At 39.6% G+C, this 144,179-nt stretch overlaps 2 protein-coding genes across 5 annotated transcripts in view; both read right to left on the reverse strand.

Moving 5' to 3' along the window:
• Positions 1 to 7,960: 7,960 nt before the first annotated feature.
• LOC124795221 lies at positions 7,961 to 67,190 on the reverse strand. Of its 4 annotated transcripts, none has more exons than XR_007016664.1 (6): positions 66,068 to 66,648; positions 58,271 to 58,322; positions 42,146 to 42,261; positions 32,120 to 32,151; positions 28,425 to 28,522; positions 28,302 to 28,340 (listed from the first exon to the last, which is right to left on the reverse strand). XR_007016664.1 is itself a non-coding variant. In XM_047259152.1 (6 exons), the coding sequence occupies exons 1-5, from the start codon at positions 66,789 to 66,791 to the stop codon at positions 28,500 to 28,502; spliced, it is 249 nt and encodes an 82-aa protein (XP_047115108.1). In that variant the 5' UTR covers positions 66,792 to 67,014; the 3' UTR covers positions 28,302 to 28,340; positions 28,425 to 28,499. The 4 variants fall into 4 exon arrangements, 2 of the variants coding, with proteins under 2 accessions (XP_047115100.1, XP_047115108.1); XM_047259152.1 differs by lacking the exons at positions 42,146 to 42,261; positions 66,068 to 66,648 and adding exons at positions 52,955 to 52,981; positions 66,677 to 67,014; XR_007016662.1 differs by lacking the exons at positions 42,146 to 42,261; positions 66,068 to 66,648 and adding an exon at positions 67,036 to 67,190.
• Positions 67,191 to 126,268: 59,078 nt separating this feature from the next.
• LOC124786249 (sodium- and chloride-dependent GABA transporter ine-like) overlaps positions 126,269 to 144,179 on the reverse strand; it is a 332,165-nt gene continuing 314,254 nt past the window's right edge. Inside the window, 2 exon segments of the mRNA XM_047254247.1 lie at positions 126,269 to 127,388; positions 135,739 to 135,915. Coding sequence (XP_047110203.1) covers positions 127,221 to 127,388; positions 135,739 to 135,915 — 345 coding nt within the window. The 3' untranslated portion in view covers positions 126,269 to 127,220.

Raw genomic sequence — 144,179 nt, forward strand, 5'->3', positions numbered from 1 at the left:
CAATGTTGTTTCTTTCCAAATGAGGCCCATTAATACAATTAATAATTAATGTTGCTTTTTGTTTATATATTCTCAGCTGGTCTCATCACATTATACTCCTTAATATTGCATTATTGAAGCATTTAGCTTGTTCATTTTTATGGTAAATTTTTTGTTAGAGCAAATATTTTATGCTGATCATCTGGAAGCAGTACAACAAACAAATTGTTCATAGTACTGCTACAACAAAAATCTTATACTGTGAAAGAGCAAAGTGGAGAATTTGTTACCAACACTTTATATCATAGTATAAAAGACCAGTGAAGTGACAAAGGTGACTTTATAATTATGTATATGTAGATTCATGGTTTGCTGCCCTAGATAGCATAAATTACATGAAAATATGCTTTTATAATGGTGTTTTTCAGTGACTGAAAGCCTCATTGCCAGGATAAAAATACAAATACGTGCAGAGTTTACGCCAGCTCAATCTTAGGATTTTTTTCTGTCTCTTACAGCTGAATTCTGCTTGGCCGGTCAAAAGCCTGGAGCCTCATCTCAAACGTTTTGAGGGAGGAGAAGTGTACCAACCTTATTAAAAAGATGATCCTGCTAACAGTACCTTGTTAGGGCCACCACCTAGACTACAGCTGAAAACTGGCCAACAGCTTCCAAGATGGACAAGGATATGTAGAAACAGCTCAACACCCGGGAAGCTGTGGGACAGTTTGTTTAGCACAGGAAGGTGATCAGTCTAAGTGACCAAATCCTGACAAAAAGCAAAACCTTCTTCCTTGGAGGGTATGAGGAGAAGGTTGGTAGGCCACCAACCTGAAAACTGCTGCTTTTTCAGAGCAAAAAATTGCCTCTTAATGTTGCATTCACTTATGGCAACAGTTTTGGTCTGTGAAAAATATCTACTAGTAAAAATATATCTAAAAACAAAGATGATGTGACTTACCAAATGAAAGTGCTGGCAGGTCGACAGACACACAAACAAACACAAACATACACACAAAATTCTAGCTTTCGCAACCAATGGTTGCTTTGTCAGGAAAGAGGGAAGGAGAGGGAAAGACAAAAGGAAAGGGGAAAAAAAGGACAGGTATACGCTCGCGCGCGCACACACACACACACACACACACACACACACACACACACACACACACATATCCATCCGCACCTACACAGACACAAGCAGACATTTGTAAAGGCAAAAAGTTTGGGCAGAGATGTCAGTCAAGGCGGAAGTAAAGAGGCAAAGATGTTGTTGAAAGACAGGTGAGGTATGAGCGGCGGCAACTTTAAATTAGCGGAGGTTGAGGCCTGGCGGATAACGAGAAGAGAGGATATACTGAAGGGCAAGTTCCCATCTCCGCAGTTCTGACAGGTTGGTGTTATTGGGAAGTATCCAGATAACCCGGACGGTGTAACACTGTGCCAAGATGTGCTGGCCGTGCACCAAAGCATGTTTAGCCACAGGGTGATCCTCATTACCAACAAACACTGTCTGCCTGTGTCCATTCATGCGAATGGACAGTTTGTTGCTGGTCATTCCCACATAGAAAGCTTCACAGTGTAGGCAGGTCAGTTGGTAAATCACGTGGGTGCTTTCACACGTGGCTCTGCCTTTGATCGTGTACACCTTCCGGGTTACAGGACTGGAGTAGGTGGTGGTGGGAGGGTGCATGGGACAGGTTTTACACCGGGGGCGGTTACAAGGATAGGAGCCAGAGGGTAGGGAAGGTGGTTTGGGGATTTCATAGGGATGAACTAACAGGTTACGAAGGTTAGGTGGACGGCGGAGAGACACCCTTGGTGGAGTGAGGAGGATTTCATGAAGGATGGATCTCATTTCAGGGCAGGATTTGAGGAAGTCGTATCCCTGCTGGAGAGCCACATTCAGAGTCTGGTCCAGTCCAAGAAAGTATCCTGTCACAAGTGGGGCACTTTTGTGGTTCTTCTGTGGGAGGTTCTGGGTTTGAGGGGATGAGGAAGTGGCTCTGGTTATTTGCTTCTGTACCAGGTCGGGAGGGTAGTTACGGGATGCGAAAGCTGTTGTCAGGTTGTTGGTGTAATGGTTCAGGGATTCCGGGCTGGAGCAGATTCGTTTGCCACGAAGACCTAGGCTGTAGGGAAGGGACTGTTTGATGTGGAATGGGTGGCAGCTGTCATAATGCAGGTACTGTTGCTTGTTGGTGGGTTTGATGTGGACGGATGTGTGAAGCTGGCCATTGGACAGACGTCCATGCCTTGGTGCACTGCCAGCACATCTTGGCACAGTGTTACACCGTCTGGGTTATCTGGATACTTCCCACTAACACCAACCTGTCAGAACTCCGGAGATGGGAACTTGCCCTTCAGTATATCCTCTCTTCTCGTTATCTGCCAGGCCTCAACCTCTGCTAATTTAAAGTTGCCGCCGCTCATACCTCACCTGTCTTTCAACAACATCTTTGCCTCTTTACTTCCGCCTTGACTGACATCTCTGCCCAAACTCTTTGCCTTTACAAATGTCTGCTTGTGTCTGTGTAGGTGCGGATGGATATGTGTGTGTGTGTGTGTGTGTGTGTGTGCGAGTGTATACCTGTCCTTTTTTTCCCCTAAGGTAAGTCTTTCCGCTCCCGGGATTGGAATGACTCCTTACCCTCTCCCTTAAAACCCACATCCTTTTGTCTTTCCCTCACCTTCCCTCTTTCCTGACGAAGCAACCACTGGTTGCGAAAGCTAGAATTTTGTGTGTGTGTTTGTGTTTGTTTGTGTGTCTGTCGACCTGCCAGCACTTTCATTTGGTAAGTCACATCATCTTTGTTTTTAGATATATTTTTCCTACGTGGAATGTTTCCCTCTATTATAATCATATCTACTAGTAATATGGATAGGGTCTCACAACAAAGTAAAGATCCAGTGGCTGAGTAAGTCTCATCAAAGGAGCAAGCCAAGTGTGTGTGTGTGTGTGTGTGTGTGTGTGTGTGTGTGTGTGTGTGTGTGTGTGGTTTGAGGTTCTCGGGCACTAAACAGCGTGGTCATCAGCACCCAAGCAAGCCAAGAGCATACCACACTAAGTAAGACTGTACGTAGAAAGGCACTGCATTCTCAAACCAACATTACTGTTACTAGCCACTTTACCTTTAGATTATAACCTCCATAAAGAGCCTCCAAATGCAGCAATCACACTAGGAACAATGTGAACCCATGAATAATAATGTTAAATATAAAATAAATATTAATGAAGGTGTCTACCTGATTACTCAATTTATAAAAAAAACTGCTTACAAGAATCATATGAAGTGTAAAAAAATTCATAATATTGTACTATAGCATGGCCAAACAAAATATTTGTATGGGAGTAAGGGATTGCTGGATTTTGTCATGCTCTAATGTGTGAGGATGATGGAACTATTAGGTTACTAAGTAACAATATAAAGTATAGCAATAGAAATCACATTTCAGTTAGTATTTTTCATCTTTTTTGCAAAGAAAGGAAAAAAAAGCCAGGTATTGACACAGAAAGACATAAATATAAATTAAAATGAGCTGTTTCATTGTGGTTGCTTCACATGACTCTTCTGTTGTGTGCACACAGTTTCAATTGCTTAGTGCAACTGATTAGACTAGCCAAGAAGCAACAATCAGTTCAAAACTTGGCTTTTACACTGGAGGTGCACACTTCATTTGGTCTCGCTGTATTGCCAGGATAAGCCGTCAATATTACTGGAAGTGGTACATTGAAATTCCTGTTAATGTTAAGATAGCACAGATGTTCAAACACTGTTACGTACCAGTGTAGTATTTTGCTTTTGAAATGTGAGTTACAAGAAAAAGACTATCTATTATGTGATTTTTTTCAGCCTCGTGATGCCAATTGAGGAGCTACTCAACCAAATAGTAGCGGCTCCGGTCACAGAAAACCATCATAATGACCGGGAGAGTGGTGTGCTGACCACACGCTCCTCCTATCTGCATCCTCGTCTGAGAATGTCACAGCGGTCGGATGGTCCCGATGGGCCACTTGTGGCCTGAAGATGGAGTGCTTTATTATGTGATTTTTGAGTAGAGATGGAAATAATGTTGCTGAAATTCATGCAGTAATAAAGATTCAATATGGTGATGCATATCTGTCATAAAAGAAAGTCTAGAAATGGAATAATAACTCTAAAACTTTGGCTTCACTCCCTAACCAGGTCAAAAGAAAGAGACATCCAACAAATACCACGCACATTACAGACAGTGCACAAGCTCAAATTTAACAAGGGTAAGGAAAGAAAATTAAATGTGGCCTTGTCTGAGAAGCCATACTGGTACTCATATCAAGAAACCTGTGGAAACCATGAAAAATCTAAATCTCGAATTTTAATGGCCTGGCAGCTATCTGAACACTGCTCCTCTCTAATATGCTTTTATGGAGCAAATAAACAAACTTCATGTTGCAACATATGGAATCTAGTTTTTACTCCGAAAAAGTGGACAGGGGAGATCCTTTACTAATCCTTTGTATTGGTCTTGCTTTGCATTAACAGCACAGTTACTGGCTCATGTTTACCACTTTGGGATTAAAAACGATTATTAAAATACATCTATTTAAAAAAGGCAGCTAAGTAATTTATAAGTAATGCATATTACATAATTAAAGATTACTTAGAGGAACAGTAATTTTTACTCTGTCATACAACAATATATGATCATAATGCAATGCTGTAAAGGAAAATCATGTGCCAAGACATACAGTGCAAGACCATAATGTGTTATCAGTCTTCTGAGCTCAATATATCTCATCATGGGGGGGGGGGGGTGTCCTGACTCATTTTTTCACGCAAACTGAGGGAACGATACGAAGATGTGAATGGGACTTAGTTGCATTTTTATGGGACTGGAGTTAGGGTAAGAGGCATAGTAGCACATTCATGGTCAAGGAGTCACCTGCGGATGTCAGTAGTTTGTGCCACAATAAACTGCTAAACTATGTTATATATGATACGTTAAATGGGGGCAAACTGTGTGTAAATCGACTGCATGTAAGTCAAAGAACATTGTACAATAGGGATCAGCTGAATGAGGCAGTCATTAAGACAGTGATCTCACATCTGGCTAGATGTAATTTGCAATGCCTGACCACCTGATTTTGGTTCCTATAGTTTTCCTTAATCATTTCAGGCAAATGCCAGGATGGCTCCTTCATCAAGATCACAGCTGGACTACTTGTCCTACCCTCGTAAAAGCATACTTATATAATCTGTGTGTGTTTATATTTTGAGCTATTTATTTTCATTGTATTATGATGACAAATGCTATATCACTGCGAGATGCCCTGGAGGAATAAATAAATAAATTACAGCAAACTGATGTGTGTGTATGCAAGAATGAACAAAATCACTGTGTGTTCTGGCAGTACTACTTACAATGATGCAATTAAATCAATGCACAATGCAAAATAAACCTATATGGAGAAAGGCCAAAATAATCTGCCATCAACTACAATTTTCCAGAATGATCAAAACATGTTTGGTGCAACATTAATTGAATTTACTCATTGCAAAACAATATGGATACTGTAAAGTTAACATTAAGGCAATAGTGTATCACTGAAAAATTACTTAAAAACTCCTGATACAAAGTCACAGAAAATGGACTATTGTTTAAGGATGTCATTTTGCAACATGACAATTGAAGACCATATACTACAAGAGAGGACCTGTGGCCTAGAAGACTCACATAGAAAAAAAAATATTCAGTTTTAGTTAAGCCATATGCTAGACATTGTTGAGAAAACAGATGTCTCTCTCTCTCTCTCTCTCTCTCTCTCTCTCTCTCTCTCCCCTTTAAATAATGTAGAAACTCATGCAGGACGGTTTGCATAGTTGTGAAGACCATGCTGAAAACGACAGAACCCAGTATCACACAGACACATTAGATGATTTTAAAACAGTTAAGGATTGATTTAGAATACCCTGCTACACAATATTACAATTTTCTCCATCATTAATTTGTAATGACTGCAGATTGATACATTCCTGTTTAGTACATTGCCAAGCAATGAATCAAATGTAATATACACTGTTTTCCAGCCATAGACAAGATAAAGAGAAATATAAAATAAAACAGCTATTGTTTTGGTATCTACAACAACACAAGAGCACCCTTATTCTAGATACGAAATTTGCAACAGCTGTAGCACAGCTGACACAGACACAACAAACTAGTCTGAAGACAGGTTGCTTCCTTAGTCTGAGGACCAGGTGTAATATGTATTTTTATTCTTGAATGTGAAATTCTTATGGTAGCAAAGATTTTCAAAAAATCAGCAAATCATAAATACTTAGTGTAAAAACAGGAATTCCATGCTTTCAGATATATGTACACTCAACTTGAATATATAATATAAATAAATAAATAAAGAATCTAAGAAAACAACAAGATTTCAAATAACTTATTAGTAACTCAGTGTGGTCAAGCGAGACAAAAGACTAACATGTAATAGACAAATCTCATCCATTTTTATAAAAGAATTGGTGGTTTGGACTAGTAATGTGGGAACAGACAACAGATTGACATATATTACTGACAACAGAGTAAACAATTGTGGAAAAGAAGTAGTTGTGGAATAAGTAATGAAGATACCTTCTTTTGATTGCAAGTGCATGTTCTATTTAATAGGAGATAAACTGGCAATTCATTAAAGTATTTAGGAAATACATTAACTTTTGGAATTTGTTTGGAAACAACAAATGATAATGATACAACAATGAAGGCATAAACTGCATGTCTGTATCTTGTGCTACTCAGTAGTTATACTACTCACCATTCTCATCTGATAAACTAATGTAGATACAGTCTATGAACTTGAGAATCACCATTAAGATGATAAGGCACAAACAATAACTACAACAGGACATAACATTCTTTCTACAGTTCTTTCAGCCCAAAGATACTTCAGCATTGAAGGAAAGGCCAAACTATTTATTTTACAGTACAATATTTTCAGTTTAAGATCACAATGGCAAAAAAATACACAAATGAGATGTTGTAACAATATACACATCTTACTGAAATTGCTGTAAAAACAGATGTTCAATACTTTTGTATGTTCCCCCATGCTACTCTGGATAGGTACAATAAGGGCAATTTCATCCACACAACCTCCAGCAAACCATAAGTAATACAATTTAAATATCTGTTATGATCTGGATCTATATCATTTGCAAAAGACAGTCCTAAAACTGTGAATAAATAAAGACAAAATCACCATCACAACAGTAAACATAACTAAGCATTTAATATTAAACTTGCAAAAAATAAAACTGCCAATGTGATGTTCTGAAAAACTACGACAGAAAAAAATAGTAACATGTATATCAAATAGAAAATAACTCACATATTCTTAAAACACACACACACACACACACACACACACACACAACATTACTATACTGAAAATACTAAAAGAAATAATGCATGTATATGTGTGTGTGTGTGTGTGTGTGTGTGTGTGTGTGTGTGTAAATACCACCATCTCTTGGCAGAGTGTGGACAACAAGCATAAAAAGCAGAAAAAGAAAACAGCATGTTTCAGTTCATAGGTCCATTATGTATAATCACATATAAAAATGTAACCTCTCACAGAGATCATTTCAAAACTGGATAATTTCTGCCAAACACTGTGAAAGCACACAAGATCTGACATCTTAAAATGCACTAAAACACTGTTATATTACAAGAATTTAGTTTGATAAGGAACATGTTATTTCATAAAGACACCTAAACCACAAAATGATAACATTCAGGAGGGGAAAAAGAAACACTGGCACAAAGCAGAAAACAGATCAAATTTTCAAAGATTTTTCAGCTTTCGACCAAAATTTCACAAGGTACAATTAAAAAAAGGAGGCAGTTTTGCAACAATATTTAAGGTGATATAGTAAAGAAACAATTTACAATATAAGAATCTTTTTTTAAAAAAGCAAAAATTATTACTGCAACGACATGCATGTGTTCTAAGAAGTTAAATAATTCTGCAAAAAAATAAGGTGTGATCTTTTTCTATCAACTGATCACAATAGAATTGTGACAAAATTAAAGCTATCCTATGATGTCAGGAAAATGACAAAATAGTTTGCATATTCTTCAAACAGCACCCAAGTAATTAGTTGAACATGTGGTACATGTTAACCACAAAATCTGTCTACAAAAATGCACACATAATCAGTCATAACAGTTCTATAAATCTTACAAGACTCTGACATGTTAAAGGGTTAATCAGCTACTCCAGTCTCCAGTTTCCCTGAGGGCTCTTGAAGTTAGACGCTCAATTTCAGTGAGCAGTTGTTCTGTTTCAGCATCTAGTTCTGCCTGAGCTTCAGACATGGCAGCCAAGGGAGCCTCAACAGGGTCCCATTCAAGTGAATCTGGAGTAGATATACGGGACCACCCTGTACTGCTAGCACCATTCTTCCCATTAGTTGCACTTGAGTCACAAACATCTTCCTCTGGAACTCCAGCATAATGCATAGCATGTATGGGCAGAACACCTTAAAAATGGAAAGATAAAATATATGTCCATGAATAAGCAAATTTGCAGTTACTGTAATATCTCAAACAAAAATAAACATTCTAGCAATGATTATAAAGAGAGCATCATTGACAGCAAAGGGCTAAAAAGGCTGATGAAATATGAATGGCTACACAAATGGGATAGTACCAGTACAGGAAGAGAATTTTATAGTATTCTTCATTCCATCAGAGAACATGTAAAAATCAGTCACCTAATTCCTTGAAAGGCGATGATGAGTAAAAAACTGTATGTGGATAACCCTTGCACATTTGATTAAATGATCAATGACAGATGCACTTGTGAAGAAAGTGGAACATACTAAACATATAATGGTACAGTACCTCGAACAAATGGTCAAAGTCAATGAAAGGATAGTCTAGTTAAGACGTTGAGTCACGATAGGCACAACAAAAAGATACACACAATTAAAGCTTTCAGCCATTAAGGCCTTTGTCAGCAGTAGACACACATACACACACGTTCATGAACGGCCACCGACAAACTGACCAAAAAACCTGTGGACCACCCTGTTGCTGAACAAGCTGCCAAACATGGTATCCCTCATCTCAATGACTGCTTCACAGCCTGTGCCATATGGATCCTACCCACCAACACCAGCTTTCCTGAATTGCGCAGATGGGAAATTTCCCTGCAATACATCCTACGTTCCCGTAACCCTCCTACCTCAACCTTCGTTAGTCACTGTCCTCACCCATCCAGCCTTCTCCCTGTTCCCATTCCAGCACTACACAGCTGTCATTTCATCGCCACACCCAGTCTTTCAATGTCTTTTTATTTCTTTTATTTCTTTCCTTTCCGCTACTTACCCCCTCCCCCCTCTGCACCTTCTCTCCTGCCCTTCGTCTAAACTGCAACACTTCACTGTCCGCCACTACCACCATACCATCCCTCTCCCTCCCCGCCACAGCCTCCTCCTTACCCCCACCCAGTCGCCACTTCCCATCAAGCACTGGTGCTGCTGTTGGCAGTGTGGTTTCCGCTCTCTGAGACTGCAGATGTGTGTGCAAGTTGCGTTTACCAAGTTGCGTTTACGTGAGTGTGTGTGTGTGCGTGTGCGTGTGTGTGTGTGTGTGTGTGTGTGTGTGTGTGTGTGTGTGTGTGAGAGAGAGAGAGCACGCGCGCGGGCGTGTGTGTATGTGTGTCTACTGCTGACAGAGGCCTTAATGGCCGAAAGCTTTAATTTTGTGTATCTTTTGGTTGTGCCTATTGCAACTCAGCATCTTCGCTATATGGTGAGTGGCAACTTTCCTTCTCTGGTATTGTTACATTCCGTCCTGGATTTTCCATTGTTTGATAGTCTAGTTAAGATATCATTGGTTAGCAGAAATGTATGACAGTGTAATGCTACAGCCTCTACCCAGATCATTATGAAGTGTCTGATACCACCTTTTTTTATATGCATCATGTATTTATCGTTCCAATTCAGTGCTTCTTAGGGCCTTTTATGTGTATTTTTATATGTATCGTTCAGTTCAGTTTGCCCAAAAAACCTATTCTTCTTTGTAAACACGTACAGAATATTCTGGAATGAGGTAAATTCTTGTGATTGTTAATAGATTGTTGTCATTAACAAAAATATATACATACTCCAAATTGAATATCAAATCGTGAAACTGACATAATAAATGTTTAGCAACAAATATTAAAGAGGCTATGGAAATGTTGGCATAAATAACTAATGCCTCTAATTACCATAATTGCAATTGGTACATTACCTAACACAAAATGATTCAAAAGAAAATAACAATTATTATCCAGTGATGTAATTTGATTTGTTATTCATTTTTATGTAATTCATTGTAATTAATGGTGCTTGTAAATTATGCAGATAATTACCTCTTGTTAGTTACACCACCCTAGTTTAACAAAATTCCGGTATCTTAGAAAACACGTGTGTATTTAATTTATGTAATCTGCCGAAGCAGGATGTGTATACCTCAAACAAATATTAGCAATAAAATCCATACAGTCACTAACTACAAAATTAAAGTAAAATCAAAATAATTGTTGAAATCAGGTTGTGAATTAATTTTCACACACAAAAACCAAAGATGATGATAAATATAATATGTTATTTTACATTATATGTTTAACCTGTACAAATGTAACAACAGTTAGTTCAGATGAAATTGTTTTTAGTTGTAAGTTACATTTTGTAATAAATTAACAATGGTAACAATTGTTAAATTTGTATGTATAGTGACACGGCGAGGCTGCAAGAGAGGGTCAGTCAGTCAGTGTTTTGTTTACCTCAGGAGTCTGTGCAGTTCGGTTGTCAACTAATGTCAGTATACAATTCTGTAAAGATTGAAACTTTCGTGATGTACTTATCAATCTTCAATGAACCAAGCAAACACAAATTTAAGTTAAGCGTTAACGATCCGAAGAGATCGTTACATCTGGTGGAGTTGACCTGGGATTGATGTTTGAAATTGGAACTGTGTTTAATGAGTGACTGTTTCAGGCTACGTAAAAAACATGAATGCAAGACAACTTTTGCCCAGAGAATTATTTGTGGTGACAGTTTATGGAAAGATAAAAAAAATCATTACCTGCTATGGGAGGATCACAAATCATCTGTTTTGGATATCATTACCTGATGATAATGGACCAAATTCTTGGCCTGTGCCGCTGGAATTCAGATGAATAACTGTTCTTTTAATTTTCTGATTTTAAATAGTGTTGCATGACGAGAACATGAAAATGAATGAAGAGAAGCGTGTAGGCCAGGGCCGGCCAAACGCTGCACAGTGTGCAGACGTGCGGAAGTGCTGCACATGTGCGCACGTGTGCGACAGCGACATCTATTATTAGACATGTGTCCTAAATGAACGGCGGCGGCTCCACTTCCCTGTTTACGTGGTACAAGCAAGAGCGCAACATACCCAGTCTCGTTTACCCCTGGTAACCGTAACCTTAACAGAGAAGTACTGAGAAATGGCAGGTACTGTGAAAAAGCAATGGACGAGAGCTCTATGTTCTCAGTGGTTTAAAAATGACCGGGAACTGCAATTCTTTTTTGTAGCCGTTGGTGAAAACTCACAGTGTTTGCTATGCTGCCGAATAACAGGCGGCCAGCGTAAGTTTTCAATTGAAAGACACTACAATACATATCACAAAGACGAGTGTAGTGTACTCAAGAGTGACGAACGGCAAGCAAAATTAAATGTCCTTAAGAAAATGGATGGGACACATCAACTCGATTATCATTTCTCATGACCAGTGATAAACGTGTTTGGATTTACTTCAAAAAAGAGACAGCATTGGTCGTATATTTTTTACTATTGCAAAATCGATTTTCTGTCACTGAGTGACCATCTTCAGTGCTATATTGTATAACTTAAATTGGGATGCACTGTTGTCACTAAGCTTACGGCAATCACATATGTGCCATAAGCTTAGTGACAACAGTGCATCCCAATTTAAGTTATACAATATAGCACTGAAGATGGTCACTCAGTGACAGAAAATCGATTTTGCAATAGTAAAAAATATACGACCAATGCTGTCTCTTTTTTGAAGTATACCTGTTACCTGGTCGTAGTGCACAAGACAACATGGAGTCGCCAATCAATAGTGTTTGGATTTATTCCTTTCATTAGTAAAAATTATTGTTTACTAACTGTGCCTTAGTGCCTCATTCTGCTCCATGTTACATTATTATCAGGTAAGTTGATCATTAAACCGATTGTTCCAATGTATACTTACATTTGCGGTTTTTTTTAATGTGTGAAGCGCTACGCTCAGCTGAAGTCGATAAAATGTAACATTCATCTAATTGTCGGTTATTGTGTAGATTTCAGACGAAGCTGATGAAAGATGTAGCAATAATGGTATTGAAATAACAGGTGATCATTCTGTTCAAAGGTCAGTGAGAGAGAAATTATGTGGGTGTAACTGAGGGCACCGAGAATTAGTTATAGGAAACCTTGCATTAGTTTAATGTTATTTGAAATCATGAATAAGGTTCGTTGGAAGTCGCTAAGTGCTCTCTTTCTTAAATACTAGATCAAAAACATTACTCGTATTTACGTGCCGTCAGTCAAGCTGCCTTAATAAAAGCCCACGGTTGTTAACTGTATTACTTGTATTACTGGGTTAAAGTGTTAACATAAAAGTAGAAGTCTCAATGAGTAGACTGTGATAGTATTTTAAATGTTTAATACGCGAAATACCTTCCCATGGTTGGCTTGCAAGCTGTGGAAAGGGCACTAGAATGCGCCGGTACACAGTATCCCAGCAAGTGGACAAAGCGACATCTGTGGGTAGCTGATGGCTGCGGTGTGCACGCTGTGACCCGGAAGTTGCACATGTGCAGGAGCACCGCACGCGTGCAGAATTTCTGGCCGGCCCTGGTGTAGGCTGTGAATCTGTAGAAAACACTTCGGACCTAGGATCGAGTATCGTGAACTATCATCCAACAGTAATCCAAGTGTAGATCAAGTTTTGGTGGAGAGGGTTCCAGTGAAAACGTCGCCACGAGTACTCAAATTACACAGAGAAGAGTAGGTGGAGATAATTTGTTAATGTTATTAATGCAGCATATGAAAGAAGCGAAGGAGTAGATGGGAAAGATTAGGCAAGAAGCGAAAGAACAGATGGGACAAATTAGTCAGGATATTGGTCAGCAAAGTCAACAGTTAAGTCGTCAGCAAAATCCCCAGTTAAGACAGTAATTCAGTGAACAAATGTCCGGATTACAGAATACTGTTACCGAACTCAGTACTCGCGTGGGAGTGGTAGACGAACAGGTAGATGTATTAGAAACTAATTTCACACAAGAGTGGTCCAAAAACCAGGAGAGATTAAAAAAACTAGATAAACATGTAGAAGCAGAAAATTTTAAACTTAAGGTAGAGGTTGTTCAGACTAGGAGAAGTTTAGAAGAAAAAGTAGAAGCTTACAAAAGGAACTCTCAGCTAAAACTTACAGACATTACCAATCAAATAAGTAATGTAGAACTGAAGTGTGATGAAAAAGTAGATTTGTGTAAAAATAATGTTATAGATTTAACTAAGAAAGTTGTAGAATTACAAGAGGGTGCAGCTCAAGGAAATTCTGTTAGCATATCAATTGTGTATGGGGGTAGCATACCTTTAAAACACTTTCCAGGAGATGGGAAATTGCATCCTGTTGATTTTTTACAGCACTGTCAGGATAACTTTTGTAATGACATGACAGACAATGTTAAAATTAAATTTGTTAAGCAATTTTTGGCTGGAGAAGCAATCTCATGGGCCAATCAGAATGTTAATTCTACCATGTCATATGATGAATTTGAAAGAAAGTTCTTGAATAAGTTGTGGTCAGGATCTGAGCAAGCTAGGATTAAAAGTGTGTTCTTGAATGGTCGAATGTATAGGGAAAGTGATGGTAGCTTGAAGTGTTTTTGTGAAAACCAATTGAGGAAATTAGTATACTTAGATAAACCTTTTGATGAATTAATACAAATAGATGCCTTAACAAGGAGATTACCAAAAAGAGCACAGTGGAGGGTGGTTTATGGATCAGATGACTCTGTGGATCAGTTCTTGAGATACGTGGATAACTTGGATACAGCCTTTGAGATAAATGAGAGGTTAAATAATGGCAGATTTGGCAATCAACCATCTGGGGGGTGGAATCAGAGCAGGAATCAAGGCAGGAGTGATAATTAAAATCAGAATAATAATAGTGGTTACAATAGAAGTGATAATAGATGGATCAACCATAGTAATGGGAATGGAGACAGAGGACACGACAACAGGGAGAGACCTTGGGAGAATAGTAAGACACAATTAGATAATCACCAATCAAGATGAGGCAATTTAAACTGACAGATGCCTCATTGACAGCCTGTCAGTTTGGGGCAAGAAATAAGTACCAAAATCAGGCTAAACACCACCAGCCTAGAGACATCGAAAATAATTACGTAAGACAGAGTAATCGAAGATATTGGAGTAGAAATGACACATCGAAAATAATTACGTAAGACAGAGTAATCGAAGATATTGGAGTAGAAATGACAGAACTAATGTAAGAAGAGCACATCAGATTACCAAATTACAGTTTGACAGTAACTTCCAGAAAAGTATGAATGAAAGTGTTGAAGATAGAAGTACTAGCATCTGTAAGAATGTTCAAGAGGTTCTGTTAGAGGATGATACTATTTCAAGTCTATATAATCAATGTGGTGAAGAAGTTTGCAAAGAAAATATTGGTTCTGATAGTAATCTTGATGAGTTTGGATTAAGTAAATTAATGGAGGAAGAATCTATCCCTGTTAAGCACTTAAGCGATGATACTTGTATTGGTGTACTTGTCAACAATTCTGATGATCATTGTAAAGATGCTGTAGAAGTGTCTAGTATTGGAGATGATAGCATTTGTGGTAACGTTGATAGTGAAAGTGTCAGTAGTAATAATGACTGGGAGGAAAAATTAGACAGCATGGTATATATGGAAGTTAAAGAAGATTTAATTAATGATGAAGAAGATGATGCCAGTAGTATTTGTGAAGTATACGAGAACCAGATTGTACCAATGGAAACTGGGAAGGTATCATCAGATAAGGAACATGTGGACAGCCATCATAATTTAGATGTGATGCTAGAAACTTTGTGAGATACTTACAAGGGTTACAGTGACAGAGTAAAAAGGGTCATCAATATTATTTATGAAGAATTGAATTCCAACAGGAAGGTAGAACCAATCAGCAGGCTTACAGTGAGATCAGTTCCAGGAAAAGTAGACAGTGTGTAAAAGAGGAATATGACATCAAGCAATCATCTGATGTAGCTTTAAGTAAAATACAGAGAAATTGTGCAAACAAAAATGTTATAAATGACTTGGACTTTAGAGACATTGAGGATGATTTGTTGCATGAAGATGAGGAAAGCAGGAAGGAAAAAGTTTTAGGTTGCTTGTATATACGTATAAAAGTTGCAAATTATGAGGGAGTTTGCCTCTTAGACACGGGTAGTCTTGTTTGTGCCATTTCTGAAAAATTTAGAGACCAGATAAGACGTAGTGCTGACTTCGAAGAATATCCTGTTATTGGAATCAAAATTAAGGGAGTAACTGGTAGGCACAGCAAAGTTGTAAACAGGCAAGCCATAATATCTTTCACCATTAATGATGTACAGTATAAACAAGGATGTTTTGTAGTACCTGACGTCAATGAAAATATTTTGTTCAGAATGAATTGGATACAAGGGGTAAATGCAGATTTTGACTCGAATAATAAAAAGATAAAACTTACCAACCCAAAGACATGTGACTGAACTAATCATCCAAAATTGCGTAGAGAACAATTTTCAAATTAGAAGAGTGATTTGTGTAAATGAAAAGATTGACTTTAACGAGGAAGACAATGAAGAAGAATGCAGTGAAGACAAGTATGCTGAATTAGTGGCCACCAAACTAAAGGAAGCTGGGAGTCTAGGTAAAGAAGAGACAAATCAATTAGGTAGTTTGTTGTGGGAGTACAAAGATGCGTTTTTAGTGAGAAAGCTGGTAAAGTGAAAAACTATTAATGTAGACTTAATCTAAAACCTCATGTACCATTTTTTATCAAACCATACGGAGTACCCATCTCAAAAAGAAAAGCTGTGGAGAAAGAACTACTAAAGATGGAAGAGTGGTAGGTAATTGAAAGGTTCAATAGAGAATACAATAAATAACCTGCTGGTGGTAGTTTCCAAACGTGGCGGTGGAGTAAGACTTGTGCTCGATTCGAGACATTTAAACAAATACCTTGAGAGGCAAACTGATCACCCTGAGAACATAGACGAGTTATTACATAAATTTGAACATATGAAGTACATGTGTAGTTTAGACGTAACAGCAGGTTTCCATCAGGTACCATTGGACACACAGTCTAGAAAATGTACTGCAGTTTTCTATGGAGGAAGATGCTATTGCTATTGTGATGTACCATTTGGTCTTAATGAATCAGTTGCAGAATATATCCGAGCATTAGATTTGGTTCTAGGAAAAGAATTGTTAAGCAAACTGCTCCTTTATGTTGATGACATACTTGTAACAGGAAAGAGTTGGGAAGAACATATACGTTTGTTGGGTGAAGTGTGTTATAGATTGAGACAGGGAGGTATGTCATTAAAACTAGAGGAGTGCAAAATTGGGTTTAAACAACTCAAATTTTTAGGCCATACCATCTCAGAAGATGAAGAAAAACTTGAAGCCATTGCACAACTTCCTGCACCCAAGACTAAGAAACAACTTAAATTGTTCTATGGAATTTGTGGCTACTACTGTAAGTTTGTCAGCACTCAAGCTTTAAATGCACCATGTTTGAACAACTTGTTGAAGAAGAACACCATTTGGGTATGAGACAAGGATTGTCAAGAGGCATTTGGCAACATCAAGAAACAGATGAGCAATAGTAAAATGTTATGCAGACCTGATCTCACAGAGCCATTTTGCATCATGACCGACAGCAGTGACTACGGACTGGGAGCTTATTTGTCCCAAGAAAAGATTGTAGATGGTGTGATAGAGCATAGATCAATAGTTTTTGCCAGTCTAACTTCACAAGAACATGAGAAGTCATATACTGTCACTGAAAAAGAATTGTTAGCAGTCTATTGGGCTTTCACCAAATTCAAGAATTACTTATTAGGACATCAAGCAGTCATATACACAGACCATAAGGCTTTAATCTATATACAGGAGTGTACTTTGCATCACAGCAGGATAATCAGGTGGTCACTATTCCTCCAGCAGTTCAACTATACAGTAAAGTATATAAAAAGTTTAACTCTTCTATTAACTTTTCTTAAAAAATTTCACTAAATAAATGAGATAAATAAAATCTTTAAACCAACAAAGAAAGAAAAAAATTCAAAGATACAGGTAAAAAACTTTTTCAAGCCAAGTATATTAATTTATCATAACGGAACCGTTATGACGAGAAGAAGGGACCGGTTGGTAGGACATGTTCTGAGGCATCACGGGATCACAAATTTAGCATTGGAGGGCAGCGTGGAGGGTAAAAATCGTAGAGGGAGACCAAGAGATGAATACACTAAGCAGATTCAGAAGGATGTAGGTTGCAGTAGGTACTGGGAGATGAAGAAACTTGCACAGGATAGGGTAGCATGGAGAGCTGCATCAAACCAGTCTCAGGACTGAAGACCACAACAACAACAACATATAAAAAGTGAAGAAAATCTAATTGCTGATGCTCTATCAAGATTACCAGTGGGAGGAGAAGGTGAAAATAACAGTGATGAGTGTGAAAAGGAATTTCGGATTATGTATCTAAAAGGGGTGAAAGATGAGAACGAAATCAGGAAAATTTGAATGACATATGTAGATATCAGAACCATGATTCCAACTGAAAGTTAGTTAAAAGTGATCTGGGTAAGAGAGGATACAAGAAAGTAGAGCAGCATTATAACGTGCACAAGGGTATACTTTTCAGAAGATACAGTGCAGACAGTGATGCTTGGAGATCGTGTTGGCCAGAGCAGTATATGGAAGTATTGATAAAGTATGTACATGAGAGTTTCGGACATTGTGGGACACAGAAATGTATCCAAAAGGTCCAAGAAAATGTAAACTTTTATAACATTGCCAGGAGAGTGAGGAGAGGGTAAAAGTTAGTAATCAAACCTGCAAAGGAAATATGCAAAACATGTTGCAAAAGAACAACTACAACTTGTAGCAGTCGATTTTTATGGATCATTGCCCAAGGCTAAAGGAGTATTTTGTTACATACTTGTCATGGTGGATCTTTTTTCAAAATTCATTGAACATTATCCAGAAAAGAAAGCAACAAGTAAGAACATCATTTTGAAAATTAGAAGAGACTATTTCACAAAGGTAGGAAAACTGAAGAGAAAACTTTCTGACAATGGAGCACAATTTACTTCCAAACTTTGGAAAGCATTTGTTGAGGATAAGAACATAAAGAATATTCTGGTATCTGCTTACCACCTGTCAAGCAATCCGGCTGAATGTTACATGAGAGAAATAGGGAGATTATTTAGAACTTATTGCAACAAAAATCACGTAAGTTGGATAGAGTACGTAGATAGCTTTGAAGACTTACTGAACAGCTTACAGCATTTGTCTACTGGGTTTTGCCCATATGAAATAATGTATCACAAGAAACCAACGAATCTGATCAATGATTTAATTGAATTCCTAGCATGTAAGGCTATGAGTCCACAGGAAAGAGAAGAAGTGGTCAAAAAGTAATGGAACAACAAGGAAAATGGAGGAAAAACAAACATAATAAAAAGTTGAAACCTACAAATTTTGAAATCGATGATCTGGCCCTGGTGAAGACACATGAATTATCCAAGTCCATAAACAATGAATTAAAGAAATTTTGTGTGTATGTGAATTTTGTGTGTGTGTGTGTGTGTTTGTTTGTGTGCCTATCAACCTGCCAGCACTTTCGTTTGTTAAGTCACGTCTTCTTTGTTTTTAGAATTAAAGAAATTCTTTGACATCTATATTGGTCCGTTCAAAATTCAGTCTATGCCACACCCAAATGCATACAGGTTAGTGTATCCAAAATCTGGAAGGTTATTTGGTTTACATAATATAACTGAACCAAAACCCTATAAGCAAGTATTAAGCACAAAGAAAAAATAAGATGATGTAAAAGACCTCAGGAAGACACCACATTTTTGTGTCAGGTGCGTGGCAAGCATTACGCCTCTGAGCTATGTAGCATTCTATTTTCTTCTTTCCGTTTTCGGGTACTACGTCTTTTATTCATCTATAAACCTGTAATGAAGTTATCTCTTACTATAAATACTAGCCATTCCCTGCAGCATAAGTTTTCTGTATGTAATATAAATATAGAGTGACATTATCAGAGGATTAATTTGAAAATGTAAACTGTGTACTAAAATTGACTTTCTTACAGTAATGATTGACCAATAATTTATAATTATTTTGTAACTCTTAAGACGTGTAAATACTGATTCTTTAAGCATTTCAGACAGTAGTTACCACTATAGCAGAAACATAAGTGAAAAGGACATTTTAAAACTAGTTATGAGAAATGAGTTGTGTAAATGAGTTACGACAGCTTTGTAGAGATGAGGATGATAATAGGTTAAAATGTGTACTATGTATATAATAAGTATTGTAAGTGTTGTTAAGAAACCACTTTCTTGCCATCACACCCTGTGGGCAATCTGTATTAGTAAATAATGTTTACTTTTTCTGTGCATGTTGTTGGCTTTGTGAACCTGTGATGATGTTCAGGAAGTAATTGGTGGGACAATGTACAGTTCTGGGAGTAATAGACAATTTTCTAGAGCCATATGAGTGTGTACTGTACAGTATATAAAAGTTATAGATAAATTAGTGTTATCATTTTCATGACAGAATAGAATCTGGGAGTATACATGATAATGGAGATTATTGTAGTTATACTCTGTAGAGCATGTATTTGATTTGTGGGAAATGATAGCATGAAGTAGTTCAAAGGTGGTTCTATGAGAATTACAGGCTAGGTCATGATTTTATGAATTTGCTAATGAGATGTACAAATGAACAATTTTAAAGATGTACATGTGTTATTAAATGGACAAGTTGCACTGTGACAAAAGACGTTTTGTGAAAAGTATGTCATTACAATATTGTGTGATGATGAACAGTCTGTGAGTTTATGTCTGATATGATAAAGAGTTAAATGAGATATGAGGGGTCAAATATACTGTATAGTGGAATATACTGAAATACTAATAAAAAAGGAAAGATACTTATATAATTTAATTTTGTTCACTGACTTTAATCTGTATATAGTTAAATCTTTACAGTTTATATATGCTTATCTTTGTGTGATTTTTTTTTTATAAATACACTAATAGTATAGAATAATATGTGAATGATTTTGATATATTTATACCTAGTGTGACCTTAACTGTGACCCACACGAGTAACTTCAGTAACGAATTCATCCCTGTTCCTAGCTAGAGAACCGTATGCAAGATCCTTATCTGACCTGGAAGTAAACAACCAGAAAACTGTGAAACTGGACTGCGTTATTGCAATGTAGAGACTGCCAGAAATAGAGGGGTTTTCTATTAAAACAAATACTATGAAAATTTAAGTGTATTGAAAATATGTGATTTGAAAGTACCAGATTGTGTATATGTATTTAGCAGCCATTCTTACAAGTAATACTTGGAAGAGGGGCTGGGTGGGGGGGGGGGGGGGGGGGGGGGGTGTATAATGCTACAGCCTCCCCCAAGATCATTATGAAGTGTCTGATACTGCCTATTTTATATGCATCCATGTATTTATCATTCCAATTCAGTGCTTCCTAGGGCCTTTTATGTGTATTTTTATACGTATCGTTTATTTCAGTTTGCCCAAAAAACCTCTTCTTCTTTGTAAACACATATAAATATACTGGAAAGACATAAATTCTCAGGATTGTTAATAGATTGTTGTCATTAACAAAAATATATACACACATTCCAAATTGAATATCAAATAGTTAAATCGAAATAATGAATGTTTAGCAACAAATATTAAGAGGCTGTGGAAATGTTGGCATAAATAACTAATGCCTCTAATTACCATAACTGCATTTGGTAAATTACCTAACACAAAAAACCTCATTACGATTCAAAAGAAAATAACAATTATTATTCATTGATGTAATTTGATTCATTATTCATTTATATGTAATTCATTGTAATTAATGGTGCTTGTAAATTACACAGATAATTACCTCTTGTTAGTTACACTACCCTAGTTTACAAAATTCCGATATCTGAGAAAACGTGTGTGTGTTTAATTTATGTAATCTTGCAAAGTAGGATGTGTATACTTCAAACAAATGTTAGAAATAAAATCCATACAGTAACTAATTACAAAATTAAAGTAAAATCAAAATAATTGTTGAAATCAGATTGTGAATTAATTTTCACACATAAAACCAAAGATGACAATAATTGTAATATGTTATTTTACATTTTATGTTTAACCTGTAATAATGTAAAATAGTTAGTTTAGATGAAATAGTTTTTAATTGTAAGTTACATTTTGTAATAAATTAACAACGGTAACAATTGTTAAATTTGGGCGAGGCTGCGAGAGGGGGTCAGTCGGTCAGTCAGTCAGTCAGTCAGTCAGTGTTTTGTTTACCTCAGGAGTCTGTGCAGTTTGGTTGACAACTAATGTTAATAAATAATTTTGTATTTTATTTATTTATTTATTTATTTCTTCTTCCGTATATCCAGTTAGTGAGTCAATCACAAGGATATGGAACGTGTCAAATTGTACACGTTTCAATTTAAACTTACAATAAAGACAAGGGCAATTCAATGCCAAATTGTACATAGTTTAAGTAAGACACACTATAAATACAGTAATAGATACAATGTCAGCTAGATAGCATAACAACCATTTAACAGAAAAAGGAGTTTCAAATAAAGGTTAAAGATAAGAGCACAAAGTTAAATCAGATATTAGGCCTACAAGAGTAAATACAGGTACAGCCAATTTGTTGTTACAGAAAGTGTGCTAATGCTCAAGTGCACAATAAAATCAATTGAACTACTTCTAGACACAATAAGTTTAGTGATGGTATACATTTTCTTTCAGATATTCACCCACAGTATAAAAAGATTTCTCTGTCAGGTAATCTTTGAGAACTTGTTTAAATTTTGGCAGTTCTGAATGAACACATTTGATATGTAGTGGTAGAGCATTGAACAGCTTAATGCTGGAGTAGTAAACTCATTTCTGTACCAGATTGAGACATTTCATTTCGAAATGTAGATTGTTTTTGTTTCTGGTGTTATAGCCATGGAATTTACTGTTGCCTTGGTAGATAGAATAATTTTTGCACGCAAAGGTCAGCAAGGAAAAAATATACCGTGAGGCAGTTGTTAGGATACCTATCTTCCGAAACAAGTGCCTGCAAGAGTGTCTTTGATGGACCCCACACATTATTCTGATTGCTTTTTTTTTTATGGTGAAAACTTTTTTTGCAAGTGGCAAGTGGTTGGTTCCCCCAGAATATGATGGCATATGACATCAATGAGTGGAAGTAGTCAAAGTAGGCAACCTTAATGGTGTCAACTTCAGTCACTGAAGAAATAACCCGTAATGCAAATGTTGCCGAGCTAAGTTTTTTACATAGATGAAGAATGTGAACTGACCAATTACATTTACTGTCTATGTAAGCACCCAGGAATTTTGTATCTTCAACTTCCTGTATTGGTTGATCTCTACATTTTATGTTAATTTCATCGAGATTACTTTGTGATGTATGGAACCTCATATAATGAGTTTTACCTGCATTGAGGAGAGACCATTTGAGGAGAACAAATTTAAGATGTCATTAAAAACAGTATTCGTAGTTTGTTCATGATCAATCAAATCGTCGATTAGAATAGTGGTATCATCGGCAAACAGGGTAAATTTGCTGTTTGTCTCAGAACAAAGAGGAAGATCATTAATAAAGATGAGGAAAAGCAGTGGGCGCAAAACAGAGCCTTGAGGCACACCACACGTTATCGTGCCCCATTCAGATGAGGCAGGTTCTCCAGAAGAGCCATTTAGCATTACAGTCTGCTTCCGATCCTGCAGATATGATTGTAGCCACAAGCCAACAGTACCACCTAAACCATAGTATTCTGCCTTTTTCAAAAGAATTTGGCGGTTTACACAGTCAAAAGCTTTCGTAAGATCACAAAAAATACCCACTGGAGACATTTTTTTGTTAATGGCTTCAAAACTTGGTTGCTGAAAGAGAATATTGCCTGTTCAGTACAAAGACCGGCATGAAAATCAAACTGATTTTTGCTTAAGATACTGTGGAAGTTGAGATGGTCTACAATCCTCCTGTGCATGAGTTTTTCTAGAATTTTCGAGAAGGTAGTTAATAGGGATATTGGGCGATAGTTTGTAACAATGCTTTTATCACCTTTTTTTAAAGAGAGGAATCACTACAGCCAACTTTAGTCTGTCAGGGACAATCCCTTCTTGTAGGGATGTATTGTATATGTTGCATAAGACGAGACTAACAAATTTATAACAGTATTTCAGTATTTTACTAGAAAAATTGTCCACACCAGCAGAATTTTTATTTTTTAATGATCTAATTTCTCTTATGACTTCGCTTACGGTAACTGGAGGTAAAGATAACTGTGGGATTCTGTTGCTAATAGCTTTCTGTAGGAGGGACAATGATTTTTGAAACTTCCCTGATGCTCTTATCAATCATCAATGAACCAGGCAAATGCAAATTTAAGTTAAGTGTTAAAGATCTGAAGAGATCGTTACACCAGGAAAAAAAAAAAAAAAAAAAAAAAAAAAAAAAAAAAAAAAAAAAGAGTCCACAATATCTTCAGACAGGAGGAGAATATGAAACTCAGTTATGACTAACAGCTCTGCATCAGGTTCAGTAAAGGAATCATTTCTGTGCCGTTTGTATATTAACAATCTAAGCTTAAATGTGGATGCCCATAACACAATCATATTTGCAGCTGACACCACAATTCTTCCAAAAGAGGAAAGTAAGGACCCATTACAGCAATCAGCAAACGCTGTTGAAAAACAATTTAGCAACTGCACACAGAGCAACCAGCTTTTCATAAACAATAAAAGAAAATATCACACTAAAATTTTACAAAGTTCTGAACAAGGGTGATTATGGCAGCAAAGTAATGTAAAATGGAATACGTATATTAAATGTGTTAATGTAAGACTGAGCAAGACACAAGACCAACTAACTTCTTTGATCACTAAAACCCTTCTGTAGTGAGAAAACAGTAAAGAATGCATGTCAAGCCTACTTTTGTTCTCACCTTAAACATGGAGTCACATTTTGGGGAAAGTCTAAAACAGCTAACAGCACTTCCAAGGGGGGAAAATCATTACAATCATGTTTAGGTGCAAACCTAGAGACTCATGTAGAGCAATGTTTAAGATCTCTGGTATTCCTTCTTTACCATGTATCCACATTATGAAACTCATCCTTCAAAATAAATGTATTAGGTAGGGACAATGAACCATGGACCTTGCTGTTGGTGGGGAGGCTTGTGTGCCTCAATGATACAGATAGCCGTACCATAGGTGCAACCACAACGGAGGGGTATCTGTTGAGAGGCCAGACAAACGTGTGGTTCCTGAAGAGGGGCAGCAGCCTTTTCAGTAGTTGCAGGGGCAACAGTCTAGATGGTTGACTGATCTGGCCTTGTAACACTAACCAAAATGGCCTTGCTGTTCTGGTACTGTGAACGGCTGAAAGCAAGGGGAAACTACAGCCGTAATTTTTCCCGAGGGCATGCAGCTTTACTGTATGATTAAATGATGATGGCGTCCTCTTGGGTAAAATATTCCCCCAATCGGATCTCCGGGCGGGGACTACTCAAGAGGACGTTGTTATCAGGAGAAAGAAAACTGGCGTTCCACGGATCGGAGCGTAGAATGTCAGATCCCTTAATCGGACAGGTAGATTAGAAAATTTAAAAAGGGAAATGGACAGATTAAAGTTAGATATAGTGGGAATTAGTGAAGTTTGGTGGCAGGATGAACAAGATTTTTGGTCAGGTGAATACAGGGTTATAAATACAAAATCAAATAGGGGTAATGCAGGAGTAGGTTTAATAATGAATAAAAAAATAGGAGTGTGGGTAAGCTACAACAAACAGCATAGTGAACGTATTATTGTGGCCAAGACAGACATGAAGCCCATGCCTACCACAGTAGTACAAGTTAATATGCCAACTAGCTCTGCAGATGATGAAGAAATTGATGAAATGTATGATGAGATAAAAGAAATTATTCAGGTAGTGAAGGGAGACAAATATTTAATAGTCATGGGTGACTGGAATTCAAGAGTAGGAAAAGGGAGAGAAGGAAACATAGTAGGTGATATGGCTTGGGGCTAAGAAATGAGACAGGAAGCCGCCTGGTAGAATTTTACGCAGAGCATAACTTGATCATAGCTAACACTTGGTTTAAGAATCATCAAAGACGGTTGTATACATGGAAGAACCCTGGAGATACTAGTAGGTATCAGATAGATTATATAATGGTAAGACAGAGACTTAGGAACCAGGTTTTAAATTGTAAGACATTTCCAGGGGCAGATGTGGACTCTGACCACAATCTATTGGTTATGAACTGTAGATTAAAACGAAGAAACTGCAAAAAGGTGGGAATTTAAGGAGATGGGACCTGGATAAACTGAAAGAACCAGAGGTTGTACAGAGTTTCAGAGAGAGCATAAGGGAACAACTGAAAGGAATGGGGGAAAGAAATACAGTAGAAGAAGAATGGGTAGCTTTGAGGGATGAAATAGTGAAGGCAGCAGAGGATCAAATAGGTAAAAAGAAATATTGAATTTAATTGATGAAAGGAGAAAATATAAAAATGCAGTAACATCTGAAAAATGAGATCGACAGGAAGTGCAAAATGGCTAAGCAGAGATGGCTAGAGGGCAAATGTAAGGGTGTAGAGGCTTATCTCACTAGGGGTAAGATAGATACTGCCTACAGGAAAATTAAAGAGACCTTTGGAGAAAGGTGAACCACTTGCATGAATATCAAGAGCTTTGATGGAAACCCAGTTCTAAGCAAAGAAGGGAAAGCAGAAAGGTGGAAGGAGTATATAGAGGGTCTATACAAGGGTGATGTACTTGAGGACAATATTATGGAAATGGAAGAGGATGTAGATGAAGATGAAATGGGAGATATGATATTGTATGAAGAGTTTGACAGAGCACTGAAACATCCTGAGTCAAAACGATAAATAGCTTAGACAAGAAGAGAATAGAAGCTTTCAAAATGTGGTGCTACAGAAGAATGCTGAAGATTAGATGGGTAGATCACATAACTAATGAGGAGGTATTGAATAGAATTGGGGAGAAGAGGAGCTTGTGGCACAACTTGACAAGAAGAAGGGATCGGTTGGTAGGACATGTTCTGAGACATGGAGGGATCACCAATTTAATATTGGAGGGCAGCGTGGAGGGTAAAAATCGTAGAGGGAGACTAAGAGATGAATACACTAAGCAGATTCAGAAGGATGTAGGCTGCAGTAGGTACTGGGAGATGATGAAGCTTGCACAGGATAGAGTAGCATAGAGAGCTGCATCAAACCAGTCTCACGGCTGAAGACCACAACAACAACAACAAAAACAGGGTAAATAGACTGTAAAAAAACCTGTGACATTAATGATTATTTTACCACACAAAAGAAAAATTTACATATGGCGCAAATCAAAACATCCCCGTGTCAAAATAGTACTTTTCACATAGGAGTTAAAAAAACAAACTTTCCAAAAACACGACAGCAAATACTGACTTCAAAACCTTAGGAAATTCTTTAAAGTCATATTTACAGCATTACTGCTTTTACTTCATTCAAGAACATTTAAATATATGAAGTGTACATTTTGTAATTTTAAATGTATATGAATAGAAATTACTTTCACCTGTACACATTTTGTAAACAAAAGGGCCAATAAAAATGCAATACAACACAATCACTGGAGACCCATCAACACAGGAGGAGGTGTAAGGAAATTCAGCAGATTCTCCAATTCTGACTTGGGAGCATGGTGTTATCAGTTTGTACTAGGGTGCTCGTCTTCTTAGTTTCTAAAGAGTGCGAGCGGTTATGTATTGGTGCACATTCCAAAACCTGAGTCTGTGCACTGTTTTCCACCAACAGAGGAAAGGCAGACAGCGTATCATCAGGTTCTGAAGTTCCAGAAAACAGAGAGGATCATAGACACATTTAGTGGATGACAATTTAAGTGGCATACAATCTGAAGATTGATGGGAAATTTGCCAGAAGAAAGAAAACCATATTTTCTGAGCCTGACACTTAAGTGCTCGGGGTGATGTGGCACACTGGATATAAACCTACGGAATGTGGTTGGTGGATTGTTCTTCAACATATACAGACAGCATTATATCAAAAGTACAAACAACAACTAGGCCTCTTGCTTTCTATTCATTTTGATTGACAACTTCTTTTAATTATTTAACACGTTTTTTTTTTTTGAGTGGGTGGTCATTACCATCATCCAGGCTCATTCTTAATTTTCCTTCTTCTATACTCCTTTTCTTGCCTTTCTAGATCCATTTTCTTCATAAGCACCTTAGTAATAGTGTAACAGTGTAAAATTATTTTGGATTTCTAGAGAATGTTAACTACTGATAAAATAAAAAAAATCTTAATGTATTGTGGATCATATTAATGATTGTGAAACTCAGCAGAGTAACTTCTATGGTTCAAGTCATAAGTGAAAACTGCAATGAATAAATAATTAAATAACAATAATGCACTATTTTGATATATGATGTTATGCAAAGAAGAAATGGTACCCAAGTGCTGGACACGGTTCTTAATATCTACTTCTTCATTTTCAATTCTTCAGAAGACTATTTGAGAATTTCTACCAAACTCTAAATCAATTATTTGGATTTTGTTAACTAGACCCAGTGACATAAAATTTCATGTCAAAGATTGTATTTTCCACTTCTGTTCCATCGATCATCAGAAAAAAAACTAGGGTATGAATAAATTGATCTTTTCTGCTGACTGCCATTACAACTTCATTCACCAACAATACAGATACTAATTCAATGTTTACAATTAGCTGCACTTTACGCTGATCATAATACACAAGAAACTGAACGTGATAAACAATTTACCTTCATGTTCCCACTCCAAATCTAGTGAGCTAGGAGGTGTAGACGAGGTAATACTACGATCTCGTGTTGCCATTTGGTGTACGCTTTTGTGCATTAAAAGAGATCTGGCATCCAACGGTTGCGCTTGCGCATTTGGCCCTGCTCTGTACATGAAAACAAGAAATAAAAGACAGAAACAACAAAAAAACGGAGTAATTTTAACAATATAGTTCCCTCTGTACACTAACCTTACACCACTTGTTCGTCCAGATTCTTCACTTCTCTGATATTCATCTGCTCTTGTCCATGTATCATCAGTTAACTCAAGAATAACCTGCTTGCTGACCTAAAAACAAAGAAAAATCTTTCTAATACTATTTGGCAAATAAACATAGAACAAAAATTTATCACCCTCTGGGGACACCACACTAACATTTTGTAACATTGCACCTAGCCTTGAGAATGACTTCAATTCATCAAAGAAGTGTGTCAAGATTTCTCAGGTATACCATATCCAGCTGGAGTTACCCAATGATCAGGTCACAATAAGCTACCAAATAGCAGGGCATAGATAATGTTTTACCTGCTGTTTCAAATACTTTTCTGTAGAATAAAGATCAGGCATTATTTCAGCAGTTGAGGTGCAATAATGTAACAGGGCATGTAAGTGTTCATCGGACCAGAAGTGTGTACATGAAACCCTGTGAACATGGTTCTTTTGCCCTTGGAACATGGAAGTTTTCACAGGATACTCATAATGAAGGTGTAAAAGGAAGGATAACACTTGCCCACTGAGAATATTGAAATTAAGATCCTGGTTCATGTTCACGGTAACTTGAATGAGTGAGCTCAAATCATGGAACAAAACAATCCCCAAAATATAACAGAACAACTTCCAGCCTAAACACCCACCACACCCACAACAGGTTAAATGTCCAATTGGGCCATGAGTGAATCTGACACCTTGCATCATTAGAAAACATGCACGTTACACATTTCCAGTCTGTGCCGTTCAATTTGTGTGCTTTTTGGTCCATTGAAGGTATGCAACATTATGTGTTGCTGTGAGCAATCCTCTTTTGTGATGTACTCAACCCCAAATGTCCATTGCATGCAGTTCCCTTTGTAATGCTTGCTTGGAAAACGATTGAGATGGATTTGCAGTCACTAACAGGTCCCTGTCAGAATATTTTTAATACCAGAGTAATTACACCATATTAGATGGCTGCAAGCGGTACACCATTCGTTGTAGACACAGTGGACAGTTCCCACTGATATGTCAACAAATCAAGCAATCTAATTCATAGTGGGCTCACAGGAATGTTCAAACACAATAGCATATTTATGCCTTTCTGTCACATTGATAAATTATTAGCTTGGTGCATAAGTTTGAAGTGTTTTTCCATAAGTTTAATAAACACAACAGATACATATAACAGAGACTTCGGTCAACAATAATATTTTCTCCTTCATTATTCACAACAGAGTGAAAATGAAAATGTTGGAGTAACTTTTTGTCTCTGTGATTGTATCAATCACGTGGTTTTGAAGGTTGTGCCATAGAGTGTGGAAAAGGTGTAAATGTGAGGGTGCAGGATAAGTGAATAAGGTGGTTGCGGAATGACTTCCTAACCTAACTCCTGTGTAGTCAGTCTAGCAGAATGCAAGTGGGTGTTATCATTGAGCAGCATCACTTCACGCAGTCTTTCTGGTCATCATTATTGAATTGTGTCTGCAAGACATCTCAGTTGTTGACAATAAATGTCAGCAGTGATAGTTACACCTTGGGGAAGCAATTTTATAGTACACCACACTGTCTTTGTTCCACCAGGTGCATAAGATTATCTTTTGCGGATGTGGGCAATTCTGTTTATGGGGAGTTGCTGCTTTGTTTGGGCTCAGCCTTTCCTTTATTTTCCTTATGTTAGTGTAAAGACACCATTTCGTTCACCAGTTACGATACAGGATGGGACACCTGCTGATTTCTGTGATTTTGATTTAGAGCATGCGGTACCCATACACCTGATTTTTGAATCTTCCCCCTAAATGGAAATGTCACATGATGGTTGAATGCTCACAGTTCATCAAATCTGCCAGTTGTTGAGTACAATGACATGGATCATTGTGGATTAATGTGTTTAAATGATCTTCATCAAACCCCAAAGGGCTACCTGGATGTGGAGAGTCACTAACATCGAAACGATCTCCCTTAAAACAATCTCTGTCCAATGGCATTGTCCTCATACACAGTACATGTTTCTGGCTGCCTCAACTGCTGTCACCCCTCTATTGAACGCAAACAGATGAACATGTCAGAAATGTACCAATTTCTCCGTTTTTTAGTGTCCACAGCTCAGCTAACAACTTCAAATGACAAAATGACAATATGTAAACTCAAATAGCAACAGTAAACTACAAATAATAAATGACAATTGATAAAAAAATAGCAATTGGAATACTGATATGCAAAATAAAAATGCTATGAACTTTTGCAGCAACCTAATATTTACATGTTTCAGTCTAAAAGGAATAATCATTTCCATATGTTAACAACATTATGAAAAGGATAGTTGCTACTCACCATATAGTGGAGATGCTAAGTCGCAGATAGGTACAACAAAAAGACTGTCACAAAAAGAGCTTTTGGTCAACAAGGCCTTTGTCAAAGACAACACACAATCACACGACCGCGCGCACACCCACCCACCCACCCACCCACACACTTGTAAATGCAACTTGCACACACATGACCACAGTATCTGGCAGCTGAAGCCAGATTTATTTCCCTATGTTAAGATTTATAAAGAAAAAATGAGCTTATATTTTACTACAAGTATGCAGTGTGTGGAGAAAAAGTAATAATTACTGAACTGCTAATTAATATTCAACATAAACTAACAAGTCATAGTAGTACTGAAACAGAACCAGTTTTGCGTATTCAAATAAGGTCTCTGGTTCAAGTACATCTTCACATACTCAAAAGTTTAATATATACAAACCTTCTTTCTTCTTAGAGGAAGTAAGCAGGAAATACTGCATCCATGTTAGCATGAAAGAAAGGAAACTTAAAATGTTGTGAGATAATAGCAGAGAAATAAAATCTGAAAATCAATCAACTGTTCAAGCACCCGACAAAATTCTGATATTAAGATTTTGATGCCAAATCTAATTTTGGGACCAGTGTCCAGTAAAGGGCATTATACAAACTTTTTTTTATTGAGTAGTAGCTACCATTCACTGTTTTTTAGTACACAGTATCAGTTATTTAAACAGCTGCCATTCCATCCCCTTTAAAAAAAAAATGTGCAGCAGAATATTACAGACTGTATTTTGCACTTATCTTCTGATTATGTGCCACATAACACATTCGTCCACTTCATCATACGATCACTTGTTAGAATGATCCCTGAAGTTCAGTCAATTATATACACCTATGGACAACTGTAATCCTGACTTTGGTTCCATTAGATTAAGACAGTACATTCAATGATCATACATGGATCCCACAATACCAGTGAGCTGTATGAATTTACAAAATATGCTACAGTCATCATCCTTTCCAGATTCTGCCTCCTATTACACACGAGTATGGTACTATTCACCAAAAAACAGTAAAAGGACTAATTCTCTTTGTTATTTTATTCTCTCTTTGTGCAGTGTTATTTTATTCTCTCTTTGCACAGTCTTTCTTATATAATTTTATTAGTTTCTATTTCTCAACACCTGTTCTGCCACATCTTCATTTAATGCTTCACCTTCCTACTACATTCTCTTTTCATTCCCAAATTCACTATCTCAGACATTCACGTTTCTTTACACAGTGCATGAAACAATGTTTAGGATTCACTTGGCACAGGTTACAGGAACTGTTAGTAGTTTAACAGCGTTAACACAAACATTCAATTGGCAACAAGTTAATAACAATGAAAATGGCTACACTTACCAGTGTGGCCACTTAGCTTCCTCTCGGTGATCCTGGAACATAAAAAGCAATGACATTCTTCATATGAAGCAGAAAATTTCTAAAAAAGAAAGAGGGAAAACCCAAACATCAAAATAGAGGGAAATGGATTCCCTACTACCAAAAAGAAACTTGTGATCAAGTTTTGGCAAGCAAGTGTCAATCAGTAATCAACTACAAAAAGATAAACAAATTAAATAAATCCATAACCACAAAGATATAACCATCACTAACCAGATGTTCAAAAAGGCATGCACAGACCAAAAGAAGGGCAATGTCAATGCTGAAGATGGTATGAGGAAGGGGAAGACTTGTGATGAGAAGATACTGATCAGAAACGAAGCCCACAGATTGCAGCAATATCACATGAAGATGATCTTTTTTTATCTCATAGGTTTGTATATCTTTCGCAAGCACTGCTCCAAAATTAGATTAAAGGGCTCAGTAGTTAGTTTAATTACAGTCATATAAATTGTGGCTCAGGCCTTTTACATCAATTTAGTCTCTCCACAATGGATCTCACCACCTCTAAAGGTCTTCCCAAGGTTTCTTAAACTAATGTTCTATATATTTTTATTTACTTTTTCTTTGCATGAAGCAATCATAATGATGACCTTCGCAAATGTCAGAAATGATAGTATGACAATAATTAAACTCACAAAATATGAGTATGTTAAATAACAAAATATGAGTATGTTAAATACAGAAATTGTTGCATCTTATACCTATTTTATATATTTATTACATTACAGTTGATGTTCCACTGGTTCATGTAACCATCAGTACTTCAAAATTTGTTGAGGGAATATAAACACTTTTTTTATTAGAAAAGATTTTAATTTTGTTTTAAAATTATTCCCCATATATGTTCCTAGAGTGTTTGTTAAGCCAAATCAAATCACTGATGTAGCCTATGGGCTTCTAGCTGTCATTTTCTGATGTTGTTTTCTGGAAATAGTTAGATTTTGTCCTATAGTTCAATTCTTTTATCTTGGCGGCTCGCGCATGCCCGCCCAGACGCTGGAGATTGCTGCGTTGCCAGTTGCACACGACGCACGCGCCAATAGGAGCAGCGCCATACTATTGCATAGTTCGCAAGCTTACGTGTAGGGGGGAGCGCGCAGTTCGTGAAGTAAGGCCACCACGGCCGCATTAACCCTTTCGCTGCTACAAAGACGTGCTCCCTGCATTCCGCGCTGTGGGCGATTTTGTCACTGCACTGCTCGCCTGTGCAGACACATTGTGTTCCGACTGCTTTGACACTCTTTATCATTCGATTCCACAAAAACTATTTGGCTCAAAAATTAGATTTTTACCTATCTTCTTGACTGATACCTTCCCCCCATAAATGACTTAATTTTGTTTCAATGTTCAACGCAGTTATTATGCAGCATTAAATATAGTAAACCTTTGCACGAAATTTTGAAGAGTTTGCAGAGGTAAAAGTCCATAGAGTATACTTTCCGTATGGTCGATTTTAGTTGCCACAATGTTGAGAATGAAATGTGGACAAGATACCTATATATTTCATTTAATTTAAGTACCACATAAATGTCGTATGTAATATTGAGAAATATTCCACCTTTCGCGACTGTAACAAAAGTTTTACTTACACTGGGCACGTCTGGCTTTATTTTAAAGCACTTCAATCAATCAAAAGGAAGTAGACAAAATACATTAAACAAAACTGTGGACTTACAAAAACATTAGGACATGAATATACTGTTTGTCAGTGAAGTGCTCAGAGCTATGTCAAATATAATTTTGTGTGTGGCACACACAAACAGCATTTATTTGCTAAAACACTGATGAGCCAACACAAACGTAGAATATTGTGCTACCGCAGCACAAAACTACGAAAGGTTACTTGGCAATGGAGGACACAAAATACAGTCCTCTTATGATGCTTCAAAAGAGAGAAACGCGTCTGGTCTAAATAAGTCGCTTATTACAGTTGCAGAAGAGGGATATATTTCAATACCATTGGTAAAACTGCGACTGTGGAACAAAAACAGGAAATAGAACATGAATACCATTGTGTATGTGGCATACCTTTCACCGATGGAAGTGCTTGAAAATAAAGCCAAACGCGCCGTGTGTATATAAAACTTTTATTACAGTCGCGAAAGACGGAATATTTCTCAATATTACATACGACACCTATGTGGTTCTTAAATTAAATGAGATATTGTTATACAGTAAATATTATATGAAATTTAGGTATCTTGTCCACATTTCATTCTCAACATTGTGGCAACTAAAATCGACCATACGGAAAGTATACGCTATGGACTTTTACCTCTGCAAACTCTTCAAAATTTCGTGCAATGGTTTACTACATTTAATGCTGCACATCAAAACAAGATTAAGTCATTTATGGGGGAAAGGTATCAGGCAAGAAGACGTGTAAAAATCAAATTTTTTGGCCAAATAGTTTTTGTGAAATCGAATGATAAGTGTGTCAAAGCAGTGGGAGCACCATGTGTCTGCACAGGCGAGAAGTGCAGTGATGACAAAATCGCGCACAGCGCGGAATGCGGGGAGTACGTGTCTGCAGCAGCGAAAAAGTTAATGAAGAGGCAAAGCACTAGAAATTTCATTCAAACGAATAAAATTCGTGAAGTAAGGCACTCCAATATTGTTTTTAAATAAAGAAAATATTAAACACCGCACAAGGTTTGAACTCATAACCTTTCACTTGACAGCCCAACACCTTAACCGTTCCACTATCTCAGCTCACTGAACAGAGTAACTCTATAAGGACTCTAACACCTCACGCAACTACTTATAAACACTGTTGGTATGACTATGAATTACTCACGCTTCGTAGAAGTACAATAGGAAATAAACAATTACCGCTGTTCTTTATTGCGAAAAAGCAGTTCGTGAGATTGAAACAAACATCTTTCCTTGCTATCGCCTGAATTAGGAGTCTTATTGCTCGTTTGGTTTAATTAATTAATAGAATATGAAGCAATTGGTATAAAGAATGTTTTTTCCAAACTTTCTGTAAAAGAAAGTCTGCTATCAAGACATTGCTTTTGTTCTATTACTTTATTTATGACTGAACGTTTTTAAAACTGAAGACACTTGTCAGTGCTCTGCACTGCTGTCGAGATCTGGCAACGTCGTTCTCTGTTCATTGGCTGACTGTGTTTTGTGACGTCAGATGCGCAGAACGAACCTAAACTCGGCCGCCAAGATATATGACGCGCACTTTAGTGTTGAGAACATGTACGTCACTGCACTTGATAACTTCCATTGATCGATTCATAAAAATGTAACTAATTTAAATATGTATAGAGAATATATTGTAAGGTATTTGTGCAGCACAAACAGTTCATACATGAATCTCTATCCCCCATCCCACGTGCAAGTCTTCTTGCTCTTCTCTGTAACAGCTGTATTCTTTTTAACCATATGTCACCTCTCCATCAGACACCGTCTTGTCAAAATATGTGCTGCGTAGAAGAAGAGGCTTGTGTGTTTCCATGAATCTGAGGGCTATGCAAGCTGTAGTGCAGTTACTGGCAGCGTCTTCCAAACTGGACAGGCCTCAGCGAGTGAACCACATGAAGAGTGTCTCACAACAGCCCATCTCTCCCATAACCAATCCCATATTCCTTTCCCAATTCCCGAGATACACAACCCAAGATGTGGTGCAATACATGCCAAGGGGCATGCGGCAAGTGGGAATGTATGTCTTTAATTTAGCTTCAGGGATACATGGTGCTCACCCTGAATAATTAGCCTTGCACCATGTGGGGTTCCATGGTATCAACTGAATAGGTTCCCAACTCTCATGGGACCAAAATGGAGAACACAGAAAAGAAAACAAAAACTGAGAGACGGAAGTGAGCTCAAACATCTAAGAATCGGGGTTGGAACCAAGAGGAGCTGTTTCTGTAATTGGATCTGGCAATAGAACAATCCAAGAAATGGAAACTGTTAATGAGAAGTTGGATCAGGTCACGATCAAATTCTTGTCTGTGTTTCAGTGAAGGAAACATCTCAAAGAACAAAAATAAAAGGAAGGTAAAGAATGGCTTCCTAAACACAAATGGAGGTAACTAAAAGGTCTTGAACCTTTTTTCTTTTTAAAGAAAGAAAGAAAAAAAGAAAGAGAGAGAGAGAGAGAGAGAGAGAGAGAGAGAAAGGACTGACTCAGGGTGAATGGGGTAAGAAGGATAATCAGGCCCCTTCTACCTCTAGGACAAGAAAAGAGGGAGCAAGAGAAGAGTCTAATACTCCCACTTCTCAGGACAAACGGTCCCACAAAAAGCCAAGGCAGTAAATAGGGAAACAAGTGTAGTAAGGCACTCTCGGTTACGCAACAGGGATATCCACTGCGGTCAAAATAACTTTACAGCAGGTGGAGCTCATTCAGAGGCCTCTCTTTGAGAAGAAGGGCAGTGGGGGAGGAGGGGGAGGGGGGGGGGGGAGGGGAGAGACACAAGTGCAGGATCTGATCCAAATTCAAGAAAGTCTATATGGACAAAGGTGCTGTTATCTTTGGCTGTGAGGGGATGGGAAAAGGGGAGTGGCTCAGGAGATGGTGTCCAAGGCATCTCTGTGGAATGAGATAAAGCTGCTGCTCATGGCAGCAGATGGGCTCTTCAAGACTTCAAAGATATCAATTTGGGTACCAATACTTCTTACGGATGACCTCCAAAGACTCTGTTCAAGAAAATAAGGGGGCAGAAGATCTCAACAGTGGATTGGAGAGTAATCAACCAAAATGTTTTACCAGACAGTCAAACATTTTGGTGGAAACTGGTGAAAAATCCCTGATGGCAATGTGAGAGAATACAACCTCAAATTGACTTAGGGTTTTCAAAGTGTGCCATCAGGATAATCAAAGACATCAGAAAAGACCATGGCGCAAGCCAGAGGCTGCAAGTGTTTCAGGTAAACCCACAACACAGCAATGGGGCAACTGCTATCTTGAGTTAATCTTCTAGGAAGACAGTAGGTGTATGTGGCCACCATCCAGGAACCATATTCACATAAAGTGGGCATTTCAGGCCTTGGAGGAACAGGAGGTAAGTTGGTTCATGCCAGAAATCTAAAGAACTCCATAACATGCCATTATGTTACAAAAGGAATTTTCCAACCTCATATTTAGAAAACTGTCCAATCGCAAAGAAGTGCATAAACAGAAATACATCTGGGTGGAACAACAATTTGGAAGTGCAAAGGAAGCAAGTAAAAAGATTGTTCAACCTTGCAAAGAAGAAAGAACAATGGTTAAAATATCAGGAGGCCCTTGTAAAACGCAACCTTGCAATCAAACAAGTGAAGCTATCTTCCTGGAAAGTATTCCGTGAGGAAGTGGAAGGTACAGCTGGTTGTGTTAGACTTCATAAAATCCTTACTAGAACACAGACTAATCCAGGAGGTACTCCACGGAAGGAGAACGATGGGTATACAGAGACTTTTCAAAAAATTCCAGAGCATTCATAATTTCTCACCGATGGTGTGTTGGAGCAAATGCAGTTGGCATCCCTGCACACATCTTTGTTTAATGTGTAACTGCCAGAAGTTTCATTGTTGTACGTCTGTTAGTTATTATTCAGTGCTGTATTGAGGAGAACATTATGTCACACAGTTTGCGAACTTCGAGACGGCAGAGTTAGAGGAGCAATGCGCCTGAATTAAATTTTACACGAAAATCAAGAAAATCTTTACAGAGACACAACAAATGATGCAGGAAGCCTACGGTGATGAATGCTTAAGCTGTACTCGGTGTTATGAATGGTTCATGGTTCATGTGGTTTAAAAATTGCCAGACAGAAGTTAAAGATGATCCTCATTCACGATGCCTTTTGACATCTACTGATGTCACTCACATCAGAAACGGAAATTAAACTGTGCATTCCAATTGAAGACTGACTCTCTGAGATTGCAGAAGAAGGTAACATTCCAATTGGATCATGTCATGAAAATGTGGGAAGGAAATGGCCTGAAATGTGGCAAGACAATTCATGGCTCTAGCATCATGATAATGCAACTGCACATTCATCCCTTTGGTGCGTGACTATTGTACAAAAAATGAAATCACTGTGCTGCCTCACCCTCTGTACTCTCCAGACCTGTCTCCTGCGGACTTTTTTATTTATTTTTTTATTTCCAGTGTTGAAAACCCCAATGAGATAAAAGAACATTTGCAGATGGCACTTCATGCGATCCTGCAAGAGGTGTACCAAGACAGCTTCTGGAAGTGCAAATGGCATTGGGTGCTGTGTCTCAATTGTGGAGGAGAGTATTTCTGCTAGGTCATTAATATACAACATGAATAGCAAGGGTCCCAACACACTTCCCTGGGGTACAGCTGAAGTTACTTCAACATCTGACAATGACCCTTCATCCAAGATAACATGCTGTGTCGTCCCTACCAAAAAGCCCTAAATCAAATCACAAATTTCACTTACTTTTGACACTAAGCTTAGGTGTCGTACTGAGTCAAATGCTTTTAGAAAATCAAGAAATACTGCATCTACCTGACTGCCTTGATCCAAAGCTTTCAATATGTGTCGTGAGAAAAATGAAGGTTGGGTTTCGTATGATCGATGCCATGAGGAGATCATTCTGTTTAAGGAAACTCATTATGTTTGAGCTCAGAGTACGTTCTAAGATTCGACAACAAATTGATGTCAAGGAAATCGGTCAGTAGTTTGTGGATCACTTGTAATAACCTTCTTGTAGACAAGTGTTAACTGTGCTTTTTTCCAAGAAATGGTAACAGTTTTTTTTTTTTTTTTTTTTTTTTTTTTTTTTTTTTTTTTTTTTTTTGAACCTACGATATATTATAGTTAAAAGAGGAACTAACTCAGCTGTAAATTCAGTATAGAATGTGACAGGGATTCCATCAAGCCCTCGAGTTTTGTTCAATTTTAATGACTGCATCTGTTTCTCAACACCACTGACACTAACACTTACTTCATTCATCTTTTCAGTGGTACGAAGATTAAACTGGGCCAATTCTCCTGGGTTTTCCTTTGTAAAGGAACATTTGAAAATGGGGTTAAGGATTTCAGCTTTTGCTTTGCTACCCTCAATTTAAGTTCCTGCCTCGTTCACTAGGGACTGGACACTACCCTTGGTGCCACTAACAGCCTTTACAAACAACCAGAGTTTCTTTGGATTTTGTGAAATGTAACTTGACTATATTCTGCTATGGTAGTCATTGAAGGCATCACGCATCACTCTCTCAGCAGCCAAATGCGTTTCATTCAGCATCTATCTACCTATAGTTCTATGCTTTCTATTATACCTATTTTGTAATAGTCTCCATTTCTTTAGAAGTTTATTTACAGTGACTGTATACCATGGAGGTTCCCTCTCATTAGGAAGTGTTCTACTGGGTACATATCTATCCAGTGCCTGGTCAACTATTCTTTTAAACGTGAGCCATAGTACCTCTACATGCTACTTTCCTGTGTTGAAAGTTTCAAGTTCCTCACTGAGATATGACACTATTTTTTTTATCTAATTTACAGATCATATATATCTTTCTGCTTATACTGAACACATATATCTTTCTACTTTTTTTTTACTTGCCTTTTGTACTCTGGTATTTGGTGTTGCCACAAAGACATCGTGGTTGCTGATACCATTTTCAACGTGGACATCCTCAAGACATCAGGTCTATTTGTTGCCATTAAATCCAATATATTTCGATCATGAGTGGGATTCCTAACTATCTGTTCTAGGCAGTTTTTAGATAAGGCATTTAGTAATGTTTCACAGGATGTCTTATCACATCAACCACTAACAAAATTGTATTTTTCCCAACTGATTGTTGGATGATTAAAGTCTCCATCAATGATTACAGTATGATTGGGGAACTTATGTACAAGTGATTTGAGGTTTTCTCTGAAGTTTTCGGTTACATCAGGAGATGAGTCTGGTAGAAATGCTGCCACTGTCACAAAAACGTTAGTTTCTTCTGTCTCAACTTGTACATGCTAGAGTCTCACAAATAAATCACTGACTCACCATAATGTTGCCACATTACTGTTTCTTATTGTTGGTGTGCTTTCCACACGTCATCTGAAGATGTTGGTGCTTTTCATCAATTATGATTGAAATTTTACAAATGCTGCACCTTACAGTAGATCCGTCACCCTGAACACTGCCACTTCTAAACAATGTCCCACATTCTGCTAGCATTCATTCTGGATTTTGGGATCTTGGATACAGAAAAATTAAACTATCAAAGTTGGACCACAAATCACACAAAGCATCTCATCATTGTGAGTTACAACTGGACCTCAACTGCTTGTGCCAGAGGACTGGTTTGAACTGACATACTTAAACAGTGCTCCTTACAATGAGTTTTCATAATTTTTTCATGAAATAACAGAGATGAACATATATTGGTGTTTCATTTGATTATTTTTTGTGACTGATTTACTCATAGTTCTTTTTTAATTTTTTAATATAATAATTTGAAAATAGTGTCTTACAGTATCAAACAAAATTTTGTTCTTCACTATGTCTATGTGTAAACTGTTAAAATATTTCTGTACAAACTATTATGGTATACTTCTACTTCTGTCAGACCACCACCACATAAGTAAGCAGTTAAGAAACTTCTTGGCAGATTAAAACTGTGTGCCGGACCGAGACTTGAACTCGGGACCTTTGCCTTTCCCGCGGGCAAGTGCTCTACCAACTGAGCTACGCAAGCATGACTCACACCCCGTCCTCACAGCTTTAATTCCGCCAGTACCTCGTCTCCTACCTTCCAAACTTCAAAGAAGCTCTCCTGCGAACCTTGCAGAACTAGCACTCCTGGAAGAAAGGATATTGCAGACACACGGCTTAGCCACGGCCTAGGGGATGTTTCTAGAATGAAATTTTCACTCTACAGCAGAGTGTGCGCTGATATGAAACTTCCTGGCAGATTAAAACTGTGTGCCAGACCGAGACTCAAACTCAGTCCGGCACACAGTTTTAATCTGCCAGGAAGTTTCATATAAGCGCACACTCCGCTGTAGAATGAAAATTTCATTCTATAAGCAGTTAAGATTTCCAATACAAATGAATCACCAGAGAGATAATAATATTCCTGAGTAATTTTCCTCTCTTTCTGGAAATGAACACAAGTTAAGGACGAAAGCAATAAACAAACATCAGACGAGCTTTTAGGCTTACAATGAGGCTGAAGACTGCTAGTAAAGAAGTATTAGCATTTCAAAGGCAGAAGCTACAAAGTAAAAACTTGCCTCAATGGCAAAAGAAGTTGGCTGAAATGCATGAAGGCAAGGTTTCACTTACTTTGAGGATATAATGATGGGGGATGGTACTCAACTGGAAAGCAATTGAGGCAATAAATGGGCACTTTACAATATTGTCAAAACAGTAAACAAATTTTGTCAATGAAGTATTGTTTATATTTACAGATTACCAGCAATGATTAAAAATTATTTACTGTCAGAAGTTTGATGATAATTGGGTTCATAAACTTTGTGAAATTTTGAAACGAAATAATTTCTGCTTTAGGCTGTAAAACATTATTTTCTGCAATTGCAATTTTGACATGTCATCATTTTCAACTATTGTTTAATGTTGTAACCCATTCAAAAATAAAAAGCTGTGCCATGCTATGCAAGAAAATTTCCATGAGGTGTTGTAAGTTTATCAGCTGTTCCATATACCATATATGTTATAGATCCGGTGAAAGAGGAGCATCTCGGACACATTACGTACAGAGGAAACCATTCACACTTTTTGGCAGAAAGGGAATAAAATTAAACTTCAGTGTTTACATCATCATTTCATCAGCTCTATGTTGTATATGGAACAGCTGATAAATTTACAACACTTCATGCAAATGTAGCACAGCTATATACTACTGAGTGGGTTCAGTTTCCCACAATGCTTAAAATGACAACATGTCAAAATTCCAATCATACGAAAAAGTTTAAACAGCCAAAAGTGGAAATGATTTCATTTAAATATTTACTGTCAATCAGCTAATACAAATTTCCAGAAAACTCTTACATATAATGGACCATTTGATGTCCAGTGGAACATATCTGCCCCTCTTACTATTTTTCAAAAATTGAAATGCTGGGCAACCTTTTGAATACACGTCTTTCATCAGAAACTCTTTCAATCTGAAACACAAACACTCATAAGTGGGGTCTCAAATATAGGGTAAACAAAAGATGCCACAAACAATTTAAAGGCGTAGTAGGAAGGAAAAGAAGTTTACAGAAAGCACAGATGCTGAAAAAAGATGTGACACATGATAATGTTGGGTAAACTTATAACAATTAGGTGAGCTTATTTCATGTTTTCTTTGAGTGAGAAGTCATTTACAACCACTCAAAGAAGTTTAAGGTGCAGATCCAACAAATCTTAGGTCTATCAATTTCACTTGATATTCACAAAGGGGAGTATTTTGGGCACATTATGTACAGAGAAACCACTCACACTTTTTTGGCAGAACAGGAAAGAATTAATGTGTTGTTAGTTAACTGCATAAGCATCCAGGGTAAAGTATCATAATTAATCTCACTCGTTACTGATATTAAATGCCAATATAACACTTAGAACAGAAAGCCAGCTGAAATCAGCACTGAATAGCAGTTAAATATAAATTCTAATTGGTATATTTCCAACAATAATAGATTGGATGTTAATGATGGTGGCATATTTATCATCACAAAGAACTCAATACCACCTAATGAGGTCGATAAAGTCTTCTCAGATTATCAGCCAAGTCATTGTGTCATGCTGTTGTCTGTATTGCCACAGTAACAATGACGATACAATGCCACAACTCAGCTGATAAACTGAGAAAACCTGCATTATGATCTAACAAGGTTTTACATATTCTGAATGTGAAATAATCTATGTAAAGATAATCTGCTTCAATGTGCAGTGGCAGCATGCTTCATAGAAAATGTGTAAGATTACAGTAGATACATTTCCTGATCATGCTACAGTAATTGGGGGGGGGGGGGGGGGGGGGGATTCCAACTTAACAGCTAGGAGGCTCTCATGCTTAAAACAGATGCCAGAGTCAGGGAATCATGTGAGGCTGCTTTAAATATTTTTTTGAAAATTATCTTGGACAGTTAGACAACCAGCCTGTGAAGCTGACTAACAATCCCTAACTTTTTGATTCAGTTAATATAAAGGAGGATATTGGTGGGCACAGGACTCATGTTACAGCATCAGTTACTGCAGGTGTTGAAATAAATGTCAAGAAATAAGAGAAAATATTTCTGCTTAAGCAAATATGACAAGACACAGACAACAAATTACCTAGGCTGAATATGGAAAGTATTATTTGATCAAATTCAACAGTGTTGTACAATTTGACTGAGATATGTATGTGCCATGCAAGATTATGAGGGATGCAAACGATCTGTTGAGGTTCAATATTCTTGTTAGGAAATTTCTACAAAGCTAAGAGAGCTTTGTCATACGCACTATATGATCAATGTATCTGGACACCTGGCTGAAACTGCCTTACAAATTCGTGGTGCCCTCCATTGGTAACACTGGAATTCAATACAGTGTTGGCCCACCCTTAGCCCTGATGACAGCTTCCACTCTCACAGTCATACGTTCAGTCAGGTGCTGGAAGGTTTCTTGGGGAATGACAGCCCATTCTTCACGACGTGCTGCACTGAGGAGAGGTAACAATGGCGGTCGGTGAGGCCTGGCACGAAGTCGGCATTCCAAAACATCCTAAAGGTGTTCGATAGGATTCAGGTCAGGACTCTGTGCAGGCCAGTCCATTACAGGGATATTATTATCATGTAACCACTCTGCCACAGGATGTGCATTATGAATAGGTGCTCAACTGTGTTGAAAGACGCAGTCGCCATCCCCGAATTGCTCTTCAACAGTGGGAAGCAAGAAGATGCTTAAAACATCAATGTAGGTCTGTGCTATGATAGTGCCAACCAAAACAACAAGGGGTGCACGCGCCCTCCATGGAAAACATAACACCACCGCCTCCGAATTTTACTGTTGGCACTACACACACTGGCAGATGTCGTTCACTGGGCATTTGCCATAGCCACACCCTGCCATTGGATTGCCACACTGTGTACCGGGATGCATCACTCCATACAATGTTTTTCCACTGTTCAATCACCCAATGTTTACCCTCCTTACACCAAGCAAGGCCTCATTTGGCATTTACCGGCGTGATGTGTGGCTAACGATCAGCCACTCGACTATGAAATCCAAGTTTCCTCACCTCTCACCTAAATGTCACAGTACTTGCAGTGGATCCTGGTGCAGTTTGGAATTCCTGTGTGATGGTCTTGATAGATGTCTGCCTATTACACACTACAACCCTCTTCAACTGTCGGTGGTCTGTTTTAGTCAACAGAGGAGATCAGCCTGTACACTTTTGTGCTGTACGTGCCCTTCACATTTCCACTTCACTATCACATCAGGAACAGTGGACCTAGGGATGTTTAGGTGTGTGGAAATCTCGCATACAGGCGTATGACACAAGTGACACTCAATCACCTGATCATGTTCGAAGTCCGTGAGTTCTGCGGAGTGCCCCATTCCACTCTGTCATGATGTCTAATGACTACTGGGGTTGCTGATTTGGAGTACCTGGCAGTAGGGGGCAGCACAATGCACCTAACATGAAAAACATGTTTTTGGGGGTGCCCGGATACTTTCGATCGTATAGTGTATTTAAATACGGTGAAGGCTTTGTGTCAAACTCGAGCTGAACATAGCAAAAAAAAAAAAAAAAAAAGCATAAGAAACTGAAGCAGATGACTCAGATAATGAGAAATTATAGCTCTTTTTTATATTAATTGTCACGTGAATGCTGTGTTTTGTATTTTGATATTCTGGTTACTATGGGTTTATTTATAGATAGTCATTTTTTATTTGTAGTTTATTGTTGCTATTTGAATTTACACATTGTCATTTTGTCATTCGGGGACAGTGAGTGGGATTTGAACGCTACAAAACCGAGTGGCAATTGGAGAAACCAGAACATTTCTGAGCTATTCTTGTGTCTGAGTTCAACAGAGGGTTGAGAGCATTGGAGGCAGTGAGAGACATTTGCACCTTATATGGAGATAATGGCACTAGACAGAGCACAGTAAGAAAATGGTTTTCTTGTTTTGAGGAGGATCGTTTTAACATTAGGGTCTCTCCATGTTCAGGAAAACCTTTGGGATCCTGATGTATGGATCCTGGTGTATGGGTACAGCATGCCCTAAGCCAAAATCACAAAGATAAGCAGATGACCATACGTAGACAACACCGACCATTCCTGACTTCTTAGGTAATAGAACCCAGTACATTGTCCTCGATGGTGAGTGTTCATCGGAGGTGAGGGTATCATCTGGAGTGCCCCAGGGAAGTGTGGTAATTCTGCTGTTGTTTTCTATCTACATAAATGATCTTTTGGATAGGGTGGATAGCAATGTGTGGCTGTTTGCTGATGATGCTGTGGTGTACCGGAAGGTGTCGTCATTGAGTGACTGTAGGAGGATACAAGATGACTTGGACAGGATTTGTGATTGGGGATGACAATCATTTAAGTGCAACAATCTGCAATGATCCACATCATTGTACTTGACGACTGGCATAAGTGATGAATAACGATCATTCCACAATCGTGTGACATTTGCATGCAATGGGGAAGATCAAAAATTGGGTGTATGGATACAGCATGCCCTAAGCCAAAATCACAAAGATCAGCAGATGACCGTACGTAGACAACACTGACCATTCCTATCTTGTATCATTACTGGTGAACAGAAATGGTGTCTTCAGGCTAAGGTAAGGAAAACAAAGGAGTGGTTGAGTCCAAACAAAGCAGCAACTCCGCATACAAAGACCTGGGCACATCCATTGAAAGATAATATTATGCACTTGTGGAACAGCAATGGTGTAGTGTACTATGAACTGCTTCCTTGAGGTGTAACCATCACTGCCTTAATTTACTGTCAACAATTGAGGTGCCTTGAAGACACAATCCAAGAAAAACAATCAGGAAGACCGTGTGAAGTGATAACACATGTCTGCAGTCTGCTAGACTGACAAAAAACACTATAAAAGGGTTGGGTTGGAAAGTCAATCCACACCCACCTTATTCACCTGATTTTGTGCCCTCAGATTTTCACTTTTTCCACTCTATCGAATAATCTTCAAGGAACTTCCTTTCTAGATAAAAATGCACTCAGAACATGGCTCAGCAAGTTCTTTCCTTAAAATCAAGAGATTTCTACAATCACAGAATCAAAATGTTACCCCAGCATTGGCAGACTGTTGTAAAAAGTGAAGGAGAATATATTATTGATGACTAACATCTCTGTTATGTGTACTTTTGTTTCGTTTACACTTGTGCAAAAACGCTACAAGCTTATGCACCAACCCAATGTGTTCACATTGTCTGAAGGAACTAGCAGCAGTTTATTGTTGGTCATTAGAACAATGAAGCATTTGAAGTGACTCGACAAAGGTACTGGAGGGTCAACAGATGGAAGTGTATAACTATATGCCTGTATCACTGTTGCCAATTTGTTATATAACTGCTTGCATATTCTGAACTTCTTAGGACCAAAAATTGCCTTTGTTCAGTATATTTGTGAGATCCTGAAGGCAGCAGATGGCAATGGGTTATGTTGATGCCATGTTCCTTACTTCCGGAAGCATCTGGTACAGTTCTGAATGTCACCTACTGAACAAAATACAAGCTTCTAAAATAACTGGACCACAATTGCAATTGTCTTGGAGACTTCCTGGGAGACTGACTCAACATGTTATTCTAAACAGGGAGAAATTGTCAGATGGAAAGAAATTTGAGGAATACCACAAGAGGGTGTTGTAGGATGGTTGTTGCTGTTATTAATACGGTTTTCAGTCCAAAGACTGATTTGATGAAGCTCTCCATTCTACTCTATCCTCAGAAAGTCTCTCCTTCCCTGCATAGACGCTGCAGCCTACATCTATTTGCATCTGCTTACTACAGTCAATTCTTGGTCTCCCCCTACAATGTTTTCCTCTCTTCATTTCCTTCCATCACCAAATTAACTATTCCTTGATGCCTTAGAATATGTCCAACTAATTGATGCCTTCTTTTAGTCAAGCTGTGCAATAAATTTCTCCAATGTGAGCACCTCATTAGTTATCTATCTAATCTTAAGCATTCTTCAGTTATGTCACATTTGAAAACTACTATTCTCTTCCTGTCCGAACTGTTTCTCATTCATTTCTGTACAAGGCTACACTCTACAAAAATACCTTCGGAAAGACTCTGCAACACTTAAATTTACATTTGATGTTAGGAAACTCATCTTTTTCAGATATACTTTTCTTGCTTTTATCAGTCTGCAATTGCCAAATGTCATTTATTTTGCAGCCCACCAGGTTGCATCCACAGCACAGAGCATATTTCGTGCAGCCATTTTCTTGGATGTCAATGTATTCAGGCAAAATACATACAAGATTCATCCGACCAGGCAACACAATTCCATAGATCCACGGTCCAGTTTCAATGATTTCATCCTCACTGAAATTGTAATTGACAATGTCATTGGGTCAACATAGATACACACGGGGGTCATCTGCCACAGAGCCCAAAGTTTATCAATATGTAATGAAAGATGTGCTTTGAAACACTTGTACCTGCACCATAATTTTAGTCTTTGTCAGATCTGCCACAGATTACCACCCATTCTGCTTTACTGAGCAGGGTAACCTCTGACCTCCACATTCTGTGATGAGGCATCGACATAAAAAAAAAAAAAAATCAACAACAGCATTTAATCTCATAATGGGCAATGGATATAATGGGTCATCAGTGCATATAAATGATCTCATGTATAATGCTGGAAACTCCATGAAGCTGTTCATGGAAGATGCTGTTGCATATACGGAGGTCATAACATGACAAAATTATAGCAAAATGAAAGAATAGCTGAAGAACATCAACACTTCGTGTGATAGCTAACAGTTGACCTCAAGCACAAATAAATGCAACATACTGCATATAAATGAGCATAAAAACCACTAATGTTTGATATATAATGATAATCAATCACTGGAAACAATGAAAACCATCAAATGGAATATTCATCCAAAACAATTTAAAGAGAAACAGCCACAGAAAACTAGTTGCAGGAAAGAGAGATGCCAAGAAATGTGTTAATTCGAGAACGACGTTGCTCACAAAACACTAGTTTGACTTATAATTTTTGTTTGTCAACCTCTGATTCTTATCAAGTATAAGTAACAGAGAAGATACAGAAAACTGATTGAAGGGCAAAATGTGGACTTGTTTCGTAAACCCACAAACATCTCAGAAATACTCAACCAACTCCAGTGGCAGACACTACAAGACAGGTGCTGGGTGCATGTCATGGAAAGTTTTACTCTTAAAATTCTGAGAATGCATGTTACAAAAAGAGTTCAACCATAAAATTGGACAAATTTGAACTTCTTTGGAGGTTTACTAGCAGTTGTTCAGCGTGTATATGATTTGCAAATGGAACAAAACAAGGGAGAAATGATAGCAGTACAAGAAGTATTCTCTGTCAAATACAGCACGATGGATTGATTGTAAAATACCAATGTACATGTAGGTTTATCAGTACCGATAATTACTGGACCAACTGTTTTGTAACCGCAAACATATCTCACATGCCATTCCCCACCTCCACCCAAGAACCAGCCAAAAAGTACAACACAAAGTAGTGCCCCCTTCGTCACCCAGTATCATCCCAGACCGGAACAACTGAATCATACCATTCGCCAGGGCTTTCATTACCTATCATCATGCCCTGAAATGAGGGACATCCTACCCAAGATGCTACCCACCCCATATATAGTGGTGTTCCATCTCTCACCCAACCCTCACAACATCCTAGTCCATCCCTACATTATTCCCAATCTTAGCTCCTTGTCACAAGGATCATATCCTTGTGGAAGACCTAGGTGCAAGACTTGACCATTCACTCACCCAGCACTTCCTATTCCAGTCCTGTCAAAGGCTTATCCTACCCCATCAGAGAGGCCGGACTGCCTGGAAAAGCAGCTATGTCGTATACCAGCTCTGCTGCATTCATTCATTCATCAGGATGAATGGCCACAAGCAAATGGGGCCAAGAGCTAAGTAGACCACCCTGCGGTACAACATGCGGCTGAACATAACAGTCTGTTTCAATGGCTGCTTCACTACCAAAGCCATCTGGATCCTCCTCTCCACCACCAGCTTTACTGCACAGTGCAGATAGGAGTTATCCTCAGAAGCTATTCTCCACTCCCAAACTTATTCCAGCCTCAACTTAAGGTAACATACAGTACCCACACCCTCCCTCCAACAGTCTCCACCCCCTGTCCTGTCACCCCTTCCTTTTCTTGTGAGGTGTGCCTGCTTCTGTGAATAAATGTGTGTGTGTGTGTGTGTGTGTGTGTGTGTGTGTGTGTGTGTGTGTGTGTGTGTGTGCGCGTTTCTTTTACTGAAAATGGTCGTAGCCAAAATCTGATGTGTAAGTTTCTTTTAGTTACACCTGTCTGCAACTTAATGTGTCATCTTTATGGTAAGTGGCAATCTCTCTCTTCCTTATATTGTTGTTATTAGTAAGGAAGTAAGAATTAGCATTATTCTTAAGTCACCTAGGAAATACTTCCAAGAGGATTGCGAAATAAGATCAGGCTAATGGCAGTTCATAATTATGCAAACATATTGAAGGAAATCTTAATATATGGTGCAACAAAAAGGAGTACGCAATTATTGAATATGTATTTTCAGTTATAAATTCTGTGCACTTAATAAAAATTAAAGCAGTTTGCACTTCCAACATAACTTGAAAATGTAAAAGAAAAATAAAATGTCTCCATAACGTAACAATAACCTTTTGCAACAATGTTACAAGCGTTTTAAGAAATAGTCGATACATCTGGATATATTTCATGAATGTGACTCCAATTACCACATACTTTTTTACTTACTAACCTGTCGTAGAAGGTTGCTAAATCTTTACAGATCAAAGATGTAACAAGCCTTATAACAACAAAGGCCAGTGAGCATGTGGAAAGGCAACAACCACATAAACAAGATTCAAAGTTCAAAGCCTTCCAAGGCCAGCACCAATTTGAATAAAATCATTTTGGGTGTTATACTGCATCATTATGAAACACTAAAATAACTAGTTACTTTAATGTTACATAATTATGCAGCTTAACAGCCAAAAAGGATTTTATGCAAGAAGCTTCATTGTCCCAGCACTGCAAACCATGCCTCCAATTTCATTACATACCATACATAATTTCTCCTGTCTGCACCAGAGCAAATTCACTGACATGAAGGCATACACACACTTATGCATGCATCCATCCAAAAACGTAATGACTGGAAACAAAGGCAGCTGGAGGTTCTAGAATTATGAATTCACATTTGCTGTGCTTATAGTGAGTAAGGCCCACAGCTACCAGTCACAGTCCCTTGGCCTTCACTTAGCAATGAAAAGCCAAAAACTTGACCTTTCGGAAGCACAAACATCCGACCCACAGTCCAGATTTATTATTAAATGACCTAGCACAAGTCAATAATCCCCCTCTTCTTAATTTCCCTTAATCCTAATGGTTTTCCAATGCTTTCCATGCTGTGTTGCATTCTATTTCCCCTTTTATTTTCTGTATTTATTTATTTCATTTCAAATGTCTATGTGTTCCATATATTCTGTTGTTACAACTGTCAATTCTATATTTTAGTCTGTTTCTGTATCACTTTCCATACATAATACCTCTTCATGCTAATGTTCAGTGCTCTTGGCAAGTACTAATTTTATTTTACTCCTAGTCAGTTACTATTTGATGATAGCTCTGTAAGCCGAAAACCACTCAACTAAATAGATTAATTCTGTAGACTATACACATTATTTGCTTTTTGTTTATACACTGATGAACCAAAACACTGTGAGCAGTTGCTTAATAGCATATGTGTCCATATTTGAAATGAAATACATCAGGGGTCTAACAGTTTACTGGTAGGTTTGTGGAGTTGTGTGGCATTAGATGTCTAAGCAAAGGTTATGTAATTTGTGTAAATAATGGGCTACTGATTTGCTTATGCGCTGATGACACCTGATAGCGACCAATATGGGTTCCACAGGATTTATATCAGGTGAATTTGGTCACCGAGACATCAACATGAGATCTCTATAATGCTCCTCAAACTACCGTAGCACAGTTATGGCTCCAAGACATGGAAAATTAAACTCCTGAAAGAAAACATCACCAGTGGGGAAGACATCAAGCCTGAAGGGATGCAGGTGGTTCACAGCTGTCACCACGTCTTCGATTACTACCATAAGTCCCATGCAAGCACTGGAGAACATTTCCCATAGCATACTACTGCTCCCATCAGCCTCCAACCGTGGCGCAGGGCATGTTTTGAGTCACCTTGTACCTCAATTACAGCATTTGTGGAGATGACCACTGATCTAGTGTAGCAAAAATGTGATTCACTCAAAAAAGCCAACACGTTGCCATTGATCTATGATCAATTCCCAATGGTCCCATGCCCACTGCAATCATAATTGACAATGTCGTAGACTCAACAAGTGAACATGTAGGTTTGGTCTGGTGCGAAGCTTCATGTTCAACAATGTACAATGGATAGTGTGCTCCAAGACCCTTGTGCTTGCACCAGTATTGTGCTCTTTTGGCTACTTTACAGAGCAAACAAGCCTCCAATCCCCATGTTCTGTGAAGACTCATCAATGTCCAACCATTTAGTGCCTAGTGGTAGTTTGGATGTCCTCCTGCCTCTTTCCATAGACACTGATGACAGTAGCACATGAAAATTCAACCAGCTCGGCTGCTTTTGAGAACTTGTTAACAGGCTCTGCATAATAATAATCTACCCTTTGTCAAAGTCGCTTATCTCGATGGATTTGCAACCCATATCTTCGCTATGGTGATCCCCCGTGTGTGTCTGCTCTGCTTACATTCTATTGCAACCAAGTCACTTGCTCACAACGCCACCACATGGCATCCAATGTCATGGTGGACAGTGATCATAATGTTTTGGCTTATCAGTGTACCAATCTCATCAATGTGCCTGACAACTGCTCAATGCCTCATCCATACTGTGCATAGTTACCTTTATTCCCTACATTATTTGAAATAGATTTTAAGAAATCATTGAAATCTCACATGTCATCTGGAATCAAAACATGTAGTGCAAGAAATCTATAGAAATCAGCATGGAAAGCAATAAAATTCAAAAGTATCACAATATGACACTGTAAAATTCAAAAATAATAAGTAATGGGAAACATGGGGAGAACCACTTTTCCAATGACAACTGAATATATAATCATATTTTAAATTCTAGTTGCTTCAGTAGTATGATGCACACATTGTCAAATTAAAAGAGAAGATTTTCAAATAAAGATGAACAGTCACAAGAGTTAAAATCTATGAATATTGTGTATTCATACACTATTCAGTATATGTATAAAAGCGAATACTTTGTGGAATATTTTATATTTTGTCAGCAACCAGACACAAATTCAATATCTTTCCTAATTTGAGAAATGTAGGATACACATGAAACAAGAAAATCAAACAAAATCAAGGAAACAATTACTGAATCAAAACATAGTATAAAATATGCTGTATTTAATATTAGACCTCGATTTATATGTCATAACTAAATTTTGTTGCAAAATGTGGTTGTATATTGAAGCAAGTTATATAAAAGAAGAAATTAAATAGCAACTTTATTTCCACATTATTATATGAAAGACTAATTAGTAAAAAATTTCTCAGTAATGCCTTCCAAAGTGAGGCACTGGTTCTTACCTTTCTCTCATCCACAAGAAAGTCAAACTACGAGAAAAAAGAAATATTAATTTATTTCCTATGGCATAAAAATACCCATTACATGTAACAGAGATAAAGTATTATGGCACAACATGACATGGCTTGTACTGCGTATAATTAACTACAAAATTTATGAACCTGTGTTTCTAGGAGAAACTACAAATTATAATGAGCTCAACAGGAATACAAATTATTGTCTGGTAAGAGAGATTTTTCTTCCCTTTAAAGTTAACTGCAATATTACAACCTAAAAATAACATCATTTCTAGAAATGCACCAGCTATTTGGATTTTTACAGAGCCTAACAAAAATGTCTACTGTGACATGACTAGAAAATTATTAACACACAAATGTTTAAGGAATGGAACATTTGCCTACTGCAATACTGCTTAAGTTATCTGATTCTTCAACTTGTGTTTCTCACAACAGTTGTGCAATCTTGCAACTCACAGCAAGGTTAGAAACAAAAACCTTTCAAACTCTAACTCATGAAAATAAAAAGAGCGGATAGCAACAGAAGCAATCAGTGCTTGACTGATATTAAGAACTTATGTAATGAGAAGACCAAATATTAAGTCTTCAAATAGATATATAAAAATGTAATGAGACATTACAGGAAAATGAGGGCAAGAGAAACTGCAGAGAATTATATTATTCCACTAGTCTGGAGAAGCTTACAGTTGAAATTCAAATTTGAAAGGCAAAAGTAACTAATCTATTTCATATAATGGAAGGAAACATTCCACGTGGGAAAAAATTATATATAAAAACAAAGATGAGGTGACTTACCGAACAAAAGCGCTGGCAGGTCGATAGACACACAAACAAACACAAACACACACACAAAATTCAAGCTTTCGCAACAAACTGTTGCCTCATCAGGAAAGAGGGAAGGAGAGGGGAAGACGAAAGGAAGTGGGTTTTAAGGGAGAGGGTAAGGAGTCATTCCAATCCCGGGAGCGGAAAGACTTACCTTAGGGGGAAAAAAGGACAGGTATACACTCGCACACACACACATATCCATCCACACATACAGACACAAGCAGACATGAGTTGCAAGCAGACATGCTTGTGTCTGTATGTGTGGATGGATATGTGCGTGTGTGCGAGTGTATACCTGTCCTTTTTTCCCCCTAAGGTAAGTCTTTCCGCTCCCGGGATTGGAATGACTCCTTACCCTCTCCCTTAAAACCCACTTCCTTTCGTCTTCCCCTCTCCTTCCCTCTTTCCTGATGAGGCAACAGTTTGTTGCGAAAGCTTGAATTTTGTGTGTGTGTTTGTGTTTGTTTGTGTGTCTATCGACCTGCCAGCGCTTTTGTTCGGTAAGTCACCTCATCTTTGTTTTTATATATAATCTATTTCATATTCATACGACAAATATTGTTTACAATATAGGAAGATGACTTCTAACTGTAAAAAAGTAATCATGAAACAAAGTTTTTAAACGCTCCATAGTGAGCATCAACAATTTTCCCTCAACATGCCCACAACAGCAAATGTTTTAAATTTGACCAAGCAATTAGAGAGGCTACTAATACAATTTAGTAAAAATAACTAGGAAGTGATTGTACACAGAGATTCAAAAATCGATTTCATCAAGGGTACTTCTGATCAATGGTACTTTAACAGTTGTAATGTCCAGCTTTGATCTGACCCCCACAGTAAAAAATACAGCACCAGCAACTGACAGTTTATTTATAATGCCAACTGTTTTCCTCAAATAGATACACTATGTGATCAAAAGTATCCAGCCACCTAGCTGAAAATGACTTACAAGATCGTGGCACCCTCCACTGTAATGCTGGAATTCAATATGGTGTTGGCAGATGACAGCTTCCACTCTCGCAGGTATACATTCAGTCGAGTGCTGAAAGGTTTCTTGGGCAATGGCAACCCATTCTTCACGGAGTTCCACACTGAGGAGAGGTATCGATGGCAATCAGTGAGGCCTGGCACAAAGTTGACGTTCCAAAATATCCTAAAGGTGTCGTATAGAATTCAGGTCAGGACTCTGTGCAGGCCAGTCCATTACAGGGATGTTACTGTTGTGTAACCACACCGCCACAGGCCGTGCATTATGAACAGGTGCTCGATCGTGTTGAAAGATGCAATCGCCATCCCCGAATTGCTCTTTAACAGTGGGAAGCAAGAAGGTGCTTAAAACATCAATGTAGGTCTGTGTTGTGATAGTGTCACACAAAACAGCAAAGGGCGCAAGCTCCCTCCATGAAAAACACGACCAGACCATACCACCACCACCTCCGAATTTTACTGCTGGCACTACACATACTGGCAAATGGCGTTCGCCATACCCACACCCTGCCATCAGATCAACACACTGTGAACTGCGATTTGTCACTCCATACAATGTTTTTCCACTGTTCAGTCATCCAATGTTTACACTCCTTACGCCAAGTGAGGCGTCATTTGGCATTTACTGGCATGATGTGTGGCTTATGAGCAGCCGCTCGACAGTGAAATCCAAGTTTTCTCACTGTCCGCCTAGCTGTCATAGTACTTGCAGTGGATCCTGATGCAGTTTGGAATTCCTGTGTGATGGTCTGGATAGATGTCTGCCCATTACACATTACAACCCTCTTCAACTGTCAGCAGTCTGTGTCAGTCAACAGATAAGATTGCCCTGAATGCTTTTGTGCTGTATGTGTCCCTTCACATTTCCACTTCACTATCACTTCGGAAACAGTAGACCTAGGGATGTTTAGGAGTGCGGAAATCTCGCAAACAGACTTATGACAGAAGTGACATCCAGTCACCTGACCACGTTCAAAGTCCGTGAGTTTTGCGGAGTGCCCCATTCTTCTCACTCACAGTGTCTAATGACTACTGATGTCACTGATATGGAGTACCTGGCAATAGGTGGCAGCACAATGCACCTAATATGAAAAACTTATGTTTTTGGGGTGTCCACATACTTTTGATCACATAGTGTATGAACCTCATAATAAATGGTTTATCTGACAACGATAATCAAGTAGTAACAGCAAAGCATCTCCAGCAATCACTTATAATTAAAAAGGAAGACATACTAATTGCCGAATCATAAATGCTAACTCAATTACAGTATTCAGAGAGAATTCGCAATATGAACAATGGGGAAAATTTTATCAATGAGATACAGTAGATAAGAAATTTAAGTTTTTCCTAAAAATATTCTTACAATACAGTGAATTCAGTACTTGCTACAATGTTTAAGATACACACACAGTTTACGTATGGGCACTAATAACCTAGATACTGCGAGCCCCAAATAACATATGTAAAGTGTAACTAAAAGAGAAAGATGGCTAACATCTGGGATCAGAGTATTTTCTACCACAAAGAGACAGCCGTATTAAAAGCAAGAATTCAGGAGTCACTCACTGCATGTAATATTGCATGTAACATGACATCATCTAGGTAAAAACTGTGAACTATGCACAAAAGATTCAAATCTCCAAGTTTGAAGCAATGACATGAAGCAAGAAAAAGTCAATATGGAAAACAATATTCAACATCTTGATGACTAGTACTGTCTATTTTTCACCGTCCCTCTCCCAACTCTATCACATACAATGCACTTAGCTTTTCACTCTTACTAACTCATGCACAATGTTTTAGCAGTAATCTCACTCTTGCATATTACCCAATCTTCCACCTTTAAGCTCTCAGGTTTTCACATCTTGTCTGGTGCAGTCCCCAACAATCAGTCTTTCCTTCTCTTCCTGGGCATTAAGTGTCCCCTGACCTTGGGTTCTGGGTGACATTTCCGAACTCAACCCATTTTGCTGAAGCTCACCAATCCTTTCCCTTCACAACTCCTCCTTCATCTTCAACCATTCTGTCAGAAGAAGAAGCCACATGCTCTGAAAGCTTGCACGCATAATAATACCTTCTATATGTGTGTTCTCCTGCTGCCACTTGGTACGTAGATCTTTTTATCTATCCAATAACATTACAAATCCACATTTTGGTATTCATAAATTCAGAGAAAGTTTTTGACAATGCTGACTGGAATACTCTCTCTGAAGAGAGTAGGGATAAAATATGTGGGAGTGAAAGGCTTTCTACAACTTTTACAGAAGCCAGATGCAATGTGAAGAGCCAAAGGACATGAAAGAGGGAAGCAGTACTTGGGAAAGAATTTGTAGCATATCACTGATGTAATTCAATCTGTACACTGAGCAAGCAGTGAAGGAAATCAATAACAAATTTGGAAATGGAATTAAAGTACAGAGAGAGAATTATATATATATATATAAAATAGAGGGAAACATTCCACGTAGGAAAACTATATCTAAAAACAAAGATGATGTGACTTACCAAATGAAAGTGCTGGCAGGTCGACAGACACACAAACAAACACAAACAGACACACAAAATTCAAGCTTTCGCAACAAACTGTTGCCTCATCAGGAAAGAGGGAAGGAGAGGGAAAGACGAAAGGATGTGGGTTTTAAGGGAGAGGGTAAGGAGTCATTCCAATCCCGGGAGCGGAAAGACTTACCTTAGGGGGAAAAAAGGACGAGTATACACTCGCACACACACACATAGCCATCCACACACACACATATATATATATATATATATATATATATATATATATATATATATATATATATATCATGAGAAAGATAAAATTGCTAAAATAAATTTAAACATTAGGAAGTCTATTGTGAATGTATTTGGGTGGACAACAAACAGTCTACACAAGGAGAGTAGAAGCTTTTGAAATGTGGCTCTACTGGTGCATGCTGAAGATGGGTAGATAGGATAACTAAAGAGGTGGTAACCTACAGAGCCGAACTGAAGATAAAATAAATTTATGGCACAATTTCACAAAAAGAAGGGCTCGGTTGAAAGACACGTCAAAGAATCATCAGTTTGGTATTGGAGGAAAGTGTGTGGTGTAAAATTGTAGAGGGGGGCCAAGGCTTGATTACAATAAACAGGTTCAAATGGGTGCACGTCATGGTAGTAATGCAGAGATGAAGAGGGTTACATAGGATGTGTTAATGTGGAGAGCAACATCAAATCCGTCTCCACACTGAAGTCCAACGAACAACCACCACAAATTCCAGGTGAAATATTTTCCAGTTAAATAGAAATCAACAAATGATAGATTTCAAATGTTTGCACCTTATCACTTTCCACAAAAAATTATCTGTAGTGTAGGTAATCACATGACTGTAACACAACTGCTTCTATGAAAGAGGATAATATAAAACAGAGGAGTGCCTGTATGGCACAACAAATACACTGTGACAACTGTTACGTTAGCTTGAAGTATATACTCACCTCAACATTCCCTTCTGCCTTGCTGTATTTTGACCTTTCAATCTGATATGCTCTGGAAAAAAATATCACATTAAACATCTGATATTACGTAAAAACAAAAATGTGCGGCTTATCGTCTTAAATCTGCAAAGAAATGTATGTGCAACATTTTCAGTTTCACTAATATCTAAGGCAGAAGAATGAAGCACAATATTTTATTTAATAAATTAGACTTTTTAGGGTATATATAAAAACAAAAGCAATAAATTGTAGACTAAAAGTTCCCGGCAGATTAAAACTGTGTGCTGGATCAAGACTCTTCCAGGAAGTTTCATATCAGCACACACTCCGGTCCAGAGTGAAAATTTCATTCTGGAAATATCCCTCAGGCTGTGGCAAAGCCATGTTTCCGCAATATCCTTCCTTCCACGAGTGCTACTTCTGCAAGTTTCGCAGGAGAGCTTCTGCAAAGTTTGCAAGGTAGGGGACAAGGTACTGGCAGAATTGAAGGTGTGAGGATGGGTCGTGAGTTGCGCTTTGGGAGCTCAGATGATGTAGAACTTGCCCGTGAAAGGCAAAGGTCCCGAGTTCGAGTCTGGCACACAGTTTTAATCTGCCAAGAAGTTTCATATTAGCGCACACTACACTGCAGAGTGAATGAAATGGTTCTTTGACTATTATGTACAATTTCTCTGATTAGGGAAGCTACAATGCAATTTTATTCTGCCTCTCATTTTAGTGTGTTGTTGAATTTATTTCTCTCCTGTCTTGATTTTTCTTCTGTCTTCTCCTACAAGGTTATTGCTGCTTGTATCATAAGTGAAAACTGGTACATCATATACACAATAAAGTTAACACTTTGGAGCCATTTGGTGGTCAACATTAACATCTACATCTTTAATCCACAAACCACCATGAGCTGCATGGCAGAGGGTACATCCCACTGTATCAATTTTTAGGGTTTATTCCTGTTCCATTCATATATATAGCGAGGGAAGAATAATTGTTTGAATGCCTTTGTGTGTGCAGTAATTACTCTAATCTTACCCTCACAATCCTTATTTGAGTGACATGTAGGGGATTGTAATATATCCTAGTGTCATCATTTAAAGCCAGTTCTTGAAACTTTGTTCACACACTTTCTCGGGATAGTTTACATCTGTCTTCACGAGTCACACTCTCACGGATCAAGCAAACCTGTGACCATTTGTGCTGCCCTTCTCTGTATAAGTTCACTATTCCCCGTTGCTCCTATTTGTTACGGGTCCCACGCACCTGAGCAATATTCTCGAACTGGTCACACAAGTTACCTGTAAGCAATCTCCTCTGTAGACTGATTGCACTTCCACAGTATAATACCAATAAACCATAGTCTACCACCTGCTGTACCCATGCCTGAGCCTATGTGATAACTCCATTCCTTATCCCTACAAAGCGTTAAATCCAGATATTTGTTTGAGGTGGCCGATTCCAATAGTGACTCATTGATAGTGTAGTCTTAGGATATTATGATTTTTCGTTTTGTGAAGTGCACAATTGTACATTTCAGAACATTTAAAGCAAGTCATCAATCTTTGCACCACTTTGAAATCTTATCAACTGTATCATTTACAAAAAGTCTGGGGTTACTATGCATATTGTCTGCAATGTCATTAATACACAACATGCACAGCAAGGGTCCCAACACACTTCCCTCCATCCAAAATAACGGGCTGTATGCTCCCTATCAAAATATTCTCAATCCAGTCACAAATTTCACTTTTACTTGATATAATCCTCATTTTGATAATAAGCCTAGGTGTGGTATTGTATCAAATGCTGTTCGGAAATCAAGAATTACTGCCTGTACCTGACTGCCTTGATCCAAACCTTTCAGTATGTCATGTGAGAAAAGTGCACGTTGGGTTTCACATGATCGATGTTTCAGAGTCTATGCTGGTTGACATGAGAAAGTCATTCTGTTCAAGGTAACTCATTATGTTTGAGCTCAGAATGTGTTACAAAATTTGACAACAAAAAAAAAATGGTTCAAATGGCTCCGAGCACTATAGGACTTAACTTCTGAGGTCATGAGTCCCCTAGAACTTAGAACTACTTAAAACTAACTAACCTAAGGACATCACACACATCCATTCCCGAGGCAGGATTCGAACCTTCGAATCTATGACCTTAGCGGTCGCGCGGTTCCAGACTGTAGCGCCTAGAACCGCTCGGCCACTCCGGCTGGCGAAAATTTGACAACAAACTGATGTCAAGGATACTGGATGGTAGTTTTGAGGATCACTTTTACTACCCTTCTTGAAGACAGTTGTGACCTGTGCTTTTTTCGAAGAACTGGCCATAGTTTTTTTCTTTGGGGGATCAATGATAGGTTATAGTTAAAAGAGGGACTAACTCAGCTGTAAATCCAGTAAAGAATCTGACGGATTCCATCACACCCTGGAGCTTTGTTCAATTTTAACAATTTCAGCTGTTTCTCAATGCCACGGATACTAATACTTACTTCATTCATCTTGTTAGTGCTACAAGGATTAAATTGGGGCAATTCTCCTGGGTTTTCCTTTGTAAAGGAACATTTGAAAATGAAGTTAAGCATTTCAGCATTTGCTTTGCCCTCAATTTCAGTTCCTCTCTCATTAACCAGGTTTTGGATATTAACTCTGGTTCCACTAATAGCCTTTTAAAATGACCAAAATTTCTTTGGATTTTGTGAAATATCATGTGACAAAATTCTGCCACGGTAATCATTGAAGGCATGATGCATCACTCTCTTGATAGCCAAATTCATTTCATTCAGTATCTCTCTCTCTCTCTCTCTCTCTCTCTCTATAGTCTCATGATTTGTTTTATACCTATTATGCAGTAGCGTCCGTTTCTTTACAGTGACTGTATACCATGGAGGTCCCTACCGTTATGAACTTTCCTACTGGGTACATATACAGGGCGTAAATTTTAAGTTAACAAACCAGAATAACTCGAAAAATAAGCTTCACACGAAAAAATGTGTAGAATCCACAGTTGATTATTTTCGAGTGGGTCATCTGCTGGTGCTAAAATTAGACGGCCACCCCAGCCCCTTGGGGGATGGGGCGGGAAGCAACTTAAAAATTTAAAATGGGAATCCCCATTTTTTATTGCAGAATCAGATTCTACATAAAAACTATGTACATTTTGTCTTAAACATTTGTTTTGATTCTTGGTAGTTGGCGCTGTAATTTAAGAAAATCCATGTTCTCAATTTTGCATGGAAAATGGTTATGGATGAACAAAAAATAGTTATTTACATTGTAAATTTTGATTCGCTAAAACTAAAACTCTCCCTCTCTCTCCCATAGTGTGGGGTTTGAGAGAGAGGAATTAGAGTTTTACAAATGTTGACCCAATCTGAATCTGCGGAAAAAATTAATATTTGGCTCAACATTTGTAAAACTCTAATTCCTCTCTGTCAAACCCCACTCTATGGGGAGAGACGGAGAGTTTTAGTTCTAGTGAATCAAAATTTACGAAGTAAATAAGTATTTTTTATTCACCCGTAACCATTTTCCACGCAAAAATGAGGACATGGATTTTCTTGAATTACAGTGCCAACTACCAAGAATCAAAACAAATGTTTAAGACAAAATGTAAGTAGTTTTTTATGTAGAATCTGATTCTGCAATAAAAAATGGGGGTTCCCATTTGAAATTTTAAAGTTGCCTCCCACCCCACCCCCAGGGGGTTGGGGTGGCGGGCTAATTATAGCACCAGCAGATGCCCGCGCCCCCCCCCCCCCCCCCGAAAATAATCAACTTTGGATTCTACACATTTTTTCGTGTGAAGTTTATTTTTCGAGTGATTCTGGTTTGTTAACTTAAAATGTACACCCTGTATATCTAATGCATGGCCAACTATTCTTTTAAACTTGAGCCAGAGTTCCTCTACAAGCTCCTGCCCTGTGCTGAAAGTTTCAACTCCCTCACTGAAATAAGACACTAGTAATTTTTCATCTAGTTAACTGAACATATATACCTTTCTGCCCGTTTTACATGTCCTTTGTTTATTTATTTATTTATCTTACAGCTCAAAACGTGTATTTAACATGCATGGGCAATGTTACAGAAACTACATTTAGATTATTGATACACAATAGATTACATGCTCTTAAGTAAAAGATCATTTAAGTATATTTAACATAGCATTCCTGAGATCAAATAATGTCAGCACCATACTGTATGGGCACTTCAATATAAGCCATTTTTTAATTCATTTTTAAATTCTACCAGAAAGCTGTTTCAGGTTGTTTGGCAAAGAGTTATAAAATATTGCTCCCTTAATGAATGGGGTATTTGTTGTGAGATTCAATCTTCTGCTCACCATATGAAAGTCTGATTTGTGTCTTGTATCGTAATCATGGATTTACATATTCCTGTTTGTCACTTTTTTGTCTTTTTTTCTTTAATAATATTGATTAAACATATATACTGCATCGATAGTCATAATATTAAAATTAATAAACAGGTTTTTGCATGAAGTTCTAGGTCTTACTTTTGTCATAGTTCTTATTACTCTTTTCTGCAATACAAATACCCTTCTTATATTGTATTGGCTACATCCACCCTACAATACAATTCCATAAGATAGATGGGGAACAGGTATTTTCCTGAATGTCCTCATTTACAACAGAATTTTTATTTGAGCCACTTGTCTTAAAATAAATTAAATTAGTTTTGTTAATATTGACCCTCAGGTTTTCTTTTTCAAAATGTATTTGGGCTTTTTCAACAAAATTCTGTATAACTGAATTTAGGCCATCATTACTACATGCCCAGCAAACCCCAGAGGTGTCATCAGCATACATAGTAATACAATGACTGGTGTCTAATACTTTTGAGAAATCATTCACGTAGCAAATAAACAAGAAGGGGCCCAAGATAGAGCCTTGTGGCACACTAAAATTTATATTTCTTATCTTTGATCTTCTTTTTTCGATTACTTCTCCATTATCATATACAACTTCTGTGCATTGTTGTCTATCTTTAAGGTAAGATTCTATTAAAAGCAATAGTTTCCCAATGACACCATTACAAGCAAGTTTACTTAAAAGAGAGCCATGAGGGACTCTGTCAAATGCTTTGGAAAGATCTAAAAACACTCCTGCCGTTTTGTGACCCTCATTTATTTTCTACATCAGACTGTGTACAAACTGTACTGCTGCAGATATGGTGCTCCGACCACTTCTAAAGCCATGTTGGAAATCTCCTATTGAGTTATTCGTATTACAGTGCTCGATTAAGATTTCTAGCATAATGGCCAAGTCCAGGAAATCTCAGCCTAGCTTGTCACACTACCTTCAAAGTCTCTGGTTCAATCTTTCCACTCCACTGAGAACCAAAGGTAAACGATCAGTTCTGGGAACAAGTCTGCAAATTGTGCACTTCGTTGAAACTCAGTCTATAAGATTGGCCTTGTCAACCTTCTCTTCCAGCCACTGGGATAACCTCGGAGCCCAGACGAGAGGCATCATTTGTTCCAAAATGTACCACAATCTACAGCTGGCTGCACCCTGCTCCATCAATACCCACTACAATAGCCTCTTCAACACGTTGAATGAGGCCTCCAGGCATACACACAGAGTGCATCTAGTGTCCATTCCTGGCCCTTGCTGCCATTTCCCTAAGGGGTACCACCATTTGCCATACATTTGAGTTTGTTCATCTGGCTGAACAAATGTAAAGTTTTCTCAATTTTATTAAATAGTTTTCAATATTATAGCTTTGTTTAATGTAATGCACTCAAGATATTTGAAAGAAAAAGACTGTTTCTAATGTAGTTATCCCTTGCAGAAAAAAAAGAAGGAAAGAAAAAAGGTGATTGTGTGGCTGGAGCAACGTCTGACAAAGATTCACCGAGACTTGGAAAAAATCTTGTTTGGGTGTTCGCTCTTTTCTCATAGTCATATTCATTGTCTTTAAACTATGTTACTGTTTACAATAAATGCAGCTATTGCATATGATAGACAGCAGTAAACAAAGAACAATTGCAATATTCTTAATACCTAAGATAATTATTGACAATCAACAGCACAATAATCAAACTTAAGGTCACAATACTGAAAAATCAGGGTTTTCTACCATAACAAAATTTACAAAATTGTAATTATATTCACATAGAAGTACCTTAAGCTTTATGCTTCAACACCCAGCTAAAAGCAAATGCGGGAGGAGGGAGCACATAATTATTCACAAACTTATCGTGTGTGAAATACATCAATTGCAGTTGTAATTCTTTGACGAACAGTAGCAGCTTACTCCTATCACTTAAAATTGGTCGGAGAAAAGGCAAGGAAGTGCAATCAGAGAATTGCATGCTCTAAAGAAACATAAGGACACAAATAAAATTATTTAGACTTCAACCATACCTGTTTTATAACATGCACACCACCACAAGAACTATTAGAATAATACACAGAAAACACCCAATGAGAATGAAACAACCATGTTAAATCAAGTTCTGGGCACCCCAAAAAAAAAATTGCACAGATTTGTGTTTCACAAAGGCAGAAGTACACATATAAAATTCTGCTCAGTACACACAAACCCACATAGTAGTTTCTTCTGCCCAAGTCTTCAACTGGAATTAGAATTTTATCCCAAAGCATCTCGATTATATTGGGTTGACATATCTAAACTAGTCAGAAAAAAAGTATCATGTTCACATAGATCTACACAAAATAATATTATTGTATGCAAGAATTAGTTAATTTTAAAAAGTTTCCTTTTTCAGTTAAGATGACATAGCTGATATAATTTTGTAAATGGTTTAAGCACAAATAAAGAACTACCTGTTTTTGGTATTTCAAGGCAATGTAACCTCAACATTAGAGAGATCATTAGTAAACTATCTGAAAAAGAGTTCAAAGACCAGAGACCACAATTCAAGTGAAAGACAGCTTGCAGAAAAGTTTGATAAAATAATAACACTGGTTAGTTGTGCATGTGGGAATGAAAAGATAGTCATGTAAGTACACTGCTAAAATGGCCAAAGATCTTCATCACTACAAATTTTTTGTTGTGCACAAGTTAAAGGTTCGAGATCAAATCGCACACATGCAGTTCTGCCAGTGGCTCTTGAATGAACACACATCTAGATATCTGAATACCCACAGTTTTTCAATCCATCAGCTAAGGGTAGTACCCGTAAAATAAATTTGTTGCAGTTTATAAAAAGTTACTTGCAGCCAGATCAATACAACTTAATTGGAGACTTCACCTTTCACAGTGACTCCATCATGCCTACCATTCATGTGTGCATGGTGGATGTGAATATGCGTGAACAACAACTTGTAATAAATACACAACAATTGTATCTTTTATTTCAGCCTTTTCACTCATTTCTGACATGAGCCGAGATGCCTCGCAGTATTTCTCAGTCCCTTCAGAACATCTGCCATATTCTTGCTTATCTAAGGCCTCTTTATTGCTTCAATTTCCATGACATCTCCATTTAATAATGCTATGTCCACAGTCACATTTTTCATGCTGATAGCATTTACTAAAAGATTCAATGAACACAGCTTTTTGCTCTAAATGATACAACAAACACACAAAAGCAATGACCCATTGAACATCTAAAATATGTCTTTTTGATAATCTTTGTGTCATGAGTTATTCTGGGTAGTCCTATACATATATTTGAGATAACGATCAAAAGTTCACAAAATTGATTCACAACCTGTAAAATTCATGTTTTGATAAACGTCCTTGAGCACTTTAAACCATTTAATAACAAAGTATTAAGTATACCTGCGAATAACACAAAAACAAACAAAATCATATTTACCTCTTCATTGTTGTACTACGACTGTATACAGTAAGCAGATTGTTTTGACAACTGGTGGAGAAAAAGAAAACACTGTAGTCTGCTTGACAAACTACATTTAATGATACTCAGTGTTTTGCAGTGTGAACTCTGTATAATGTTAAAACTGTCTATCTATGGTAATTTTGACAGTATATTTATTGCACTTCTATGTTATTTGTTTTCTCTTTAGTTGGTGGTGAATGTTTTGTCTTAATCCAAAATGCTTCAGTGACTATCCACAACAGTTTGGGCTTGTGATGTTACAGCTATTCTTACTAAAATGAAATGTGTTTGAAGGCTGTATCAAATGTTCAACAACACACTTTCACTGACAATACACCATTTTTATCTACAGTTCTTTCAAAATTCGACATAATACAACCACACATCTATAATATGCTTATTCAATGTTTTCGCTTTGCGGGTAATAACTGCCCAATAATGCCGTTAATAGAGTGGCATTTACAATCTTAAAGATAAATATAATGTTCGACTGATACTCCAAAATAAACCAACAGAATCAACTGATGACTTCTCGTCAACATTTAATAATAATACTAAGGTAAAAACTCAAGAAGGTTTGTATACCTTTTCGAACTTTCCGTACTCGGGCATTTTCCGAAGCAAGTTCCCATGATACGCCAGGCTGACTTATGCAGCTGGACGTAACCGTTCTTTTTAACAACATGGAAAAAGAAATCATGGAACCTTTTATTAACTTTTATTCCTCAAAACATAACCTGAAACCAGGCACACATGTTGGACATGTTGACAATCGCTACCCGCAGCATAACCAATGTTTTGCCCAGCCGTTCCAGCGACTCTATCTTCCCACTCTCCCTGTCTCTTCACGTTTGCGCTTTGCGGATCTGCCACTCTGTTGTTACTTGCTGTACCCTTTGTATTTGTTTGCCTTCCGCATCTTCTATGTTTTAACTGGACTTTACCTTTGATTCCGCGAAAATTTTCTTGCCTCTCTCCGTAGTCGACATACGTAACCGCGCAGATGACAATGTATCTGAGTCTTTAAATTTATTGTTATGAGAAAATCATGTGTCGTATACGAAGATAGCGTATTTTTACGTGCCGCTAGAGCTGTGACAACTCCTTTAGTGCAAATTTATCGTGTAATTTAAAGTGCGTTCCGGTACATTAAACAAGCGGACTTTTGTTTCAACAACTGCCGCTTAAGGAATTTCTCCTACTTGATATAGTCTTTTTAAGGCCCGTCCACACGCAACGATCTGTCTGCGCACATCACATCTGCGCAGACAGATCGTTGCGTGTGGACAGAAGATTTGCATCAACCTGAGGTGTGTGCAAACCTGGAAGTTGGAGTTGGAGGTTTGAGCGAAACCTCTCAAATCTGTCGGTTCAAACCACATCTGCGCAGACAAGTTGGAGCGTGTGGACAGGAGATCGCCGCAAATCTGGCGCGAAACAGCTGTTTGCTCAGTCTAGTGTTTGTATTTGTGCGCACAGGGCATTAAAATGGCTGATACTCGTCAGTGTTCTCGAAAGTTTGTAAGTGAATTCATTGAAATATGTAGAAACCACCAATGTTTGTAGAAGATTAAAAGTAAAGAATATAGTGACCGGCGACCGAGACAAAAAGACAGCAGCACACAATGCTCTAATTGAAAAAAATTGCGTGCAGTTGACGCCTCGGCAAACAGAGAAGCAGTAATAAAAAAAATCCTTGCGAACTGTTTACCGAAAAGAGTTATCCAAAGTTCAGAAATCTAGAAGATCTGGTGTAGGAGTAGATCAAGTATACCAGCCAATGTTATGGTATTTTGATCTGCTTGGCTTTCTTAGTGATCAAGAAACGCCAAGACCAAGCAGGAGTACAATTGAAGATGAAATTGGAGTGTCTATGTTACCGCCAGCCGTTCATGAGGGGAAATTGCCCTTCTCATACAAGTATTTTTTCTCATAATATGAAGGGTTACAGGCATTAAGAGATAATTATAAGTTTCGACATCCATCCGCAAATAATTTTACCAGTCGTTAGGTTCGCCCTGCAACTCTCGCAGTAAATTTACGTAAGAAAACTGCTTTCGCTTTAGCAGCCACTGTCTACACCATTTTGCCCGCTTTCTCTGTTTCCTGCGGTTCATCTGAATGTTTTTTGCAACACAAGCTGCGAACACAGATCACAACAGAACTTCCTCCATTTCTATATTTCAAAATAACTGAATTAAATTTTTGAGGTTTACGGGGAGCGTAGTCGCTTGCCACTGATATTTCTTTTCTACACCGGCAGATGGCGGACGAGTAGTAGATTGGGGTTTGTGTCGTGTGAACACACCACATTTGCAGCGATCTTTTGCATGTACAGACATCTGCGCCGATGTCTGCGCAGACAGATCGTTGCGTGTGGACCGGGCTTTAATAAGACTCAGAACATATCATTTATACTTCACGCATAGTGCTCAATTATATTGTGGAAAAACCACAAAAAAAACCACAGTAAGTCATCCAACAGAAAACTGTAGAGCTGCCCTAAACATGGTATTAATTGCCTTCTTCAGACCAGAGAATCGTCCAGCAGGTTACTGGGTACGGCCAGTCCACACGCAACGATCTGTCTGCGCAAATGTCTGCGCACATCACATCTGCGCAGACAGATCGTTGCGTGTGAACAGAAGATTTGCACCAACCTGAGGTGTGTGCAAACCTGGAAGTTGGAGTTGGAGGTTTGAGCGAAACCTCTCAAATCTGTCGGTTCAAACCACATCTGCGCAGACAAGTTGGAGCGTGTGGACAGGAGATCGTCGCAAATCTGGCGCGAAACAGCTGTTTGCTCAATCTAGTGTTTGTATTTGTGTGCACAGGGCATTAAAATGGCTGATACTCGTCAGAGTTCTCGAGAGTTTGTAAGTGAATTCATTGAAATATACAGAAACCACCCATGTTTGTGGAAGATTAAAAGTAAAGAATATAGTGACCGAGACAAAAAGACAGCAGCATACAATGCTCTAATTGAAAAATTGCGGGCAGTTGGAGCCTCGTCAAAGAGAGAAACGGTAATAAAAAAATAATTTCGTTGCGAACTGGCGAAATTATTTGCGGATGGATGTCGAAACTTATAATTATCTCTTAAAGCATGTAACCCCTCATATTATGAGAAAAATACTTGTATGAGAAGGGAAATTTCTCCTCATGAACGCCTGGCAGTAACATTAAGATTTCTAGCAACAGGAAGGAGCTACAATGATTTGGAATTTTCATCTGCAATATCGAAGCAAGCGTTGAGTGAAATAATACCCAACACATGTGAAGCTATTTACGCTTTCCTGAAGGATGAGTTCATGAAGGCAAGTCAAGTAAATTAGTCTGTCAGCGAACTGTTTACCGAAAAGAGTTATCCAAAGTTCAGAAATCTAGAAGATCTGGTGTAGGAGTAGATCAAGTATACCAGCCAACGTTATGGTATTTTGATCTACTTGGCTTTCTTCGTGATCAAGAAACGCCAAGACCAAGCAGGAGTACAACTGAAGATGAAATTGGAGTGCCAATGTGCGAGGAAATGGAACACGAGGTTATGTAAAACAAAACAGGTTCGCCCTGCAACTCTCGCAGTAAATTTACGTGACAAAACTGCTTTCGCTTTAGCAGCCACTGTCTGCACCATTTTGACCGCTTTCTCTGTTTCCTGCGGTTGGTCTGAATGTTTTTTGCAACACAAGTTGCAAACACAGACCACAACAGAACTTCCTCCATTTCTATTTTTCAAAATAACTGAATTAAATTTTGACGTTTTCGGGGAGCGTAGTCGCTTGCCACTGATATTTCTTTTCTACACCGACAGATGGCGGGCGAGTAGTAGATTGGGGTTTGTGTCGTGTGAACACACCACATTTGCAGCGATCTTTTGCATGTACAGACATCTGCGCCGATGTCTGCGCAGACAGATCGTTGCGTTTGGACCGGGCTAACGTGGAGTCCAAAAGACATTGCACCTTGCTCTCTGGCACAGACAAACACTAACGGCACAGAAGTAATTTGCTGGCAAATGTACACACACCTCGAATCACAAGTTCATTCAATTAGGCCCACGGAAAACCCATTATAACCATTGGAGAAAGGAGGAGTTGCCATATATGTCAAAAGTTATCATTGTGCAAAAAGTATAGAAACAAAAAAGTTTTGTGTAGAGAAACATATTGAAGCATGTGCCTGTGAGCTTAAATTAAATAAAGGCACATTTATAATTGTAACTGTATATAGGTCCCCATCAGGAAATTTTCATCTCAGACAGGGGGAGGCAAATTATTATTATGGGGACTTCAATGTAGATTCTCTGAAAGAGGGTAATAGGAAAAATGACCTTGAAGTATTACTCGGTTCTTTCAATTTGACACCCGTTATTGATTTTCCTACTCGGGTGGTAAAGGATAGCAGCTCACTGATAGATAACTTCTTTATAGACCAAGATAAGTTTAACCAGATAAATGCTCAGCCTGTTGAGAATGGTCTTTCTGATCATGGTGCACAGCTAGTTACAACCCAGCTGGCACTCAAGCTTATTTCAAGGTGGATATTGAGTTTAGGTTCAGTTGAAAATTCAAGATTGAAAAATCAACCTGTTACACAGCTTATTTCAAGGTGGATATTGAGTTTAGGTTCAGTTGAAAATTCAAGATTGAAAAATCAACCTGTTACACAGTTTACATCAAGCTGTAAAAATTTAGCTTGAATTAAAATAATTTTCCCAAGCTTGAAATAAACTGTAATTTCCCTGGAAGGCTGTACAGCATACGCGCGCGCAGCATAGCTCCCATAGACGTGCACGGGAAGTGCCACAAGCGTTTATAAGCCTTGCACTGACTCTGCTAGGTTTACGGCCATTTTATTTTTGTGACGTGCGTTAATGATTGTTGACTGTTGTGAAGTTTGTTTTATACTGGAAAATAGTTCGGAAAGTGTGTGGCATCCCCTGCCTTACTGCTACACCGGGTCTGAAGAAGATATATGGTGTATTACAGGTACGCGGGTGCATTTTTCTCTAGTGATACGTTAATATTACAAATGTTAAATATTATTACGTAACGTAAAGAAAGTGAAATGGATTACCAGCTAAGAAAACATATTACAAGTTGTTCAGCAAAAAGAGGTCATTTTAAACTAACACTCTAGTACGTGGCACCAATAAATTAAAACTTAATGTTATTTTACCTTTTTAAAATCTCGCCTTTTTATATATATCGCCCTATTACATTTGTTTAATTGTAAATACTCGCGCGTGTCACACCATGAATGAATAATCATGAAGTGTGAAAAGTTTCTTTGCGAATGCAAATAGTAATGGCACGGTGAATGGGAAAAAGTGCATCAAGAACCAGTCACTACATAGGTGTCAGTCTTTTTTATTTGCGTAGCTTTGGCTGGTCTCCAATTGCTCTTAATTTTGTTGTTTCCTGGGTGAAATAATACTGCAAGGCCTACTGGTATGTCTTACTTTTATTGTTATTTGTAATGTGGCTGAAATCTAATAAAAGGCAATATTAAAATATGACAAGGAGGACATTTTTTGTTCTTTTACATTTCAGTTCCACTGAACTGGTAATTTCTTAAATTCATTTTGATTTGATCTTTTATTTAATTTTGATTCAGTTTTACACACCAAAAGTAATTGTGGGTAGAATAAAAGTCTACATTTTTCTAAACGGTAGTTTCCTTATAAGCTTACAGTATGAGGTGTATATGATTTCAAGTAATTGTTTCTTTATAATTCAGATTAAATGGCCCTGAAACTGTTAGAAATAGTGATGTGTGGCTTCTTCATGAAGTCATCGCAAAATTACGCAAATGTCACCTTCACTTTAAAAATTTCAAACAAAAAGTTATTTCAAATTACTTTAAAAACTCTTTGGAATGAAGTCACCAGAAGCAGCTGCTTGCTCAGTGACATTTATACTAGTTAATGATTCTTACTACATCAGTGAGTTTGAAGTTTTTTGCTTATCTGGGGCATAAATTATATTTAGGTTGATCAGTTTCAACTTTTTACATTTTTTATGTTTAGGTATGGCTAACATTTTCTTTTACCTGTTACAGGATCATTATACCAGCAGAAGTCAGCGATACTTGATCCTGCTCTGGTCTGTGTGCTGGGGCTGGAGGGGCTTCAGAATAATTAAATTTTAAAATAAAACAATTTTAAACACTTTGAAAATAAAAAATTTTAAACATACATGTCTTGATAATTTTTTTCGCACCATTTCCATTGTGATATTTATTTAATTAATTAGGTTCAATAAATTCAGATTAATAATTATGTAGCTTAAAACAGGCTGTAAATACCAGGCTGTATTCCACGTGTGTAGATACAGCTGGAGCCAAACTTGATAAATCAAGCTTGAAATATAGCTTTAACTCTGCCAACTTTGATGTTTGTTTCAAGCTTGAATCCAACTAACAGGCCTGAATATTCAAGCTTATATACTTGAACTTTACATCTGGAAACAAGTTTGAAACCGGCTTACTGTGCTATCTGGGAATATATGACATAGCTCCATTCAGCAATACTAAACAGTCCTCCAAAGTAGTACGTTCAGTCAACGATTTAACAATTGCAATTTTCAGGGAAAGCCTACTGCAGTTAGACTGGGATGAGGTGTACCGTGAACCTGATGCCAATTTAAAATATAATTTATTTCATGACATTTTTGTAAATGCATTTGAAAACTGCTTCCCCAAGAAAATAGTTAAATATACTCGTAAGAAACCTTGAAACAAACCATGGCTTACTAAGGGTATAAAAATATCTTGTAACCGGAAAAGGGAAATGTATCTGACAGCAAGAAAGAGTAGTGACCCAGAAACTATCAAACATTATAAAAACTACTGTGTTATATTAAGAAAAGTTATTAAAAAATCCGGAAGTATGTGTATCATGTCTGAAATCAGCAACTCTGATAATAAAATTAAAACAATTTGGAATATTATTAAAAGAGAAACAGGTCAACCAAGAGCACAGGAAGACAGTATTACCATCAAATTGAATGAAAACTTTACGAACAAAAAGTCAGAAGTTGAAAATATTTTTAATAATCATTTTCTAAATGTTGTGGATATAGTAGGATCCAGGTGTTCATTAGAAGATGCTAGGCTGTTAATGGAAGAGTCCATACCTTTGCAATTTGATACAATTGAAATCTCACCCACTTCTCCCTCTGAAATTAGGAAAATAATAAACTTGCTTAAAAGCAAACACTTACATGGAATTGATGGCATTTCCAGCAAAATACTAAAAGCTTGTTCTCAACAGATAAGTAAGATTCTCAGCCACCTGTGTAATAGCTCTCTGGAACAGGGCATTTTCCCTGATAGACTGAAATATGCTATTGTGATACCTTTGCATAAAAAGTGGGATATATCTGATGTCAACAATTACCATCCAATCTCCCTTTTAACAGATTTATCCAAAATTTTTGAGAAAGTAATGTATTCAAGAGTAGCTTCACATATCTGTAAAAATGAAGTACTAACAAAATGTCGGTTTGGTTTCCAGAAATGTTTTTCAACAGAAAATGCCATATATGCTTTCACCAATCAAATTTTGAATGATCTGAATAACCGAACACCACCCATTGGGATTTTTTGTGATCTCTCAAAGGCTTTTGATTGTGCAAATCATGAAATTCTGTTAGACAAGCTCAAATATTGTGGCATGAATGGTTCAATTCGTACCTAACTGGACGAGTGCAGAAAGTTGAAATAAGCAGTTCTCATAATATGCAAAGATCTGCACATTCCTCAAACTGGGGAACTATCAAGAATGAGGTTCCACAAGGGTCAGTCTTGGGTCCTTTGTTGTTCTTAATATATATTAATAACTTACCATTCTATATTCATGAAGAGGCAAAGTTAGTTCTCTTTGCTGATGATACAAGTATAGTAATCACACCTGACAAACAAGAATTAACTCATGAAATTGTCAATAATGTCTTTCAGAAAATTACTAAGTGGTTCCTTGTAAATGGACTCTCACTGAATTTTGATAAGACGCAGTACATACAGTTCCATACAGTAAATGGTATGACACCATTAATAAATATAGATCTTAATCAGAAGCATATAGCTAAGGTAGAATATTCCAAATTTTTATGTGTGTCCATTGATGAGAGATTAAATTGGAAGAAACACATTGATGATCTGCTGATACGTTTGAGTTCAGCTACTTATGCAATAAGGGTCATTGCAAATTTTGTTGATAAACATCTTAGTAAATTAGCTTACTACGTCTATTTTCACTCATTGCTTTCATATGGTATCATATTTTGGGGTAATTCATCACTGAGAAATAAAGTGTTTATTGCACAAAAGTGTGTAATCAGAATAATAGCTGGAGTCCACCCAAGATCATCCTGCAGACATTTATTTAAGGATCTAGGGATATTTACAGTAGCTTCTCAGTATGTATACTCTCTTATGAAATTTGTTATTAACAACCAAACCCAATTCAAAAGTAATAGCAGTGTTCATAACTACAATACTAGGAGAAAGGATGATCTTCACTATTCAAGATTAAATCTAACTTTGGCACAGAAAGGGGTGAATTATACTGCTACTAAAGTCTTTGGTCACTTACCAAATAGTATCAAAATACTGGCAGATAACCAACAAGTATTTAAGAAGAAATTAAAAGAATTTCTGAATGACAACTCCTACTCCATAGAGGAATTTTTAGATATAAATTAAGAAAAAAAAATTTAAAAAAATAAAATAAAAAAAACATAAAAAAAGTTGTTATATTAACTTAAGTATGTTGTTAAATTAACTTAATTATGTCATGTATTGGAAAATTTGACTCGTTCCACATCATTATGAAATATCGTATTCATGATCCATGGAACTAGTATTAATCTAATCTAATCCACCAAAGAACAAGTGGATAATAACAAAATTGTTGACAGGTTTATGTCTTCTAAACATAAAGTAGAGCATCCTTTTTAAGTATGCTGTGGTATTGTTTTATGGCATGAATATTCTTTTATGTTCTCCTACTCTAGTACTCTCTCCTCTACATGTACATCTGTACCCTGCAAACCATCGTGAGGTGCATGGCAGAGGGTTTCTTCCTGTTCCATTCACCTATGGATCACAGGTAGAATGAGTGTTTGAATGCCTCTGTGCATGCAGTAATTATTCTAATCTTATCCTCATGATCCCTGTGTGAGCAATACATAGGGGATTGAAGTATATTCCTAGAGCAATCATTTAAAGCCGGCTCTTGACACTTTGTTAATAAACTGTCTCAGAGTAGTTTACATCTATCTTCAAGAGTCTTCCATTTCTGTTCCCTCAGTATCTCTGTGACGCTCTTCTACAGATTAAACAAGCCTGTGAGCATATGTGCTACCTGTTTCTGTATATGTTCAATACTCTCTGTTAATGCTATCTGGTACGGGTCCCACACACTTGAGCAGTATTCTAGAAGTGATCTCACGAGTGTTTTGTTAGCAATTTCCTTTGTAGACTGGTTGCACTTCCCCAGTATTCTGCCAATAACTTCAAGTCTACCACCTACTTTACCCAAGACTGAACCTATGTGATCATTCCATTTCATATCCCTAAAAAGTGTTACACCCACGTATTTCTATCATTTGGATGATTTCAGCAGTGACTCACTGATATTGTAGTCATAGGACACTACCCTTTTTTGTTTTGTGAAGTGCAAAATTTTACATTTCTGAACATTTAGAGCAAGTTTTCAATCTCTGTACCACATTGAAATCTTGTCAAGTTCTGAGGAACATGTATGGAGCTTCTGCCAGACAGTACCTCATTATAGATAAAAGCACAATCTGCATTTTTCTGTTAATATTGTATGCAAGGTCATTAATACACAACATGAAAAGCAACAGACCCAATACGCTTCCTTGGCCACAGTCGAAGTTACTTCTACGTCTGACAATGACTCTCCACCCAAGATAACATGCTGTGTCCTCCCTACCAAAAGTCCCCAATCCAATCACAAATTTCATTTGACACCCTATATGATACTACTTTTTACAATAAGCATTGGTGTGGTATTGAGACAAATCCTTTTCAGAAATCAAGAAATATGGCATTTCCTGTTTGCCTTGATCCAAACCTTTCAGTATGTCATGTGAGAAAAGTGAGAGTTTTCAAAATCCACACTGGTTGGCATTGAGGTGGTCATTATGTTTGAGATACCTCATTATATTTGATCTCGGAATACGTTTTTAGATCGTACAGCAAATCAATGTCAGAGATATGGGACCGAAGTTTTGTGGATCACTTCTACTGCCCTTCTTGTAGATGATGTGACTTAAGCCTGTTTCCAAGAACTGGGCACAATTTTTGGATCGAAGGGTCTATGATCGATTACAGTTAGAAAAGTTTTTCAAGCACTCTACAATAGAATCTAGTTAAGAGAGGATCTAACTCAGTTGCAGATTCAGTATAGGGATTCCATCAGCTTATCTGGAGCTTCATTCAGTTCTAACAATTTCAGCTCTTCCTCAACACCACTGATACTAATACTCACTTCATTCATCTTGTCAGTGGTACAGGGATTAAATTGAGGCAATTCTCTGGAGTTTGTTTTTTAAAAGGAACATTTAAAAATGGAGTATGCACTTCAGCTTTTGCTTTGCTACCCTCAATTTCAATTCCTCTCTCAATCACCAGGGACTGGATACTAACTTTGGTGCCAATAACAGCCTTTACATACAACCAGAATTTCTTTGGCTTCTCTGAAAGTTCACGCAACAATATTCTGCTATGGTAGCCATTGAAGGCATCATGCATTGCTCTCTTGATAGCCAAATTTTTTACATTCAGCATCTCCCTGTCTACAGTCCTGTGCTTTATTTTATACCTAATATGTAATAGTGTCCATTTCTTTAAAAGTTTCTTTACAGTGATTGTATACCAAAGAGGTCCCCTCTTATTATTAACTGTTCTACTGAGCACATATCTATTCATTGCATGGGCAACTATTCTTTTAAACTTGAGGCATAGTTCCTGTACATGCTCCTGCCCTGTGCTGAAAGTTTCAACTTCCTCACTGAGATACGACAATAATGGTTTTTTTATCTAGTTTATTGAACACATACAAATGTATTTCTGCTTAATTCAGTTGTCCTTTGTAGTTTGGTAATCACTGTTGCCACAACTGTGTCATGGTCACCAACACCAGTTTCGATGTGGACATCTTTAGAGAGGTCAGGTCTATTTGTTGCCATTAGATTCAATATATTTCCATCACGAGTGGTGTTCCTAACTATTTTTTATAGGTAGTTTTGATATAAGGCATTTAGTAAAGCTTCTCAGAATGACTCACATGGCTGCCACTAACAAAACAGCAATTTTCTCAATTAATTGTTGTATGATTTAAGTCTTCACCAATGATTACAGTATGATTGGGGAACTTAGTACTAAGGAACTGAGGTTTTCTCTAAAGTTTTTGCTTACATCAAAAGATGAGTCTCGTGGGCAATTGAATAATCCAGTTATTTTATGCCCACCCCTGATACCAAGTCTAACCAAACAATCTCACATGCAGCTTCAGTTTCTATCTCAGTGGATCTGAGCTCTTGTCTGCTGTAACAAATACACCACCTCCCATTTCCCAATTGCCTATCTTTTCAATATGCTCTTAAATTTTCCCCAAAAACCTCACTGCTATCAATTTCAGCAGCCAGTTTTCTGTATCTAATATTATATGAGCTTCATTGCTCTTGATGAGCGCTTCAAACTCTGGCAATTTGTTGTGAATGCTTCAGCAGTTTATCATTAGGATTTGAATACCATCACCTGTGGGAGGCATTTGTTTTGATCTTGCACCGATACTTCTGGGTTTCTGACAGCTATCATTATCTGGATTGGGTGGAGAGTTGCCTAATCTAAAAAACAGTTGTTTGCACGCCACACACAGTCAGCAGCTACTTGAGTAACAGCCTCTGATGTGTAGTACACACCTGACCCATTAAGGGATCTCAACCCTATGGCACATGTTCAGGAAGTCTCAGCCTAGCTAGTCACAGAACCTTTAAAGTCTCTGGTTCAGCCCTTCCACTCGTCACAGAACTAAAGGGCCATGATCAACTCTGGGGGAAGTGTGGAAGGGTACATAATTTGCACTCCAGTGAGAAGGAGGCCTAAATGCATAATGTGTGTTCATATTCTTTGTTCACCCGGTAAATCTCTACAGATTATAGGAAGCCATTTGCACATGAGTGTACACACATGCTTGCACCCCCCCCCCCCCCCCCCCCCACACACACACACACAAGTTACATATAACATCAAAGTATATTGCAATAGTGCAATAAATTAACACTGTTAGTCCTGCTTTAAGAGGAATAGCAGTTTTTACATAGTCCTGCTTCAAGTCTGTTGATTTTCACAATGTCTAAAAATTCTGCCACAGAGCAGAAGCAGTGAGTGATCTAATAAGAACGCCCAGATTTATAAAACAATGAAAATGAGGAAACAACTTTTATTTTATGTTGTAGACCATTTTACATTTTTGTAGCATTATTGTAGTAGTAGTTTTAAAGGCTGGTATCCTTGCTGCCTGGACATGGAGTTTGCATTCTTGCCTGCTATCATGTTCATGTACATTATTTTTTATTTATCTCTCTTAAATTCTCTCTCTCACATTTGTGTGTTTCTAGAATAAAAATGCAGGGAAACAGGAGAACTGAAATCCTTTGAAAGAGGGGCCCACAGGTACCTCTTTGTCATGTATGGTGCAATGTTCTTATAGCCCTTTTTTTTTAGTTAAGAAAATGACTCACACTGCAGTTTGGGCTACCCCAGAATACAATCCCATACTGTAGAATGCTCAAATAAATGCAGGCTATAGCATACTTCTTTCAGTGTTGCATTCGTTTTTGTTGTGTGTGTGTGTGGGGGGGGGGGGGGGGCGCTCGTGCGTGCGCGTCGCGTGCATGCACCATTTAAATTAATGTTGAAGGCATATGCTCAAAAATTTTGTTTCCAGAGTTGGTATAATTCCACTGGAGCTTATTGACACAGAGTTGTTTGGAGGCCTCCTCTTTTGAACAGAAGTTTAGAAAAGTTGTTTTTAATGTATTTATTATTAGTTCATTTCCTTCAAACCAGTCATGTAGCTGGTCTGTAGCTTTATTTATGTTTTCTTGGAGTGGTCTTGGGGTTTTCCCTGTAAGGATGCTAGTGTCATCTGCAAACAAGGTATTTATTTGATATTATGTGCTTCGATCTAGATCATTTATGTACAGAAGGAAAAGGATAGGCCCAAGAATTGATCCTTGTGAGCTCGACTTCTTATTCTTCCTGGATCTGAAAAATATGTTCTAGTGCTATCATTCAGTTCATGTATTGTTATTACTTTCTGTTTCTGATTTATTAAGTATGAAGAGAACCATTTTAATGCAGTGCCTCTACTGCTGTACTTTTGGAGCTTTCCAATAGGATTTTGAGGTCCAAGATGTCACATGCTTTGCTTAGATCAAGGAAAATACTAGCAGCATTTTTTTAGTACTTTGTAGTCTTTTTGGGTGGTAACAGCTTCTAAACTTAATTAGTAGTTCCATCAAACCAATTTATATTGTAGTGGCACCGCCATTTAGGATAGGGAAGGTTAGTTTTGTGCAATATTCTAAGCACAAGTAACAGCCAGGTGCAGGCCGGATTGCAGTGAGTTATGCATACAAACAGTTGTGAAGTAGAATGGAGGCCACAGGGTCATCGAACCACTGAAAAGCATAAATACAGCAGTTTGCATGGTGCAAGCTACAGGCAGGAGGGGCCCACTGGTGCAACTGAGTACATGACTCGGAGCGGCGCATTAGCAAAACAGAGGCGCACAGACGAGTATAAATAGGTGCCGTTTTCTAACGAGTCATTCAAGTGTGGCAGCTCTCCTGGATGGTGGGGCATGTCACAGCTACACACAGCAGCAGATGGGGCACCAGCGTTCCAGGCCACGGCGGGTCGCTGGTTTGACCTTCTGAAGCTGATGCGGGGTCCATAGCCAGCCAGCCAGCAGTGGGCCACTCTATGGCTCACTACTGTGGACAGATGTCCTGGCTTCCAACACACGCTGGAGGCATCCCGAGGCGAGGGCCGCAGATTCGGACACCAGATCGCGTGTGCTTGAGGTCGCTGCAATCTCAGCTTCGCCAGTGAGGAAGGAAGCAGCAGGCCGCTCGGTGGCTCCCAGCAGAGCAGCGCTGAGTCAACAGGGAAAAAGACCGCTGAGCCGGCTGCTGGCGCAGCCCTGATGCCGAAGTCCTACAAGGCCAACACACAGCAGCGTGTTGCAATGGGTCGCTGGGGGGTTGCCTCAGCATTGCAGGACCCTGTGATGTGGACCGAGGTGAAAGGGGCACTGTAGTGGAAACAAATAAATCATTTGGAAAACTCGGATGAGTCTTAATATGGTGCCTTCTACCTCATTCCACTACATTTGGTGTCAGAATAGCAGACGTTGTCTGTCCAGTACGACGTTTAAGCCCACCGCCCGCATTACATCCACTAGATGTGGTGAGTTTTGACCACTTTTCTTATGAGTATTAGACGTTTTCTTGCCTTTTTTTTTTTGTTTTTTGCGTAGGCATAATTTTTTTTTTTTTTTCCTGTATAAGTGTTAGTGTATTTGGGGCAGTAAGGTTTATTATTTTTTTGTGGCATTTAATTACTTTTGTATTGGTTTGTATATGATGTTACCGATTGGGATGATACTGAGGTGTAGGGAGTCAGGTTATCCTTGTACTTAAATGTTTTCTTTTGGGACTAACTGGGAATGAAAGCAACACAAAGGCAGGGTCAGGGATGCAAGGTGTGTCAGAACCAGAAGCGGTGCGGATTTTGCTGAAAAAGATAGCAGACAATATGCAGTTAAGAAGTGAATTAACATCTAGAAGTGAGTGGGAAACTGCATCGGATCAGTCATTGTTGCCTAGGATGCTGCAGCAGGAGACTGATCTAGCTGCCGTGAGTTTGATTATTCCATTTTCTGTCAAGGCATCTGAGGATTTGTGTTCGTTTGTGGAGGACTTGGAGACTTCAGTGGTGATGAATGGTTGGTCTGATGAACAGTTGTTACATGTAGCCAAGATTAGATTAAGGGGTGAGGCGGAGACATATGTAAGGTGTTCTGAGGCCTTAAGGAAGGCAGGACTGTTTAAGCAATTGAAGGAGGGGCTTTTATAAAGGTACAAGAAACAAAATAGTGCTCGGTACTTTGGAGAGAGGTTAAGTACAATGACATAGAGACAGGGGGAGACGATGGAGAAATTTGCGGGCAGGATAAGGGAATTTAATGAGTATACTTACGAGCTGGGTCAGAGCAATGAAGCTAATAGTGTTCTGTTGCAGGAGGCTGAGCAAAGGGCACTTTATGTATTTTTGAGAGGGTTACCGGTGCATATGTCACGGAAAGTGCATGAAGGGACTCCGAAAGATTTGTATTTGGCCATTCAGCTGGCAATTCAATGTGAGGAGATAGACGTGGCAACAGGGATATACAAGAGGCAAACAGTGTTTCAGTGGGTGTGAAATGTTTTAAGTGTGGTTGTACGGGATGTGTGCAGAGGCTACGTACCCAGTCACCAAAGAATAGAGGAACGGTGGAAATCAGCAGTGGGGAGGACGGAGAAGTGGAGATAGGGGAGGTGGACAAGCATTAAACTGCAGTGGGGGTCCAAGACCCACCTAAGAGCGCTCCCGTTTAATTTCAGTGCTACAAATATGTATGCAGAGGTGGAATGTTCAGTGGTAGGATCCATAAGAACTAAAACATTTAAGATTTAATTGGACACAGGGGTGCAAGTGTCAGTGGCTACTAGGGATATAATGGGACGAAGGAAGTTAGACCCACCACGTTATAGGTTGTGTGGAGTGGGGGATAAGGAGGTCACGCCTTTGGGGTCGTGTGACAGTTGACTTTCAAATACAGAAAGTCCGATGTAATGCATGCATGCATGGAGATAGTACCATGGGTAAGCGAGAGCAATGACATGATCCTAGGAGTAGATTTCTTGCATCAACATCATGCCAAAATTGACCTTGGACAACGAACTGTGGAACTTGATGGAATGTTATTTCCTCTAGGGGAAACTTCTGTCAATGCAGAGCCGTTGCGAGGGGCATTCAATGTAATGAACAAACCAATTAAACCACATGCATTAGCATTAATGCTTAATTCAAATGAGTGTGTGTCTAGTGGCACCAGGAAGTCGCTTTGGGTAAGTGTGGAGTCAAATCTACCTGTATGTGGTACAGTATGTGTTATTGAACCATTGGAGGCTAATGAAGTTTTGGATTCACTGGGTTGTTTTGTGAAACATAGTGTTGTATGCGTACAGGAGGGGAACGACAGGCGAGTAGTTCCTGTGAACATGGATAATTTTAGTGCTGTAGATGTGAATTTGCGGAAAGGAGTTTTAGTAGCAAATTTGGATGTGCCAGATGATAAAGACTGGTGTTCAAAAGGTAGGTGCGATCAACCACTAACTGCCAATAAAACTACATTGTGTGATAAAATTAAGCATTTGAAAGGAGGAGAAAGAGAGCATATGGAAAAATTATTTTGGGAATTTAAGGATTTGTTTTTTCCACAAGGGCTGTTACCAGCAACTCAATTAGTTCAACATAGGATACCAACAGGAAATGAATCACCTGTTTACCATAAACCATACAGAATACCGAGGTATTTGCAGCCGATTGCGGAGGATTTCATTGATCAACAGCTTGCAGACGGTATTGTAGAGCATAGTAATAGCTGCTGGGGAGCGGGCATTGTCGTTGTGCCTAAAAAATCTATGGATGGAACTAAGAAATACGGGTTCTATTGTGACTACTGATACCTCAATAATAAGACAGTAATGGACACACACCCCATTCCAAATGTATCGGAGACTTTGGATCACTTAGGACAGGGCCAGTACTTTTCTATGATGGATTTGGCAAGTGGTTATCATCAGTTAGAGATGGCTCCAGAGGATCATCCAAAAACTGCTTTCTCTACTCCTGCAGGCCATTACCAGTACATTAGAATGCCATTCAGTTTGAAAAACGCTCCGGCAACACTTCAGAGGTTGTTAGACAGTGTCTTGAGCGGTTTGAAACCACAGCAGTGTCTGGTCTATTTGGATGACATTATAGTGTTTTTGAGTAGCATGGAGCAACATAGACAGCAGTTAAGGGAGGTCTTTACAATGTTAAGAGCAGCTCATGTCATTTTGCATTAGAAGAAGTAAAATATGTGGGTCATATTATCAGTAAGGTTGGAGTGCGAACAGATCTGAGGTTGGTACAAGCTGTAAGGGTTTTTTGGAAACCAAAAACAGTTAAGGAAGTGCAGTTGTTCATTGGAATTTGTAATTTCTATCGAAAGTTCGTGAAGGGTATTGCAGATTTAGCACAGCCATTGATGCAATTGTTATGGAAGGGTGTGAAATTTGAGTGGACAGAAGAGTGTCAGAAAGCATTTGACAAACTGAAAGAAGTGTTAACATCAATTTCAGTTCTTGTGTTTCTGGATTTTGAAAATGAGTTTATACTAGCATGTGATGCATCAAATCAAGCATTGGGGTGTGTTCTTAGTCAGGAATTTTATGGGAAAGAACATCCTGTAGCCTAGGCATCTAGGCAGTTGAATGCAGCAAAAAGGAATCACTCAACAACAGACAGGGAGATGCTTAGCATAATCTATGGAATCACATATTTTAAATGTTATTTATATGGGAGAAGATTTTGGGTAGTGACAGATCATGCTGCATTGAAGTGGTTGTTGGGTTTGAAGGATCCATCCACTAGACTCGCTCGATGGGCTATTGGGCTTAGTGAATTCGACTACGATGTGGTGCACAAGACTGGGAAGAAGCACAGTAATGTGGATGCACTAAATAGGAAGGTGGCAAAAGTAGAAGGCGTAGTTTATGATCTAGCAGTATGGCAAGAATTACAGGCCGCAGACAATGATTGTAAATTGTATCAGGCACAGCCACAATTTAATATGTATGATGGTCTTCTGTGCAGGGAAATGAAGTTAGGGCCATGGGTAGTAGTGCCAGAGAAGTTGAGGGATGGGGTTTTAAAGGAAGCACATGATCACCTGTTATCTGGTCATGAAGGGTGTAGAGCGACAAATAGGAGAGTGGTGGAGAAGTATTGGTGGAGAGGTAGGAAAGCAGATGTGGATCACTATGTCAAGAATTGTATACCATGTTCGCAGAGAGCAGATTCAAGTCGGAAACATATACAGCTACAATGATTACAGGTAGCAACAAGTCCATTCTCTTTGCTGGGGATCAATGTCTTAGGACCTTTTAGGCAAACACCATTGGGGAACAGATTCATTCTCACAATAATAGACCATTTTTCGAGGTATGTGGAGATGGTGGCTATGCTAATCAACAAGCAGCAATTGTTGTGCAAGGGTTAGTAAACAACTGGGTTTTGAAGTTTGGTGTACCAGAGACAATAATTACTGACCAAGGAACCAACTTCATGTCGGATTTAATGAAGAAACTGTGTAAATTGTTGAATGTAAAGAAGTTGAGGATGAGCGTGTTGCATCCACAGGCATACGGAAGGACAGAACGAGTACACAGAACAATTGGGAAGATGCTGAGTTTTAAGTGGATTCTCATCACCATCAATGGAACGAGTATTTGAAGCATATTGTATGTGCAGACAATGCAAAAGTCTATACAAATACCAGTTTGTCTCCATATGAGGTAGTGTACAGGTGAAAAATGCCGTCACCATTTGATTTAGTGAAACTGCAGAAAGGAAGGACTGGTGAATCTGTATGTCAATTTGCAAGGACAATTTGAGATGTTTGGATATGGGTATAAAAGGCAAATATGAAGGCTTTGGAAAGGCAGGAAGATACAGGGAAGTGGAAAGGAAGTTTACTGCGGTATAGAGTGAGGCAATGGGTAATGCTGTCCAGCCCCTGCAAGCAAAAAGGGAAAACGAAGAAGTTCCTCACGAGGTATCAAGGGCCATACCAAGTTGTTGAAACAACATTTCTCATTAATGTTAAGCTTCAGCTGCCAACTAGAATGACAATAGTACACATTGGGCAGTTATGGCCATTTAAGGGTTGCCCATATGTGATTCCAGGCATGTCACAGGAAGGAAAGAGGAAGAAAGAGAGAGTGAAGAGAGGTGTTCAGTGCAGAGAAAACCAGGAAGATAGAATACAGCATGAAGTACCTTAAGCTTTGTGATCCAGAAAGTAGTAGAGTATTTGTAGTTTTTCTGGTGATGTGTCATTGGGTTTGCATAGATTAATTAGGCATTGTATTTTATGTGTGTTTTCGAGTATTGTGAACCTGCTGGGGCAGCAGTCCTTCTGAAGAAGGGTATGTGGAGTGTTGTTGGAGGAGAAATCAAATGCATTTCTGGAGAAATAAATGCTTCGGAGTAAATTTTGCGGCAAAGCCGTAATAAATTGTGTTGAACGATGTCAGAGTCATAGGATTTCCTGTTTAAATGTTTAGTTATCGACTGTGCTGGCTCAGGTAAGTCGTGTTTATTGCACCAGTTCATATAATGTAAAATTAAGGATGAAAGTAGTCATAAAATCGATGTTGAGTTTGGATCAAAAATAGTAAATGTTGGAGAAAAATCTGTGAAGCTACACATATGGGACACATGCACGGTGCAGTTATTTTTAGCTTGGGTGAAGGAATAGACCATCCAAGGGACATCATGGAGCCAAAATTGAGCTTGCAATGGGTTGGGATGCATTGGATTTTCTCCACCTATGAGAATTTGGTTGTAGTAGCAAGTTGTTTTGAGCGGGGAGTATTTGCAGAAGCAAAACGTATAGAGCTCGAGGGGAGCGGAATTTTAATCACTGGAACTAAGTATAACATAATAGGACCAACCTTCGATCTGCCAGCGTCAATTTCAGAAGTCAAGCAACTGAATGTTACACAGCCACTGCTGTAGAGGCCAGAAGCCACTTTAGAGTTTTTGCCAAGACAGAATCTGTCCTTGTTAAATCAAACTCTGGAGTCAGGTCTGTTGAGATCCGTAAACCAGTTCATTATAGTGCAAGAGGGGCACATATCAGCCGAACAGCTCGTGCAACATGTCCCTCAGGATTGGGAAAGGCAACGGAAAATAATGATAATTTTGAGCACCTCTCTGCCAAGTGTCATCACAGCCTTAACTTTGTTATGTGTTGTTTTGGTTGGTTGGTTGGTTTTTGGGGAAGGAGACCAGACAGCGAGGTCATCGGTCTCATCGGATTAGGGAAGGACGGGGAAGGAAGTCGGCCGTGCCCTTTGAAAGGAACCATCCCGGCATTTGCCTGGAGCGATTTAGGGAAATCACGGAAAACCTAAATCAGGATGGCCGGACGCGGGATTGAACTGTCGTCCTCCCGAATGCGAGTCCAGTGTCTAACCACTGCACCACCTCACTCAGTCTATGAGTTGTTTTCTTTCTGATCAGGCAGAGAGCTAATTCCAAGAGGGAACCAAGGATAGTCAAGTCCCATTGGATTGGATACCGAGGACATGAGATAAGGAGGTAAGGGGTTGATCAAGTGGTGGTCGTCCACTACGGAATTTTTAAGTTTTGTTTCAGGTAATGGTTTTAAGGGGCACTAGAGCACATTTAACTTTTCTAATAGTAAGGAAATATGCCATAGGTGCTGACCCAAACAAGTTAAGAGCTAGTTTAGGGTCGACCTGGGAACCAGGTCTTTCCGAAGAGGGGAATAATGTAGCAACACCACTATATAGGAAAGGAAAAGTTAGTTTTTGTGCAATATTCTGAGCACAAGTTACAGCCAGGTGCAGGCTGGATTGCTGTGAGTTACACATACCAGCGGTTGCGAAGTAGAATGGAGGCCATAGGGCCGTCAAACCACTGAAAAGCATAAATGCAGCAGTTTGCATGGTGCAAGCTACAGGCAGAAGGGGCCCACTGGCGTAACCGAGTATGTGACTCGAGCCATGCGTTAGCAAAACAGGGGTGCACACCCAAGTATAAATAGGTGCCATTTTCTAACGAGAGTCATTCAAGTGTGGCAGCTCTCCTGGATGGTGGGGCGTGTTACACCACCAGCTACATGCACTAGCAGATGGGGTGCCAGCATTCAGTCCATGGTGGATCGCTAGTTCGACCCTCTGAGGCAGACGCAGTGTCTGTAGCCAGCCAGTAAGCAGCCGGCCACTCCATGGCTCGCTACTGCGGGCAGTCGTCCTGGCTTCCAACACATGCCAGAGGCATCCCGAGGCGAGGGCCGCGGATTCGGATGCTGGATCGCGGGCGCTTGAGGTTGCCGTGATCTCTGCTACAACTGCAAGGAAGGAAGCAGTGGGCCGCTCAGCGGTTCCCAGAGGCGCAGTGCTGAGTCAATGGGGAAGAAGATCACTGAGCCGGCTGCTGGTACAGCTCTGATGGCGCGGTCCTACAAGGCCGACACACAGCAGCGCATTGCACTGGGTCGCTGGGGTGGTGGCCCCAGCATTGCGAGACCCTGTGACGTGGACCAAGGTGAACAGGGAACTGTAGTGGAAACAAATAAATCATTTGGAAAGCTCGGACGAGACTTAATACAGTGCCTTCTACCTCTTCCCGCTACATTTGGTCATCCTGATACATTTGGTGTCGGGCACCTCCTGGCATCTGACACCACTACAATATATCAGAAGGCAATCGGCAGGATTTAAAGGAAGGCCAAAAGATGATGTATTAATAGTGAGGTGAGGAGCGGAATTCTGCACAACAGAAAAAAAGATACATTCTTCAGACCATGTCAGGTCACCTTACTCAAACCATTGCTATTCACAACATTCCACTGCCAGAGAGCAATTACTGGGAGAATTAGTTGGTATTTTGTTACTACCAGTGACAAAACATACAGTTGTTGACAGGTGGAATAATCTGGTCTACTGCCGGATGTTTGTGTCGCTCTGGCACAATATTTCGGCCATGTAACTCGTTGCCTTCTTCAGGTGCTACCTGAGACTGCGGTGTTGGAGGATCGTGTCCAGTATTTATGCCCAGAGGGCGCTGGGTGCTCTCTTAGCCGTCCGCACCCGCCTGGCGCTGCTTGTAATGTGTTCTCTCTTCCCCGGTGCTCCCTCAGACGTCCGCGCCCGACTTCTGCACCATCTGTGGCAGCTCTCTGAGGCCTGTCCTGTGTTGGGCGTTCTGTTCACAGTCCGCACCCGCCAGGTGCTGCTCCTGAGGTTTTGGACCCTCCCTGGTGCTCCCACAGACGTCCGCGCCCAGCTCGTCCACCATCTGTGGTCGTGGTAGCTGTCTGGGGCCGGACTCATGTTTGGAGTTCCGTTCGTGGTCCGCGCCCACTTGGCGTTGCTCCTGAGGTGTTGGCATTTCCCTGGTGCTCCGACGGTCGTCCATGCTCGGCTCGTCCATCATCTGTGGTCGTGGCGGCTGTCAGAGTCCTGTCCTGCGTCGGGAGTTGCGTTTGCGGTCTGCACCCGCCTGGCGCTGCTCCTGTGGTGTTAATACTTCTTGAGGATTTCTTGGTTCATTTTGTTGGCCCTGATAAGCTCCAGAGCCGGAAACCGCTGTCTCGGTTTATTAGGTTGTCTGTGACCCTAAATCTCGATGGCCTCCTTTATGACACTGTCCCAAAATCTTGGTGTCTGTGTCACAATTTTGGTGTTGTTGTAGTCCATTGAGTGGCTGAGCTCCAGACAGTGCTCTGCTATGGCAGATTTTGTTGTCTGTCCAAGTCTGGTGTGCATCTGGTGTCCTTCGAACCTAACGTCCACCGTCCTGGTTGTCTGGCCAATGTATGACTTTCCACATTGGCACGGGATGTTGTAAATGCCTGGTTTACGTAGCTGAAGGTCGCCCTTCACACTCCCTAGCATTGTCCCAATTTTGGAGGGTGGACAGAAATTACTATTTATATCATATTTTGAAAGAATTCTGCTGATCTTTGCAGATATAGGTCCAGCATATGGCAGGTATGCCATCTTCTTCGCCTCCTCTGGCCCCTCTTGTGTACCCTGTGGTTGGCTCGTAGTACGAAGTGCCCTCTGGATGTCTGTGGAGGAGTCTCCATTTCTGCTGAACACCAGCTGTAGAAGCTCTATCTCTGTGGCCAGACTTTCCATATCCGACAGAGCTCAAGCCCTGTGAATTGATGTTTTCAAGACTCCATTCTTCTGTGCCGGGTGGTGGCAGCTACTGGCTTGAAGGTATAAGTCAGTGTGGGTGGGCTTTTGATACACACTGTGCCCCAGAGTGCCATCTGCCTTCCTCTTGACCAGGACATCCGAGAATGGGAGCTGTCCATCCTCCTCTAGCTCCATAGTAAATTTTATACTTGGGTGGCGTGAATTTAGATGTTCCAAAAAGTCATCTAGCTTCTCCCTACCATGGGGCCAAATGACAAAAGTGTCATCAACATACCTAAGAAAACACTTGGGTTGGTAAGTGGCTGATGCAAGTGCCTCCTCTTCATACCTTTCCATGAAAAGGTTGGCTACCAGTGGTGATAAAGGGCTGCCCATTGCAACTCCTTCCGTTTGCTCATAAAAGTGACCTCCAACGAAATGAACCAAGAAACTCCTCAAGAAGTAGTAACACCACAGGAACAGCGCCAGGCGGGCGCAGACTGAGAACGCAACTCCCGTCGCAGGACGTGCCTCGGGCAGCCGCCATGACCGCAGATGATGGACGAGCCGAGCACGGACGACCGTCAGAGCACCAGGGAAGTACCAACACCTCAGGAACAGCGTCAAACGGGCGCAGACCATGAACGGAACGCCAAATGCGGGTCCGGCCCCAGACAGCTGCCACGACCACAGATGGTGGTCGAGCCGCGCGCAGATGTACGTGGGAGAACCAGGGAGGGGCCAAACCCTCAGGAGCAGCATCTGGTGGTCGCAGACCACGAACAGAACACCAAACGCGGGTCCGGAACCAGACAGCTGCCACGACCAGAGATGATGGACGTGCCGGGCGCGGACGTCTGTGAGAGCACCAGGGAGGGGCCAAAACCTCAGGAGCAGCACCTGGTGAGCGCGGACCACGAACGGAATGCCCGACACAGGACGGGCCTCGGAGAAATGGCGCAGAAGTCGGGCGCGGACGTCTGAATGAGCACCGGGGAAGAGACAACACATTACAAGCAGCGCCAGGCGGGCGCAGATGGCAAAGAGAGCACCCAGCGCCCTCTGGGCATAAATACTGCACAAGATCCTCCAACACTGCAGTCTCAGGTAGCACCTGCAGAAGACAACGGGTTACGTGGCCGAAATATTGTGCCAGAGCGACACAAACATCCGGCAGTAGACTCGATTATTCCACATGTCATGATCTCGCCGGGAAAACCGAAAGAGTTACATCAGAAGACTCTACGGGGAGGGGATGTACCTTAATATCAAGAAGCTGGATAAGCTTCAACAGAGAAAGGGGAGTGTAATGTCCCCACAGAAAATACCCTCTACCACGCACCAATTAATCGTTGTCAATCAAACCATCCACATTCATTCACTTTGGAAAAGTATCTGATTTGATTTTCTCGTAATATATGCGGCGACAGCTCGTCGACGCCATCGTTGTCAATCAAACCATCCACATTCATTCACATTGGAAAAGTATCTGATTTGATTTTCTCGTAATATATGGGGCGACAGCTCATCGACGCCAAAGTATTTTCTAGTACGTTTATTCTTTGAAATAACAGAGATGCATATATGCATTCTCCATGGTTGTCAGAGTGGTAACGAGGAGAGCTTCTGGAGTATCTGTTGAGGGATTGACGTGTTTCTGAGAGATACATATTCTGCTTTAACCTCGCTAAAGCGAGCCAATTAACATTTGTGCCGCTATCGGTTTGCTTGAAGAGAAAGAGACTGTAAACGGAAAATAATTAAGACGTGGAATCACCGGAGATCTGGACATGTAATGAAGATGGATTGAATACACAATTTCCTTCATAAATAAGGTTTGTGACTTTTTTGTTCTGGAGTGCATGAACGAATGAGTTTTTTCTGAATAATTTGATGATCACGTTGGCCCTGTAATTAGTGGGGAAGTTTCAGCTGTGTCGAAGAGAGCCTGCAATCACTGAGTCTGTGTTAAATCGTCCAAAAAGGCTTCGTACACATCTGGAATTCGCAATCTTTCGTAAAAGGAACAAATTGTCCACACGATTGATTCTCCCGACTGAATACAGTGTTTAACAGTAATAATAAATGTAAAGATCTCTTACCGCAAGTCAGCCAACAAATGGGAGGTCCTTACTTTACTATAGATTTATGTGTAAAGGTGAAGGGATCTTAAAGGCAACAGATACACGTCTATACAGACAACACATTACACAAAGTTAGCGGCTAGCTGCATTCATCATCTATTCTTTGATGAAGAGACGGCAACTTCTTATCCTTATCATTTAAAAAATGTTAAAATGGCCAATCCGTGACAGGACACGTTTTTGGACGTTGCTAAAATAATTTTGTTCTCTGTTTCATGTCAACTACGACGAGCTAACCTAACTGACGCTTGGAAAAGAGAGGAAAGACTCGCAGGTGATATAATTGGATCTACAAATAAAGCCGAAAGACAGCACGCTGGGCGCAGAGTTAAGGCCAGATCTACATATTTTATTATTAAAGCTTGTTAGTATAGTTGAAGTATACGCTTTTGTGTTTAGTGTTATTTGATATTTGAACATTGATTAATTGTGTTCATGTTTGATGTGTTTTGATTGGCCTGTCCCTGTTGCATTTATCTGTATGTGTACATTAAGAAAGTAGACACAGAAGCACTCTTATTTGAACGGAGTTACGTCTAGTGACAGTAGAAGGGAGTTATATATAGTGACAGCAGAACATTTATATGGTTTTAACTAGGGCAATGTTTAGGATGAGTCAAGCAGAGCAAAGCAGCACGCAACAGCCTTCAGCTGTTAGCACTGATAATAATGATGCAGTGAGAAGTGTTCTAGGACCGATGGCTACAGATAGCGCAATAGAACGCCCTGTAGACACGGCTGGAGGTGTAACAGCAAGTACGCAGCAGGGATTAGATCCATTGGTAATTATCATGAGACAGATGCAGATGATAACCGAGAGCATGAATACTTTGAAAACCGACATTAACGCGAAATTAGCCTCAGTTACTGAAGGGCAGGAAAATCTGAAAACCGATATTAAAGCACAATTAGTGACAGTCACTCAAACTCAAGAAGAAATGAAATTAGTCCAGACTGAGATTAAGCAGCAGTTACAAGATAGTTTTTCCGAATTAGAGCAGCGGATAGAGGCGAAGACCAAGGAACTCAAAGATCAGGCCGAAGAGACGGAACGAAAACTAACTGCACAGATAGAATTGGTGAAAGCACAATGTGAGGAATCTACTCACCGCGTACGTGTCGAAATGAAGGAGTATGTGGCTATTAAGATAGATACTGTACGGGAACAAGTGGAAATGGTTCCGCAATTAGTACAAAAGCAAGACGCCATGTCATGCGCAATTGCGCAACTTCCTGAATTGGCATGTACACAGACTAACCTAAAGGAAAGCGTTGAACATCTGACAGAGCGTCAAGACGTTATAGACCACCAAATTAACGTATTAACGGGTAAATTATCCGAAATCACATTAGAAAACAAAAGGCTAATGTGTGAAAACGTTGAGCAAAATGTTAAGGCAGCATTCCAGAGTTTATCTGGCAAACAGGAAGAGAATTTGTTTGCGAAAGGAGAAAGGACTTGAGGAGGTGAGACAGCAGTTAGGTGCTGATTTGGAGCATTGGAAACAAACGATAGAAGAGTCGATGCGCGCTTCACAACAAAGCTCAGAACAAATGAATACAGGGCAGCAGCAGAAGTTGGCAGCGACTATAGAGCCAGTTACTGCCCATTCGCACACAATACCGACTTGTGCAAGTAATTCAAACATTAAATTGCCACAAGCTGGTTGTTCGCGTGAATTCTTATCTAACGGAGATTACGAAAGCCTTTGCCATGCCAAAGAAAAAATGATAAAGCATCGGCAATTCCAGATTTTTAACCCTGACAAAAGGGGGGTCCATCCAATTGTTTTTATTCGAAGTTTCAGAGGAGTGCTACCCAGAAATTGGTCGGAGTGGCAGAAGATCAGTTTTGTTACAGGATATATACAAGGTTCGGGGGCGATCTGGGCCTCGGACATGACTTCTGTTTGCCCGACATATGACGATTTTGAGAAGGCGTTTTTAGCAAAGTTCTGGTCAGAAGGGGTACAGGAACGCCTAAGGCAGGAGGTGCTCTACCCAGAGCCTTTCTCCTTTTCGAAAGGAAGCCTTAGAAAGTATTTCGAAAAATATATAAATAAAACGAGATACTGGGACAGACCTATGCCCTTGCCAGACATAATAAACATACTTAAGGCAGGACTACCAACTAGCATCCGGAATCAATTGATTTACAGCAACGACAAAGACTTGGAGTCGTTCCTCACGACGTTAGACCATATAGATATTATCGAAGAGAACAACCAGAAAGCCCGTAATAACAGATTCCAATATAGGGAGATAGAACCTCCACCAAACGGTAGGCAAGGTGGAAGTATGTGTTATACCAATGGTGATCAATCGACACTTAAAGGGAATGAACAGAGATCGTTAAATAATGGAGAAACCCCTCAAAATCTCAATAGTAATCCTGGCAATGGTCTTGTGAGGGGCTATTCAAGGACCAACAGAAACGGGAAAAGATACAATCCCGTGTGGGGGAACGAAAGAAATTTCAGACCCCAAGCCTGGAATAATAACGATAATAGAAAGTGGAATCAACCGGGAGGAATGAATTCAAATAGCCAACATCAGTGGGGACGGACATCTCCGAATCAACCGGTAATTACCGAAGTGATGGATGATGTCAATCAGCAGACAAATCAAAATCCAACAAACTTGTAAGGACCTACTCGTGCCCCGGAGGAGCGGTCAACAATTGGTTGAGGGGCAACAGGATATGTGTACCCATGCTAACGTATAATGATGGACGTTTACTGGCAGATGAACTGACCGAGGACTTAGAACCACAAGATGAGGATAAGGAACAGGTGGCAGTAGCCGAAGTGCAAGTCATTATGGAGACCATACCTATAGCAGCGGTTTTAGACACAGCTGCAACCACAAATGTTATTTCGGAGGCACTATTCAACAGGATCAGAAATATAAGACGAGTACCAGTATTTTCAGTTCAAAATTGCAGAATAATAGGCGCCGTTGGGGCTCGATCGGCTAATGTAAAGGTGCAGTCACTACTTGGTATAATTCGGAAATGTAGCAATATTAAGCACATTCCATGTTGTGAAAAATTTGGTGGTAGATTGCATTATCGGAGTCGACAGCCTGCGTCAATATGGATGCAGAATAGATTTTAAAACAGGAAAAATTTGGTTGAATGTTAATAAACAAGAAATCGAGTTGGAGTTGTTGAGAAAAAAAAAAGCCTTACGAGAAAATATAATTGTGGGATCAATGTGCAAGTAATCAGGACGGCCCAAAATTCAAAAGAGCATGTAATTAATGAGTTCCAAGTCAAAGAAGATTTCGGTCAATTAGTGTTTGAAAAGTTAAATGAATCCAACTGCATTATCGAAGATCAGAAGAAGCAGCTCAATGAATTATTATTAATGCATGAAAACGTTTTTGATGAAAGGCCAGGAGTTATTAAGGTATACATATGCCATCTCTACGTTAAGCCGCACGAAACGTATTGTAGAACTTTCTATCATTATCCCTGGAGGTTAAAGGCTCAAGTTCAAAAGGAAATAGATCGCATGTTGAAATGGGGTTTGATCGAACCCTCTACAAGCCCATACTGCTCCCCATTGTTAGTCGTGCCAAAAGCAAATGGGACTGTTAGACTGGTACTCGATGCCAGAGAAATAAATAAAATCATAATTCCAGTGAGAACACATCCGGAAAACATAGACTAACTTATACAACGGTTCCAGGATGTCTAATATTTGACGAGCATTGATTTGCGGAGCTCTTATTGGCAAGTCAAGCAGAATGAGTCATCAAGGAAGTATATGGCTTTCATTTATTCCGGAAGAAGTTACCAATTTACTGTAGTTCCTTTCGGACTCAACATTAGTGCTGGAATCTTTATAGCAGCTCTAGATTATGCACTAGGCCCAGAACTCAGAAGCAGGATAACAGTGTTTGTTGATGATTTGCTTATTGCATCGAAAACTTGGGAGGAGCATATTACCTTACTGAACCGAGTGTTGGACGTGTTCAAAACCATGGGAATAACTGCTAACCTACAGAAATCCCATTTTGCAGTAAACAGAATCAAGTTCCTGGGGCATATAATTGACGAAAAGGGAATTTTACCAACCGAGGAGAAGCTCATTGCGATTAGTAAGTTTCCAACACCCAGGAATAGGAGGCAATTAAAAGGGTTTATGGGCCTTGCCTCATTTTTAGAAGATTCATAACAAATCAGGCGATGAACGCAGCAGCTCTAAATAGTCTGTTGAAGAAAGATGTGCCCTAGCTCTGGACATTAGAGTGTCAAGAAGCATTTGAAGAGATAAAGAAGCAATTAGTAAATGCTCCGCTTTTGTACCATCCGGACATGCAAGAAGAATTTTACTTGTCAACAGATTCTTCGAATGTGGGTATTGGAGCGTGCCTTTTCCAAGTACGCAAGATAAATCGACAACTCACCTTCTGTCCTATTGCGTTTGCTAGTCGTGTTTTGTCCAACTGTGAACGAACTTACAGGACGACAGAATTAGAGGCCTTGCGGTCATCTGGGGATTTAAAAAATTTCATTATTATCTATATGGGTCAAAGACTATCGTATATTGCGATCATCAATCATTAACGTTTTTACAAACATGTAAACTGTTACACCCCAGACTATAGCTAGATGGACTCTCGCTCTGCAACAATACCAATTTAAGATCGTGCATGTCTCAGGACAGCAAAGCATTATTGCTGACGCTCTATCAAGGTCACCACAGGGTTTGACCAAAGAGATTGAAGTAAATAATAACTCAGAATTCCCTGTATTGCTGCTGCAGGAAAATCCATATAAGACGTACTACGTCAATTTGTGTGCGCATATGGCACAGTTACAGAAAAGAGATGCTCAATGGGGAAGTGTCATTCAAAGGTTACAACAGCATCCTTCGGATCAGATGGCAAATTATTACAAGCTGGTAAATGGCGTATTATTTTTCCGCTGTGGAAGGCCAAACAAAGTCCGTTGGTGTGTTTGTATACCTGAGGCGCAAATAGAGAAACTCGTATGGTTCACCCATTTAACCTGGGGACATTTTGGTGCGACAAAATGTGCAGACAAGATAAGTGTGCACTGTTATTTTCCCAGCATAAAGCGCAGAGTGCATGAGGTCTTGAAGAAATGCATAATCTGTCAAAAAGCAAAGCCGGATTCAAAAGGGAGTAAGCACCCTTTATGTTCTATATTAGTCCGAGAACCAAAAGAATTAATTTCGTGCGATCTGTGTGGACCGTTACCTACTTCAAGAGGTGGTGTTAGGTATGTGTTGGCATTTCTCGATGTGTGTACGAAATACGTAAAGCTATACCCGATGAAGGCGGCTACAGCCAAAGTAATTGTATTAAGATTGACAAGGGATTATCTTCCACATGTTGGTATACCTAAGGCGATAATAACATACAATGCTAAGATATTCACGGGACTCCGATGGAAACAGGCGTTGCCTCAAGTCGGTGTGAAACACATACTAACATCATTTTACCACCCACAAGGTAATTTGGTTGAGAGAATTTTTAGAGAGTTCAATCGATTTATGAGGACCTATTGCCATAATAAGCAGACTGCGTGGGCAAATTATGTGGAAGAATTTGAGCAGATATACAACAACATGCCCCACTTCTCCACTGGATATACACCTCATCAATTGATGTTCGAGGCAAAAGAAGAAAACTTCTGGACTGAACATATGCCCAAAACTCAGGAAACTGAGATGCCTTGGGAAGAAAAAATAAGACAAGCCATCATAAATATGACGCAAAAGGCTGATCAGAGAAAACAACAATATGACAAATTAATCATGAGGGTACATGCGTACCACGTTGGAGAGAAGGTACTAGTCAAAAGACATACCAAATCATCCTTAATAAAGAAGAGTATAAAGAAATGGGAGTTGTTATATACTGGCCCATACATCATTCTACAAATTCCGAACCCTGGGGCTTATCTTTTGACATACCCAGGATCTAACAAAATTAAAGGGTTATTTTCCCATAACGACTTGAAAAAATTTAATGAAGATTAGAAGACAGGGAGGAATGGTGTTGCGAGTGACAGAGATGAACGCTCGTAAAAACATAACAATAAACTGTGTGTGTTTAGTGTTAGAAAACTTTAAACTGAAATAATTAATCAGTGACACAGATTGTAGAAATAGTGACCAACTATTACTATCGAGTGCTGCAAAGAAGATAGTGTTTGGGTAAACATGGAACTTTAGCATTGCTAATGTCATCAAGAATTATAAAGGATCTGAATGCCCTTCAAGAAGAAAGAAATGTTTCCCGAAAATGACGCTGCATAATCAAAAGGGGTTCCCAGAGAATGTTCATATATAATTTCAAGTGCACGCTTAGATGTGTAAACGTGTGAAGTGATGTGTTTAGGCAGTGAATCAAGAGTGACGCTTAACGCCGCAAAGATAATTTCCCGCGCAAAACAATTGACGTCGGCGCGAGAGTTAGAATCGATATAGACGACACAGATATGCTTTGTAAATCATTGACAGAAAACGTGTCAGAATTTTTGGACTTACAAGCATAAGTGGTGATGCGAAGTCCAAAAGAAAATTCAAACTAGAGTAAATATTATGATGTTTTCGGCAACAGCATTAGTCAATGGATAAATGGAAACTTTAAGTCAATGGCTAAATTCCTTGCAGTACATCGCAAGAAAAAGGATGCATGAAGCCATAGGGATTTTGTTTTCAAAAAGGAGAATCTTGGACGGTGCAACCTAACCAGTTCTTTTACAGGAAGAGTTTCCCCTTCGGTCATTGCTAATTCTTTTGGAATGAATGTTGCATGTGAAATCTGGTATCCCTGTCCCATCTACTCTTCCCATTGTGGGCCACGTAGAAGACCGACTACAAATGTGGACGTCGGGGACATGCAAGATCCGGGGGAGTTTCAGCACCACAAGATATTGTCCTGGGAACAAGATTGTAGAAAAAAAAAAAAAAAGACTCGAGTTATTTATTGTAAATTTTTTTTTTATTTGAGGCACAAATCACTCTTCTCCAAATCGTTATATAAATCGATCCCTATCTTTCCTTTAGAGATCAATTTCAAAATTATTTTTTCTCTTCTGTAGGCTTTCCTATCTTCTATGTACCGTACGCTGGGGGTCTAGGTTTAAGAGGTTTTCCAAGGTTTTCCTGCTTAAGAAAGTTCCCGAATGGGTAGACCCTGATAACAGTTTCATGAAAGATCATCTTCCTTGGTTGTGCACAGCAAACATAACACCTTGATGCACGTAAAAGCAATACAGCCGCGGTACCTGTCTCTTCATTTCTTCTGTTTTAAATGTTTCTTTTCTTCGTCTGTCTTAAACATAATTATTTTTTTTTCAGTCGGAGGACTGACACTCATCACTTCCGGGTTACCCACACTAATAGATAGCTCGCGAAGTGTGTTCGGTAAATCAAAATTAGGCTCACAAACTTCGCTCACTGCGAGGGGCATTGTAATGTCCCCACAGAAAATACCCTCTACCACGCACAAATTAATCATTGTCAATCAAACCATCCACATTCATTCACTTTGGAAAAGTATCTGATTTGATTTTCTCGTAATATATGCAGCGACAGCTCGTCGACGCCAAAGTATTTTCTAGTACGTTTATTCTTTGAAATAACAGAGATGCATGTATGCATTCTCCATGGTTGTCAGAGTGGTAACGAGGAGAGCTTCTGGAGTATCTGTTGAGGGATTGACGTGTTTCTGAGAGATACATATTCTGCTTTAATCTCGCTAAAGCAAGCCAATCAACATTTGTGCCGCTAGCGGTTTGCTTGAAGAGAAAGAGACTGTAAACGGAAAATAATTAAGACGTGGAATCACCGGAGATCTGGACATGTAATGAAGATGGATTGAATACACAATTTCCTTCATAAATAAGGTTTGTGACTTTTTTGTTCTGGAGTGCATGAACGAATGAGTTTTTTCTGAATAATTTGATGATCACGTTGGCCCTGTAATTAGTGGGGAAGTTTCAGCTGTGTGAAAGAGAGCCTGCAATCACTGAGTCTGTGTTAAATCGTCCAAAAAGGCTTCATACACATCCGGAATTCGCAATCTTTCATAAAAGGAACAAATTGTCCACACGATTGATTCTCCCGACTGAATACAGTGTTTAACAGTAATAATAAATGTAAAGATCTCTTACAGCAAGTCAGCCAACAAATGGGAGGTCCTTACTTTACTGTATAGATTTATGTGTAAAGGTGAAGGGATCTTAAAGGCAACAGATACACGTCTATACAGACAACACATTACACAAAGTTAGCGGCTAGCTGCATTCATCATCTATTCTTTGATGAAGAGACGACAACTTATTATCCTTATCATTTAAAAAATGTTAAAGGAGGATGCTGAGTTCTCTCAGTTTCCTTCTGAGATTCCGAGAGGGGGATGTAGTTCCTGTCTTCTCCAGGTTCAAGCATCATGTTAACACCAGAATGGCGAACAGAATCAAACACCGAACCAGCCTTGCGCTGGTAAGAGAAAGAGTGCATGACATGCGCCACCACCTAGATGTCACGTCCAAGGATTTGCTGTATCTCCACCTTTCCATAGCAGCCACCCTGACCCGTGAAGACTGGGACCAGGCTGATGGTGCCTCCTGGTCCTTGGCTGAATGCACCATGAGGAAATCAACAGCATGTCAACAGGCCAAGTTTGAGCACCTTAACAAGAATGTACAACAGGATGGGGACACACGGACAGTGGTCAACCTGAGCGACAAGCAGCTCAATGAGGCCACCTCAAAAGCACTCAGCAAGGGCCTCAACTTTGCAGCGACTCCCAGAAGCGTACCTGTTGCAGCCTTCATCAGTTTGGTTGAGCCAGTCGTCAACACACTACCTTCCAACGTGTCTGAAGAGATCTGCAGGGAGACCTACAGGGCACTCACCAGGACGAAGCCCCCCAAATCCAACATCTCGAGTGAGGAGAGGGTGGCACTCAGGCAGCTACGGGAGGATGACAGCATTGTAGTTCTGCCAGCTGATAAGGGTAACTCCACGGTCATCTTAAACAAGTTGGAGTATGATAGGAAGGTGCAACAACTTCAGAAGACACTGCTTACAAACCACTAGATGGTGACCCCACTGACAAGGTGGACAAGAAGACCCGGAAGTTGTTGAAAGAGGCAGGTCTACCTGAACAGGTCATCAAGAAGCTTTATCCAAAAGCACCTGTACCACCCAGACTCTATGGACTCCCCAAAGTCCAAAAGGAGGGGGTCCCTCTTCGACCTATTGTCAGTAACATCGGTGCAGCAACATACCTCACTCCACAATACCTGAAGAAGATATTGGCACCATATGTGGGCCAATGTGCACACCACATTCAGAACTCGGAGGACTTCCTACAACGGCTAAGGCAGCTACACATCGTGGACTCTGACGTCATGGTCAGTTTCGATGTGATGTTGCTCTTCACACAACTGCCACTCACCGATTCACTCAATATCATTGGAGAGAAGTTCGATGGTGCCCTGCTCGACCTGTTCAAGCATGTACTGACCTCAACATATTTTCTTTATGGAGGTCAATTTTATGAGCAAATGGAAGGAGTGGCAATGGGCAGCCCTTTATCACCACTGGTAGCCAACCTTTTCATGGAAAGGTATGAAGAGGAGGCACTTGCATCAGCCACTTACCAACCCAAGTGTTTTCTTAGGTATGTTGATGACACTTTTTTCATTTGGCCCCATGGTAGGGAGAAGCTAGATGACTTTTTGGAACATCTAAATTCACGCCACCCAAGTATAAAATTTACTATGGAGCTAGAGAAGGATGGACAGCTCCCATTCTTGGATGTCCTGGTCAAGAGGAAGTGCAGATGGCACTCTGGGGCACAGTGTGTATCGAAAGCCCACCCACACTGACTTATACCTTCAAGCCAGTAGCTGCCACCACCCGGCCCAGAAGAATGGAGTCTTGAAAACATCAATTCACAGGGCTTGAGCTCTGTCGGATACGGAAAGTCTGGCCACAGAGATAGAACATCTACAGCTGGTGTTTAGCAGAAATGGATGCTCCTCCACAGACATCCAAAGGGCACTTCGTACTACCAGCCAACCACAGGGTACACAAGAGGAGCCAGAGGCGGCGAAGAAGGTGGCATACCTGCCATATGCTGGACCTATTTCCGCAAAGATCAGCAAAATATGATATAAAGAGTATCTTCTGTCCACCCTCCAAAATTGGGACAATGCTAGGGAGTGTGAAGGACGACCTTGGGCTACGTAAACCAGGCATTTACAACATCCCGTGCCAGTGTGGAAAGTCATACATTGGCCAGAAAACCAGGATGGTGGACGTTAGGTGCAGAGAACACCAGAGGCACACCAGACTTGGACAGACAACAAAATCTGCCATAGCGGAGTACTGATTGGAGCTCGGCCACTTAATGGACTACAACAACACCAAAATTGTGACACAGACGCCAAGATTTTGGGACAGTGTCATAAAGGAGGCCATTGAGATCAAGGTCACAGACAACCTAATAAACCGAGACAGCAGTTACCAGCTCAGCTCATTGTGGAGTCCGGCTCTGGAGCTTATCAGGGCCCAACGAATAGAACCAAGAAACTGTTCAAGAAGTAGTAACACTGCAGGAGCAGCGCCAGGTGGGCGTGGGCCGTGAGCGCAACTCCGACACAGGATGGGCCTCTGACAGCCGCCACGACCGCAGATGATGGACAAGTCGAGCACGGACAATCGTTGGAGCACCAGGGAAGTGCCAACACCTCAGGAGCAGCGCCAAGCGGGCGCGGACCACGAACAGAATGCCAAATGCGGGTCCGGCCCCAGGCAGATGCCATGACCACAGATGGTGGACGAGCGGGGTGCGGATGTCTGTGGGAGCACCAGGGAGGGGCCAAAACTTCGGGAGCAGCACCTGGCGGGCGCGGACCGTTAATGGAACGCCCAATGCAGGACAGGCCTCAGAGAGCTGCCACAGATGGCGCAGAAGTCGGGCGCGGATGTCTGAGGGAGCACTGGGGAAGAGACAACACATTACAAGCAGCACCAGGCGGGCGCGGACGGAAAAAAGAGCACCCAGCGTCCTCTGGGCATAAATATTGGGCAAGATCCTCCAACACGGCAGTCTCAGGCAGAAGAAGGCAACGAGTTACATGGCCGAAATATTGTGCCAGAGAGACACAAACATCCGGCAGTAGACCCGATTATTCCACATGTCAAGATCTCGCCGGGATAGCCTGAAGAGTTACATACAGTTGTTCATTATCAATGTTGGAGCTAGACATGTCAATGTCTGTGGCACATGACACATCACCAGCTCACAATAAGACCACTATGGCATACTGTGACATCCCATTGGAAATGCTGAAAAAATCTTCCCTGAATTTTTTATTTCATATATACGAGGGTCATTCAATAATTAAAGAGACAAATTGGTATGGAGAAAAAAGCAATTTTTTTTTACAAAATAATACTTTTTCTACTTTTTAACATAATCTGCTTGTAGATTTAGGCACTTGTTCCAACAGGCTACAAACTTTTTATGCTGGCTGCAAAGAACTCTTTATCTTGATGTTAGAACCAATCTAACACAAACTTTTTCACATCCTCGTTGTCCTGGAACCTCTCCCCAGCTAATGCCCCCTTCAGCGCACCAAACAAATGGAAATCACTAGGTACTAAATCAAGACTGTAAGGAGCATGAGGCAGTACTTCCCAGCCCTTTTGTCAATGGTTTCATGGATTAGTTGAGGAATATAAGGACATGTGTTGTCTTGCTTGGAGAATCACACCTCTAATCAAGGTCCACGACATCTCTCTCTCATGGCTGTCTTCACCTTGTGTAAAATCAAGTCTGAGTAGTGTTGGCTGTTCATTGTATCCCGCTCTTCGATATAATCACAAAAAAACTGGACCTTCAGCATCCCAAGACACTATCAACAAGACTTTTCCTGCTGATACTTGGGTTTTGAACTTTTTCTTGACAGGTGAGTTGGTTTGCTTCCACTCCATGCTTTGTCTTTTTGATTATGGCTCATAATAGTGAACCCAAGTGTCATCACAAGTTAAAATTTTGTTGAGGAAGTTCTCACCTTCTCTTTCGTAACATTCCTTTAGCTACGTGCACACTCTCAACCTTGTTTCCTTGTGTAGCTGCATCAACTCCCTTGGGACCCATCTTGCACATGTTTTGCGGTACTTTAGCTTGTTACAGATAATGTTATTAACTGTACCAGTACTAACATGAACCTTATCAACCATCATTTCCACAGTCACATGGCAGTCAGCATGAATAATGTCATCAATTTGACTTTCAAGTAAGGGAGTTGAAACTGCAACTGGTTGGCCAGAACAGTGTTTGTCATTCACTGAGTCATGACCATTTTTGAACTGCTCTACCCACTTGTAAAAAATTTGCACGATTTCTACAACCTTCACCATTTCTACAGTAATATTCACTGGTTTCTCGCCTTCAGCAAGTAAAACACACATAACAGAACATTGTTCAACTAACATGGATGTTTCAAGCGGACTCACCATCTTGAAATGTATTTTTCAGGTTATAAACGGAACAATGTTGATACATCAGCTGATCAGGGCTCATCCCAGTGATGCCAACTTAAAGCAATAAAATTGCCAAACTTGCCCTGCTAACAGCTTTTTCCCCAGACCAAATTGTCTCTTTAATTACTGAATGACACCCATAGAACAGGAAAGTTTTTTGACTCAGGAAATAAGGGTGTTTTGATTTCTCTTCTGAAATCTAGGAAAGATCATACATGACTGAATAACCTTCATATTGTTGACCTCACTAGTTGCAGGATCTAAACCAGGGAGCTGATCAACTACCAAATTGTCTGGGTCTCAGATTCCAGGTGACTTCACAATCATTTTAGGAGATGCCACTCCACCTGGTGCTGTTGGAAGGGGTTACACAACACGCATCACCTGATAGGTCTCAGCTTTGACCATCAGAAATCCTAAAATACTATTTGGAAGCTCTAGTATCTACACAAGCATTACAGTGCCTCTAAAAAACACTGTCAGCACATGGTACTATACAAGCCAATGGTGGCTCGACTGCGCGCTGGAGAAAATAATCTTGCAATAGGAAATGAGAACTTGCCATATGAATTAATCTGCGAGGCAACAGAACATCCAAAACTGCATAGAGATATGCACGGGCATGAACACAACACACAGCAGGTGCAGGAGGCTGATGACTAAGCACATGGAAACAGCAGAAGGCACAAAGATAGGTCTGTGATAGATGAACTCAGTGTTAGAATTGCCCTGCTCAGCTTGCTGCTGCCAGCAGCTGAACACATCTCGTTTGCCCCCAAAGTAGTTGTCTGCATTATTCTGCCATGATAACCACACCAGCTTATCTGCTTCCATCATGATGTCTGAAAAGGCCATGCTTGGGTCATAACCTCTGCGGCAGAACCAGAGAGTGCCAGAGACCTGGGCAAAACAGTGACCACTGGAGGAGACAATGCCAATGCCACTGGCTCTGCTAGGTGCAGAGGTGGAAACAACAGATGCTCCACCAGCAGCAGTGAGACAAGGGTACATCCACTGGTGAGGAAGGAGAGTATGTGGAGGAGGAGGAGAAGGGTGGACCAAAGCCCATGAGCTCTACATGGGAGACACTGTAGTGAGCCTCACTGAGGCGTGAGACAATGGGTGAAGGGAAGGTGGCACAGAGTGTGAAGGGGGACTAAGAGGGAAGGGATCATGCTTTGGCTAACCAATTTGGACAGCCAACATGATTTTCCAGAAAAACAGATCCGTTGCTGTGTGGCCTCCTGTACTACCAGTGGAAAATATGTCAAGAGTTTGTTGCATGGTTTCATCCAATGCAAACAAGACATCCTCCTGCTGATTGAACTATAGAGCAGGCCTCACTGGTAGTTGTGACAGCACATCAACATTTGTTAAGCAATAAAACAGTAACAAATGTAATAGCAATAATTACTTAGAAAGAGCACCCACCCCTGTAATCGGTGGGCAGTCCTATGTGGTAGCTTGGAATGAGGGTCAAATAAGGAAACCAGTGTCTTGCTCATACATGAAAACACAAAACTTTTTAATTCCGAAAACAATGATGATGACGATGATGTTTGGTTTCTGGGGTGCTCAACTGCATGGTCATCTGTGCTTGTACAAAGTCTCAATTTTTACACAGTCCATTTTCTTTTCACAATCCAATCTGGTCACTCTCACAAATGATGATGATGATGAAATGATGACGACAACACAAACACCCAGCCCCCAGGCAAAGAAAATCCTCAACCCGGCCAGGAATCGAACCTGGGATCCAAAAACAATCACCAGCATCTTCTTTTCCACTCTTGAATAATTCTGCTGTGCAGTGGAAAGCATCTTTGATGCTTAGGCAGTGGGCTGGTCAGTGCCATTTGGGTTCTGATGTGGCAGGACCCCACCAGTGCCATACAGGGACCATCACAGGCCAGAGTTAAAGGTTTACCCACATTAAAGAAGCCAAACAAGGAGCAGAACACAAACACTGCTTGAAGGAAAGAGTAGTTCATTGACAATCCGCAGATCATACAAACTGTGCCCTTTTAGTAAAGCCAGTTAAAGAGGATGGTAGATGTGCGTAGCCCAGAAAATGAATTTAGCATAATATGAAATCTTGCCCAAAAAAGACTGGAGCTCCTTCAGTTTCTTAGGCACCAGCAGTTTTTTGATGGCTTAGATGTGTTTGTTCACAGGGATATGTCCCAAAAATGCATATTTTGGGAGAAAAAAATTGCGCTTTTCCAGATGTCTTCAAGGTAGTTCAGGCAACAAGAAATGTCTTGAATCAACTATTCCAAATATTGTTGAGGAATTCCTGGGACAGGAGAGATTTCAAATCACAAGCAATTACACTGGTAGAGCCCAAGGGGGTGCTGAGCATCGAGAAAGTCCAAGAAACTGCATTCGACAGTAACTGCAGGTACACATTGTACAAGTCAATGTGTGAAAAATATTGGCTCCCTGACAACTTTCCCAACAAAACCTCTGGCTGTGGAATTGGATATGATTCAGTGACACATTGCACATTGACCTTCTGTTTAAAACTGTTACAAAGGCACACGGTGGTGTCGGGCTTCTGAATCACCACCAGATGGGTGATCCACTGACTCAATTATATATAAGAAATGATACCCTGAACCTGCCATTGCTACAACTTGACCTACACCTCATCATGTGTAGAGAAGTGAATGGAATGGGATAGGATGGGATGGGATGGGATGGGTGTGACAAAATTTAGGCACCACCAGCAGTTTAAGAGAAACATGTGCCTCAAAATTTTCTGCCCTGCCCATGGTATTCGAAAGCAGCTAGCTGTATGACTATAGTAAGGAGTCCAAATTCTTAAAATGGGACCGACTGAAACACTAAATGGACTTTGTCAACTGTCTGGAAGCCAAAAACAGAACATCTAACCCAAAAATATTTTGCACCAACAAGGAATTCACCACTAACAATGTAAGTTACCATTCTATGTTCTTATAATTTGCTGAGTCGGATAATTGCCCCATCAAAGGAATACATTGTTTACTATAAGACACAACTTGACACAGTGACTGTTGCAACACTGAGCAGCTCAAGAGCCTGTATATATTTATGTTAATGAGACTGACCACTGTTCCTGTGTGTACTTGAAATTCAGCCAGTTGCCCATCCACTACCAACATCAGCAAAATACGCTGATGTTACATGCATAAGGTGTTGGAGACAGACCCAGAGCCCAGTGAAAACACAGAGGTACCTGATGACTGACCACTGGCTCACTGACTGTCACCACTGGCTCACTGACTGTCAGAATCCATCACTAAATTACACACCTGACAGCATATCCCAGACATGTCTCCATGTGCAGGAAATCTTGTCCAACATATATCAGAAGACAGTTGTGTCAGGACTGCGGGGTCACCCAGAGAGCGAAAGGCAAATGATGCCAAGGATCTGAAAAATGCCTCAGATGGTAATTACAATGCCACAGTCGATACAAACACATAGAGCTCAATGCAGGTGATCGGTAGCACTGTGATGTCACCACTCTGGAATCACAAATGGCCATCTGGAGAATCACACAGGCCATTGGGGACTGCTTAATGTGAACACCTAATTGCACCACCTGCCAATTGTCAGAAAGGCCATCCCTTACTGCTGCCTTATGTTCATGCGATTCTGTAATCTGGGCAACACTGGCTAAAGAAGTGTCAGACAAGATCAATGCCCTTGTTTGGATCTCAAGATCAGGTGCTAACTGGGCAATCATGTCACAAATTAGTGAGTCTGCATGTAGGGTGACACATTTGGGACAGTCAAACCAACACTTATGGAAGAGCTCCAACAAATAAGCAATCTAAGCCACATATGTCTGCACAGGGTGCTGGTGGTAATGATTAAGCAGCAACTATGAAACCATCACAGGGGTTTGATGTCTGAAATACTGCTCAAATGATCATGGTTGCATGGTGTACAAGTCTGCTTGGTTGTTTTACCTGAAGACCTTTGATGCAGTACACCATGTGGAAACCGGGCTGATCACAAGGATATTCAGGGACAGCCTTCTCTTAAGTCTCTGTGCTGAGGCTGGGGAGCTGCCACTATCTGTCTGGCAGAATCTCTTCATGGTCCAATACGCACACGAAATTAATTCAGTGTGGCACTCTGATGGTAAGCACACCATAATTGTTGCTCACTCACCTATGGCATATGTAAAAATCATTTGCGAACACCAAGGACCTTTCAGATGTATATTTAACATTATCACTTAGAAATGGGTAGGTTGAATATCTACGTTTTATGCCAACAACGTAGGAAAGGACAGATTGCTACTTACCATAAAGAAGACATGTCAAGTTGCACACAGGCACGATTAAAAGACACTCACATACAGCTTTCAGCCACTGCCTTTGTCAGTAAACACACACACACACACACACACACACACACACACACAAAAGCCAGAATCCAACACCTCGTGGGATGCAAGCAGCAATCCGGAGGAGACAGGGAGGGGAGGGGGAAGGGATAGTAGTGTACAGGTGGGGAGAGAGATGAACGCTGTCTGAAGGTGTGTGCAGGGCTAGACTCCCAACAGGCACAGCGTCAGGAGGCTGTGGGACAGGGAGGTGAGGAAAAAAGGAATAAAAAAGAAGAGGAGCTGGAAAAGATGGATGGATGCATTGGAAGAGGGCTGCAAGTAAACAAGGTGGGAGACGAGAATGGGGAGGAGATGTTAGGACAGAGGGGGTGGAAACAGTTGGGTGGAGGGTGTGGGGACATTATATAGCAGCTATTGTAAGTATAACTCACATCTATGCAGTTCAGAAAAGCTGGTGGTGGAGGGAAGGATTGAGATGGCTCGAGCAGTGAAGCAGTCATTGAAATCTAGTGTGTTAGGTTCAGCCGCATGTTGTGCCACAGGGTGGTCTACTTTGCTTTGAGGTTGTGATGGAACAAAGAAAGGGTGTCTTGGCTCTGGTTTCAGATCAAGAAGATATCATCAATGAATCTGAACCAAACTGGGGGTGCTTTGGGAGGCTAGGGATGTCTCCTCTAGGTGGCCCATAAAAAGGTTGGCATAGGAGAGAGATATATATTATGCCAATATTGAGCATATAGCTACTTTGGGTTCTTATGAGACTGAAAGTTAGTTGCACTTTTGAAAAGAAATCACACCCATTGTAGTTTTTAAACAATTCCTTACTGTATTTTTGGGAAGCCCTAAGATTTTATTTTTTACCATGGATGGGTCTAAGGAGGGAACTTTCTTTGGGGTCACATGTTTTCCCTATAAATGTATTTGGGCTTACCAACCACATGAATTCATACCTTACAGTGCAAAAATGTGCTGATCCTGAATGTATACAAGCAAATGAGGCTTGACTGAGAGAAGAAGTTATTCAGTTACTTTGATCTAACTCAGGGCCTTCTAAGCAGTTAAGCTGATATAGTAAGCAGAGGTAAGGTGATCCACGACTATCATTCCATGCTGCAACAGCAGAGAAAGGAATATGCACTCTGCTGGGTACAGAGCAATACCAAAATCCAGGGAATCAAGGAAGTTGACTTGAAGCCAATGCAGATGTCAGGAAAGCACTTTGAATAATTGTGACATTATCCAGCAAGGTGCTGCCTTGCTGTTGAACCAAAAAGCTGTCTCCTACTGAGAGGACCCATAGCTGAAAGTGATAGCAATCATTGAGTGATAAATTCTGCAGTCTAACTGTGTTGTTGCTCCCCCTGATCACAGAAATGTGACAAAAATGGCAGCAAATCACCTCTGCATAGGACGTTGTCCCCTGACCACTGCCAATTTCCTCTGGTGAGAGGACTCACCTGTTTGTGGTCTGTCACATACACATTTCAGTATATCACATTCTAATAAAGAGTTTTTTATAATCTGACATTGGGTGGTAATAAACTTTAATGACAATGTGCTTTTTCTTTACAAGAGGTACAGTGTGAGATTGTATGTCTAAAAACTTCAGAAATAGCTTTATGAATGATTGCTTTGTTGGAGAAAGTATGTTTCCTGTCACCTAGGCAAAGGGGACAGTTCAATGTGTCATGTCGAATTCGTGTCAGATCTGGTATTGGTTACCACCACGATGACAAGATGAGGAATACATGCAGTATAAAGCCATTTTATCACCCTAGATTGTGGATGCCTAACAGAGGGGGCACACTAGCTCTGACATTGAGCAAGCAACAGGCTTTTCACACGCTACTGTGTCAAGAGTCTATGTTGGATATTTAGAGTAGATGGAAAATTCAACCATCAAATTAAACTGCAGAGGCAACAACATAGATGAGATACAGTGTAGTAAATCACTCTTCAATTGAAAGCTGGACAATAACATTCAACTGCCACCTCACTGTCATGAACAGAACCCTGTATGCATACCTCTGCTTATTACATGTCATCAGAAGTAGAGACTGACAAGGGCCTGGGAAGCCTACTATTGGATGCTTAAAGCATGGAAAAGGTTACCTGCAGTGATCAGTCATGATACACCTGTATCTACATCTATACTCTGCAAACCACTCTGTGGTGCATAGCATAGATTGCATCCCATTGTACCAGTTACTAGGGTTTCTTCCCATTCATTTACATATGGAATGCAAGAAAAATGACCATTTGAATGCTTCCATGTGTGCAGTAATTATTCTAAGACAAGAGTCTTCCAATTAACTTCCTTCATTATCTCTGTGACACTCTCACACTGATTGAACAAATGTACGACCATTTGTGCTGCCAGTCTCTGTGTACATTCAATATCCCCTGTTAGTCCTATCTGGTATGGGTCCCACACACTAAAGCAATATTCTAGAATGTCACACTAGTGATTTGTAAGGAAAAGATTGACTGTACTTCCCCAGTATTCTACAGGTAAACTGAAGTCTACCACCTGCTTTACCCACAACTGAGCCTATGTGATTATTCCATTTCATATCCCTACAAAGTGTTACGCCCACGTATTTTTATGAGTTGACTAATTCCAGCTGTGACTATGATATTGTAGTCATAGAATACTATGACATGTTGTGTCCTCCCTACCAAAACGTTCTCAATCCAGTTAAAAATTTAACTTGATACCCCATATAATTTTTTTTGACAATAAGCTTAGGTGTGGTACTGAGTCAAATGCTTTTAGGAAATCAAGAAATACTGCATCTACTTGACTGTCTTGATACAAAGCTTTCAGTATGTCATGTGGGAAAAGTGCACGTTGTGTTTCACATGATTGATGTTTTCGGAATCCATGATGGTTGGCATTGAGGAGAGCATTTTGTTCAAGATACTTCATTATGTTCGAATCAGAATATTTTCTAAGATTCTACAACAAATCGATATCAAGGACATTGGACATAAGTTTTGTGGATCACTTCTACTAACCTTCTTGTAGACAGGTGTGACCTATGCTTTTTTGCAACAACTAGGCATGATTTTTTGTTCAAAGGATGTATGATAAATTATAGTCAAGAGAGGGGCTAACTCAGCCACAAATTCAATATTGAATCTGCCTAGGACTCCATCAGGCCCTGGAGTGTTGTTCAATTTTAACAATTTCAGCTGTTTCTCAACACCACTGACACTAATACTTACATCATTCCCCTTTCCAGTGGTACAAAGATTAAAGTGGGGCAATTCTCCGGGGGTTTCCTTTGTAAAGGAACATTTGAAAGCAGAGTTAAGTTTCGATTTGCTACTCTCAGTTTAAATTCCTGTCTCATTCACCAGAGACTCGATACTAGCTTTGATGCCAACAACAGCCTTTACATACAACAATAATTTATTTGGGTTCTGTGAAATATCACTTAAGACTATTCTGCCATCATGGTCACTGTAAGCATCACACATCACTCTCTTAACAACCAAATGCTTTTCATTCAGCATCTCTGTATCTGTAGCTATGCACTTTGTTTTACTCCAGTTGTGCAATAACCTCAGTTTGTTTATAAGATTCTTCATAGTAACTGTATACCGTGAAGGTTCCCTCCCATTATGAATTGTTCTACTGGGTACATATCTGTCCACTGCATGGCCAACTAATCTTTTAAACTTGAGCCATAGTTCCTCTACATGCTATTGCCCTGTGCTGAAAGTTTCAACTTCCTCATTGAGATATGACACTACCATTTTTTTTATCTAGTTTACTGAACATATAAATCTTTCTGCTGGTTTCAGTTGTCCTTTGTACTTTTGTAATCACTGTTGCCACACCTTTGTCATGTTTACTGATACTGGTTTCAATGTGGACATCCTCAGAGAGGTCAGGTCAGGTCAGGTCAGGTCAGATCAGGTCAGGTCAGGTCTATTTGTTGCCATTAGATTCAATATATTTCCATCATGAGTGGGGTTTCTAACTATTTGTTCTCAGTAGTTTTCAGAGAAGGCATTTAGTAAAGTTTCACAGGATGTATTATCATGCCTACTAACAAAGCAGTAATTTTCCCAATTAATTATTGGCTGATTATAGTCTCCACTGGTGATTATAATATGATTGGGGAACATGCATACAAGTGAACTATGGTTTTCTCTAAATTTTGCTTTTACATCAGGAGACAGGTCTGGTGGATGATACATGGATCCAGTTACTTTATACACACCCCTGATACTGAGTCCAGCCCAAATAATCTCATGTGCAGCTTCAGTTTCTATCTCTATGTGTTTGAGTTTCTTGTCTACTGCTACAAATAAACCACCTCCTTTTCGCACTGGTTTATCTTTTTGTTTATACACACTGATGGCAGGCTACAATTTTATCAAAAACCATTACTGCAGACCACTTTCTTACATTGGTGCAATATGTGATAATATGGAACCTACATTCCATTTGCCAACTACCATGATAGGAATTACTGTGTTAAACATAACACAACTATAGCTGTATTGACCATCTGAACCACTAGAGTTTTGTCCTAGTAGAACATTACATTCCTTAATGTCACCTGAGAAACCAGCTTGGATCAATGATTTAGCAAATAGTATATTCATAAACAAACAAAGAAATAAAACAAAGGCAGTCTGGTCTGTTGTTAGATCAAAGTTGGGGGTCAATGTTACAAGTCAAGAAATTTCTCAAATTAGGTTTCAGGGTGATATTATTGTAAGTCATGTTCAAATGTCAAAGTGCTTCAATGATTTCTTTGTCAATATAGCAAACTCTGACTTAGACATCACTGCCCATCAGGACAACACGATTTTCAGGCATAGAGATGACATACAAAACATTTGTTTCAAAAAATTACTCAGAAAGATGTGGAAAACACAATATTATCATTAAAAAACCAAAATTCATCTGGATGGGTTGGAATACCTTCCATGGCAATCAAGGCAGTACACTATATTATTTCATACCCACTGACTATTATTGTAAACCAGTTCTTTGGACATGGGTCTTTCCCAGATGTCCTACAATATGCAGAGATTAAGTCATTATTTAAAAAGGGATCACCAGAAGATATGGGAAACTACCAGCCTCTCTCTCTCTCTCTCCTTCCTGTTTTTTCCAAAATATTTGAAAAACTTGTTGCAAAACAACTAGAAAATTTCCTTACAGTAAATGACATTATTTGTGAAAATCAATTTTGTTTTCATATAGGAAAAAGCACCATAAATGTCATCAGAAAATTTACAGAAAAAATAAGCTCATCACTAGACCAGGGTACAAAAGTCTCAGAAATATTCTGTGATCTAATGAAAGCCTTTGACTCGGTGAACTTCACAAACTGAAGAGCTATGGGATTGAAGATACTGCATTACAGTGGTTCAACTCTTATTTGACAGACAGGAAAGAAAGAGTTATTTTACCATCAATTTCAGTTAACTGCCACTCCAAATGGAAAACAATTTCCCAAGGAGTTCCACAGGGTTCAATACTGGATCCTTACCTGTTCTTGTTGTCTATAAATGATTTACCATTAAATATTGATGCTCATCCAGTCTTGTTTGCAAATGACACCTCAGTCCTGATAGACAATGATACAGTAGAAAATATTTCAGATAGCATAAAAAATGTTCTGAGGAAACTGGAATCCTGATTCCATAAAAATGGACTAAAGCTCAATGTCACTAAGACCCAGGTAATGCAATTTGTCTCTAAATTGTCAGCAACATGTTCTGTACAAATAGCCCATTATAATCAACTGATGACAGAAGTGAGCCATGTGAAATTCTTGGGCCTAAACCTTGATAAAAGTTTAAACTGGAAGACACATATAGACTTCCTGGCAAATAAATTAAATTTTATAGCTTTTGCAATGTTTATTTCATCTGGTGTCACTTATATGGACACAAGAAATACAGTCTACCACAGTTATTTTGAATCTATTATTCGGTATGGGATAAGTTTCTGGGGAAACTCTAGAAGCAGTACAAGGCTACTAATTCTTCAGAAGAAATTCATTAGAAACATGTGCTGCACACAAAAATGAGTCACGTCACCCAATGTTCAATAAATTAAAAATACTAACAATTTCTTCATTGTTCATTTTTGAAATTTTGATTTTTATTTGTAATAATCAACATAATCTTTAAAAGTTCCGTTTTAAGCATAGCTATGGTACTCATCACAAGGAAAACTTCAAATTTCCTTCACATCTCTTAAAGCTTTATGCTCAGACACCACTACAAACATATTAAAAATTAAAAGGAAGAAACATATAAACAATGGACCTTAGTTTTCTGAAAAGTTTACTCCAAAATATTTTAATAGGGGAAAAAAAGTGTGAAATCTTATGGAACTTAACTGCTAAGGCCATCAGTCCCTAAGCTTACACACTACTTAACCTAAATTATTCTAAGTACAAACACACACACACACACACACACACACACACACACACACCCCAATGCCCGAGGGAGGACTCGAACCTCCACCAGGACCAGCCACATGGAAGACAGTCTAACACTCTGAACAATAAAAATTTATAGCTAATATTGCAGTGTTGTCTGTGTACAACAAAGGAAATTGGTAAACTGTTGTTGTTGTGGTCTTCAGTCCTGACACTGGTTTGATGCAGCTCTCCATGCTACTCTATCCTGTGCATCTCCCAGTATGTACTGCAGCCTACATCCTTCTGAACCTGCTAACTGTATTCATCTCTTGGTCTCCCTCTATGATTTTTCCCCTCCACACTGCCCTCCAGGACTAAATTGGTGATCCCTTGATGCCTCACAACATGTCCTACCAACCGATCCCTTCTTCTGGTCAAGTTGTGCCACAAACTGCTCTTCTCTCCAATTCTATTCAATACCTCCTCATTAGTTATGTGATCTACCCATCTAATCTTCAGCATTCTTCTGTAGCACCACATTTCGAAAGCTTCTATTCTCTTCTTGTCGAAACTATTTATCGTCCATGTTTCACTTCCATACATGGCTACACTCCATACAAATACTTTCAGGAACGACTTCCTGACATTTAAATCTGTACTCGATGCCAACAAATTTCTCTTCTTCAGAAACGCTTTCCTTGCCATTGCCAGTCTGCATTTTATATCCTCTCTACTTCGACCATCATCAGTTATTTTGCTCCCCAAATAGCAAAACTCCTTTACTACTTTAAATGTCTCATTTCCTAATCTAATTCCCTCAGCATCACCCAACTTAATTCGACTACATTCCATTAGCCTTGTTTTGCTTTTGTTGATTTTCATCTTATACCCTCCTTTCAAGACACTGTCCATTCCGTTCAACTGCTCTTCCAAGACCTTTGCTGTCTCTGACAGAATTACAATGTCATCGGCGAACCTCAAAGTTTTTATTTCTTCTCCGTGGAATAAAACTATTAATTTATAGTAAATATTGTAGTGTTGTATTTATTGGAATTATTCTTAAAATTCTTAAAATAGTGTAAAAAGAGTTTCTGTAAATCATTATACATTATATTTTTGCTAAACATGACATGTCTCCTTTACAACAGATCATATGATCTGCACAATGTATGTAATGATACTAATAAATCACATTCACAGTCACAGTCGGATGACAGGAGGGTGAATTGTAACATAACTATTGTGGCAGCATGTAAGTTATTGAGATGGCAGGCACCAGGTAACCATGACCTGAAGTGTCACAATTTCTTGTGCCATAGTGACACTAATTTTGCTTGGCTTAGATTTTACATATCTGATGGGAGGCATTCAGAGCCCTGATCCAGGGACTATTTGAGTTCCCTTGGACTGGATTCCCTGAGCAAGAGATTGAGAGTAGTTTGTTAAGTTCATTGTGAGTGTGATAATGGCCTAGTTAATGGGAACAACTGATCTAGCATGGAAGCCACCAAAGAGCATTTTGTTAACAGTTAGGTTGGTAGGCACCAGTGTGGGTCACAGTAACAGACGCACCAGTGATTGTAGAGCAAGTATAACCGAACACAGCAGTAAACAGCACCACACACCAGTAACTGTGTAGCATGCGGATTGATGTCATCAGAGTAGGGTAAGTTTCTTTTTATGGGTGATGTGTCAAGGCAATGGTTGTTAGTGAAACAAATGGGCACTGGAGACACACAAATAAGACTGGATTTTAAGGAAGGGATCACTTCTCACTGACAGAAGTCAGCAGCAACTCCAGACAGGAGCTTCACTGGGCAGTGAGATGACTGGGCTCTGCCAGCAGCAGCTATGGGTTCAAGACCAAGCTATGCTTGCCACCAGCACCAAGTCCTTCATGGGACTTGGTGCCACAGCCCCACTGACCTGCCGTCCATGCCTGCCACCACCGACGCTGAGTTCCTAGAGAGAGATGGCATCCAGGTGCCAGTTGCCATTCATCTCCTGTTGAAGGGCTGTAGCAGAGCCATTCCAGGAATGGAATGCTTCACAGTACAACACACAGAACCACTGACGTCAACAGCTATGGCCTCCATAGTGTGCCGGCCTCAGCAACAAACGGTGTCAGCTCTGAAGATACACATAGAAGCCATTGCCTGTTCCTCATTCCTCAGCACGAACCAGGGACAATGGGGAGTGGTGTGTCTGCCTCACTACATCATGTATTGAAGTCAATAAAAATAATTTGTAACCATCTACAGCACTTCGCCTAAGTCCACTGGCCTGTCATCGCCACTACTCATCCCATAGCATGCCCGGCACCCTATACATCATGGTTACCAGCCAATAGGGGTACAATAAAATAATTGTTCCTCATTGTTCAGTACAAAGGCCACTTATTTTCCTGATATAGAATGTAACTTGGCACATGTACTGTGATGGATACTGGAGAAGCAGGACACAGAAGTCAGTCAATGTTGACTTCTTTCCAATCAGTTCCAACCATGGCTAAAAATATTGTTCACGGCAGCTTTTATACTAGCATTTTGTACTTATAAAGTTTCAGTTTTGACTACACAGTACCATTTAAGTGATTATGACCTCCAAGTGTCACCTCTGCTTTCATGGAAATGTGGAACGCATAAACTTCTTTTTTTCAGTCATCTGCCTTGCAAGAGTAACCAATAAGAGAGGCAAGAGTTGCTTACATCCAATCACTGCAGCCAATTCTTCTCCCCACTGCTATATTTGCAAGTGCCAAGTTATAGTGTGTGATGTATAGTAAATTAACTACTTAATGTCCGCCCCCGGTAGCTGCGTGGTCAGTGCAACAGACTGTCAATCCTAAGGGCCCCGAGTTCGATTCCCGACTGGGTCAGAGATTTTCTCCACTCAGGGACTGGGTGTTGAGTTGTTGTCATCATCAGCATTTAATCCCCATCACCACGCAAGTAGCCGAAGTGGCGTAAAAATCGAAAGACTTGCAACCAGCGAATGGTCTACTAGACAGGAGGCCCTAGTAAATAAAAAAAAAAAAAAAAAAAAAAAAAAAAAAAAATTACTTAATTTCAACTGGAGCAGATAACTTTAAATCTGTTTTGTTTGTATATATGATACAAGCACAAATGATGGTATCTAGTAGGAATCTTAGGAGATGCTCACTCCCTCTACATTCTGGTACAGCAATCAGCTGAGTGGTAATATGGTCGATTGAAAATGAGTTGTATGTTGAAACTGGTCTGTATCCCAGTCTAGCACAAAGGTTTCACTTATTGCATACATCTAATTTAATTCTGGAATCTGTTTCCAAGAATGTATACAAATTTATGAAGAAAAGTTTTGATTTTATGTTTGTGTGGAGATTATTGTTCACTTTATCCCCTTCAAATATTCTAAAAAAAAATTTCAGTCTTCTGTTTTTTTATAGATCAGATCCTTTCTTCTGAAATGCACAATACTGCTAGCCAGTATGATCAACTCTGCATCGCAATCTTATAATATCAACCTTTAAGGTCTGTACCTTTTGGATAGAGTCAGATTTTGGAGATGAAAATGTAAAAAGTGGACTTTATTTTCCTATTTTAATTTACTAATGTCTTGCGGCATTGTATTCTGTGGTGATACCTCACTGAAGAAAAGAACGTTTCCTGCACAGAAACATGTAATAAGGATAATATGTGGTGTTCACTCCAGAAGCTCTTGTTGACAACTCCAAACTATTGGGTGCACTGACAACAGCGTTACAGTACTCTTACTCCCCAATAAGGTTGGCATCGAAGGCTACAAATGACTATAATTAAGAAATTAGTTTGCTTATCATTTAGAGTATTGTTAGGAGAAGAAAATCAATAAAATGACCTATGATGTTAAAATATTAATGTTGAAATTCATTGCAAATTTGTGACTTGCAACAAGCAACTAGCAACCATTGTTCATTCATAGGTATTATCCATACTAATGATTTGAACCATTTTCCAAATGAATGATTAGTTGCTTTAAACAGCAATGATTCAGGCTTATTTGGTGATGAATTGATTAGTATTGAAAACCACTAGCAGTGTGGTTTCATGAATAATTAAGAAGAATGAACCAATTATATGGTACAAATGCTTATTTATGCTACATTTAGAATTATCATTAAGTGAATTGCAATGAAATGGATATGCATGTCATGAGCTTTAGCCCTGTGGACTAGAATAAACAACCTTCATGGTCCTTTAGTGCATTTACAAATTCAGACAGTCTTCAACTTTATATAGAGGGTTGCAAGGAGAGGGGGAGAGTGTTTACAATCTTACTATGAAAAAAGTAGTGATTGCTCTTAACAATTTAGATTTAACCATCATTACTCTCTGCTGCTGTTACGGCATCTTGCATGCTGTGATTTCCCTCTGAACTGTTCATCATGCTCTGCTGTATGAAATAGCTTGCCCTGGCTTTTCTTGCTGCTTTTGTCTTGGCATCAGAGTCATTTCACTTAGCCTTCCCAGTTCCCCTAATATGTTATTTCATAGGGCCAGACATTTCACTAATTTGCACAAATGTGATATTCTCTGTCTTCTACTAATTTTCACAAAAGTGTGAATACTGTCTAACTATTATACTTACCAAGAATCCTGACAGTATGCAGTTATATTATTGAGAGTGGAATCACTTTTTGTGTTAAATTACTACAGCCAGTTCACTACTTGTTTTTTTGTAGAAGGTGTTTTGAAGCATAACAGAAAATAGAGAGTGACAATTGAGTTACAAAAGAAAATGTACAGATGCGGAGATCCTCTTTATGCTCAGGGTGACTTTTTCCCAATTATAAAGATTATGTTCCTAAGGTGATGCATGTGATATCATGTGATTTAAAGAAGCTTCTATTCATAATTTTGTAGCAATGCTTGCCTAGATGTGACAGTACCTTTGATAAACAGCTCACAAAAGACTTTGTACTTCCCATGTACTGACTTTTAGAGTTGTCATTCTAAGATGAAGTGACAGAGCTAGGAAAATTAATTAAAAAGGAAAAGAAAGTCTTTACAGGGAGGGAGGGGGGGGGGGGGGGGGAGGGCACTGAAACTCATAGGAGTACTTCTTTTTTTGGCTAAGATCAGTGTCCAATCAGCCAACACTGATTGAAATTAAGCTTAATGAGAAGCTCAGACAGGCAGGTACTAGAGATGTTAAAATATCTCAAGATTCTCATAACAGTACAGTGAAAAATAATGTTAATATATTGCATCAGAGTATCAAGGGATTGAAAAACAAAGTAGATGAGCTTCTTGTTTGTTTAGAATATTTAGAAACTGTGGGTGGAATAGATGTGCTATGCCTGTCTAACCATCACATAGTCACAGGTATGGAAATGGTAAATGTAGGTGGATATAAGCATTCAGCACATGTAAATATAGACACTATGGAGAGAGGAGGAGTTGCCATATCTGGCACTGTGAAAAATTAGAAAACTAAAAACTTTGGTTTAGAGCAAAATATAGAAGCATGTACAAGTGAGCTTAAACTAAATAATGGTACTTTTATAACTGTAGCTGTGTATAGGTCCCCATTGGGAAATTTTCATCTATTTTTGAAAAACAGATTCTTTGTCGTGCTATCTGTCAGCCAGAGGGAAGCAAATTATAGTTTGTGGGGATTTCAATGTAGCTTTTCTGAAAGAGTCCAGTAGAAAGCTTGACCTTGAATTATTACTTGGTTCTTTCTTTCTTGATGTCAGTTATTGATTTTCCTACTCAGGTGGTCCAGGAAAGCAGCACATCGATAGATAATGATTTTACAGACCAAGATAAATTTAATCAAATAAAAACTTTTCCTGTTAAGAATGGTCTGTCTGATCATGATGCACAGCTAGTTACAGCATATGTCATAGCTCCATACCGTAATGCAAAACAGTCCTCCAAAATAGTGCATTCAATTGAATATTTTAGGGAAAGCTTGCAACAGTTAGACTGGGTTGAGGTATACAGGATACTTGATGCTAATTTAAATTTTAACCTATTTCATGATACCTCTAAGTATATTTGGAAACATATATCTAAAAACAAAGATGATGAAGCTTACCAAACAAAAGCACTGGCAGGTTGATAGACACACAAACAAACACAAACATATACACAAAATTCTAGCTTTCACAACCAATGGTTGCTTCGTCAGGAAAGAGGGAAGGAGAGGGAACGACGAAAGGATGTGGGTTTTAAGGGAGAGGGTAAGGAGTCATTCCAATCCCGGGAGTGGAAAGATTTACCTTAGGGGGAAAAAAGGACAGGTATACACTCATGCACACACACACACACATATCCATCCGCACATACACAGACACAAGCAGACATTTGTAAAGGCAAAGAGTTTAGGCAGAGATGTCAGTCGAGGCGGAAGTAAAGAGGCAAAGATATTGTTGAAGGACAGGTGAGGTATGAGCGGCGGCAACTTGAAATTAGCGGAGGTTGAGGCCTGGCGGATAACGGGAAGAGAGGATATACTGAACGGCAAGTTCCCATCTCCGGAGTTCTGACAGGTTGGTGTTAGTGGGAAGTATCCAGATAACCCGGATGGTGTAACACTGTGCCAAGATGTGCTGGCCGTGCACCAAGGCATGTTTAGCCACAGGGTGATCCTCATTACCAACAAACACTGTCTGCCTGTGTCCATTCATGCGAATGGACAGTTTGTTGCTGGTCATTCCCACATAGAAAGCTTCACGGTGTAGGCAGGTTAGTTGGTAAATCACGTGGGTGCTTTCACACATGGCTCTGCCTTTGATCGTGTACACCTTCCGGGTTACAGGACTGGAGTAGGTGGTGGTGGGAGGGTGCATGGGACAGGTTTTACACCGGGGGCAGTTACAAGGGTAGGAGCCAGAGGGTAGGGAAGGTGGTTTGGGGATTTCACAGGGATGAACTAAGAGGTTACGATGGTTAGGTGGACGGCGGAAAGACACTCTTGGTGGAGTGGGGAGGATTTCATGAAGGATGGATCTCATTTCAGGGCAGGATTTGAGGAAGTCGTATCCCTGCTGGAGAGCCACATTCAGAGTCTGATCCAGTCCCGGAAAGTATCCTGTCACAAGTGGGGCACTTTTGTGGTTCTTCTGTGGGAGGTTCTGGGTTTGAGGGAATGAGGAAGTGGCTCTGGTTATTTGCTTCTGTACCAGGTCGGGAGGGTAGTTGCGAGATGCGAAAGCTGTTTTCAGGTTGTTGGTGTAATGGTTCAGGGATTCCGGACTGGAGCAGATTCGTTTGCCACGAAGACCTAGGCTGTAGGGAAGGGACCGTTTGATGTGGAATGGGTGGCAGCTGTCATAATGGAGGTACTGTTGCTTGTTGGTGGGTTTGATGTGGACGGACATGTGAAGCTGGCCATTGGACAGATGGAGGTCAACGTCAAGGAAAGTGGCATGGGATTTGGAGTAGGACCAGGTGAATCTGATGGAACCAAAGGAGTTGAGGTTGAAGAGGAAATTCTGGAGTTCTTCTTCACTGTGAGTCCAGATCATGAAGGTGTCATCAATAAATCTGGACCAAACTTTGGGTTGGCAGGCCTGGGTGACCAAGAAGGCTTCCTCTAAGCGACCCATGAATAGGTTTGTGTATGAGGGGGCCATCCTGGTACCCATGGCTGTTCCCTTTAATTGTTGGTATGTCTGGCTTTCAAAAGTGAAGAAGTTGTGGGTCAGGTAATGAGGAAAGAGGTTTTAGGTAGGGTGGCAGGTGATCGGCGTGAAAGGAACTGCTCCATCGCAGCGAGGCCCTGGACGTGCGGAATATTTGTGTATAAAGAAGTGGCATCAATGGTTACAAGGATGGTTTCCAGGGGTAACAGACTGGGTAAGGATTCCAGGCGTTCGAGAAAGTGGTTGGTGTCTTTGATGAAGGATGGGAGACTGCATGTAATGGGTTGAAGGTGTTGATCTACGTAAGCAGAAATACGTTCTGTGGGGGCTTGGTAACCAGCTACAATGGGACGGCTGGGATGATTGGGTTTGTGAATTTTAGTAAGAAGGTAGAAGGTAGGAGTGCGGGGTATCAGTGGGGTCAGGAGGTTGATGGAGTCAGGTGAAAGGTTTTGTAGGGGGCCTAAGGTTCTGAGGATTCCTTGAAGCTCCGCCTGGACGTCAGGAATGGGATTACCTTGGCAAACTTTGTATGTGGTGTTGTTTGAAAGTTGACACAGTCCCTCAGCCACATACTCCCGACGATCAAGTACCACGGTCGTGGAACCCTTGTCCGCCGGAAGAATGATGATGGAACGGTCAGCCTTCAGATCACGGATAGCTTGGGCTTCAGCAGTGGTGATGTTGGGATTAGGATTAAGGTTTTTTAAGAAGGATTGAGAGACAAGGCTGGAAGTCAGAAATTCCTGGAAGGTTTGGAGAGGGTGATTTTGAGGAAGAGGAGGTGGGTCCCGCTGTGACGGAGGACGGAACTGTTCCAGGCAGGGTTCAATTTGGACAGTGTCTTGGGGAGTTGGATCATTAAGAGTAGGATTACGATCATTTTTCTTCGTGGCAAAGTGATATTTCCAGCAGAGAGTATGAGTGTAGGACAGTAAATCTTTGACGAGGGCTGTTTGGCTGAATCTGGGAGTGGGGCTGAAGGTGAGGCCTTTGGATAGGACAGAGGTTTCGGATTGGGAGAGAGGTCTGGAGGAAAGGTTAACTACTGAATTAGGGTGTTGTGGTTCCAGATTGTGTTGATTGGAATTTTGAGGTTTTGGAGGGAGTGGAGCTGGAAGTGGGAGATTGAGTAGATGGGAGAGACTGGGTCTGTGTGCAATGAGAGGAGGTTGAGGTTTGCTGGAAAGGTTGTGAAGGGGGAGCGAGTTGTCTTTCCGGAGGTGGGAAACCAGGAGATTGGTTCGTTTTTTAAGGTGGAGGGTGGCATGCTGTTCTAATTTGCGGTTGGCCTGTAGGAGGATGCTCTGAACAGCCGGTGTGGATGTGGGAGAGGAAAGATTGAGGACTTTTATTAAGGATAGGAGTTGACAGGTGCGTTCATTGGCTAAGTTGATGTGTAGGTGAAGGATTAGGTGGGTGAGGGCAATGGATTGTTCAGTTTGGAACTGGTATAGGGACTGATGGAAAGAAGGGTTGCAGCCAGAGATGGGAACTTTAAGTGTGAGGCCTTTGGGGGTAATTCCAAATGTCAGACAAGCCTGAGAAAATAAAATATGGGAGTGTAATCTGGCTAGGGCGAAGGCATGTTTGCGGAGGGAATGTAAATAAAACTTAATGGGGTCGTTGTGGGAGTGTTGTGAGGGTGACATGGTATTAGAAGGTGGAAAGTGTAACACGAGGCTGAAATGAAAATGGAAATGAAATGGAAATATCACTTTGCCACGAAGAAAAATGATCCTAATCCTACTCTTAATGATCCAACTCCATGGGGAATGTTTCCCTCTATTATATTCATACATTTGGAAACAGTTTCACTAAGAAAACAGTAAAATATAATCGAAAGAAACCATCTAACAAGCTGTGGCTTACCAAAGAGATAAAAATATCTTGTAAACAGAAAAGAGAAATGTATCTTATAGCTAGGAGGAGTAATGATCCAGAAACAGAGGAACATTATAAAAGCTACTGCATTGCATTAAGAAAAGTTATTAAAAAGTCCAGAAGTATGTGCATTATGTCTGAGATTAGCACATCTGATAGCAAAATTAAAACAATTTGGAATATTGTTAAAAGGGGGACATGGCAACCAAGAGCACAGAAAGAATGTATTTATATCAAACTCAATGAAAAATCTGTTAACAAAACGTCAGAAGTAGAAAACATTTTTAATAATCATTGTTTAAGTGTTGTAGAGAACACAGGATCCAGCTATTCATTAGAAAATGCAAGGGAGTGTATGGAAGAGGCAATACCTACGCAATTTGATAAAATTGAAATTCAATCCACCTCTTCTACTGAAATTAGGGAAATAATAAATTCACTCAAAAGTAAAAGCTCACGTGTAATTGATGGCATTTTCAACAGAGTATTAAAATCTTGTTCCAACAGATAAGCAGAATTCTCAGCCACATATGTAGTAGCTCACTGAAACAGGGCATTTTTTCAGATAGACTGAAATACACTATTGTTAAACCATTGCATAAAAAAGAGGATATGTCTGACGGTAACGACTACTGCTCGGTCTCACTTCTGACAGCTTCATCCAAAAATTCTTGAAAAAGTAATGTATTCAAAAGAAGCCAAGAGTAAACTTTTGATTGTGTGAATCATGAAATTGTACTAGATAACCTTAAGTATTGTGGTATGAGTGGGACAGTGCACCAAATGGTTTAATTCATATTTAATTGGAAGAATGCACTAGGCTGAAATTAACAGTATGTAATGATCTGCAGTGTTGGCTAACTGGAGAGGTATGAAGAATGGTGCCCCATAGTGTTCATTCTTGGGTCCTTTATTGTTCTTAACATCTATGAATGACTTGCCACTTTGTATTCATAAAGATGCAAAGCTAGTTCTTGTTGCTGATGATACATTTATAGTAATCACACCCAACAAACAAGAATCAGCTGAGGAAATTGTAAATAACGTCTTTCAGAAAATTATCAAGTAGTTCTCTACAAACGGACTCACACTAAATTTTGAGAAAACCCATTATATACAATTTCGTACAAGAAATGGCATAACACCATTGAGAAATATAGACTATGAACAGAAGTCTGTTGCTAAGGCAGAGTATTCAAAATTTCTGGGGATGTGCATTGATGAGAAATTGAATTGGAAGAAACACATTGATGACCTGCTGAAACAGTTAGGTTCAGCTACTGATGTTGTTGTAGTTACTGCAAACCCTGGTGATAAACACATCAGTAAATTAGCCTACTATGCCTATTTTCATTCACTGCTTTCATATGGCTTCATATTCTGGGTAATTCATCATTAAGAGAAAAAGTATTCATTGCACAAAAGTGTGTAATCAGAATAATAGCTGCAACCCACCCAAGATCACCTTGCAGACATTTATTTAAGGAACTCAGGATATTCACAGTACCTTCGCAATGCATATATTCACTTATGAAATTTTTTATTAATAATCCACCCCAAATCCAAAAGTAACAGCAAAGTACATAGCTACAACACTAGAAAAAAGAATGATCTTCACTATTCTGGGTTAAATCTGACTGTCACAGAAAGGGGTGAATTATGCTGCCACAAAAATCATTGGTCATTTGCCAAATAACATTAAAAGTCTGACAGATAGCCAACCAGCATTTAAAAATAAACTAAAAGAATTTATGAATGACAACTACACCTACTCAATAGATGAATTTTTAGATATGAAGCAGTTAAAAAACACACCACCACCACCACCACCACCACCACCACCAACAACAACAACAACTTATGTTAAAGTGACACATTCCACATCATTGCAAAATGTCATATGCAGGATCTATGGGACTAGTATTAATGTATGTATGCATGAATGTATGTATTTTTCACACAGTATATCTCCAGTGGTCAGCATGCTCCTAATAAATGGGCAATTAATAGATTCCTTACTTACTTACTCACTTACTCACTCACTTTCTTTCTTTATCCTTTGCTTCCCTACTGAAACATTCACCAACCCCTTCATACCTACAGTATTTTAATTTGCCTCTATTCGTGAACAGTTAAAAATAAGTAAAGACAAATGATACCACACTCATGTCACATTTTATTTCACAGAAATAATGGGGAAAGATAAATCAATTAACTTACAAGAGATTGGAGAGGAAACAATCAACCGTAGTACATGACAGGAAATGACTGTGACTAGTTCATAGTAAAATGACTGAAGTGGCAAACTTTTAGGAATAACATTTTGCAGTTCAGTTTTAGGAGTTTGTACATAATGTCAGGTCACATTTGGCTCAGGACTCCGAAATTTGGACTCTGTTTCTGATTGACAATCAATGAATGACAAGTTTGAGGGAAGTTAGAACTACTTAAGTGAAATAAGTTATCAGCCTCTTTCTGCACAATAAAGTCTTATATAAGTAAATATAGCAACATACAATTGTGTGTATCCAATATCTAAAGATCAAAAAACTACATATTTACAAATGTGATAAATACCACAATGCTTTGAACACAGTACATACATACAATATTTCCTACAATGGGATGATAATCTTACAGTGCTCAATTAACAGCATGATTACTACAGTACAGTATTTGGACAGATCATCTTATCTAATCAAGAGAACTTAAAAAATATGATACACTTACAATCTTTATATTTATAAGCTTCATGAAGTATGGATTTTAACTACACATGATAATGATATAACTTTTGAACCATCTACAATGAGGTAAAATGCAAGTTTGATGGCACAGGGAATGCATGAGAGACAAAGTTTTTCTAAAATGGTTTTGTATCTGGTACAACTGTCATTTACAAAATAACCTGTTGTAAACACACAAACTGCAGTGCAGAAACAACAATAATTTAAATTCCACTAAGTCAATGTTCACAACAGTTAATCTCCTTTATATAATATCCTTTATAGAGGAAATACTTCTATTTTGAAGCATGTCTTTTTAATACTGCTGGACACCTGTTTTTCAAAAGAGCAAGCCCAGCACTTAGGAAACACTCTAATGTTTTTAAGGTGTGGTTACAGTTATAATTTGGTTTAGCTGAGATTCAGTTTTATTATCAAGTAATGTTAACAGTTCCCGTGGCTGCTCCTTGTTTTGCTTTAAATGTTCACATCTATCACTACCACATTGTTCACATTCTATTATGTGAGACCTGATGGAGTTCTTTACCTTCTGAAATAAAAATAAAACTACATTAGAAATGCAAATTACCATTTTAAAACTGTAAGGATAACATACTTCATATACTGAACATAAAATTCTACACTTTATAGTTTTCTAAGCAGACACGTCTCTCATATGTGGAGGTACTCACTCTCCATCACATTCTACCTCCTCAGAAAGCACCCTCATTCACTAATCTAGCATTGGCTTTTGGTCCTTATTTATATGTCTATTTGAATGTTTATTTATAACAAAATAATTTAATTGGACAGATAAATAAAAAATCTACTCACAAAGTGGCAGCAGAACACACACATAAAAGGAGGTTATACTCAGGCAAGCTTTCAGAGCCAGTGGCTCCTTCTTCAGGCAGAAGAGTAGAAGTGGAAGGAAGAGTGGTGAAGGGAAAGGACTGGAAAGGTCTATGAAAAGGGGTAGATTTCAGGAAAGTCACTCAGAACTGCAAGTCAGGGGAGACTTACCACACAAGATGAGAAGGAAAGACTGATTATTGGGAACTGCATCAGATGAGATTTGAAACCCTGAGAGCTTAAAGATGGAAGACAGTATAATATGCAATACAGAGATTATTGCTTAAACATCATTTATGAGTTAATAAGAGTGAAAAGCTAAGTTGGTGGTACATAACAGATGTGGGAGGGAGCAGTGAAAAATAGATGGGTAAGACAATAAAAGATGTAGAAAACTAAAGAATAGTTACTCTGAAGAAATGTTGAGATGGAAGAAATTAACTTAAATTAAGGTCAGATGGGTGGCAGGAACCAAGGACATGTTGTAACACTAGCTCCCACCTGCAGAGTTCTGAGAAACTGGTTCTGGGTGAAGAATCCAGATGGCACATGTGGTGAAACAGGCACCGAGGTCATGATCGTCATACTGTAGAGCATGCTCTGCAACAATATATTGTGTGTTGCCAGTAAACACCCTCTGCGTATGCTCATTCATCCTAACTTTCAATTTGGTGTTAGTCATGCTGATGCAAAAACGCCAAACAGTGTTGACATAAAGGCTGGTATATGACGTGTTGTTTCACTGGTGGCTCTCCCTTTGATAGTACGGGTTTTCCAATTACAATACTGCTATAGGTGGTGGTAGGAGGGTGCAAAGGGCAAGTCTCACAGTGGGAAGGGTCACAGGGGTAGGAGCTGTAGGGTAGGGAGATGGATGTAGAAAGTGCATAGGGTCTGACAAGAATATTGCAGAGATTGGGAGGCCGATGAAAAGTTGTTCTAGGTGTGGTGGGCAAAATTTCAGACAGAATGGATCTCATTTCAAGACATGATTTTGGGAAGTCATGGCCCTGCTGATTAATACATTTCAGACCAGGATAATAGTGAGTAATGTTTGTTTATGTGTCTCCAAGCACACAAGAAATGCCAGGGCTGCTTTGTCACAGTGTACTTGTGTCTGACCTCCATGTACTTTTAGCTTTCAACTCCTTAATAAAATGTTGCACACAGTGAGTGATGTCTGGAAATCCCACTGGATACATGAATGTACATATACTGTGCCATAAAATTTTGATTCACTAGTCTCATCGCCATTTAAAAAAGGCTCTGAAGAAGACATGGGAAATTATCATCCAATTTCCATTTTTCCTGTGTTTTCTGAGATATTTGAAATGACTGTTGCAACCCAAATTCAAAATTTCTGTCACAAATTTAATGTTATAACATAAAATCAATTTGGCTTCCAAAAAGGCAAAAGTATGATTTATGAAATTAACGAATTCACAAATAAAGTTAGTTTCACCTTAGATAAATAAAAAAGGCTGCAGAAATCTTCTGTGACTTATCCAAGGTGTTAGGCTGTGTAAACCAATCCCTATTATTATACAAAATGCAAAAATATGGAATTACATGCAGTGGCTTACAGTGGTGTAAGTTATATTTGACAAAGTGACAGAAAAGGGTTGTCATAACACCAGACAAAAGAAAATATTTCTCAAAATGGAGAACTATCTTACAGATGGTACCATGAGGCCCAATCCTTTTTCTTTTTTACATAAATGTCTTACACATAAATATAAATCATCATTCAGTTTTATTTGCTGATGACAGATCACTACTGATAGAAAATAAAAATGCAGAAGAAATTCCCAAAAATATCATGAAAACTCTAGAAAATCTAAATGTGTGGTTTCATCTAAATGGCCTGTAACTAAATATTTCAAAAACACAGCTTATGCAGTTTAAGACAAAACAGTCTAAAATAAATTATATTCAAATTATGCATGGAAGTCTGGAAATAAACAAAGCAGAATGTGTGGAATTCTCAGGAATGCAGTTGGACAGAAATCTGTCACAGTTCTCACATATAGACTATTTAAAAGATAATGTCAATCATAGCCAATGTCTCTGCCACAGACATGAAAAAAGTAGTGTACCATATCTACTTGAGGCAATAGTGAGATACGGCATTGTCTTTGGGGGAAATACTGGCAGTTTGACAAGAATACTAACTTTACAGAAAAAATTATAACAACACATTCCTGTCTACAGATTCATAAGCTCCAAGAAAGCCCATTAAGGTCACTATAAAGTGTTTTTATCTTTCCTGTGACATTCTTCTAATATCTGATGTTCTAATATCCTTTTCAGTCCAAAAGTCTGTTCAGTGAAGTTCCTCACTTTTCAGAAGACAACCTGATAGTCTCCAGTGCCTGACTTGAGCTGCTCTCACCAATTATCTAGAGATTATATTCCTGATTAGCATTTGATGTAGTACCACACCTACACTTATTGTAGGATCATATGGGGTGTGAAGTACAATTTGTGACTGGATTGAGGACTTTTTTGGTAGGGAAGACACAGCACGTTATCTTGGATGGAGAGGCATCATCAGATGTAGAGAGAGCTTCGGGTGCACCCCAGGGAAGGATGTTGGGACCCTTGCTATTCGTGTTGTACATTAATGACCTTGTAAACAATATTAATAGTAAAATCAGGCTTTTTGCACATGATGCAGTCATCTATAATGAAGTATTATCTGAAGAAGCTGCATTAATATTCAAACAGATCTCAATAAGATTTCCAAGTGGTGCTAAGATTGGCAACTTGCTTTAAATGTTCAGAAATGTAAAATTCTGCACTTCACAAAACGTAAAAATGTATTATTCCAAGACTGCAATATCAATAAATCACTGTTGGAATTTGCCAGCTCCTACATATACAGGGTTATTACAAATGATTGAAGCGATTTCACAGCTCTACAATAACTTTATTATTTGAGATATTTTCACAATGGTTTGCACACACATACAAAAACTCAAAAAGTTTTTTTAGGCATTCACAAATGTTCGATATGTGCCCCTTTAGTGATTCGGCAGACATCAAGCCGATAATCAAGTTCCTCCCACACTCGGCGCAGCATGTCCCCATCAATGAGTTCAAAAGCATCGTTGATGCGAGCTCGCAGTTCTGGCACGTTTCTCGGTAGAGGAGGTTTAAACAATGAATCTTTCACATAACCCCACAGAAAGAAATCGCATGGGGTTAAGTCGGGAGAGCGTGGAGGCCATGACATGAATTGCTGATCATGATCTCCACCACGACCGATCCATCGGTTATCCAATCTCCTGTTTAAGAGATGCCGAACATCATGATGGAAGTGCGGTGGAGCACCATCCTGTTGAAAGATGAAGTTGGCGCTGTCGGTCTCCAGTTGTGGCATGAGCCAATTTTCCAGCATGTCCAGATACACGTGTCCTGTAACGTTTTTTTCGCAGAAGGAAAAGGGGCCGTAAACTTTAAACCATGAGATTGCACAAAACACGTTAACTTTTGGTGAATTGCGAATTTGCTGCACGAATGCGTGAGGATACTCTACCGCCCGGATTCGCACATTGTGTCTGTTCACTTCACCATTAAGAAAAAATGTTGCTTCATCACTGAAAACAAGTTTCGCACTGAACGCATCCTCTTCCATGAGCTGTTGCAACCGCGCCGAATATTCAAAGCGTTTGACTTTGTCATCGGGTGTCAGGGCTTGTAGCAATTGTAAACGGTAAGGCTTCTGCTTTAGCCTTTTCCGTAAGATTTTCCAAACCGTCGGCTGTGGTATGTTTAGCTCCCTGCTTGCTTTATTCGTCGACTTCCACGGGATACACGTGAAACTTGCCCGCACGCGTTCAACCATTTCTTCGCTCACTGCAGGCCGACCCGTTGACTTCCCCTTACAGAGGCATCCAGAAGCTTTAAACTGTGCATACCATCGCCGAATGGAGTTAGCAGTTGGTGGATCTTTGTTGAACTTCGTCCTGAAGTGTCGTTGCACTGTTATGACTGACTGATGTGAGTGCATTTCAAGCACGACATATGCTTTCTCGGCTCCTGTCGCCATTTTGTCTCACTGCGCTCTCGAGCGCTCTGGCGGCAGAAACCTGAAGTGCGGCTTCAGCCGAACAAAACTTCATGAGTTTTTCTACGTATCTGTAGTGTGTCGTGACCATATGCCAATGAATGGAGCTACAGTGAATTTATGAAATCGCTTCAATCATTTGTAATAGCCCTGTACATGAGTTACTCATACGTATACCTGGGTTTAACACTTTGCAGGGATATGAAATGGGATGAGCACATAGGCTCAGTTGTAGGTAAAGCAGGTGGTAGACTACAGTTTATTGGTAGAATACTGGGAAAGTGCAATCAGAGTGTTAGAGTGACAGTGAGGAAACTGAAATGACTCTTTAAGATAAACGTAAACTATCCTGACAAAGTCTATCAACCAAGTTTTGAGAATAGGCTTTAAATGATGACTCAAGGAATATACTACACCCCACCCGCTCTATGTATCACTCATCACTCACATAGGGATGATGAGGACAAGATTAGAATAATTACAGCATGCACAGAGGCACTCAATCATTCTTCCCCTGCTTCATATGTGAATGGAATGGAAAGAAACATTAATAACTGGTATGAAGGAACATACCCTCTGCTATGCACTTTGTGGTGGTCTGCAGAGTGTGGATGTAGACTTAGAGGTTGTTGCAGTTATCCAGTACCATTTTGTCACTCTTCTCATGAATTGGCATGATGGCTTTTTCCCAGGCTTTTGATACCTTTCTGTTCATCCAGATGTCCTTTATTATTCTTTTATATACTTTGCTCTGTCACCAGACAGCCCCATTTAATTCCCTCAGTGTAAATGCCATCATAACCTTCACCCTTATTGCTCTTGAGAATCTTAATTATTTTTAACACTTCCATGAAGGTGCGTGTATGAGCTCTGCAGTTTACCTTGTTGTATTACAGCATTAACCTTCCTGTAGGTGTTCCAGGGTCAGCAGATTGTTTAAGTACCTTGCCATTTCCACAAATTGCATCTTTCTCTCTATTTTCAGTTCAACATCATGTCATTTCACATTGCTTCATGGCCCTTTTATCTTGTTCTTTATCTCCTTACAGAAGGCTCTTGTCTGGTTTTCCTTGACTGCATGATCAACTTTTCCAACTTTCATTCCACTTGTTTTTCCTGGAATTTATTATTATCTTAGTAGTTATTCTCAGTTTCACAAATTTTCGAGTTGTTTTCTTTCTTAGTTTTCTGCCAGAGCCTCCATACATTTCTTGCATACTCAATAGCTTCTTTACACTCATCCATCTACCACTCTTATTTTCTTTTACGTCTGCATCTACACTGATACTCTGCAAACCACTGTGAAGTGCATGGCAGAGGGTATTTCTTCCCATTGTATCAGTTATTAGGATTTCTTCCTGTTCCATTCATGTATTTAGTGTGGGAAGAATGATTGTTTAAATGCCTCTATGGTGCTGTAATTAACCTAATCTTGCCTTCACAATCCCTATGCGAGTGGTAAGGAGGAGGTTGTAGTACATTCCTAGAATCATCATTTAAAGCCAGTTCTTGGAACTTTGTAAGCAAGCTTTCTTGGGATAGTTTACAAGTATCTTCAAGCGTCTGCCAGTTCAGTTTCTTCAGCATCTCTGTGACACAGTCCCATGGGTCAAACATATCTGTGACCATTTGTGTTGCCCTTCTCTTGTTACTTGGGAGCAGTCATTCTCATTCCACTTTTATGATGTCCTTCACTTTCTCCCACATGTTTAACTGTAAAGTCCCTTGAAAATTGGAACCCTTCAACCCCCACAAACCAACCAGCCAACCAACCTTGCAAATTCATTCTTGTATCTGTTCAAAAGTTATTTGTTAACTCTGTTAGTGTTCATGGTTTTCTATCTTTGATTTCTATTTTGTAGCCATTTGCATTTCATTTCAGTGAGGCAATAGTCAGATTCAATTCTACAGTTTTCATGACACTAGTGTTCAAAATCTCTGTGGTTCTTGTCTTGGGTCATTACATGGTCTAATTGTCTCTCGCTAACCCTATTACCTGGAGTCATGTCATCTTCTTAGATGCATTGACTTTATAGTGAGTGGTCACAATTCTCAGCTTGTGCCTCCTGAACAGATTTGCTAGCATCTCTCCATTCTCACTGATTCTCTTGCGTGCCAAATATTCTATTACAAGGCCTTTGAATCTCTTCTCTGTACCAAACTGTGCATTGGAAATACCCAACAGGACTGTTACTCCCCTCTTATCTGCTTCTGTCATTACCTTATATATTATGTTCCAGAACTGCTCTGTTCCTGCATTGTCTTTTTTGTTTTTTAATTCGCAGGTGCATGTACATTTATCAGGATATAGATTTTGTTTCATGTCTTCATCCCCAGGTACAAGAGCGTCTTGTTGACACCCTTCCATTCAGAAACATAAGTCAGGTAGTGCCTGTCTACCACAACATTCTGACTTCGATGTGTTCTCATTGATGAATCTTATTTCTTGCAGTGCCAGGATGGGTATTCTATATCCTTTCATACTACCCAGGACTTGCTTTACTTTGTCAATCTTGATTATAATCTGAATGTTAATGGCTCCCAATTTAAAGGTCAGTTTTCATATTATTTCACTGTCTGATTCATTACAGATAATGAGGAAGCACCTCAAATGTATTGGTTGGGGTGCAGTAGCTCAAATTCTTCCTCGCCCTCGCCCCTTTTCCCTCCCCCTGTGTACAGTGCCCCTATATCTCACTGGTGTGCCACTTACAATAAAGACAATGATTGGTGGTATGTCCCCATCCAGTATTTATTTTGAAGGAGACAGTATCCACCGACAAAGTAAGTACTTGAGGTACCTTTGATACCTACTGGTAGACTGTTTAACACAACTGATTGCACTAGTTTATAATCCATAGAGGTGGTTTTCATCTGTTTACAAATTGCAATTAACCCATTTTTTCATGTGCAAGGACAACGCTTTCAGTGGAGCTGGAATGCTCTACATTGGCCAAAACTATGCTGTCAAGTTTTTCCTAACTTGTTATGATTTAGCTTCTTTATGATTGGGCCTGCAGTGAAATACATATATGTCTTGAAATGACATCGTAAGTGTGGTTTCAGTATCACTGCTTACAATAATAATCAATAAATGTTTTAAGCAGTGATACTGGAGCCTTACTTACAATTGTCATGATTTGTCCATTCTCTTTCTGTTCCCTTCTACCCTCCCTTCATACTCCTTTGTCCCTCCCTCAAACATGCAGGATTCAAGTTTTTCCTTTAATATCCTCTTCTGCCCTCATCGTTTCATCCAAGAATATGGCTTTTCATATCTGTTACTTTTTACATTCTAACTGTATTTTCTTTCTTATTTTCTCTATTCCCCCCCCCCCCCCCCTGTTAATTTGCGCTACATACTGTTGTAGAAAATGAGATATCATATAATTCTATAATGTTTGCTGGGAAATCAGTGACCATTTTTTGCATGGATAAACTTTTCATTTGCTGCCAATAAAGACAAAGTTGTACCAAAATGTTCCTAAGTCTACATAGAATTGTTATGAGTCCATTTGAATTGTCCAGCTTTCTTTATGACTACAAGTGGCTTAGATTATTCATGAATTTTTGAACACAAACAAGATGACAGAATTTGTCCCCAAGGGACCAAATCTGAAGATGCAAGTGCAGATTAAGATCTAGTTGGAACATAATTTTATCAGTTATCATTGGTTTCTCCATCTTCAGCTCACTGCAGTTAATTTAAGTAAGCTTAAGATTGATTTTAACAGCTGCTGCAGGAGATGGCCATACAAACAAACATATTATAATACTTTTAGTTAATATATTTTGGGAACTTTAATTCCCTCTTCTATACCCTTCTCCAATGTCTTCATTTGAAGCGTCACAGTATAATGGCCTATGTATTGACAAATAGTCCAGAAAATAATGTCAGGATCAATTGCAAATGTGGTAAATATGGAAACTAAATGTAAAATCATTATCATATTTTTATTAGTTGTTCTTCACTACTTACTTCTTTAAGTGTTGATCCCTCAGCCTTAATTACAACAACAACAGCAAATGCTGGTATGCACAGGAGTGATGCTGATGCTATGCACCAACCAAGCACTTCTGCCCAAACTGGGTACCTATACTCTCCGTTGTTGTATGTGGGAGACTCATAATCTATGAGGCAGAATACCCACACACACTGTAAAGAAGACAATTGACAAAATCAGAAATGATAGTCACTTTTTTATTACAGCAAAAAATTGAAAGTTACAAATTAAAATGAGTCTATGAGAATGGACAGAAAAAAGAGGGAAGGGAAATGAAGGCAGATGCTGTAATTTTCGTAGTTATATTTTGCTGTCAGTAGCTCTGAGTTGACCTTTACATTACAGTTGTTCAGAATGAATGTACTAAAGTATGGAATACAGTGTGCTGCAACCAGTGCAGTGAAACAACCAATCTAAGGAGATAGATAGTTAGATAGATAGAGAGAGAGAGAGAGAGAGAGAGAGAGAGAGAGAAAGGTGTGAGGAGCAGCAAAGTGGAATGAGGAGTGTAACAGACATAGTAACTGCAGCATACAACGTGTCTGGATGCTTTCACAGGTGACTCTTGGATCCTTAACCATGAGAAGAAATGATGGAAAATTTGGACTAGCTAGACAGATGTTGTCTGTATATTTTGAAGGACTCTGGAAATATTATCAGGATATTTTTATCACTCCTACTTCCCAATACGAGGTCCCCCCCCCCCCCCCCCACACACACACACACACACACACACAGGAGCCTCATTTGTGGCGACTAACTGTTGAGATTCCAGAGGAAAGAGCAGATGCAGTCCTTGTTGTGGGTTCAGATAATGTAGAATTTGTTAATGAATTTGAACTAGACCAATGGTTTGTAAAGTTGAATGGATGGGAAGGATTCCATTAGGTGGGCGACTAAGATGTTTTTGCATACCCCTGACAGGTACAGGGATTCATTTGTAGATCTTGCCATCAAAGGAGAAGTAATTATGGATGAGAATGTAGCTTTACAAGCAGATTGTGGAGGAGGTACTAAGTTTTGTGTCAAGATGATAATGGGAAATTTAGTGAGTGAGTGTATGGGGGTGGGGGTGGGGGAAGAAGGGAGGTTGGCATCCAAAGATGGAGCATTTAAGCAACGAAGAAAACAGCATTGTCGTATGCCAGCTGTGCTGGAATTGCTGTGGAGTATTCAGTGTAGATATGACTATTACATTGCCTGCTCGCATGGAAGGCCACCACAAAACAACATGTTGTGACTAAATTCAACCAGGTTGCAGAATGCAGCACACAGCACAGCATCTATGACATCAAGTACTGCTTCAAATGCCCTGCCACTTGGCTCTTATTCCCCTCCTACTCTAGCATAAGCTTTTAAGCTTTTCTGATCTGCACAGACAGCAACTGTCCGTACAGTATATAACCATTTCCAAAATCTGCCCACCCCTCCCAGCTCTGAAATCTCCGCTAGTCTCCAATCACAAGCAGTCGTGTCCTTCCCTCCAACATCCTTGCCTCACTGTTTGCATCTCCTCTTTCCTAAAAATATATGGTCTGCTTCTCCAGTTTTGTGACTGGTACCAGAATTCAAAGCAGTATTTTATATCTACTGTTACTATCAAGAGTAATATTGTAATGTTACCTGTGGGCAGACCTTTAAGCAAACTTATTGACCTGCCAAAATCTCTGTGTGGAAAGCAATTAATTATACAACAATTCTATGTGAACTCTTGAATTATCCAATGTGCAAGCCGTCTTCCTAGATGTCAATCTCCACCTCTCCAGTGGCTCCATAAATACGTCTGTTCATATCAAGTGCACTAATCATCAACAATAACTCCATTTCGACAACTGTCGCCTGTTTCATGTCAAAAAGTCTCTTTCTTACAGCCTTGCTACCTATGGGTGCTGCATCTGAAGCGAAAAGCTGGAGTTGTCAAAATATGCTGATAACTTTTGGGTTGTTTTGAAATTCCACCTTATGTGAACACTAACTTTTTATTCACCCCAACATGTTTTGGCACCTATGTGTTATCTTCTGTGCATCGAATTTTATTTCTATGAAGTATAATATAAAGTTTATAATAATTCCTCTATTGTAGGCCTAAAAATTTTAACACGTGCATTTGATCAATATTATGAGAAGGATAGTTGCTACTCACCATATAGCGCAAATGCTGAGTCACAGACAGGCACGACAAAAAAGACCATCAAACAAAAGTTTGGCAGTCTTTTTGTTGTGCTGGTCTGTGACTCAGCCGTCCACTATATAGTGAGTAGCAATGATCCTTTTTGTAGTATTGTTATTATTCCAGCCTGAATTTTCTATTGTTTGAACAAGTGCATTTTGTTTGGGTTGTTTTGACAGCTCACCTGAAAATTACATTGCTAATGTAACTGTGTTGTTATAGAGGGGTTCCTGTACCCTTTCTCTCATTTTTGACAGCATGGCATCTGCATAGTTGTCATGAAGCAAGACATTTCTTCACAACTAATTTGCGGATGTCATGGCGACAAAAATTATAAATCACAAGCATGGACAAATGTCAAGAGGAGATTCAGACTTTGATAAGATAATTCTCTATACCAATAACCTCACCAGAGCCTTTATTGGCAGCCAATACTCTATTTCAACCAGACCATAAATAGATCTCCCACTCCATCTCCCCATCACCTTCTCTGACACCATTTGTGCAGCTGCCGAGACATCTATCTTTCTCGCTCCCGCCTTGCACTATTCCTCAAGCCCCTTTGCCTTCCGTGTTCTTTCCTACACTCTCCCCACATCAGTCAGCCAAGGTAACTGCTCTCTGTAATCCATATTCTTTAATCAGTGCTGTTAGTGCTGCCACTGTGTGTGTGTGTGTGTGTGTATGTGTGTGTGTGTGTGTGTGTGTGTGTGTGTGTGTACTTTCTGCTACAAGCAGAGCCACTGCTCTAAAGCTAGTGACCACTGTATTCTGTGTGTGCATGCACCACACATCAATTTACTATGGGTGAGTGGTTGCAATGCTCTTATTTTACATATTGTTCCATCCAGGAATTTCCATTATTATTAAAAATTTCTTTTTCTTTTTGTATTAAATTAATGTTTGCATGGCATAATGGATTAGTAGCTTTCTATTTACTTTTGTTTTTATATTTTCTTTGTTTATTACTATTTTTTTAATTTGGTATTCGTATTTCTTAGATCCGTACATGCCAGTAATTCGCTTGGATGTGGAACGTGTCAATATAATTGTACAAATACAATTAATACTACAGAATAATAATAACATAGTACAGTAATATAAATAATTGCAAGTATCAAATTTTCTTATTTACTAGCTAACATTTATCTAGCATTAAACAATGGAAAATTCAGGATGGAATGTAACTATTATGAAAAGAAAAGTTGCTACTCACCATATAATGGAGATGCTGAGTCGCAGATATGCACCACAAAAAGACTGCCACAAGTGAAGCTTTCAGCCATTAAGGCCTTTGACATGTCAACTACACACACACACACACACACACACACACACACACACACACACACACACACACACGACTGCAGTCTCAGGCGATTAAAACCATACTGTGAGCAGCAGCACCAGTTTATGATGGGAGTGGGGACTGGGTGGGGATAAAGAGGAGGCTGGGGGAGGGTTGTTGTTATTGTTGTGGTCTTCAGTCCTGAGACTGGTTTGATGCAGCTCTCCATGCTACTCTATCCTGTGCAAGCTTCTTCATCTCCCAGTACCCACTGCAGCCTACATCCTTCTGAATATGCTTAGTGTATTCATCTCTTGGTCTCCCTCTATGATTTTTACCCTCCAGCTGCCCTCCAATACTAAATTGGTGATCCCTCGATGTCTCAGAACATGTCCTACCAACCGATCCCTTTTTTTAGTCAAGTTGTGCCACAAGCTCCTCTTCTCCCCAATTCTATTCAGTACCTCCTCATTAGTTATGTGATCTACCCATCTAATCTTCAGTACTCTTATGTAGCACCACATTTCGAAAGCTTCTATTCTCTTCTTGTCCAAACTATTTATTGTCCATGTTTCACTTCCATACATGGCTACACTCCATACAAATGCTTTCAGAAACGACTTCCTGACACTGAAATCTATACTCGATGTTAACAAATTTCTTCTTCAGAAATGCTTTCCTTTCCATTGCCAGTCTACATTTCACATCCTCTCTACTTCAACCATCATCAGTTATTTTGCTCCCGAAATAGCAAAACTCCTTTACTACTTTAAATGTCTCATTTCCTAATCCAATTCCCTCAGCATCACCCGACTTAATTCAACCACATTCCATTATCCTCGTTTTTCTTTTGTTGATGTTCATCTTACACCCTCCTTTCAGGACAATGTCCATTCCATTCAACTGCTCTTCCATGTCCTTTGCTGTCTCTGACAGAATTACAATGTCATCGGCGAACCTCAAAGTTTTTATTTCTTCTCCATGGATTTTAATACCTACTTCGAATTTTTCTTTTGTTTCCTTTACTGCTTGCTCCATATACAGATTGAATAAGATCGGGGAGAGGCTGCAACCCTGTCTCACTCCCTTCCCAACCACTGCTTCCCTTTCATGTCCCTCAACTCTTATGACTGCCATCTGGTTTCTGTACAATTTGTAAATAGCCTTTCGCTCCCTGTATTTTACCCCTGCCACCTTCAGAATTTGAAAGAGAGTATTCCAGTCAACATTGTCAAAGGCTTTCTCTAAGTCTACAAATGCTAGAAACGTAGGTTTGCCTTTCCTTAATCTTTCTTCTAAGATAAGTCGTAGGGTCAGTATTGCCTCACATGTTCCAACATTTCTACGGTATCCAAACTGATCTTACCCGAGGTCGGCTACTATCAGTTTTTCCATTCGTCTGTAAAGAATTCGCATTAGTATTTTGCAGCTGTGACTTATTAAACTGATAGTTTGGTAATTTTCACATCTGTCAACACCTGCTTTCTTTGGAATTGGAATTATTATATTCTTCTTGAAGTCTGAGGGTATTTCACCTGTCTCATACATCTTGCTCACCAGATGGTAGAGTTTTGTCAGGACTGGCTCTCCCACGGCCGTCAGTAGTTCCAATGGAATATTGTCTACTCCGGGGGCCTTGTTTCGACTCAGGTCTTTCAGTGCTCTGTCAAACTCTTCACGCAGTATCTTATCTCCCATTTCATCTACATCCTCTTCCAATTCCATAATATTCTCCTCAAGTACATCACCCTTGTATAGACCCTCTATATACTCCTTCCACCTTTCTGCTTTCCCTCCTTTGCTTAGAACCGGGTTTCCATCTGAGCTCTTGATATTCATGCAAGTAGTTCTCCTTTTTGCAAAGATCTCTTTAATTTTCCTGTAGGCAGTATCTATCTTACCCCTAGTGAGATAAGCCTCTACATCCTTACATTTGTCCTCTAGCCATCCCTGCTTAGCCACTTTGCACTTCCTGTCGATATCATTTTTGAGACGTTTGTATTCCTTTTTGCCTGCTTCATTTACTGCATTTTTATATTTTCTCCTTTCATCAATTAAATTCAATATTTCACTGTCACCCAAGGGTTTCTACTAGCCCTCATCTTTTTACCTATTTTATCCTGTGCTGCCTTCACTATTTCAGCCCTCAAAGCTACCCATTCTTCTTCTACTGTATTTCTTTCCCCCATTCCTGTCAATTGTTCCCTTTTGCTTTCCCTGAAACTCTGTACAACCTCTGGTTCTTTCAGTTTATCCAGGTCCCATCTCCTTAAATTCCCACCTTTTTGCAGTTTCTTCAGTTTTAATCTACAGTTCATAAGCAATAGATTGTAGTCAGAGTCCACATCTGCCCCTGGAAATGTCTTACAATTTAAAACCTGGTTCCTGAATCTCTGTCTTATCATTATATAATCTGATACCTTTTAGTATCTCTAGGGTTCTTCCATGTAACAACTTTCTTTCATGATTCTTGAACCAAGTGTTAGCTATGATTAAGTTATGTTCTGCGCAAAATTCCACCAGGTGGCTTCTTCTTTCCTTTCTTAGCCCCAATCCATATTCACCACTATGTTTCCTTCTCTCCCTTTTCCTACTCTCGAATTCCAGTCACCCGTGACTATTAAATTTTTGTCTCCCTTCACTACCTGAATAATTTCTTTTATCTCATCATACATTTCATCAATTTCTTCATCATCTGCAGAGCTAGTTGGCATATAAACTTGCACTACTGTACTAGGTGTGGGCTTCGTGTCTATCTTGGCCACAATGATGCGTTCACTATGCTGTTTGTAGTAGCTTACCTGTACTCCTATATTTTTATTCATTATTAAACCTACTCCTGCATTACCCGTATTTGATTTTGTATTTATAACCCTGTATTCACCTGACCAAAAGTCTTGTTCCTCCTGCCACCGAACTTCACTAACTCCCACTATATCTAACTTTAATCTATCCATATCTCTTTTTAAATTTTCTAACCTACCTGCCCGATTAAGGGATCTGACATTCCACGCTCCGATCCGTAGAATGCCAGTTTTCTTTCCCCTGATAACGACATCCTCTTGAGTAGTCCCTGCCCGGAGATCCGAATGGGGGACTATTTTACCTCCAGAATATTTTACCCAAGAGGACACCATCACCATTTAATCATACAGCAAAGCTACATGCCCTCGGGAAAAATTACGGCTGTAGTTTCCCCTTGCTTTCAGCCGTTCGCACTACCAGAACAGCAAGGCCGTTTTGGTTAGTGTTACAAGGCCAGATCAGTCAATCATCCAGACTGTTGTGCCTCCAACTACTGAAAAGGCTGCTGCCTCTCTTCAGGAACCACATGTTTGTCTGGCCTCTCAACAGATACCCTCCGTTGTCGTTGCACCTACGGTACGGCTATCTGTATCGTTGAGGCACGCGAGCCTCCCCACCAACGGCAAGGTCTATGGTTCGTGGGGCAGAGGTATAGTATGGATAGTATGATGCGGGTGGCAGACAGTTAAGTGCTGCTGGTTAGACAGAGGGCAGGGGAGGGGGTGGGGGAAGTAGTGAGAAAGGAGAAAGTCTGAGTGCGATGGTGGAATGATGGCTGTGTAGTTCTGGAATGGGAACAGGGAAGGGGCTGGATGGGTGAGGACAATGACTAACTAAGGTTGAGCCCAGGAGGGTTACGGGAACATAGGCTGTATTGCAGGGAAAGTTCCCACCTGTGGAACTCAGAAAACCTGGTGTTGGTGGGAAGGATTCATATGGCACAGGTTGAAGCAGTCATTGAAATGAAGGATGTAATGCTTGGCAGCATGCTCAGCAACAGGGTGTTCCACTAGTTTCTTGGCTACAGATTATCGGTGGCCATTGATGCAGACAGACAGCTTGTTGGTTGCCATTCCCACATAGAATGTAGCACAGAGGTTGCAACTTAGTTTGTAGCTCATATGACTGGTTTCATAGGTAGCCCTGCCTGTGATGGGATAGGTGATTTTCATGACCAGACTGGAGCAGGTGGTGGTGGGAGGATGTATGGGACTGGTCTTGACATCTAGGTCTATTACAGGGGTATGAGCCATGAGGTAAGGAGTTGGGAGCAGGGGTTAGCTCACGGCTCATACCCCTGTAATAGACTTAGATGCAAGACCTGTCCCATACATCTTCCCACCACCACCTACTCCAATTCAGTCACAAACATCACCTACCCCATCATAGGCAGGGCTACTTGTGGAACCAGTAATGTGATCTACGAGCTGGGCTGCAACCAGCATGCTGCATTCTATGTGGGCAGAAAACCAAAAGCTGTCTGTCCGCATGAATGGTCACCAACAAACCACGGTCAAGAAATAAATGGACTGCCATGTTGCTGAAAACACTGCCAAACATCATATCCTTCATTTCAATGACTGCTTCACAGATTGTGCCTTATGGATCCTTCCCACCAACAGCAGCTTTTGTGAACTGCACAGGTGGGAACTTTCCCTGCAATACATCCTACATTCCCATAACCCTCTTGGACTCAACCTTTGTTAGTCACTGTCCTCATCCATCCAGCCCTTCCCTGTTCCAATTCCAGCACTACACACCCGTCATTCCACCATCACACTCAGTCTTTCTCCTTTTCTGCTACTCCCTCCCACTTTCTATCTAACCTGCAGGAGCACTTCACTGTCTGCCACCCCCACCATACTATCCCTCCCCCTACCCACACCAGTCTCCTCTTTACCCCACCCAGTTGTCACTCCCATCATGCACTGGTGCTACTGCTCGCAGTGTGGTTTCATTGCCTGGGACTGCAGTCGTGTGTGTAAGTTGCGTTTGCGTGCACATGTTTGTGATGGCCAAAAGTTTTATTTGAGACAGTCTTTTTGTTGTTGCCTATCTGTGACTTCAGCATCTCCGCTATATGGTGAGTAGTCACTCTCCTTTTCATAATACTGTTACATTGATCTAGTACTGTAATTCACTGTCTAACATTA

The sequence above is a fragment of the Schistocerca piceifrons genome, chromosome 1 (genome assembly GCF_021461385.2).
Source record: "Schistocerca piceifrons isolate TAMUIC-IGC-003096 chromosome 1, iqSchPice1.1, whole genome shotgun sequence".
NCBI classification, from domain to species: Eukaryota; Metazoa; Arthropoda; class Insecta; order Orthoptera; family Acrididae; genus Schistocerca; species Schistocerca piceifrons.

Bases quoted from the DNA above. Each gene is read 5' to 3' on its own strand.
- LOC124795221 (XM_047259144.1), bottom strand. From the start codon at position 28,291: ATGCACAAAAGCGTACACCAAATGGCAACACGAGATCGTAGTATTACC. The intron at 8,505-28,197 runs GTAAATTGTTTA...TCCATTTTTAAG, and splicing joins TTTGGAGTGGGAACATGAAG to GTGTTCTGCCCATACATGCT.